At 48.4% G+C, this 139,750-nt stretch overlaps 5 protein-coding genes and 3 non-coding genes across 10 annotated transcripts; 3 read left to right on the forward strand and 5 right to left on the reverse strand.

The window, feature by feature from the left end:
• Window positions 1–638: 638 nt before the first annotated feature.
• LOC126020877 (dual oxidase 2-like) lies at window positions 639–21,714 on the reverse strand. Of its 2 annotated transcripts, XM_049782459.1 has the most exons (34): window positions 21,651–21,714; window positions 21,124–21,216; window positions 20,761–20,925; window positions 20,121–20,308; window positions 19,585–19,786; window positions 19,291–19,457; window positions 19,087–19,147; window positions 18,865–18,961; window positions 18,405–18,495; window positions 17,708–17,810; window positions 17,041–17,204; window positions 16,192–16,367; window positions 15,881–15,999; window positions 15,483–15,620; window positions 15,168–15,281; window positions 14,588–14,790; window positions 14,160–14,345; window positions 12,819–13,044; window positions 12,641–12,734; window positions 8,121–8,306; window positions 7,722–7,738; window positions 7,391–7,454; window positions 6,935–7,018; window positions 5,841–6,019; window positions 5,470–5,697; window positions 5,248–5,347; window positions 4,435–4,484; window positions 4,080–4,207; window positions 3,680–3,833; window positions 2,505–2,737; window positions 2,152–2,310; window positions 1,405–1,560; window positions 1,184–1,312; window positions 639–974 (listed from the first exon to the last, which is right to left on the reverse strand). In XM_049782459.1, the coding sequence occupies exons 1-34, from the start codon at window positions 21,712–21,714 to the stop codon at window positions 852–854; spliced, it is 4,641 nt and encodes a 1,546-aa protein (XP_049638416.1). In that variant the 3' UTR covers window positions 639–851. The 2 variants fall into 2 exon arrangements, with proteins under 2 accessions (XP_049638416.1, XP_049638417.1); XM_049782460.1 differs by lacking the exon at window positions 6,935–7,018 and having other exon boundaries at window positions 7,728–7,738.
• Window positions 21,715–23,077: 1,363 nt separating this feature from the next.
• DUOXA2 (dual oxidase maturation factor 2) lies at window positions 23,078–36,429 on the forward strand. Its single transcript, XM_049781704.1, is given in 9 exon segments — window positions 23,078–23,224; window positions 33,235–33,292; window positions 33,724–33,862; window positions 34,738–34,780; window positions 34,782–34,811; window positions 34,813–34,944; window positions 34,946–34,962; window positions 35,432–35,646; window positions 36,236–36,429. Coding segments are annotated over 9 exon segments (975 nt in total).
• A 1,466-nt stretch (window positions 36,430–37,895) lies between these two features.
• DUOXA1 (dual oxidase maturation factor 1) lies at window positions 37,896–51,953 on the reverse strand. The gene is made up of 7 exons (XM_049782510.1): window positions 51,879–51,953; window positions 41,527–41,753; window positions 41,156–41,213; window positions 40,391–40,525; window positions 39,253–39,466; window positions 38,882–39,099; window positions 37,896–38,215 (listed from the first exon to the last, which is right to left on the reverse strand). The coding sequence occupies exons 2-7, from the start codon at window positions 41,671–41,673 to the stop codon at window positions 37,965–37,967; spliced, it is 1,023 nt and encodes a 340-aa protein (XP_049638467.1). The 5' UTR covers window positions 41,674–41,753; window positions 51,879–51,953; the 3' UTR covers window positions 37,896–37,964.
• Window positions 51,954–53,844: 1,891 nt separating this feature from the next.
• Window positions 53,845–88,994, forward strand: LOC126020922 (dual oxidase 1). Its single transcript, XM_049782527.1, has 33 exons — window positions 53,845–53,902; window positions 55,710–55,793; window positions 55,989–56,153; window positions 56,926–57,113; window positions 57,912–58,113; window positions 58,241–58,407; window positions 58,652–58,712; window positions 58,946–59,042; window positions 60,440–60,527; window positions 61,554–61,650; window positions 61,884–62,056; window positions 63,219–63,397; window positions 63,568–63,686; window positions 64,249–64,386; window positions 64,975–65,088; window positions 66,727–66,926; window positions 67,501–67,686; window positions 70,263–70,488; window positions 70,694–70,787; window positions 70,970–71,145; window positions 74,405–74,474; window positions 75,106–75,228; window positions 75,668–75,846; window positions 76,061–76,291; window positions 77,552–77,651; window positions 78,687–78,736; window positions 80,363–80,490; window positions 85,272–85,425; window positions 85,686–85,918; window positions 86,112–86,270; window positions 87,317–87,472; window positions 87,565–87,693; window positions 88,637–88,994. The coding sequence occupies exons 1-33, from the start codon at window positions 53,845–53,847 to the stop codon at window positions 88,757–88,759; spliced, it is 4,647 nt and encodes a 1,548-aa protein (XP_049638484.1). The 3' UTR covers window positions 88,760–88,994.
• A 1,412-nt stretch (window positions 88,995–90,406) lies between these two features.
• On the reverse strand, window positions 90,407–109,872 carry SHF (Src homology 2 domain containing F). Of its 2 annotated transcripts, XM_049782490.1 has the most exons (7): window positions 109,396–109,872; window positions 99,750–99,891; window positions 97,384–97,593; window positions 95,305–95,445; window positions 94,123–94,294; window positions 93,894–94,013; window positions 90,407–90,940 (listed from the first exon to the last, which is right to left on the reverse strand). In XM_049782490.1, exons 1-7 carry the CDS (start codon window positions 109,870–109,872, stop codon window positions 90,754–90,756), a joined length of 1,449 nt encoding a protein of 482 aa, XP_049638447.1. In that variant the 3' UTR covers window positions 90,407–90,753. The 2 variants fall into 2 exon arrangements, with proteins under 2 accessions (XP_049638447.1, XP_049638448.1); XM_049782491.1 differs by lacking the exon at window positions 95,305–95,445.
• A 10,576-nt stretch (window positions 109,873–120,448) lies between these two features.
• TRNAH-GUG (transfer RNA histidin (anticodon GUG)) lies at window positions 120,449–120,520 on the reverse strand. The gene has a single exon. It is a non-coding gene; the product is annotated as a tRNA-His (tRNA).
• Window positions 120,521–122,408: 1,888 nt separating this feature from the next.
• On the reverse strand, window positions 122,409–122,480 carry TRNAH-GUG (transfer RNA histidin (anticodon GUG)). Its single transcript has one exon. It is a non-coding gene; the product is annotated as a tRNA-His (tRNA).
• Window positions 122,481–123,104: 624 nt separating this feature from the next.
• On the forward strand, window positions 123,105–123,176 carry TRNAH-GUG (transfer RNA histidin (anticodon GUG)). The gene has a single exon. It is a non-coding gene; the product is annotated as a tRNA-His (tRNA).
• Window positions 123,177–139,750: the final 16,574 nt, after the last annotated feature.

Genomic DNA, 139,750 nt, shown 5'->3' on the forward strand with positions numbered 1-139,750 from the left:
AAGGATAACATTGGTGCAGGGGAAGGACAAAACCAGTCTCAAAGACACACATTCAACAAGATCCAAATAATACAGGGATGATAACTGCACCTCAATGCTTGCTTCTAGAGGTTGAGAGGCACTGACTGAAAGACAAGTTTGTGGATGCTGAGAATATTTTCTGGGTATTGATATTTGTACACTTAACTGCACACAAATTATATTTAACAACAGCAAAAATAGACCAAACCACCCATGCCCAATTTTTTAGGAGAGAGCATAGAAAAGAAGGAAAAGGAAGAGTTAATTATGGGGTTACAAACCAGTTTAATTTCCAGGAAGGTAGCCCACTGTTCAGACTACCCTGGAAATGAGGGGCTTCCAAGAACAAGAAATGTTCAGTGTTAAAACTGAGAGAGTCCTGACTCTTGTACATTCAATTTCTGTGGTAGTGGGAGACAAAGGGGATTTGAGTGTCTGGCTGAGAAGTTGAACACCACCCTTGGTCCCAGTGTGCCAGGATTGTTCTAGCAGGCTCAGAGATAGGTCTGCACTCCCATCCTCCCTCAATGTCAAGAAAACTCTGAAGCCAAGTCAATTATGTATTTTGTGGAAATCAGGCAGAAAAATAGACAAATGCAGTTGGATCTCATGAGGTACAAGGCAGAGGCTAATCTTCCCTACAGTATCTATCACAATCTGTTGTGACTTGAGCTGGTGTTTTTTTTTTTTTTTTTCTTCTAGATTCTCAGTGCATGGGACAGAGAGAACGAGGAGGAAGAGGCACATCCAGCTCTCCCATAGAGGCCTCAGACTCTGACAGATAGTGCTAGCAGTAAGCCCCTCAGCAGGAAATCTGAAGGAAACTGAGCTTAGAAGTTCTCATAGTGATGCATAAAGTGGGCCTGATCCTTCCTGTTGATGCTCTGACAGGCTTTCTCTACATTCTTGGTCATCCCTGGGGGACCGCAGCTGAACACCCCAATCTTCCGCACCTGTCAAGTAGACATAGGAGGGTCTCAGAGGGAACAGAACCCCTGGCAGGCTGAGCTACTTGATTTGGGAAGAGTATCTTTCCAGGTCTGAAAAGGAGGCAGACATGAGGGGCAAAGGGAAGGGGGTGACACTTGGGTGAGTGTGGCCATTCTCGACTCAGGGAAGAGCTACGGGGTCCTCTAGGACTCAAATGGTTTGGGAGACTGACCTGTGGGTGGACCTCCTGCAGGGAGTTGAAGAAGGGCTCAAAGGGGGGGCGACCAAAATGGGTGACAGAGCGCAGGCCCGTGAACAGACTCCGGTTCAGCACCTTCTGGAAGTGCCTCTCGCAGATATACTGGGAGACAGACAGGGGAGGTCCGGGGTCAGCTCCTCGTCCTTGTCCGGGTGGCACCCCCTCCCTGCCCCGCCGGGCTGGCCCTGACCTACCAGCATGGTGGTCCTGAGGTCGAACTTCTCCGCCAGCTGCGTGATGTAGATGTGCACCGACACCAGGTCCTGGCGATCGTTCTCCTCCACCTCTCGGATGATGTCGGTCAGCCACTCGAACTGGCGCTGCGTGCGTGTCACCCAGATGAAGTAGATCTGGGGACAGTTCAGTTTGAGGCTCCCCTGCTCCAAAACCTTGATCTGGAGCCTGAAGGTCCCAGCCCTCACCCCTAATCCAGGCTAACCGGCCCCTTAATCTGCCATCTGCACAGCTGGGTCCAAATGTCCCAGAAGTTTCTGTGTCTAAGAGTTGGGGACTTTCTCTGCTGTCATGTGGAGACACATCCCTGCCAGCCTCCATTCCTTCTGAGAATGAAGGTACTTAAAAATGATTTTAGGGGCTCGGAGAGATAGCACAGCGGTGTTTGCCTTGCAAACAGCCGATCCAGGACCAAAGGTGGTTGGTTTGAATCCCGATGTCCCATATGGTCCCCCATGCCTGCCAGGAGCTATTTCTGAGCAGACAGCCAGGAGTAACCCCTGAGCAACGCCGGGTGTGGCCCAAAAACCAAAAAAAAAAAAAAATGATTTTAGAACTTTAGGACAAACCCCAGCAGTGCTCAAAGCCTCTTCCTGGTTCTGTGCTTAGAGTGATTTCTTGTAATACTCAGGATACCATAGGTGATGCTAGAAATCCAACCAGGGGTGGTTGGAAATAAGCCCTGTTTTGTCTCTCTATTCACTCACTTTTTTACAGAGCATTTGGCTGCCCAAGGACGACTTGAAGACCAGGTCTTTGAGGATGGAGGCAAAGGGGGTGACTCCAATGCCCCCTCCCACCAGCACGGACACCTCAAACTTATGCCACTCCTGATGGCCTTCTCCAAATGGTCCATCAAGGTATAGCTGTCAAGAGAATGGGGAAAGAAAGTGAGAAAGGTCTGGCCCACGTTCTGAGGCTAGAAAAAAGGGGAAGATTGGGAGCAATTCTGGGGGCACTCCAGAATTGGCAAAGGCATTTCAGCCCACTCCTCAGGACTTAGGTGGATGGGCACCTTCTGCCAATTCCTGGGGCCCAAAAGTTGTTCCCAATGATGCACCTTTGGGTATCTGGCATAGGTATCATCAAGCGGGGTTGAGTAGGTCTCCCTGAGGCGAGTGGTCCATGGTCCTGCTGCCCGGATGTGTAGGCTCAGTGTGTCTTCGTGGGGCGCAGATGTCAGTGTGAAGGGATGATACTCATTGGTCCCCAGAGCCAGGCAGGCGATCCGCACCCACTGTCCTGACTTGTACTCAAAGCCTTGGGGTCGCTGGAACTGCAGGTGAGTCACTCCTGGGAGCCAGAGATGGGCAATGAAGCCATTTGAAAGAAATGAGATTCGTTTTCCCATTGTGTGAATTCTTAGGGTGAGAACCATCCTTACACTCCTAAAAGCATCTCATGCCACTCTTTATGGAGCTGAGGACGCCCATCTTGGGGGACCATATGGGATGCTGGAAATCGAACCCGAGTCCACCTGGGGTCAGCTGCGTGCAAAGTAAATGCTCTATCATTGTAGTTGAGCATTTGGGTTGTTTCCATATCTTGGCTATTGTACAAGTGCAGCACAGCACAGCCATTTTTTATTTATTTATTTATTTATTTTTATTTTTTGGTTTTTGGGCCACACCCGGTAACGCTCTGGGGTTACTCCTGGCTATGTGCTCAGAAGTTGCTCCTGGCTTGGGGGACCATATGGGACACCGGGGGATTGAACCGCGGTCCGTCCAAGGCTAGCGCAGGCAAGGCAGGCACCTTACCTTTAGCGCCACCGCCCGGCCCCCATTTTTTAGTTTTAAAGCTGCTTTTGGAGAGGGACAATCATATAAAGATCTCTCTCAAAAGTGGGATATAACAAAACAAAGCAGAGATATAACAAATTACCAAAGACCAACTGAGAACTGGTCTTTAGTAGGAAGCTTACCATGGCAAGGGCTGGTGAGTGGAAGGGGGATGACACTGGGACAGTGGTGAAGGCATATGAACATTCCAGTGGAGGGTGTAACATGGGAATGTGTTATGCATGAAACCTTATTTAGTAACAACACTGTAAACCACAATGCCTAAAATAAAAGTCTTAAAAAAATAAATAACAAATAAATAAAAGCTGAATTTGCATCAACAAGATGCAAGGGTAGCTAGCTAGGAATGCCCTGCATATTCCTGCACAGATACACTTGGTAACGATCTTTCCTAGCCCCATCCCCAGCCAACCCCCATAGGTACCCCTCATACCTGAGGGCAACAGCTCTGCCTTCACGACTCCAATCTCCACCTTCTTCCGGCTCAAGCTCACCAGTTTGTCTCCCCCATAGATGAGTGCAGGGACCAGGAAGTAAATATGGAAACGAGGCAGCTGGATCAGGCCTAAACTGCCATGGATGATAATCTAAAGACAGGTTCAATTAGTATAGCTCAGGCCCAACCAGGAACCCTCCTGCACTTGCTTTGTCCAGATACTTCTAATCTTGGGCCTAACTCCAGGAAACTAACTGGTAGGGATTTCAGATGCTGGGATTTTCTAGTCTCGAGCTCTCAGCCTGAAACTTTGGTCCAACACAGGTTGCTCCCTTCCCTGGATCATCAGACCTCATTCCTGCCCTGTGTTCAAGCACTGCCCAAAGGAATCCCTCACCAGCACGTAGAGCAAGATGTAGAGGTGGTGGGTCAGCCAGAAGCCCCTGAAACTGCGGCGCCGGAAGTGGTGGGAGGCAAAGACATACATGATGGCCAAGACCAGGAGTAGGAGTATTCCGGTCATACCTGGAGACATTGGAGATAAAAGCAATCTCAGGACCTCAGTTGGGTCTAAGAACACAGCAGAGCATTCCCCGCCCTTCTGCCCTAACCTCCCTTCCTCCCTCACTTGAGTGGGGGAATATTTTCAGAGGCCAGAAGGGAACCTACAATTACCAAGACAAATGTATGGGAAGACAAAGACAAGCTCTTCAGAAAAAACCTTAGACTCTCCACACAACTTCACACCTTACCTGGAACAGTCTGGAAGAACCACCAGTAGAACTTTTGGGGTAGCTTGGATCTGTGGGGCAAAAGTACATGAAATCATTGGCAGGGATAGGAAGGTTCCAACATGTTCACATGAACTGGACTCTACCCAGATGGCCAAGGATCCTTCCAAGGAACATGGCATGCGGTCTCCTGCTATTTAACTATCTGTCCTCTCAGCAATGATCTCTTGTCCTGAATTCTCTAATGATAGTTGACCTTTGCTTGCTTGAGCACCTAGTTCATGTTCTGTGAACTTCCTGGGGTAAAGGTGGGGGTACTCTAGCTGTTACGCACACAGGGCAAGACCCCAATGTTCCTGTACATCTGTTGAAAGAATGTTCGTGTCTCAGCATTCCTACTCCTGATACCTGGAAGGAAGGTACCTCCCTCTCTTTCTCTCTCTCTCTTTCTCCTCTTTCTCTTTCTGTCTCCACCATTTTATTTTATTTGGGGCCACACCAGTGATGCTTAGAGTTTACTCTTGATTCTGTACTCAATGATCACTCCTTCTCCATTGACCATTTTTCCAGAAAATTGGTAACAAGAAGCTGATATGGCAAACTTTGTGTCAGAGACATGTGGGAAGGAAGCCCCAAGTTTATCTTCCAGACTTCTTTCTGGGCCAACCACAATCAATTTCCCTCTTGACAAATAGGGACTGTCCTATCAGCATCGCCCTGAGTGGGAACTAGCTTCTCACCCTCTCAGTGTCTGGGGCCCTTTGTTTCCATTCTAATGTGTTCTATGGCCTAGCCCAAGTGTCCCAAAGTAGGGAGGGCCCTTCTCAGACTGACCCATCATTCACAAAGACATTGGGGAGGATGCAAGCCAGCAGGCTGAGAGGGCTGACTGAGAAGATATAGATATTGACCGCATGGCCGGCACTGTGCAAAACTGAAAAAAAAAAAAGACAGCTTATTAAAGATGCCCCATCCAACCCCCTCTTGGCTTCCCCACAGATAAAGCAAGGGGGGTGGACTACAGTTACAGGCAAGGGGTACAGGGGAGTCACACACTAGACAGGATGACAGCAGCCATGGCGATCCAGCGGTGGAAGTCCACGGCAGCGTCGAAGGGCACATAGCGGTTGAGGAAGGTTTCACGCAGGAAGGTGATGAGGTTGCGGCACATGGTGAGCAGGATGTAGGAGAACATGAAGGAGATGCTGGCCGCTGTACCCCGGGACAGGATGATACCCACAAAGGTGGTCTCTGAGATGCTTGAGTGTGAGACAAAGGCGTAGTCTGGGGAAAGAGAGGGAGTGGTGATGTGGATGAGCAGGACACAGAGGATGGATGGGCCCCGAGCCCCAGTTGGAAAGCCATCTTCCCAGCCAGATGCCAAGGAGCAGAGAAAGCCAGCACAAGACTTTCCCACCCATCCTTACAGTATGCACGTTCTGCAAAGAGGCCGGCACAGATGGCTGAGAACACCACCACGCAGACAATATGTCGCCTGTAGTTTTCCACAAAACGTTTGTATTGCTTAAGCTTCTGGGCCAGATAGCCTCGCTCTATCTTCTCCTGCTGGGCCTCTGTGTACAGTCGAGCACGAGGTCCCATGGACCTGCAGTTACAAGAAATGGGGAGGCTACCTCTCACTGTCACCTGGCCTCCCCAACATGACTCCAAAGAAAAAGGCACACTGTGGGTGAATCTCTCACCCTGCAAACTCCTCATCCTTAGCCTAGCTTTGTGTTTTGTTTCTGTTCTACATTCAGTGGTGCTCAGGGCTTACTCCTTGGCTCTGCACTAAGGGGTCTCTCCAGGTTGTGCTTGGAGAACCATATGTGGGATCCAGCCCAGACTGACTACGAGCATGACCATGCCCCTAGCCACAAGGGATTGCAGTTCCACTGAGAAGTAAACAGTGGGGACTCAAAAATAGACAACTTGGGGAGAGGGACATTGGCTTTCTGTTAATTGGCTGATACTCCAGTGGGTCTGCTTTTGTTGAGATATGTTCTGTTATATGTACTTGTATATAGACCAAAGTGTGCAGTTTATATAAGGTTTGGGAAAACTGGTTTTAAAAAATATCCTGGATTTTGTTAATTTATGTCAATAAAAGCTCACTGGAACCAAAAAAAAGCCTGCCATGTAGCCTGTCAGACTATCTCCCAGCCCCTGCTCTCATCTTTATTTGCTCTATATACCACTCTTTTGTCTTGCCTCTATTCTACATCTGTATCCCATGTTGACTCTGTCCTTCCCTCTTTGTACTATCTGCACTGGCCTTACTGCTGAGCCCAAAGCAACCAGAAGCCAGGTACCCCTCACTGTCTCCTTGGTGTTACAGCCAAGAGCCAGGCTCTTTGCTAAAGTCTAGGGTACAGAAGATTGCAGTGGCTAAAGAGTCATTTCACATACAAAGCTAAAGATTCTTATGTAGAGGGTGTTAAGGCAGTGAGGCAGTGAGATCAGGGTGCTGAGACCCCAAGACCTCTTGTTACACATCTATTGGCTTCTGGGAAACACTTACTTTTTACCAAACCTCTTCTTCAGCCTCAGACCTCCCAGTTCTGGAGTTTCTGAAGTAGGCAGTTCCACTCCCTTGGGGCTGGAGCTGAAAAAAGAAAAAACAGGCTCATTTTCTTCTTTGTAGCCAGGAGAAGACTCAGAAGGTCTGAAATGAAGGGAGTAGTGGAAATACATTCTGGGTCCACTCTTCCCTATAACTGATCAAGAGAAACAGGCTGGAAACTAGCATAATGATAGCTAAGAGCTGTTCTTCTGTTTTGTAGAATGATTCAGTCCCGAATAGCAGAGAAAACTAACCAGACAACTGTGCAAGGGGTGTGAATGTAGGTTAGAACCCACCACACTCTAAAAGTTTCTGTCAGGAGATAAATATTAGGCTCCAGGGACTGATTTCACCCTCCCCATTTCCTTCATCAATCTGCTAAAGAGAACTGGGGGACCACCCATTCTTGCTCACCATCCTGCAGGAGTCCGAGAGATGAATGAAACTCGACAACTGATCTTGGGTTTAAAAATATCTCCTGGGGACCAGAGAGATAGCACAAGGGATTAAGCCATTTGCCTTGCAGAAGGCAGAAGGCTGTCCCTGGTTCAATTTCCAGCACTGCACAAAGTTTCCTGAGCACCACCAAGGAGCACTCTTGAGCTTCGAGCCAGAAATATTCCCTGAGTACCACCAGGTGTGTGTCCCAGCCTCACCCTCCCAATGTCATCAACATCTGTCATCAAAAACAAGAAGCTGGACAGAGTTTTCACGTGGCAGCTGGGGTGGGAAAACTGTATGTTACCTATACCTACACCTCCCCTTCTAACCTCCTCCTCATTGCCTCACTGAGAGCAGACAGTGTGAAGACCACACACTCAAGCTAGGGGATGCCCCATTTACAAAGGTTGTGTCACAAATCAGTGTACAGTGTTAGGTGTTAGGTGACCAGCATGACCACTAGATGTTGTCCTGTCTCTTTACCCCTCAGTGGTGCCCACCCTCGAGTACATGTGTCTGGTTCTGTGTGAGGCCCCTGAACTAAGACATTTTATGTGCTGCTGGTGCTGGTAACAGGTATCAAAACCAGGTCCAACTGTGTGTTCTTTCACTGAGCCACATTCCAGCCCAAGACTTCCTTCTTGTCTATCTGGAGCTCATTCTGAAGCCAGCCTCTCCTGAGGAGTTTCTTGCATACACACACATACCTCCATCTTTGAGGCAGAGCTTTGTGGCCTGGAGCTCAGTATTGTGGTCCCGCAGCATGAAGTGGAAGTCCTCCCACGTCAGCTCCTCCTTGTCCTGGAAGCCTGACTCCCGGAACATGGACTCCACCACCTCAGTCAGCTGGGCCTTGGTTAGGCAGTTGTTGGAGATCTCGATGAAGGAGCTGGGGATAGAGCAGTTCGGGCAACTTGTCACCCAATGTGGTCAGGCTCTTGGCAAGTGGGTCCTGGGGTGGCCTCAATTACCTAATGTAGTTAAATTAGGGACAAGGCAATGAGAAGGTATTTACGCACCCTGAAGCTGACACTAAGCTGGGTGGGGTAGCCACAGGCTTGGAAGGCTGAACAAAACTGAAAGTGACCTTCCTTGATCAGCAAGAGAAAGGAACCCTCAAACTGCGATTGGGATGCAGAATAAAGATGCATTTAGTTTTGGGGCACAGGGGCCAGAGCGATAGCACAGCAATGGGGCATTTGCCTTGCATGTGGCCAACCCAGGACAGACCTGGGTTCCATCTCCAGCATCCCATATGGTCCCCTGAGCTTGCAAAGAGCAATTTCTTTTTTGGGGGGTGGTGGTTTTTTGTTTTGTTTTGTTTTGTTTTTTTCGGGCCATATTCGTTTGATGCTCAGGGGTTACTCCTGGCTAAGTGCTCAGAAATTGCCCCTGGCTTGGTTACTCCTGGTTAAGAGCTCAGAAATTGCTACTGGCTTAGGGGGACCATATGGGACGTGGGGGGGGGATCGAACTGGCCCCCTGTTTAAAAAGTTTGAGGACTCCTGGCCTAGAGCCTGTATTTCAGTTCACAGAGCTAGAAAGTGTACCTTCAGGTCATGGAGATTGCACAAAGGGCAGAGTTCAAACTTGGTATGTAAAAGTCACAGGTTCAGTCCTTAGCACTGCATGGGAACCCATGCACAGAGCCAAGAGAAGCCCATGAGCATCAATTAGACAAAAATAAGTGAAATAAATAAAAAAAAGTGTACCTGACCAGGCCCTTCTCTATCTTCACTGTCAACATTCTCCAGAAAAATCTATTATTTTAAGAAACTTTAAGAAAAAGTAGGGCCCGGAGAGATAGCACAGTGGCATTTGCCTTGCAAGCAGCCGATCCAGGACCAAAGGTGGTTGGTTCGAATCCCGGTGTCCCATATGGTCCCCCGTGCCTGCCAGGAGCTATTTCTGAGCAGACAGCCAGGAGTAACCGCTGAGCACCGCTGGGTGTGGCCCAAAAAAAAAAAAAAAAAAAAAAAAAAAAAAAGTAAAAAAAAAACAAAAACAGGGGCCAGACCAATATAACAATAATAAGGCTTATGCCTTGCATGCAGTCCAATCCAGAGACCTCCTGGTATTTTAAACAGGAAGTAGTAAGGCATTTACATAGAGGCAGCTATGGCCATCTGTCTTGAGAGATGGCCTAGAGCAAACTATGGCCTTCGGGCCACATATTGTATTTGTATCTGTTTTGTTTCTTCATTGCAAAATAAGATATATGCAGTGTGCATAAGAATTCGTTCATAAGTTTTGTTTTCACTATAGTCAGACCCTCCAATGGTCTGAGGGACACCTTACCTCTAGTGCCAGCTCGCCAGCCCCGAAAAGAGCAATTTGTGAACACAGAGCCAGAGTAACCCGTGAGCACTGCCAGGTGTGGCCTAAAAACTAAAAAAAATTGTCTTTGGGGCACACCCAATTGATCCCTCTTGCTCAACTGGTTCTCTTATCCACTGAGGACACTTCCCACACCACTTGGGGCTCCCCCTTCCATTGGTTGTGGGATGGGGTAGTGCAGACAGCCAGAAAGGCCAGGAAGAAATTTCACTGCAATGGTGGCTGCTTCCTTATGCTGCAGGACAGGGCACAGGTTGATGTGTCCACACCCCAACTGACACACACTCAGAGTGACAGCTGTGGTGACCAGGTTCTTTTTACATTTTATTTGTTTATTTGGTTTTTGGGCCACACCTGGCAATGCTCAAGGGCTTGGTTCTGCACTCAGAAAGTACTCCTGGAAGTGCTCAAAGGACCATATAGAATGCTGAGGGTCAAACCCAGGTCAGAAATATGCAAGGTAAATACTCTACTCACTGTACTATTGCTTATATCCTGACCATACTATTTTTAAAGATTGTGCTTGAGTAAAGAAGAAAACAAATAAAGACAGGCATTCACCTGAACTGTATAGCAAACACTAATAGCACATTAAAAAAACATGCAGTGGGGGCATGTACAGCATTTGCTTCACATGTGGCCAACCCAGATTCAATCCCTTGCACCCCATAAAGTCTCTCAATCCCCTCCAGGAGTGATACCTGAGGGCAGAGTTAGAAATAAGTCCCAAGCCCCACAAACAAACAAACAAAAAACCTCCCTCCCTTCCTCCTTCCTTCCTTCCTTTTTTTTTTTTTTTTGTTTTTGGGTCACACCCAGCAGCGCTCAGGGGTTACTCCTGGCTCTATGCTCGGAAATCGATCCTGGCAGGCTCAGGGGACCATGTGGGGTGCCAGGATTCGAACCACTGACCTTCTGTATGAAAGGCAAACGCCTTACCTCCATGCTATCTCTCCAGCCCCCCTTTCTCTTTCCTTCCTTCCTTCCTTCCTTCCTTCCTTCCTTCCTTCCTTCCTTCCTTCCTTCCTTCCTTCCTTCCTTCCTTCCTTCCTTCCTTCCTTTCTCCTTCCTTCCTACCTACCTTCTTTCTTCCTTCCTACCTTTCTTTCTTCCTTCTTTTTTTCCTTCCTTCCTTCCTTCCTTCCTTCCTTCCTTCCTTCCTTCCTTCCTTCCTTCCTTCCTTCCTTCCTTCCTTCCTTTCTCCTTCCTTCCTACCTACCTTCTTTCTTCCTTCCTACCTTTCTTTCTTCCTTCTTTTTTTCCTTCCTTCCTTCCTTCTTTCTTTCTCTCTCTCTCTCTCTCTCTCTCTCTTTCTTTCTTTCTTTCTTTCTTTCTTTCTTTCTTTCTTTCTTTCTTTCTTTCTTTCTTTCTTTCTTTCTTTCTTTCTTTCTTTCTTTCTTTCTTTCTTTCTTTCTTTCTTTCTTTCTTTCTTTCTTCTTCCTTCCTACCTACCTTCTTTCTTCCTTCCTTCTTTCTTTCCTTCCTTCCTTCTTTCTTTCTTTTCTTTCTTTCTTTCTTCCTTCCTTTCTTTCTTTCTTTCTTTCTCTTTCTTTCCTTTTCTTTCTTTCTTCTTCCTTCCTACCTACTTTTCTTCCTTCCTTCTTTCTTTCTTTCCTTCCTTCCTTCTTTCTTTCTCTTTCTTTTCTTTCTTTCTTTCTTTCTTTCTTTCTTTCTTCCTTCCTTTCTTTCTTTCTTTCTTTCTCTTTCTTTCCTTTTCTTTCTTTCTTCTTCCTTCCTACCTACTTTTCTTCCTTCCTTCTTTCTTTCTTTCCTTCCTTCCTTCTTTCTTTCTCTTTCTTTTCTTTCTTTCTTTCTTTCTTTCTTTCTTTCTTTCTTTCTTTCTTTCTTTCTTTCTTTCTTTCTTTCTTTCTTTCTTTCTTTCTTTCTCCTTCCTTCCTACCCTCTTTCTTCCCTCCTACCTTTCTTCCTTCCTTCTTTCTCTTTCTTTCCTTCCTTCTTTCTCTTTCTTTCCTTCCTTCCTTCTTTCTCTTTCTTTCTTTCTTTCTTTCTTTCCTTTCTTCTTTCTCTTTCTTTTCTTTCTCTTTTCTTTCTTTCTCTCTTTTTTCTTTCTTTCTCTTTTCTCTTTCTTTCTCCTTCCTTCCTTCCTTCCTTCCTTCCTTCCTTCCTTCCTTCCTTCCTTCCTTCCTTCCTTCCTTCCTTCCTTCCTTCCTTCCTTCCTTCCTTCCTTCCTTCCTTCCTTCCTTCCTTCCTTCCTTCTTTCTTTCTTCTTTCTTTCTTTCTCTCTTTCTGCCACACCCGACAGTGCTCAGGGGCTACTCCTGGCTCTGTGCTCAGGAGTCACTCCTGGTGACTTCAGGGACCATATGGGATGCCAGAGATTAAACTGCATGCAAGGCAGTTTAATCTAATAATTAATTAAATTAAATTAATTTAATTAATTTAATTTAATTAATTTAATTTAATATTAATTTAATAATAGCCTTATTATTGTTATATTGGTCTGGCCCCTGTTTTTTTTGTTTGTTTGTTCGTTTTACTTTTTCTTAAAGTTTCTTAAAATAATAGATTTTTCTGGAGAATGTTGACAGTGAAGATAGAGAAGGGCCTGGTCAGGTACACTTTTTTTGTTTATTTCACTTATTTTTGTCTAAATGATGCTCATGGGCTTCTCTTGGCTCTGTGCATGGGTTCCCATGCAGTGCTAAGGACTGAACCTGTGACTTTCACATACCAAGTATGAACTCTGCCCTTTGTGCAATCTCCATGACCTGAAGGTACACTTTCTAGCTCTGTGAACTGAAATACAGGCTCTAGGTCTAGGCCATCTCTCAAGACAGATGGCCATAGCTGCCTCTATGTAAATGCCTTACTACTTCCTGTTTAAAATACCAGGAGGTCTCTGGATCAAAAGGGCCCACCCCGTACCGCATCATAGTGAAGAATTCTTCCCTGGAGAGGCAGTCATTCCTATCAAGGTCATACATGGTGAACATCAGGCGGGACTTGTCCTCTGGGGAGCCTAAAAAAGAAAGTGGGGAGAAGGTAACCTTTCTGCTGAAAGACTTTCATGTTGGTGTCTGGGATGGTCCACCATCTTCCTCACCATTCATGAAGACCACCAGGATGTCCAGGAACTCCCTGAAGGACAGGTAGCCATTGCCATCCTTGTCGGCCAGAGAGAACATGGACTCCACAAAAATGTGCTGGGGCTTGAGACCAAGGGACTCAGCGAACTCAGCTCTGCTCAGCTCACAGGTCAGGGCCTCCTGCACCTTCTGGGAGGAGTCTAGGGGCAGCATCCCCGCATCAGCCTGATTAATGTCCAACACCTGCAGTCCAGCAGCCGAGATGGGAAAGGAGAAACTGAGGCTTGCCCTGGAAGTAGTCTGTCACTTTTACACCTCTTCAAAGTCCAATTCAGAAAAGGTGACCCCTATCACTACTCCTCATCCTTGGGTTCCTCCTCCATTCATCCTCTCCACACTGTTTGGTAATCTTAGTTTTATAATCCAAGGCCCATGATTAGATGATACTGTCCACTCCCTCATTTTGTCTCGCTATAGTCTGAAGACTAAGATCATCCAGGTATTGTCCTTTTCCCTTTGACTTATTTCAGGGTGACTGAACATGACAACCCCCAGTCCCATCCATGCTATAGCAGGATTTTACCTTTCATAATAGCTAAATTGTATCCCATTGTGTAATTCTACCACAATTTCTTTATCCATTCATCTATCATTGGAGTTTTTTTAATATCCTGACATTGTATTTACTACTGCAGTAAAAATAGGTGTATCTGTCTCTTTTGAATTAATGTGTTTTTTTGTTTGTTTGTTTTTGTTGGTTTGTTTGTTTTTCATTTTGGGGCCACACCTAGTAACTCTCAGGGGCTACTCCTGGCTATGCGCTCAGAAATTGCTCCTGGCTTGGGGGACCAGATGGGACGCCAAGGGATCAAACTATGGTCTGTCCTAGGTTAGCACTTGCAAGACAAACACCCTACCATTTGCACCATTGCTCCAGCCCCTTGAATTAATGTTTTTATATTTGAGGGGAGAGGATTAGATACAAAGAAGTGGGAGTACTGGGTCATAAAAATACTCTTCTTAATTGTGTGGGAAATGTTGAGATTCTGATTTTTTAAAATCCCAAATAAGGCTGCTTACTGTTGCCATTGCAAGAGCCACCCTTTGAGATGCACCAATAGCAAATGTCACTGAATCCTCACAGCAACCCAAAAAGATATTTTATAGATTAAGAAGCAGATATAGAGCAGAGACAATACATTGCCTAAGGTGGCACAGCTTAGGTGCCAAAGTAAGGATTCACCCAAGGCTTTTGCAGCCCATAGAGTTGGTTAGTTGACCCTGTAGAGGTCGTGCTGTTCAGCCCAGATTCCTTCCAACTCCTGGATTTCCATTTCCAAAAGGCATGGCCATAGCACCTGGGCAAAAAGATGTCTGAAGAAAACCTCCAGGATGCGGCCTCGCTGCTGCTTCGTTATAGCCATCAGGAGCAGCTCCTTCTCAGTCATCTCTATCACCTCAATTCCCAGCATCGAGGGCACACAGAGTTCCTGCAGCTGCTGCACCAAGGTGTCCCGCTCCTCCTCTGAGTTAAACAGCAGTACCTGGGTGGGAGGAAGGCCCGGACAAAGCAGCTCAGGCTTATTTCCCTTCAAAGGAACTTTGAGCTGGGAGAGAAGACCTTCCCCATCCTCTCCAGGCCTATCCATCCAAGCTAGGCCAGGTGAGGAACCCAGGACAGTGAAAGGGGGACTCTGAAAGAAAGCCTCGCCCCAGACTCAGCTTATTACCATTGCCATGCAGGGGGCGGGAGAGGGGAATGCAGGCAAGCTTAAGTGGGGCATACCAGGTCATACTCCTTGGGGATCTTGAGCAATAGAGTACGGCGGCCACGGTTGCTAGACAGGAGAAGGATGACCTGCTGTGGGGGCCGTAGCTGGATGGTCCGGAGCACGGTGAGATGCTGGTCCAGGACCCGCACGCCCTCATCTGGGAGCAACTGGATGATGACGGGGTGACTCTTGTCCTTGGGGCCAAGCCACTCCAAGGCTGGGGAAGGAAAAAGGGGGTGAAAAGTGTCCACTGAAGTCCCAGATCTCTTTTCTTAATGCAGCTCCACTCACCCACCCCATTTGATTAGGAACCTCAAGTCTGGCTGTCTTCCTGTATTTATCACCTGGTTCTTGTTTTGTTTTTTGTTTTGTTTTGTTTTGTTTTGTTTTGGGTCATACCTGGTGGCACTCAGGGGTTACTCTTGGCTCTGCACTCAGAAGTCGCTCCTAACAGGCATGGGGGACCATGTGGGATGCCGGGATTCGAACCACCATCTGTTCTAACCAGCTGCATATCGCTTGTTTTTTTTTTTTGTTTGTTTGTTTGTTTGTTTTTTGTCACCTTCCTCCCTCTTTCCCCTTAGTCCCTCTTACCTGGCAGTCCATCTTTGTGTGCTTCTTTCTTCACACTCTCTCTGCCTTTCTTCTGTAGCTTCTTGAATTCTCGTGTCCGGAAGTGAGCCACCAGCCCAGAGATAAGCAGACTCACTAAAGGGGGACAGGAGTCAGTGCAGTAGCTCACGGAGGCTTTGGTGGCTTTCCCCTCCCTTCCCAAATCCATCCCACCCTCCACACCCCGGGTCTGGCTTCATATGTCCTGGGGAGCTATTTCTGTCAGCCAAACAGCAACAAAGGGCTGAGGTGTGTCAGAGGAGAAGAGAAACCAGGAGAGAGGACCAAGGGACTCACCTAGTGGAAGACAGCAGAGAGCCACCAGGGTGATTCCAAAGCCAGGACCACTGCCCTCAAAATAATTCAACTCGGTCAGGGGCACACAGGGGGGCAAGTCTGCAGTTGTGAGTTGCTCAGGCTGAGGGCAAGGGTCACCTGAGGGAGAGGACACAGAGCACCTCCAAGTTGAGGATCTCATACACTAGCCAGACCTCATCCTCTCTCCCCCTGTCCAGGTCCACGTCCCTAGTATTTAGGCCCACAAAATGCCCCCTTGCAAATTCCAAATTTCTCAATTCCCATTTCAGCTGGCCCATGGTGCTGCCTAGTTCTTGGCTCCCTGGCAGCTTCATGGGGCTCCCACTTCTGTATAATCAACCCCACCTTGATGCTTCCTCTGGCCACATCCCACCCACCTTCTTGCCAGACAAAGACTCTGGGTTGCAGAGCACTCGGGGTCACGTTGGTGACAGCCACCACCACGTCCCGCAGAGTAGTGTTTCTTATTTCTGCAATTTCCTCCTCAGAAAACAGCCTACATGGGTGAAAGCCAGAGACTGTTGGGATGTGAAAGGAGAGCAGGAATCTAGAGATCCAGACCAGGGTCACAACTAAGCAAGAAAACCAAGGGACAGGGTGATGGAACACTGGGAAGCAGACAGACAGGTAGAGGGTCTGGGATCCAGGCTGGGGAGAAGTGTGAAGGGTCCCCCACAAAAGGCCTCACCCATTCTTGGTGTTCTCAAACCAGTACCGGTCACCATCCCGCAGTCGCACAAACTGGTCAAGCACAATGGCATGGAAGAGGGGTCCAGGATTCCCCTGGCTCTCCAGGAGCCCCCCAGGAAGTAGCTCCAGCAGGGACAGGTCGTGGTTGTACAAGGCAGCTACAGCCTCCAGCACCTGAGACATCACCAGAGGTGAGGCGTGAGTGCATGTGTGTGATTGTATATGTATAGGAGTGAATATGTCTATATTAGTGTGAAAGTATATGTGAGTTTATGTATAAGTGTGTATGTTTGTGTGTGTGTGTTATGTGAGTCTGTGTATATGGGTGTGTATTTGGTTCGTAGGGAAAAGCAGCCACTGTTGGCCCTGCAACACACACTTCAACTTAATTAAACTTAAATAAATTGAATTGCAAAACTTAATTAGAAACACGTTCTGCAAACACAGGACCCCATTAAGTTTTGTGTTGGGTTTAAGGGAGTCCCTCTTCTTATGCAACTCCCCTCAGGTGGTAATACATCTAATAGGATGTCTCGTGTCTCACTTTCTATGCTGAGTGATCCATATTATGTGAATATCACTCCACAAAATGCCTGGGCCTCCCAACTTAAGGAAAGGAACCTTCCAGGAGCAGACAGTAGTACCTATCCCAAGGAGTGGCCTTGCAGGAACAAACATGCTCTGGAGTTAGATGGCAGAACTCAAACCCTGCTTTATCTGTGTCATTAGTAAAAAGAGGATAATATTGATGGAGTCTACCTATGTTTGTGCCATAGGTTGAGTTATATAAAGGTCTGGGAACAGGATTGCCACAGAAAACTTAGCTTCTAGTATGACTATTCCTGACCTGGGAGTCCACACTTGGGTTTAGTTCAGTCCAGTTCTTTGGGACTTTTAGCCCAAGGGCCTGCAGGGCTTGAGTATAGCTGGGCAGCCCCATGTCTCGTCCACGTTGGATGCTGCTGGCCACATAGTCTGTGCGGGAGAACTTGCCAGGGCCGGGCCAGTAATCTAAGGAAGAGAGAATAGCAAGCTAGAGTTTTGGTTCCAAACCTTCTTCTGAACCCATCTCCACTCAACACTCAAGACACTTGTTTGACCTGTGCCCTTATGGACCTTGCCTTGACTGGGATCAATGTCACCAGATATAACCAAGAACAAATTTTCTAGAAACTTCCTTATAAGACTCAGACAGTATCCATCATCAAGTTGTGAATTCCCTGTCTTTTACTTCTTTACTCTCAACACAGGGCTGGGAAAACCTTTAAAAACCTAAGCACAGAGAGATTGTGGTGTGGGGTGCCATCCATCCTACACCCTCTACCCAAATATGAGGTTGTTTGGAATAAAAGCAACACTAACCTTAAATCAACTATTCTGATTACTTGCTTTGCATGGTAAATGGCTGTGACCCTAGATTGCTGTTAGCCTAGTTTTTCTTGTGTTGATTAAACCCAGAAAGAAATCCTCCTACCTCACCACCACCACCACCACCCCCAAGCTCGCAAGCTTACCTCTCATATCTTCAACAACTACCCTATCCTCCAACTCTGAAATCTGGGATGCCATTCCCAGTAGTAGATGCTCCATTGCTTGGGGGCTGTTCAGATTGGGATTCTGCAAGGAAACAGTAGGCTGAGGTGGGATCTCAGGCCCTAGAGCCTCTTGCATGACCCTATAAATTATTGTAAAACACAGGATACTTATTCAGTCCCAGACTCACTGGAGCCAAAGAGATAATAGAATACATAAGACTAGTATGCATCCAACCTGGGTTTTCTACCCAGTGCCACTTATGATGCCCCAGGTTCTACCAGGAGTGACCCATGAAAGCAAATCCAGGGGGCCGGAGAGATAGCATGGAGGTAAGGCTTTTGCCTTTCATGCAGAAGGGCAGTGGTTTGAATCCCGGCATCCAGTATTGTCCCCCGTGCCTGCCAGGGGCGATTTTCTGAGCATAGAGCCAGGAGTAACTCCTGAGTGCTGCCGGGTGTGACCCAAAAACCACACACACACACACACACACACACACACACACACACACAGCCAGGAGTAACCAGACAAGGGTCTCCCCCACCGCCAAAAATATGTATCATCTCTGCTCATCACCTCCCACCACCTTAGAACAATGACCCCAAGAATGGAAAGGATTGCTTCTCTCAGCTTCTGCAACTAGACTGTAACCCAGGATGGACCTGAGCCCACGCTGACCTCACGAGACCAGTAGCTGTTGCAGACTCTGAGAGCTGGAGAGCTGCTGTGGTCCGGGTTAAGGATCTTCTGGAAATGACAGCTGGCATTTCTGGAAGAGGGGGATTCAGGGAGCAGTAAGGGAAACAACAGCTAAGGTGGAATTAAGCGGGGTGAGTGACTCAGGTGGGAGTGGGCAGGTCCTTTGAGTTTCCATGAGGGGAGCAAGAATTGTGTGTGTGTGTGTGTGTGTGTGTGTGTGTGTGTGTGTGTGTGTGTGTGTAGTAGTAGTAGTAGTAGTAGTAGTAGTAGTAGTAGTAGTAGTAGTAGTAGTAGTAGTAGAAGAAGAAGAAGTTGCTTTTTGTGTGTTGCAACTATTTCCGAAGCTCCAAATGAGCTTCCCTTCACCAATGAAACTAGAGGTGTCAATAGATCCTCAGTGGCCCAAGTCCCCTCTTCTAATCTAGGACTCCTCCCTCACCTCATGTAGACTCCAGGAGGCACCATGGTGGAGAAAAACTGTTCCGAGGCCACCACGAACTCTGGAGAGATGCTGGGGTCCAGGAAAGGGCGGTACCCTGGATGGGGTTAGAGAGAGAGAGAAGACAGAGCCCTTTCGCGGGGGATCCCCAAACTACCCAGCACCCCAGCCACTCCTAGGCAAGCGCCCACCCTGCCATGCGCACCCCCATCCGCACCTCACCTGCATATTTGGGGGGCTGCTCCCCCAGGAAGCTGGGCAGCCACTCGTACATGGCGATGCTCTGGGGAAGAAGAGGGGAGAGGGGGGGCCTGGAGCGGGGTGGACGGACAGACAGACGGACAGACAGAAGACGGACAGACAGAGGGACGGACGGACAGATGGACGGACTGACAGAGGGACGGCCGGACGGCCGGCCGGACGGACCTGGTAGGTGGCGACGACCGTCCTGCGCGCGTGCTGGAAGAGCTGCTCGTCGCGCCAGGCCGGGTGCCGGGCCGCCAGCCTCCGCGCGCACGCGTTGTGGAAGCCGAACCACAGCAGGCCCAGCGCGCGCGAGAAGGGCTCCCGGTTGCCGCGCGCCGCCCCGAAGGCTGCGGGGGTCGGGGGCGGGTCGGAGCGGGCCGGGTGAGCCGGGGTGGGGGGGGACCGGGCCCGCTCCCTCCTCCGCCCTGCCGCCCCTCCCCTCCGCTCCCCTGCCCGCCGGGCCCCGCGCCGCACCGTAGAGCCCCCGCGGCCCCCGCTGCCCCGTGGCCGGGTCGGGCGCGCTCCAGGCCAGCAGCGGGCTCGCTGCGTCCCGGGGGAAGCCGGGCTCCGGCCCCGACGCCAGCTGCCCGCCCGAGAAGCTGCGCAGCGCGTCGCTCCAGGACTGCGAGGGGCCGTAGATGGCGCTGCCGTCCAGCCAGCCTGTCGCCTCGTTGGTCTGCGGAGGGGGGCGCGGGGAGAGGGCAGGGAGACTGAGAGGCGAGGCGGGAGGGGTGCCCCGGCCCTGCCCTCCCCTGCCTGGTGTTCCACTCCCGTCCCTGTCCCTGTCCTGGGCCTCAGGGGGCGTCCCCTGCCCTCCTCTCCTCTCCCCTCGGGTGCCACCCCTTGTCCCAGGCCTCTGGGGGGTCCCCGGGCCTGCCCTGCCCTCCCTGGGGTCCCATCCCTGTCCCTGTCCTGGGCCTCTAGGGAATCCCAGCCCTGCCCTCCGCTCCCTGGGGGCCTCCCCTGTCCCCTGTCCCTGTTCCTGTCCAGCTGTGTGTCCCATGCCTCACCAGGTCTCGGGGTTGGCCGGGGCTCTGGCCGGTGCGGGGGTCCCAGCGGCTCCTCTGGAAGGGCAGGACCACGTCCCCCCGGCCGCGGGGGTCGAACACGGGGTCTCCGGGCGGGATGTGGATGTTGAGGAACTCGGCGGGGCAGCCGGGCGTGTCCACGCTCACCAGGTCCGACAGCACGTGGTAGCCTGGGACGTGGGGTGGGGGATACAGTCATGACAGTGGCCCGTTCTTCATCTTGTCTGGGCTCTCAGCTCTGCAAAGTGGGGACTGTCCTCTATAGCACTCACAGTAGTGTGACAAAAATCAACACATAATGTATGGGCCCCCATTAAATGAAGTCACCTGCTTCAACATTCCCCTGAGGAGCTGGTGGAAGGTTATAATTCTGGGGGAAAGAGGAATGCAGAGGAAACCAACTCTTTCTAAGAGTCGAAAGGGGATCCGGGTGCACCCCTACCCCTGCCTTTGGATTAAGGAGTTGTTGGAGGAAGATGAGGGAAACCAATTTTCCTGTATTCTTCCTTCGCCAACCTCTCCAAAATGAAAAACAAAAGCTGAAAATGCAGCTCGGGAAAAAGGGGGTCGGGATAAGTAAATCTCTGCAGCCTGGTTTCCACTTGTTCTCCTCCTTTCTTACCAAAGAAGAGCCCCAGCACTGTGCGGTTCTTGCTGGATGCCAGGCCCGCAGTGCCCTTCGTGGCCGCGTCGCTGAGCCTCCGAGGGTTGGGGAGTAGCGGCTCCTGCAGCGCTTGGTACACCCCGTCTGCGTAATTGGCTCGGACGAGGCGCTGCAGCCGCAAACCTTCCAGGAAAGCAGAGTCGGAGCCCCTGTCCAGGAGGTTCCCCAACCCCCCAGCCCTTGGGATCCAAGGCCCTGCGGACCTCCAGCCCTCACCGGCCTGGATAGGTCCCTGGACGCTCCTTGGGGTCCCGCTGCCGAGTCCCGGAACCCGACCCTCTGGAGGCTGTCTCCCCACCCCCTCCAGGCCTGGACACCCACCGGCCGAACCGCGCTCATGGTGCCGCAGGTTGTTGAACCAGCCGTCGTAGCGCTGGACTTCCCAGGGCACCGAGTGCTTGTCCTGGCCCTGGCCTTCTGCGGGACAGAGAGTGGAGTCTCAGAGCTGGTACCCCCGGCAGCCTTGCAGAGGACCCCCAAAACGTCAGCCTGCAGGTCGCCAATGCCCCTCCACCCAGACCAGCGCCGGAAATCTGCCCCGACTTTCCAACCTCAAGGACCGCTTTCAGGCAGGGCCCAGAGTAGAGTAGTACAGAAGGTAAGGCGCTCTCCCCCTACACGCCACCACCCCACCTCGAATCGGGCACTTCTTGAGGTACCCTGAACCCCGCCAGGAGTGATCCCTGAGCGCAGAAACCAGGAGTAAGTCCTGAGCACCACAGGAGATGGTTCAAAAACAAAACAAAACAAACAAACAAAAGAAAAGCAAGAAATCGCTTTTCTGGACTGTTCCTCTGCCCCATCGTCAGGAAGGACATACCGAGGCTAGAGGCATCTGCTAATATTACCTGCGGGGTCCAATGGAGTGGTCAGCAGAATCCCCAGAAGCAACAGCGCCTCTGCGGAGAGCATCCTGTCCCTTAGGCCTAGCAGGTGGGGGAGCAAATGGGAGAGACTTGGATCTGGTTACCCCCCCCCCAAACTTAACATAATAGCCCAGCCGCTGCAAAGGTGCACAGAAACCTTAGAAACAAGCATTTCATCATCAAGGACCCGCTCCTACCCGGAACTCTCTTATACTTTTATTTATTTCTTTTGGCTTGTTCGCTTGCCACAACCCTAGGTTTGTGACTCTGAGGAGTGTGTTGCTGGAGGGTCCATGCAGTTGCGGGTCCAGCAGGGCCTTCATGGGGGGTATGCAACTGGCTTAGAGGAGCTTTCTCTCCAGGCCACCAGCCTCCCCTTTGGGGATTGTTGGCGGCCCTCCAGCTGCTGCTGCTCCCCACTCGCCATTGGCCATTCTGCCCGAGGAGAGTCAGCCCGACTCTTGGGAGGCAAGGCTGGGTCCCCTCGCGAGTACTCTGAGGAACTTCCCAAATTCTCCAAGTCCTTTGGCCTCCACAACTCCTCCTTGGAGACCCAGCAGGGAAGGGAGAGATGCTAGTCAGTGGGACCCTATCCGCCCCAGCTCCCCAATACGCAATGAAAGGATTAGAACGGCGTTAGGACAAGTTTGCCTCGCACGCAGCTGACCCAGGATGGACCTGGGTTAGATCTCCGGCATCCCATATGGTCCCCCCTAGCCAGGAGCAATTTCTGAGCGCAGAGCCAGGAGGAACCCCTCCCTGAGCGTCACCCGGTGTGGCCCCAAAACCAAAAACCCAAAAAATAAAGTCTTCCCGAATCTGCAGCTCTGCCCAGCTCCCAGCCTTGCACACCGTCTAGCTCCCATCCCCGGACGCCCATCCTCGAGGTCCTCTCACCCTTCTTCCTTCGGGGGCGTCTCTCCGGCTTCTGCGCGCAGCTGTCTGTCCTCCGGCTGGACCAGCAGCTGGTTTGAGCATCTGGCTCCGGGCTCGCCCTCTGGTTCCAGGGGCGGAGCTCCTCTTATTTGCATGGCTATCAGGGCCCCTCCTCGTCGGGACCTTTCCCTTCCCTCTCAGGCCCAGACAGATATCCGTTTGGCCCACAGCAGAAGCCCTCGAGGTTATAAAAACCCGGCCCCACCCGGCTCGACTAGCAGACTTGCCCAGAACAGCGGACACCAGTGGCCCCAAGCCGGGGAAAGGACTCTGCCTGCGCGTTCGACCCGCTGTGCCATTGCCAACTCTCAGCTAGGCCTGCCTGAGCAATTCCTGGGGGCCAAGCCAGGGTTCCAGTACCCCTGGAGCCAGTCCTCACACCCCCGGGGAACCCGATCCAGAAGTGAGCCCGGCTGCCACCGCTGAACCCCGACTAACCCGGTCCCCACCGCAGCTTTCTGCAGCCCGGTATCATGACTTTGTGGAATGGGGTTTTTCCTTTCTACCCCCAGCCCCGACATGCCGCCGGCTTCAGCGTCCCGCTGCTCATCGTCATTGTGGTGTTCTTGGTCTTGGCTGCCAGCTTCTTGCTCATCTTGCCGGGCATTCGTGGCCACTCGGTAAGGGGACGCTCAAAATTTTGGGTCTGGGGTTGGAGAGCCATGAATATCTGCCACTGGACAGGTAAGACTTGTTGGGGCAAGGGCCTCCGGGAATAGTCAGAGTGCACCCCTGAAAGAAAGAGAATCGACTCATAGATACCGAAGTCTTGTCCTTGAAGTGTTTTCCCTTGAAATATCAGGGAGAAAGACACATTCTAGGACATTCAGGCGTCGCTGCAGAGTAGATGACCAGTCCAGGTATCATGGGCCACACTCTAGTTCCAAAGGGCAGCGCGGACCTCCTGCCTCCTCCAGCTGCAGCTCCATTCTCTTCTGCTCTCTGATGATTTTGGGTCTCAAAAACAAAGCCCAAATCACTCAGACTTGCAGTTTCCTGGAACTCCTAGTTTGACCTCTCAGCGTACCCCCAAGAACTCAGAAACTACAGCCCAGGATGCAAAGTTGTAGGAAAATTGAGACATTTCCTTAACCCTTCCATCTTCCTGTACCATCTAGGTAACAGTTCTTCAGGTCTAGGGGGATTCAGCTTACCACTTGGGTCTGCAATTGGTTTTCCTGGTATCTTGGTGCGCCAAGAAAAAACGGAAAGGCTGCACCCCCACCTCCTCTACTTGTCTGGCTAGACCAGGGCCTCCCTCTTCAAGGGGAGGTGATCCCTGCCTGCCCGGCTCTTCAGGGCTCACTGACCCCCATCACAGCAGGGAGCTGATTTAGAAACAGGAGCAATTAGCAAGGGGAGTTAGGGTAATGGGAAACCATTAGTCAAAGACGCCGGTACCTCCACTGCCAGTTGTGGGAGGATTGGGGAGCTATGGGGTAGGGGAGGTGAATCAAAAGGCCATCAGAAGTGCCAGAGGTCCAGGGGGTCCAATACTCTTTGTTTCTACCTCAAAATCAGGACTGTAACCTGGGAAAGGGAATGGAGCAAGAGGGTTGGGATGCAGCTTCAAGTTGGTCCCAGTACTCATCTGAAACCAAGTCCCATTCTAGGTGAGAGACAAAGAGAAACCCAACAAAATGGCAGAGCACCTGTACTGCAAGATTGGTAGTTTTAATAACTGAGGGAATATATTTTTTTAAATAATTTTTATTTTGACCAAAGTGGATTACAAATCTTTCACAGTAATATTTTAGGTACAAGGGTATATACTTTTAGGACTTTTTCTTTGTCAGAACAAGAAAATTTTCTGCACCTTCTCCTCGAATCTTAAGGTTTATCCAACAATCTTTAATGGGCTTAATCACATACACTGTCTAGATGGTGTCAACAAGACATTTTGTCTCTATTTTAAAAATTACTTTTCATTACTACACTTTATCCTACAGGTAAGATGGTTTGTTTTTGGCAGCTTCTGGGAGCAGAAAGGCAGCAAAACAAATACTCGAAAGGTTGGAGATGGTTATGAGGCACTTATAATTCCCAGTCCAGAGTGATGGTTAGCTGGTGGTGTACTGTCCCAGTACCCCAACCTCCAGGCACTGTGCAATCACAAGGGATCTCATTAAGCTAAAAGGACTTGGTTCACTGCTCTTTAACTACCTAGGGGGAAAATGCCACCAGCAATACAGACACAAACTCATGTTCAGACAATGGTTCCTAGTGTCAGTGACTTCCTTTTCTGTCAGGAATCCCCATAATACAAACTATGGAACTCAGAATGTTTATTCACTTGTTTGTCTTCAAGTGATTTAATAATAATGATAGTAGACTCAAGAAATCATAGAGGTGTTAAGGCACTTGCCTTGTATGACCAACACCAAATATTGTCCTCTGAGCAGTAACAGGTGTGATTTCCTGAACACAGAGCCAAGAGTAAGCCTTGAGCACTGCTGGGTGTGGTCCCCCTCCTGTAGGGAATCTGTGCTGTTAAATTCTTTGATGGGAAGTAATTTCTCATTCTGGGACTATTCATGGATTCACAAAGGATTTAACAGCACAGATTCCCTACACCCCTCCCCCCAAAAAAACTCAAAATAAACAAAACAAAACATAATTATGATGGCAAACTCAGGTATAAATACTTAGCATTCTGTTTGAATAATGGCACAGGTGAGGTTTATACTTGAGGTCATTCTACTTAAGGACAGTTTTTCTACTTAGAGATGTTTCCGTGCTTCAGTAGGAACAGATTATTTGTTGTTGTTGTTGTTGTTATCTTTTTAGACTCACTAGGGGTGTATGTGGGGGAGGCAAAGGGATAGCTGAGTGGGTTTAGGCAGAAGGATTATTCAATTACAGCACTTCATATGCTCCCATGAGAATCTCCAGGACCCATTTCCTGAGCAACAAGCTGGAAATAGCTCTTGAGCATCACTGGTTGTGGCAAAGAAAATAATTTAGAAAGCCTAGGTGAGGGCCGGAGAGATAGCATGGAGGTAAGGCGTTTGCCTTGCATGCAGGAGGACGGTGGTTCAAACCCCGGCATCCCATATGGTCCCCCGTGCCTGCCAGGAGTGATTCCTGAGTGTAGAGCCAGGAGTAACCCCTGAGCACTGCCGTGTGTGACTCAAAACAACAACAACAACAACAACAACAAAAGAAAGCCTAAGTGAGTGAAGTTAGGAAGGAAGGGCTTCTCTGTATGTGTATGTATCTCCAGGTTGATGGAGAGGACAAAAATGCCACTAAGTCACCATCATATGAGTGAAAAATAGAACATGTTCACCTGGCCCAGAGGAGAGAGGGAGATTGGTGGCTTTGGAATTTGGCTTGACTCTATAAATTAACCAGAGAATGCAGTACAGTCAGGCACGAGGAGGTTGACTGGGGCACCAGTTATGCCAGATCAGGACCCCTCTTCTCCCCACCTCAATTGTTATATGTTTATTTCAGGTCTACTGCATTTCTGCAGGACAAATTTATAGTCTGAGGAGGGGCTTCTAGGGGAAATTAAATAATCTCTCCTCTAAATTTTTTTGTTTTTGTGGGTTTGGGGCCATACCCAGCAGGGCTCAGGAATTACTCCTGGATCTGCACTCAGGGATCACTCCTGGTGGTGCTCAGGGCACCATGTGGGATGCAGGAGATCAAACCTGGGTCAGCTGCATTCAGGCTCCAAATAATTCCCCCTCTGAATAGTTCCCCTCACCCTGAGTGAAGAAACAAGTCACCCTCACCCCAATTAATGCTGCTGTATCCCAAATGACAGTGTAGTGTTTTCAAAACAGAACATTGGGGGGCCGGTGAGGTGGCGCTAGAGGTAAGGTGTCTGCCTTGCAAGCGCTAGCCAAGGAAGGACCGAGGTTCGATCTCCCAGCGTCCCATATGGTCCCCCCAAGCCAGGGGCACTTTCTGAGCGCTTAGCCAGGAGAAACCCCTGAGCATCAAACGGGTGTGGCCCAAAAAACAAAAACAAAAAAACAAAACAAAACAAAACAAAACAGAACATTGACTGCCTGAAAGCGGGGAGAGTCAAGGATGGTGGCTAAATTTCCATCTTCTTTTTGGGGCCACTCCCTGCTGTGTGCAGAACTTACTCCTGGCTCTGCGCTCCTGCGCTCAGGAATCATTGGTCAGCCGCATACAAGACAAACAAGCACCTTAGTACAATTTCTCAGGCCCCTGCAATTTCTCCTTTAAATAACTTGATTTGTTACCTACCAAAAGGTCCATCACTATTTGAGTGAGAGCAACAGCTTCCTGGTTGCCAGGGGATGGATGTCAAAGCCAAGAGGGATATGACAGTGAGGCCTGGCTCACCTCTTACAGTTACAACCAAATGTCTCTCTCTACATCCTGATCTTCCAAGGTGCCTCTTGTCATCATACACCCCTTGACATTCAAGGCAAAGAACTGGTTCCTTCCGAATAAATTACTTGTTAGTGCAAAAAAAGGTTAACAGCCAGAGCTTCTGAAGGATTAGGCAACTACTCAGTTCAACTGCCCCTGCTATGTGAGAGGCTCTGTGTGTCTGGCTAGATGCTGCTGTTTTATGGAGGTTTAATCAGGAATTGGTACCAATTAGAACCAAAATAAGACTCCTTCCCGAATCGGACCAAAATGCCAGAGACACTGTTGTCTGTGTTGGTGCTTGGCCCATACTTTCTCCTCTTCCTCCTCTACTTTTGTTTCCTCCTCCTCCTCCTCCTTTTTGGGCCAAGACCCAGCAATTCTCAGAGCTTACTCCTAACTCTGCACTCAGGAATTACTCCTGGCATTGGCTGATACCTTCCCAAGTCACAGATACACCTAACTCAAATGATAACCATGTCTGGGAGATGCACAAAGCTTTAATTTGATTCACTCCTATGTTGGTCTTCCTTCTTTAGGGTGGTTTATTGCTGATTCCCAGCCCACATGTGCCATTTCTTTACCAGGAAGTAAAAGGAACAGAGGTATTCTGCTAGGTGGAGAAAAAAGTCCCCCACCTCCCCATCTCCTATTCTTCCAAAGACTCCTACCTCTTTTACATTCTTAGTAATCTAACTTGAATTTGGAATTTGCACCCATCAATTACAATTTCTGGGACAATGCGCCTCTTCCTAAAATTATTCCTAAATAATTTAAAAATATCCACGCTCCCCACCCCTGAGGTCCTGTCATAAAAAAATCTGTCAAGTATTTCCTACATCAGAAACAAGTTTATATATGATAACTGTTACAGGTTGTATCAGTAGGAAGTACCAGAACACAAAAAAACCTTAAAAATTTTTAGCTTGACTTTTTTTTTTTGGTGGGCAGAAGATCCTCCCAAGTAGTTTTCCGAGTCCCATGGGCCATACCCTGGTGATAGTTAACTGGGCTAGTGGTTCAGTGCTCAGACCTAAAGAGGTATCACTTTTCTCATTTTATTTTGGGACACACCCAGAGGTGCTCATGAGTTACTCCAGGTTCTGTATTCAGGAATTACTCCTGGCAGGCTGGAGGCACCATATGGGATGCTGGGGATCAAACCTGGGTCAGCCAACTGCAAGGCAAGTGTAACTCTGTTCTCTCTTTTGCCTCAGAAAGAACACCTTGTATTTGTCAATAGTTCCCATAAAAATTTAGTGTACCAAATAAGCCTAAATAATTATTTATATTAAGTTAGAATTTGATTTGGAGATTTTTTTTTTTTTTTTGGTTTTTGGGTCTCACCCGACAGTGCTCAGGGTTTACTCCTGGCTCTATGCTCAGAAATCGCTACTGGCAGGCTCGGGAGACCATATGGGATGCTGGGGTTCGAACCACCTCCTTCTGTGTGCAAGGCAAACACCCTACCTCCATGCTATCTCTCCGGCCCCGATTTGGGTTTTTTTTTTTAATTACCACAAACTGTAGGGGTTTTATCCCTGGTGGGGAGAAGAGAGAGAGAGAGAAAGAGAGAGACTTTAAAATACTTTTTTATCTTAAGCCATCAAAGATATAATAAAGAACACAGGATGTATGTTTTCTTTAATAAAGAGAAACCAAATTAGATAAATTCAGTTATCTTGATCACATAAGAAATGCTTTTATTAAGATACCTCCTGCAAGTTTCCACAAATTTCCAAACTCCAAAACTTTTATTTCAAAACCCAGTTTGTGAAATCAGATACTTATTCCCATGGCCAAAGCTTTTTATAGGGAAGTTGGCGTTTTATTTTTATTTGGTTTTGGGAATCACATTCAGTAGTGCTCAAGTTTTACTCCTGGCCTGGGCTCAGAGATTACTTAGATTACTCATGGCTGTACTTGGGAGACCTTATAGAGTGCTAAGATTGACCCTGAATCAGAAACATGCTAGGCAAACTCCTTGCCCACTGTACTATCTCTCCAGCCCCTTATATTTATTTATTGAAGTAAAATAATCTTTGAGAAATAGGAAAGGAAATAGGAGATAGAGGGTGGGGGAGAGATAAGAGAGAGAGAGAGACAGAGAGAGAGAGAGAGAGAGAGAGAGAGAGAGAGAGAGAGAGAGAGAGAGAGAGAGAGTCTCCAGAGGGGAAAATCTTGGCAGTTTATATTTTGTTTGTCTTTCTATTTATTTTTGGAATGCAAGTTTCTCCCAAGATTTGGATGACTGCTATTTAAATGAGCCTCCTCCCCCTCCTCATTACACACTTAGTGTCCTCACCAAGCAAGCTTGTCACAAGAACTTGAACCTTAAATCTGAGGTTACTTTGCTCTCCCATCTTTACAAAATGGCATCCTCAGGTTTCTAAGTTGGCCCTTCCATTTTTCTATTTTTTTGTGAATCATTAATATTTTATTTTTATTCATAAAATATTTCTATTAAGAACATATTGTGGAACATTTGAATGTATTAAAACATATAAATTTGCCACTCATTCTAGGCATTGTATATGTTTTGTTTTGCTTTTCAATCATGTTCTATTTTTATTTTTAATTTTAAGAGATATTGTCATTCTTATTTAAATGCCTTGCCTTTTTTTAAATTTTTATTGTGGCCAAAGTGAATTAACCAGGCCTAGGAAGGGTGCGGGACATGGGTCACCCCAGCACCACTCTACCTCCTTCCTCCAGAACACCAGGGCTTCTTCTGGGCCACATGCCTGGGCAAGCCAGTAAGGTGAGTCCCTTGGAGGAGCTTATTGATTTCCCTAGGCTTTCCCCATTTCCCTCCTGGCTCCAAAGGGAGGGTCTGAGGTGGGGGCTTTGACCTTCCAGCCTTCCAGCTCTTGAAGGATCTTTTTCCTTCCTGGAAGCCAGGAGGTTCTGCCAGCATGGGGTTTGGCAGCCCTCCGCCATGCCAAAGGCCTCTTTAACCAGGCCTAGGAAGGGATGTGGGACATAGGTCACCCCAGCACCCATCTACCTCCTTCCTCCAGAACTCCAGGGCTTCCCCTGGGCCACATGCCTGGGCAAGCCAGCAAGGTGGGTCCCTTGGAGGAGTTTATTGGTTTCCTTAGGCTTTCCCCATTTCCCTCCCAGCTCCAGCACAATAGGTTCTGGCTTCAGGAATTATCAGGGAATTTTCCTTCTAAACCTGTACATTGTGGAACCGCGTGGTGGGGTATCATTGTGTTTCATCTGCTTGTCACAATCTGAAAGCTATCCAGGAGCTCGTTTTATTCCTTTACTCTCTCACTCCCCACTCCTGTTATCCCACATTTAACCATTTTTCTGTACTAATGATTTTTATTTTGGCCAAGGTAGATTACATATCTCTCACAGTAATTTTTTGGGTGGAGATTGAAGCTTCAGCAGGCAACACGTGGATGGCATGGCTCCATGCAGTAGGCTTTTTGGCCAAGCTAAGGGGAAGATGCAGCCTCTGCTGCCCCCCACAGCCTTCTCTCTCCTTCATCCCGGTCCCCAGGATTATTCCTGGACACCTGCTCAGAATCCCAGCAAGTCCCTCTGGCGAGGAGCAATTTAAAAGAGACCCCAGGCTTCCTAGTTCCTGCAAGGGGCTGGGAGGGGAATGCTGAACTTCCAACTTCCAGCAATTAGGAAACAAATGCCTCTAGGGGACTCTGAAGCTTCAGCAGGCAACACGAGGAGAACATGGCTCCATGTGCTCTTCGCTTGTCCAAATCACAGACCAAAGTGGTGCCTCGGAAACAACACCCTCCCTCTTGACTATTTCTAAAACATAAAAGGGACACATGTATCTCCTTTGTATATCTCAGATGTATTCCCTTATAACTTTTCAAACATCCTCATATAGTGACAATTTTGCCCACTGGTTTTGTTGTTTGATTGTTTGATTTTCCCCCTTTGAGATCTGTTTTATAAGCAATACTGGTAGAAGAGTATCTCTGTATAGATTTTATGTTTGAACCAAGTTACGGGGAATGTTGGACTTTATTCATTGGCCCCCAGATGCATCAACAATATCTTGTGGCATTGCTTCTCTTTTGCATAGGCACATTAAAATGGGAAAATAATTCATATGCAAACAAGTTCTTATCTAATAGAGATGGGAATACAAATTTGGTAATGCAATTAGGCCTTATACCCTGAACATTGGCATAATGATTTGGCTTAGGCCTCAGAAGAATGGGCATTGCCCACACACACCTGAACAATGGATACTATCTATGAAAACAACCACAATTGTCTATAACATTATCAGGATCCAAGCCTCTACCAGAGAAGACCTAGCACTGCTTTGGCATTGACTTACTCCAAAGAGTGCTCTCAACACTGAGACGACTCAGCAACAGCCTGCTTGCAGGGCAGATCTCTCCGCATTTAATGGTATGCTGAAACTAGAGTATATTCCACATCAGCCTGACATCAATGAAAGAAATGCACAGAATCCAGAATCTTTAAATATAAGAATCTGATACCAACAATAGCTAAAGTGTGAAAAAGTTTCACTGGGACCACAGAGAATGACTCGGGTTGGACAGACTGGTATGCCTAGAATCCAGAGTCGGTCTTATGCCAATAAACTTCTGGGGTGAGGCCTTTTTGTAATCAGGTCAAGGATTTTTTTCCATCTTCCCCATTTTTCTGGACCTATGCAAACAATGGCAATTGCCACTATCACACCTTTACTACATTTTTTTTTACTCTTATCCTTTAAGGAAAAAAAATACAATTTACTGAACTTAAAAACAAATAACTGTAGTAGAATGCCTGTCTTGAATACAGGCAGGGGATGGGACGGGGGGAGGGGGGAAGTTACACTGGTGAAGTAGGGGTGTTCTGTTTTTGACTGGAACCCATATATATATATATATATATATATATATATATATATATATATATATATATAAAATATATTAAAAAAAAAAACAAATATTTCACAATGATATTTAAGGTACATAGTGACAATAAATCAAGGGCATTCCCACCACCAGTGATGTCCTCCCTCCACCCCTGTTCCTAGTATGCATCCCATATCTCCCTCCTTTACCCCCCAGAATACTAGTGTAACTGGTTCCCACTTGTACAGTTTGCTGTGAATTAGGTATAGATTCTGTTGCTGTTGACTTTGGGTTTGATGTTTGTGACCCCCGATGGGGGACCCCCCGATCCGAGGGGGTGTGAGAATGAGGATCACGAAGTAATTTGTGGGTCACGAGCAGGATCCGACCTGAAATGGAGTGAAAGAGGCTGAGAAAGAAATGAGCTCAAGTCAAGCTGGCTGATCAAGACCTAAGGTTTATTGAAAGGGGGCTAGTTTTTATAGATAAGCAAAATACCGAAGTAACAGTCAGTACTTTTCCATGGTGTCTATAGAAAAGTAGGGGGGTCGTATAGGACGGACTTTCCAGTTTTACAGCATACCCTTAGATCATACAGACATTCTTTCACAATGGTAGCTTAACAGGATGTGATCTATATCTTATCAACTCAGGAGGTTTATTGGAGCATCTTCTGACTATTGCTAACTGAACTATGTGGCTGTTCTTTCCTTTAGGCCCATGGGGGAAATGCCACAGTACAGCCTGTCAGGTACGCAGGCCTTTGGTTTCTCAGGCATCAGAGACTCCATTTTGCTCTCTAAGTCTTATGGCTTCCAACAGATGTTCAGTTCTGATAATTTTTTATTTCCACTAAATGTTCATGCGAGTGTCTGGCCATTCCATTTTTCTAACTCAAGTTTTAGCCTTGCCAGACTACCCATATCAGAGATATCCTGCTGTGGCAAATTTTCCCTTTTCTTCTTGTCCAGTCCACACAGCAGATTACTCTGCATTGTTGGCTGGCAGAATTAATAGCCAAGGGAAGGAACATACTTGAGTTTTGTCTTGAGTGCCGGCAAACCCAGCATTTCCTACATCCTCCTGCCAAAGCTTCAGGTTTCACTACAGAGAAGCCTTGGTGGGTTTATTCATATGCATCTAGATGGTCTGAACAACACATGTTTGATCTCAGAAATGTGCCCTTGGCCTACTCCTGACAGAGAAAACAGCCAAGATGTACTTCCAAACGTTGAGGTAGTGGCGAGGAATCCCCTACTGCTTAGCTCAATCAACTTGATAGTCAGCACGTCTCATGATTGTCTTCCCCAAGGAAAGGGCAGCTGCAGGGGCACTAAAGAGCTGGATGTTAGGGGTCAAGGGAAGACTTGGGGACTCTGGTGACAGACCCAGAGGACCCCTAGGCTGATGAGGTACTTTTCTTGCAGCGCTGGTTCTGGCTGGTGAGAGTTCTTCTCAGTCTGTTTATAGGAGCAGAAATTGTGGGTGAGTGTGTGGTACAGCCAATGGGGAAAGGAAGGAGGTGGGTAGAGAACAAAAATGGAGGCTAGGTGACTGGTTCTTGCTTTCTTTCTAGTCCAGGCTTTTTCTTTTCTTTTCTTTTTGTTCTTCGTTGTTGTGGATGTGTGTGCTTGCATGTCACAGCAACCTATGTTTGGGGCTATTCTGACTCCTTTCAGGAGATCATATGTACCCCATAGGGCTACAGTAGCTTCACTGCATGGCAAGTATCCAGCCTCCTGCACTCTCCCCTCCACACACACACAACCTTTTTAATGCCCGATTTTCCTTGTTTACCATGGGCATAGACTCCCCTGCTCTTTTGGCAGGGTGCACCCTCTCAGATCACCTCATCAGATTCTATCTCTCCCAATTTCTTCACACCCGCCCCCCCCCACTATGTGCTTCTCCCCCAGCCGTGCACTTCAGTGCGGAATGGTTTGTGGGCAGAGTCCACACCAACACTTCCTATAAAGCCTTCAGCGTGGATCGAGTTCAAGCGCAAGTCGGTCTGCATGTGGGCTTGGAGGGCATCAACATCACACTAACAGGTAAGGGGGGGCGGCATGAGCTCCCCACCTTGGCCAGTCTGATCAATCTTTGATCACTCTTTGATCCTTGAAGACTCAGTTACATAAGTATGGAGGTTCCTTAAAGCACTTCTTGTGTGATTAATGTTGGAATATCTTATGCCTGAAACTTAATTATAAACAATTATAAATTATGATATCTAAATAAAAATTTTATTTGGAAAAAACTCTAAAAATAGTACTATTATAAATTATTCAGAGTTTCCAGAATATATAAACTTCTGGCTATATATTCAACTAAGAAAACCTTGTGAAAGCATTATTATTATATCATGACATATTTTTGGTTTTCTATGAAAAAGAGACAAAGTTGGGCCCGGAGAGATAGCACAGCGATGTTTGCCCTGCAAGCAGCCGATCCAGGACCAAAGGTGGTTGGTTCGAATCCCGGTGTCCCATATGGTCCCCCCGTGCCTGCCAGGAGAGCTATTTCTCTGAGCAGACAGCCCAGGAGTAACCCCTGAGCACCGCCGGGTGTGGCCCAACCCCCCCCCCCAAAAAAAGAAAAAGAGACAAAGTTGAACTTTCTGCCCCCGCCCCAAGACTTGGGTCTGGGAACCTGGAGTGATAATTTAGCAGATTGGGGGTGGGTGGGGGTGCATCCCATAAGGCCCCACCGCTCACCCCAGCCAGGCAGATGTACTTTCTGAACGCAGAGCAACGCCGGGTGTGGCCCCCAAACCAAACCAACCAAACCAAAATTGTTATTTATTTATTTACCTATTTATTTATTATCCACTGTTACATTCAGTCCTCTGGCACCCTGACTTCCCTACCCCAACCCTCTAATTGTCCCTGCGTGCAACGCTCCCCTGACTTTGCCGGGCTTTCCAGGGGACTCCGGCTGCAGCAGTTGAATGAAACCATAGACTACAACGAGAGGTTTCCGCTGGCGTTTTGGGGACAACTACGCGGACGAGGTACGAACGGGCCCTGGTGAAGGGGCTGCCCGACCCAGTGCTCTACTTGGCCGCGAAGTTCACCCCGGACAGCCCTTGCGGCCTGGGGGGCCTCTTACCCGTCCAGTACCGCCTGGCCGGCCACTATCGCCTCGGCCACACTTTGGTGAGCGTGGGGGACATGCAAAGGGCTCCAACGGGCCGGGCGGGTTCGGGGGGTGCGCGTGCTGGGCATCGCACTTGCAGCAAACGCGTGGGCTTGGGCATTGCACTTGGGGCAAAAACGCGCGCGCCCCAAGAGATGGAAGAAAGAAGGTCGGCCACAGGCCCACAAGCCACGCAGACCTTGGGGGATTTGGGGGAACTCAGCCACTGCTGGGGGCTCAGTCTCCCCTGGGGAATTGATTCGCTACACCTCAGAGATCCCAGCTCAGGGCGGGAGACCTGGGGGAGGTAGGCACCCTGGGAGAGGAGGCTGCAGAGGGGAGGGAGCTGCGGGCGGCCTGGAGGAGGCAGCTGAGCTCGGGAGTGACCGGTGCGGGCACTGTCGGCTGGCAGCGGTCGGCACCCGGCTGGGCCCGCGCCCTTTGCGTGTCGGGGCCTATGGGCTCAGGCGGGTTCCCTGCGCCCCGCAGGGTGGCCTTCTGCTTCTGGCTGCTGTCCAACGCGCTGCTGTCCATGCCGGTGCCCCTCTATGGGGGCCTGGCGCTGCTCCTCACCGGCGCTTTCGTGCTCTTCGGGGTCTTCGCCTTCGCCTCCATCTCCAGCACACCGTCCTGCCCCTTCCACCTCGGCTCCTCGGCCCTCATCGCGCACTACGGGGCGGCCTTTTGGATCTCACTGGCCACCGGTGAGGACTCGGGGGACCCAGACCAGAAAGGGTCTTCTTTGGGGGGGGGCTGCTTTGCCTTTTTCAGTTTGTACTTAGTCCATGTGTGGCCCCTACATAATAGCTCAGCAAGGCAGGTGCTTTTATTCCCATTTCACAGAAGAGGATAAAGGAGTCCAGAAGCGGGTCTTGCCCCACTTTGCACCCGGGTGCCCTGTGATCCATTTGAGGGCTTTATTTTAAGTAGTTTCTTGTTTTATTTATTTATTTGGTTTTTGGGTCACACCCTGCGGCGCTCAGGGGTTCCTCCTGGCTCTGCGCTCAGAAGTCGCTCCTGGCAGGGTTAGGGGACTATATGGGATGCTGGAAATCGAACCCAGGATTTGTTGGGTAGGCCGCATGCAAGGCAAAGGCCCTACCACTGTGCCATTTCTCCGGCCCAATGGAAGGCTTTTGGGGGGAGGTGAGGAACATGGTTCTATGTGTAAGTGTGGGACCCTTCAATATACAGCACTGGTGGGACGGGGCATGGCATTCCTGGAGTTCTGGTGCAGAGCCCCGACTAAGCACCCCCCTTTCCTTCCATCTACTCTGCTATGCGACGCGACAGGCATCCTGTGTCTCCTCCTGGGCACCGCGGTGGCGAGTCTCCACTACATTCGACCCAGCGCGCTGCGCATCTTCTTGGATCAAAGCCTTCAGGACTGCGGGGATCCCCCGAGAGGCGGCTCACCCCTGATTATCAACAACCCGCTTCACACGCCCTTGGGGCCGGTGGTGGTCTTCAGCAGCACTAGCCTGTGAAGGGGACGCAGTCTCGGCCTGCCCCTTGGGTCGTGCGGGTAGAGAAGCAGGACTCTCCTTATTCATCTTGGGAAAAAAGTCTTCCAGGGTGAACTGTAAATAAACTATTTTCCTTCTTTTGTATTTTTAAGTTTTGGTTTTGGGTCACACTAGGCGGTGCTCGGGGGTTACTCCCTGGCTCTCTGCTCATAAATTGCTCCTGGCAGGCAGGGGGGATCAGATGGGATGCCCGGGTTCGAACCACCTTCAGTCCTGGATCGGCTGCGTGCAAGGCAAACGCCCTACCGCTGTGCCATTTCTCCGGACCCTCTTTATTTAAAAAAAAAAAAAAAAAAAAAAAAAGCAACAATACATCTTTTCCCTGTTGATGTCATTGACTTTCCTGGTCCTTTGGGGATGCGTGCTCCCGGATGCAGCGCAGGGATGGTGGAGACTGCCTGGTACTTTCCTCCAGGAAATTGGGACCAAGCGCTCTGGGAGAAGAGCGACCCCTGGTGAGCGCAGTGGGTAACCGGAGTCAGCTACTTTTGGAGTGTCCCCAGAAGGCCCTACAGGTCCCCTCTGCCAGCCCAGCAGCAGGTGGACTAGGAAAGGGTGGTCTTTTGAGTTTATTCACCAACTCCACACCTCTCGACATACTCATTGGTAAGTGGTCCCAAAGGCCAAGGTAATCTGTCATTAACATTCCAAGAATGTTTTAGGTCCTCAGCAACTCCTAGCATTTTAGTTGGCAAACATTGAAAACTGAAGTTCCAAGATGGTTGTCTCTGTCGGGTTCATTTGAATTTAGACAGTCCACGATTTTCCCCCTCCCAGTCTGTCTTTTATTGCACCAAGCGGTCATTCAAACTTGAGGAGTCAGGGAAGAACAAAGGGCCCCCAGGGGAAAAAGAAAACAAGAGGTACAAAGGGATGAGCTAGGCCCTGGGGATCCATTGTATCCCCAGTAACCCCCTCCCTATCACTGTAGATTAACCTGGAGTTGCAGTAAACAGCCAGACAAGGCAGAAACAGCAGCAGCCTCTACCTCTGCTTGGTCTTTAGTGAACAAGTTTTTTTGGGGGGCGGAGGTTGGTTTTTGGGCCACACCCAGTGACTCTCAGGGGTTACTCCTGGCTATGCACTCAGAAATTGCCCCTGGCTTGGGATGAGATACTGGGAAATTGAACCGAGGTCTGCCCTAGGTCAGCTGCATGCAAGGCAAATGCCCTACCACTGCACCACCGCTCTAGCCCCTTGGTGGATTTTATGGGCAGCCCCTGTGTCTGTTTTGAGCTCTAAAGCTTTTCTTGTTTTATTTTTTGTTTTGTGGCCACACTGGTAGTGTCAAGGATGGGACTGAACCCAGGTTTCCTGCAAGCAAACCACGTGCTCAGCCCACTGACCTTTTTACTCAGCCTCGGGACTTTACCTAACATCAGTAGGTAGAGTTGTCTTTTGGAGAGGGGACTGGGTTCTGCCATAAACGTTTTACCAACTGCATTAGTGACTTTATGATGCTCCAACAGGTCTGGAGCCACTAGGGAAAAGGAAACTTATAGGGCACAGTCTGGTTCTTCGGGGTCCTCTTTGCAGCAGGCATTGGAGGAAGCCTCTGAGAGTGGGATGTTCTGGGGTTCTGGACTCTCAGCCTTGGAGCGGTAACGAGGACTTAAGAGTTCTTCCTCAGGATTCCAGTTCAGCAAAGGGTCCTCTCCTGCACTCTGGTTGAAGAAAGTTTTCAGCCTCTGGGGCTGTAGCCTGTGGGCCACTGCAACAGCCATCCCTAGCAGTAGGCAGAGCAACCCTGGGCAGGAGGCAACAGCAATAGTATGATTCAGTAATATTGTCCCATGAACACCTAGGACCTTATGAACCATGGTAAGGCAACATGGGCTCCAAAAAGTAGCTTATTTCATCATAGGATGGAGCCATTGATCTTTCGCAAATGGCAGAAGAGAGAAAAGAGTCAGAGAGAGAAGAGAGAAAAGGGGGTTTAGGCAGGAAGAAAATGCACTAAAGAACTCTGTGGAGATCCAGGGCAGAAGTTGAATCACTGATTACAATAGAGTCCTGCTGGCACATGGGAAGTAACTGCAAGGGAAACAGAGGAAAACACCAGAAAACTTTACAGACATTAAAGAAGGATTCCATGACAGGAACAGGGACACAGGAAGAATGTTTAGGGGGAAGTGGAGGGGTGTGAAATTGGAAGCTTTGGAACTGTTGAGGAGAGAGGACTTTAGGGGATGAGGGCCATGAGAGAAATAAAGGAGCAGAGGTTGTCACAGACAGGAAGTGGAAGCCTGGAGAGACATCCCGGAAATGGGGGACACAAGAGGATAGAGCTTCAAAGAGGGGAAAGGCATCCAGGTCCTGAGAAGCAGACCTTATCAGAATGCCCCATTATAAAGGTCCTAACTCTTTCCTGGTGGCCCCAGGGTCCCCAGAATCTTTTGGGAGCAGGCCTCACCTGTGGCCAGTGTGATCCAAAAGGCAGGTCCAGGGTGGATGAGCAGCACCGCAGGGCCCAGGCGCAAGGGACAGGGTGGGCTAGATGATATAGTTGTGGAGAAGAAGGCCAGGGCCAGAAGCTGGAAGAAGCCTGTGGCTAGCAGCATGTGGCCACCATAGACCAGCACGGGCATGGATAGCATGACGTTGGCCAGCAGCCAGCAGAGGAAAGCCACCCTGCAGAGCCAGGAGATAGTTCTAGCTCGCCTGTGACGTTACACCATGCCCAGGGGGTGGATGCCATTCTAGCTGACCCCCACTTGAACAGAAGAAAAACCAGGGGACCCCGGTTCCTGGGCCCAGGCAGTCCCCACCCTGTGCCAGCCTCACCAGAGGGAGGCCGAAGTGTAGTGTCCTGCCAGGCGATACTGGCGATGCAAGCCACAGGGGCTGTTTGGGGTAAACTTCTCAGCCAGGTAGAGCACAGGGTTGGGCAGCCCCTTCTCCAGGGCCTTGGTGTACTCCTTGGCATAGCTCTCGCCCAGGCGCCAGGTGAACTCCTCATTGTAATTGATGGTCTCATCCAGCTGCCTTACAGGAATTCCTGGGAAGTTGGGCAGGGATCAAAAGGGACAGCTGGGCCTGAGTGAGCCTTTACCTGGGGTGTGGCCCACCGACCTGGGTGGAGGATGAGGAGCTGCTCTCATGATTGAAGAAAACGTCTCAGGTCTTGTAAGGTCCCACCTGCCATCCCACTATCCTACAACTTCCCAACAGAATGAGACTTGGAACTCAGGTTTTTTTGTTTGTTTGTTTTGTTTTTGTTTTTGGGCCTCACCCAGTGATGCTCAGGGGTTACTGAGTTACTCTGCACTCAGACATTGTTCCTGGCTCAGGGGACCATATGGGTCATCGGGCATCGAACCAAGGTTTGTCCTGGGTCAGCCGCGTGCAAGGCAAGCACCCTACTGCTGAGCCACTGCTCTGGCCCCAGGGAGCCCAGTTTCTGATGTGAAGCCTCATCCCTCCTTTCTTCCTAGGTAACTTGACCTTACCTGCAAGACCCCGCCCATTCCTGGGAGGGGTCTTGAAAAAGGTAGATAAAGCCTTTGACCCAGGGGATTAGGGTCTTGGGCCTCTTGCCCTTTTGGTCTTTGGCCAGCATGGAGGTCAAAGGGAAGATGGCTGACAGGAGTTAAGATGCAGGGCTAGCTAAGAATGGCTGTGCTTGAAAGGTTATGATATAGGCCACACACATGTGGTGAACAGGGCATGAATAAAGTTGATGCTTCCTGATGCCTGTCTCTGGATGAGTCTGATTCCGCCGTTCACCTAAACCTGGGACCCACCAGCTGGATGGGGATCATGGAGCCACGTGGCCTGGGATGGCAGAGAAAAATCCATCTCCATCCTTCTCTATCCAACCCCATCCTTAATTATTTAATGCAACACTGATGCTCACAGATCTCTGTCTGTCTGTCTGTCTCTCTGTCTGTTTCTCACACACACACATGCACACACTCCTTACCTTTGAGCGTGATGTTCACTCCTCGCAGCCCAATCTGCAGCCCAACTTCAGCCTGGATCCACGCGGAACTGAAGGCCTTATAGGACATGTTGGTGCTGACGAGGCCCACTGACCACTCGGAACTGAAATTCACAGCTGGGGTGGGGAAGTTAAACACAGGCACTCAGGGGAGTCTGGGTCCGAGGACATAGAGGAAAAGCGACAGGGGCCTTTCTGTTTTGTTCATGATCATGTGTCCGTTAATGAGTCCCAAGTCAGACTCCCAATTGGTTTAGCCAGTCACCCAGATGAGGGTGAATAAATGGGTCCAAATTCACAATTTCACATGGTCACCCTCTATTTCTTTCCCTCTCTCTTTCCCACCCCCAATTGGGGGGAGCTGCTCTTGAAGCCTGGAAAGAGGCCTTCACAGAATTAATACTCTGATCTGCAAATCCTTCAGTTAGAGACTTGCTCACTTCTCGACCAAATCTCCTAAGTAAAGCAAGAAGCTCCCATCCACCCTTCTCTCTACAGACATTCAGGATTATCCTTTGTCTCTGAGAAAAAGGAGTAAGAAAGTTGGAGCCATAAACCCATCATGTTTGTCTGAACTAACAGCCCTCAGTCAAGGGTCAGAAGGAGGGAAGACAGCCAGAGGAAGGGAGGTGAGGATCAGAAAGCAGAAGCAGCAGTAGTGAGAAAGGGAGAGAAGCCAGCTGCTCACTGCAGCTGGAACTGACCTGGACAGAGGCAGCTGCCCAATTCAGCTCACTTCACACTCACCCAAAATCACAGCCCCGATGAATAAGCTGGTCACCACTCGAAGCAGCCAGAACAGCCTCTGAGGCACAGGAGGTGAGGGTTCAGGAAGGAGATCCCACCTTCCAAGGCCACCCTTCCTTTTTCTGTAGGGAAGTTCTAAACCTGGGATCCCTTCATCAATGGAGGTGGGTGCTCCCCCAGCACATGGTAGATGCTCAATGATTAGCTATTTAATCAGTGAATGGGAAACTCTCAGTTGAAGGTTGGGGAGGTAGATCTTTTTCATCACCAATATCTTCCCTGAGAGTGTCACAGAACAAGAGTTTGCCCCCTCACCTGGAGGCCAAGGTCTCTCAGGGGCTGGGGTCTCGAGGGCTGGGCTTGTTTCTCACCATCTTGCCCCGAATGCCCGGTAGGATGATGATAAAGGTGACCAGCGCCGTGAGGAAGATGGTAATGATGACTGCCAGGGTGGTGTCCATCGGGAAGTTGGGCTTGGGGCCAGGGTAGAAGGGTAACGTGTCTCCCAAAACAGCCATTTGAGGCCAGGGGGTGCGTTGGAGGCAGATGCTGAATGTGTATCGGAGAGTCCTCTCTGGGCCACGTACAGATCTTGGAGCTAGAAGTACAGTAGAGAGTAAACCAGACTTGCCCAGTCTCCACTGGTCATGCTATTCTGATGCCCCAAGCCATCCCTCTCCTCATGTCTCTTTGTGTGAGACACAAGAGGCTCTTGGAAATCAGTTTCTGTCATCCTAACCCACAGGTTCCCTCACACAGGGCCCCACTAGTCTTTTCTGCTTCCTCTGGGATTGTCTCAAGAAATATAATTCTTTTCTTGTCCTCTGGCCTCCAGCACCAGCAGCCAGAAAAAGAGCAGTATTTACTACAGAGTGATAAGTGCAGGGGTGAGAGGTGGTAGAGATCACGTAGATTGGCTTTTTATCTCTGTCCCTTGAAGTAAAAAGGCCACACAGCTCTCCTAAGTAAATAATTCAATGACACTTTCATTCACTGGTTCTCACACCCCACACTGCCTGCACCTGTCTGTCCAGCTCTCTAGAGTACTTTCTTCAACTCCTTCTCTGGAAAGTCCAGATCAAGTGGAATTCAGCTTACTCAGCTAAAAAATTGAAGGAGAACCTGCTCCACCTCACCCCACTCCCCACCAAGCAAAGGATAGGGCCCCAACAGCTTCTGGCCCACTTGGCACCTCAGTTCTGGGAGTCTTCCTTCTTCATTCACATTCATTGTCCTCTGTTCCTCCAAAACCTAGCCTCAGGCTCCTCTGCCTGTTTCCCTATTTTAGAATTACTTTATTCCTTTGCAGATAGAATAGTGCGGCAATAGTAGTCTGAGTTTATTGGGTTTTGTTCAATCAAGACATGCTATTCTTTTACATAAAGTACAAGCAAACATGCAATTAAACTGCCAGTTAAATGAAAATGAAATTAAGTGAAAAGTCAGTTAAACCATGAAAGCTCAGCTGATAAGAGAGTTTAAATCTTATTAATGGATTATCTTATACAAAAAAAAGATATGGGACCAAAAATATGCAGTGTCAGATGGGACAGAAGGCGCCCTCCTGTGGAATTTGACCTTGTAGAGTCTGGTAAGTGAGAAAAAGGAGAGTTGGAGTTCAGTAGCTCTTTGACTTAACTCCGCCTCTCCTCCTGAAAATTACTTGGCCTCTCTAGCAACTTGATTTTTTTATTGGGGGATGGGGCATGAGTTGAGATACATTTAGCATTGCTCAGAGTTTCTGACTCTGTGCTCAAGGGTTACTTTTGAAGGTAGGTGCTTGGGGGACCATATGTGATACAGGGGATGGAACTGGAGTTGCTGCATGAAAGGCAAGTTCTGTGCTATCTATTGAGCCCCTTTATGGTTTTTTTTTTTATTGATTGAGAGTCTGTGGTTTATAATGCTATAATAGTGATTGCACATAATTCCAATACCACAACCTTGATTATTTTTAAATGATAATAATGTCTACCCTCAGAATGTTATTGTGAGTATTGAAACAAATACTGTCTGCAAAATGCAAAAATAAGAATATCTAAAAGAGAGGAAGACACGGAAGATACAACAGTGGGAAGAAGGGAGGTGGTATTTCACTGTTCCAGTTTTCTCTTATTCCTGAAGGGAATCCTGGGCTGAAGTCTCACTGGATCTGGTTCCAGTTCTTCACTGGTTACTTTTATACTATCTGAGAGGTGAGTGATAACCTCTTCAGCCCATGGTTTCTTCAACTGTCATAAGATATAATAGTCTCCAAATATATTATAAGTGTGACTCCTGTGTGGCTTTCTATCCTCCCCTTCCCACTTTAATGCTCCTCATCCTCATGCTGTCTTCACAGGGAAGCTTGGTACCAGGCAAAGAGTCACACAGAGTGAGATTTATAGCTTTTATCTTTGAAATATTTGAGCAAATTGCCTAACCTCTGAGTTTGGGAGGGTTGCCTTTTTTTTTTTTTTTAAGTTTTTAGGTCACACCCGGTGATTAATCCTGACTCTGTGCTCAGAATTTACTCCTGAGAGTCTTGGGGGATCAGATGAGATGCTGGAGATTGAACCTCTATTGACTGCATGCAAGGCAAGCATGCTACCCACTGAACTATCATTCTGAACCTACTATGAAATTTTATGGTGCCACATAGCTTCTTACAGCTAGAACAAATTTGGTGGCTTGGTAGTTTAATAAGGGTAAGTTATGGAGCTGGGCAATTTCTGGAGAAGGGTGTCTGGTATGGCTGTAGGCTGCTGTGGCTTCAGGTAGAAAAGGGGTCTCTGTCTCCCACCTCTATTGAGAAGGCCCCAGAATATTCAGCCTGAACCTGACTACCAGGAAAAAGTCAATCACCATCAATTCTTTCTGGAGCTTACTAGAGGAGCTGGACTGTTTTTCTGTCAAGAAGATGGCTGGTGTAAATGGAGGCTACAGGGTTTTCCATGCTGGAAGGGAGTGTGTGAAGTGTGAGGTAGGGACTTGAGTGCCCCTATTCTGTAAATACCCTAGAGATTTTATGCTATCTAAGAAGGTTTAGCTGTTCTTTACAACATTTGGGCTTCTCTTCATTTGTTGGCGCCATCCTCCAAGAAGAAGCCTAAATTTCTCCCATCTTAGGAACACAGAGAAAGAGAATGCTCTCCCTTGAGCTTTTGGGTCTCTTAAAATTACCATCTTATCCCACTTCACTCACACAAAAAGCCAAAACAAATCAAAAGACCTCTATTTTGGTATTTTCTTTTCTTTTTTTTTTTTTTTTTTTTTTGGTTTTTGGGCCACACCCGGCGGTGCTCAGGGTTTACTCCTGGCTGTCTGCTCAGAAATAGTTCCTGGCAGGCACGGGGGACCATATGGGACACCGGGATTCGAACCAACCACCTTTGGTCCTGGATCGGCTGCTTGCAAGGCAAACACCGCTGTGCTATCTCTCTGGGCCCCGATTTTTTGGTATTTTCACAACCCACTGCAAATGGCTTCTCTCTATCCCCAATTTATCCATTAAATAATCAAGGGTTAGGGGTAGAAGGAATAGCATGGGCTTAAGGTGCTTGCCCAGCATTTGGCCAATCCCCTTTTAATCTCTGGCAATGCACCACTAGGTGATCCCCAGCACTACATAGCTGGGTGTGTTCCCAAAATAAAAACAGGGGCCAGGGGCTGGAGAGATAGCACAGCAGTGTTTGCCTTGCAAGCAGCCGATCCAGGACCTAAGGTGGTTGGTTCGAATCCCGGTGTCCCATATGGTTCCCCGTGCCTGCCAGGAGCTATTTCTGAGCAGATAGCCAGGAGTAACCCCTGAGCATAGCCGGGTGTGGCCCAAAAACCAAAACCAAAAACAAAAACAAAAACAAAACAAAAAAACAGGGGCCAGTGAGATAGCACATCGATCTGTAGGACATTTGCCTTACATACAGCTAACCCAGGATGGACCACGGTTTGATTAATGGCATCCAAGATGGTCCCTGAGCCTGCCAGGAGCGATTTCTGAGCATAGAGCCAGGAGTAACCTCTGAGCACTACTGGGTATAATAAAAAACAAACAAACAAACAAACAACAACAACAACAATTTAACAGAACCTAAGTGTTGGTCTCCTAAGAACTGAGCTTACCTTGGGAAGGGCGATGAATAGGTGAAGTTTTAGTGTTTGCTCCATATTGGTGGAATAACAGGCACTTTTGTGGTGGATGTGTGTTGGAACAATATATGCAAGAAACTATCATGAATGGTATTGTAAATCACAAGTACCACAATCAAAATGGGAGGAAAAATTAATCTAAGAATTTTTCCTTTTTCCTTCTACCTGACCTCTTTGTGGTATTTCATACTAGACCATTCCCTGTTTCTTCAAACTTTTTTCCATTTTTGGATTTCATAAACCCATGTTCTCCCTGGTCTCCTGTTTTTTCTTGGTCTCTTTGCTAGTTCTTCCTTCTTCTTAAATGTCTGTGCTCCACATTAATCAAATAACTAGAAATTGAGCTCCCAACTCAATTTATTCAATACCAAGCAATATGGCTCCAAAGAATATATTCTAAGGACCTAAAATCATAATGTATAAAAGGCTTTTTTTCTGCATTCCTATGTTCTTTGCAGCACTATTTACAACAGCCAGAATCTGAAAAACAATCCAAGTGCCTGGGAACAAATGAGTGGATAAAGAAACTATGGTACATTTACACTACACAGTGAAATACTATGCAGCTGTTAGGAAAAATTAATTCATGACATTTTGCTTATCCTTCAATTGATATGAAGAGTATTATGCTGAGTGAAATGAATCAGAGGAGAGAAATAGAGAATTATCATGTTCATTTGTTGGATATAAAAGAAAAACATAGAATGGTAATAATACCTAAAGACAGTAGAGATAAGGAGGACTGGTCCATGATAGGAAGTTTGCCACAAATAGGAGAGGAGTGCAGATAGGGCATAGAAAGGATCACTTTAACAATGATAATTGGAAATAATCACCTGGACAAGAACCAGGTGCTGGAAGGAGGTAAAATTATATGCTTGGGACCCTTTTAGTAACAATATTGCAAACCACAATGCCTCAAATTGGAAAAGGTAGAGAGAGAGAAAAAGAGAGAAAGAGAGAGAGAGAGAAGAGACAGTATAAAAATGTCTGCAATAGAGGTAGGTAGGGTAGAAACTGAGGACACTGGAGATGGGAAACATGCACTGGTAAAGGGATGGGTATTGGACATTGAATGACTGAAACTCAGTTATGAACAACTTTCATACTGTGTACTCATGGTGAGTCGATTAGAATAGTTATTGCCCCAAAAAAGTCTGTGCTCCCCAGATTTCTGTGTTGGATCCCCCATTCAATATCTTTATTAGTTCACGGGCAAGCTCATGCAGTCTCACAACTGACGCTCTTGAATTCCTCTTCTCAGGCAGCCCATCCACTTGCAAACCAAATACCAGTCAAGGGGCTGGAGCAATAGCACACAGTAAGGTGTTTGCCTTGCATGCGGCCAACACAGGATGGACCCTGGTTCAAATCCCAGCATCCCATATGGTCCCCTGAGCCTGCCAGGAGCGACTTCTGAGCAAAGAGCCAGGAGTAACCCCTGAGCACTGCCAGTGCTCACACTTGGCAGGAGTGTCACACTTGGCAGTGCTGGGTTAACACTTGATGCAGCACTAGAGTAGTTTTCAGTAGTGCTCAGGAGATCACCCTGTGCAAAGAATGGAATCCAAGGATACTACATGCAAAGCATGTACTCCAGCCCTATAAACCATCCCTTAGGTCCCATATATATTTTATGCATGCATTTCCTTCTCTTCTGCCTCTGCCCTAATTCAGCCTCATCAGACAGCCTTATGTCAGAATATTTTTTGTTTGTTTTGTTTGGGGGCTGCATTCAGTGGTTCCCAGGGGTTTTCTGTGGCTTTGCACTCAGAAATTACTCCTGGCAGGCTTGGGGGACCATATAAAATCTTGGGGAATGATCTTGAGTTGACTACATGCAAGGCAAACACACACTCTACCCACTGTGTATCACTCTGGCCCCAGAATAATTTTTCTAACAAGCAAATATAATCACCTCACTTCCTTGGTCTGGTTAAAATTTAATCTCACCATTACACATGACATTCTTGGGAATCTGGTCCCATCTTTGTCATTTGTCTGCGTAATCTCTAGCTCTACCAAACCACTAGCCTCTCCCTAAATCTGACATGCTCTTTCAAGTCTTTGTGCCTTTGTACATGCTGGAAGGCTTTAGGCTCTTGGCAAACTTCCTTTCACCCTTCAAGTCTCAGCTTGTGTTATCCTCTCTGTGAAGTTTCCTCTGGCACCATCGGGCCAAAGTGACGTTCTCACATCTAATGTTTTGACTGCATTTTGAACATACCTCAAGGAACACAGTCATGATACTACTGTACTCTAAGTGAACATCTAGCTTCCTTTTAGCTTTCAGCCTCCTTGAAGGCAGGGACTTTGCCTTTACTTCTTTGCTTGCCTGGTACAGAATATATCCATAGATCAGAAGACCATAGATCAGAAGAAAGAATTTAGGAAGCAGTTCCTCTCTCTCCCTGTGCAAGCATCTTCTAAACTGTACACCAGAGGGAGCTGTGCTTCCTCATTGTCCTGTATGCAACTCTCATTCAATCAGTTCAACATCACCCATAAAGGACTAAAGAGTCATAAAATTTTCAGAAAGCATCTTCACTACTTGGCGTCTCAAAATGCACAAGTGTTCTTTTTGTTTGTTTTGTTTTGTTTTGTTTTGTTTTTTTGGGGTCACATCCATCGGCGCTCAGGGGTTACTACTTCTGGCTCTGCACTCAGAAATCGCTCCTGGCAGGCCAGGGGACCACATGGGATGCCAGGAATTAAACTGGGTCCCTCCCAGGTCAGCCACATACAAGGCAAATGCCCCATTGCCCTGCTATCTCCGGCCCCTATTTTTAAATAGATGTTTAGGGACTAGGAGAGAGGCTCAATGGGCTGAGTACATGCCTTGCATGTGAAAGATGTAGGTTAATATCTGACATTGGATGGTCTCCTGAGTACCACCAGGAGCACTGAGTCAAAAGTGTCCCCTGAGCACTGCTGAGTGTGGCCCCAATCCTCCCAAATAATAATCTAAGAAATGAAGGGATAGGGATATAGCACAGTATTGGACCACTTGGCTTGCATGTGGAGACCATTAATTTGATCTACTGGGTTGAAAAAAAGATACAGGTCAAAGATATAGTTCAACAGACTTGAGTCATGTTTTGTATGTAGTAGGCCTAATCTCTGGTGCTGCTCTGCCAGGAGTGTCCATCAGGCACAGAGCTATAAGTAGCTTTTTGAGTTGCCTCCGAGCATCACTGTATTTAGTACAAAATCAAAACTAAGTTAAAACTTTTAAATAACATAATAGGTGTTCATTGGTCTGAGAATTTTCTTTCATTTATCATATTTAGGCTGAACCATTATAATTGTTACGAAAGGCTTTTTTATTTTAGAAAATTATAAAAAGTAGAATATCTTGATACACAGGGTAAGAAGACAAAAGAATTTTGCTAGGGGCTGGAGCGATGGCACAGCGTTAGGGTGTTGGCCTTGCACGTGGCTGACCTAGGACGGACCGCAGTTCGATCCCCCAGCATCCCATATGGTCCCCCAGACCAGGAACAATTTCTGAGTGCAGAGCCAGGAGTAGCTCCTGAGCATCACCAGGTGTGGCCCAAAACAAACAAAGAAGTTTGCAAATGTAAAAATTAATGAAAGAGATCTGGAGAAAAAACTCAAAGAGCAAGTAGGTATGTCCAGTCTGTATAGGACCCTGGGATTGGACTCTGGCACAGAATGGCCCCCTGAATACAAGTGGGTATAGCTCTGGGAGTCTCTAGAGGTCTAGAAGGTCTGTGGATGAACACTCTCATCCAAACTTCAACACAAGACAAACACACAGTGTGCCAGCATTTAAAAATAGATATTTACAATATCAAAAATTAATAAGATAATACATTTTAGCCAAGATCACATGCTAGCATTATTCCTACATTTGTTTTAAAGGGAGGCTATAAAATATTTTACAGGAATAGCTCATCTCTATTAATATAGTGTTTCAAAGAAACACTAACAAAAGGCCTTTTGTGTCTGAAGTATAGGACAATGTTAACTTATTTTCAATCTTCCAAAACATTTATTAAAGATGACGACATCAAAAAGACATTTGTGAATCAAATTTGCCTTCCTACTTTCTTCTTTCTTGCTCAGTCGCACTACCGAGTTCTTCGTTAATCAGTGTTGCTTAATGTAAAGTGAATTTTTCAAGATCCAATCCTAACTGGATTTAAATGATGAAACTCACAGTCTTCCTGATGGAAGAGACGGCACTCAGAAATCTTGATTTTTCTACAAACCTTGTAATTTCCTTTAGGAACATCTTTCAATCAGGGCACAATAGTATAATTTATTCTGAGAAAGAATCTCATTTTCACTCAGCTCACCTCTTCCTAGCTCCAGATTGGCCAGGAATGGGCAAGCACTTAGGAGGTACAGTAAGATGTATACCTGCCAGCTCATCTGAACACACACAAGAAGTTAGGAGCACTCAGCAAGTTGCTATCTAGACATAGAAACCACCTCCTTCACCAGAAGCTCCTATGGCAAAATTGAGGTGCGTTTTTGTGGGGTGAGTTAATCCCTAAACATTGCAGACTTCCTTTATTCATACTTCTCTATTTTCAGGCCGGGTTGTGTACCAGGCTTTCTACATCTTTGGAGAAGCTCTCCCTCTCATACTCATACTCATCTTCTTCCTCCCCTCATCAGAATTTCCAAATAAAATCTGTTTTCATTTAAAAAATATGAAAGCATTCCTCATACTCAATTCTATTTCAGACATAGTTATCCATTCCTTAACTACTTCAGGATGAAATTGGGTTCTCAGTGTGTACATGAGGGTTGGGTATAAGATAAAAGTAAAAGTCCTTAAGAAAACCCAGATAAGGTAGCAACAAAGGTCCAAAGGCAACACAACTCCCACAATTGAGTTGGGGGAATTGACAGAGAGGGGCATTGGGATTTTTAGGGGACAGAGGTAGGTATATTAGTAATAGGTGTGGTGTTGTAATTATGTGTATGAGAAACCACTACTAACAGTGTTGCAAATTACAGTACCTCAGTCAATTTAAAAAAGAAGAAAAAAAGAATTCAACCATATATATACTAGCTCCAAATACTAGCTCCAAAGTTTAGCTTTGTACTTTTTAGGACTCTTTTGTATGTGGCTTTACAGGTTATACTTTCCAAAGTCTATCCCCCACCTCACCTCCACCCACTTCCTGTCTTCTAGAATCATAAGTAAGCAATAATAAATCACTGCAAAGAAGAAGCAGGTTGCTTGCCTGGAGTTGTAAAGAATTCTGATTTGTGATGCCATCAGTCACTCGAGTGATGATGGATCGATTCTCTTAAAGTTGACTCCATTAAAAGTTTACATCTCTGGCTAGCTAAGGAGACCTTCTTGTTCCAAAATGTTGTGTGTGTGGTGGTGATAGGGGCAGTGGGGGGTGGTGGTGTTTGTGAGCTGCACTCAAGGAGGAGTTCAGTGCTAAGTATAGAAAACCCCAATATTGAGATGCATAAGGTCCCTAGGGGGTCCTGAATCTTTCCAGTCAAACTATCCAGGATAAAGAATTCTGTGGGGGACGTCTTAGATAGAGCCTTGATGACCTTCTCTGAGTTTCTCTCTTAGAATAATTCCCTCGGAGAGAGGTAGACACAGAGTAGTCTCACTCACCCGTGGATTTTAAGATAGAAATAAAAGACATTATTGTAATAATACCCAGAGACAACAGAGATGAAAATCAGAAGGACCGGCTCACAATATGAAACTCGCCACAAAGAGTGGTGAGTGCAGTTAGAGAAATAACTACACTGACAACTAGCATGACAATGGTAATGAGTGAGAAAAGTAGAATGCCTGTCTGAAATACAGGTAGGGAGGGAGATGGGGGGCATTGGTAGTGTGGGAAGGTTGCACTGGTGAAGAGGGATGTCCTTTTTTTTCATAACTGAAATCCAACCATAATCATGCTTGTAATCATGATGTTTAAATAAAGATTTTATAAAATAAATAAATGAATAAAAGAATAATCCCTTCTGAGGATGAATGTGGATTGGATGGAGGGAACACTGGCAGTGCGCCCCGAGAGGCTCCAGTGGGGAGTGCATGTAGGGGCCCCCAACTTCTCTCCTGCCAAAGCAGCTAGCCGGGGACCCTTCGCCTCGTCTGCGATCAGGTGAGGGAGAAAGACCAGAACCAAAGATCTTTGGGGTTTTGGGTCATCGGAAGGGATCCCCTCTTTTTGGGGGGCTGAACCCCGACTTGTACGCGCCCTTCTCTCAATTGCACGACCACGCAGCGACGAAGGGAGCCTGGGTGCCCCCCCCCCAACACACACCTGGTCCCTAACCCAACCCCACCCCAAGTGACTGTCAACCTTCAGACACGCTGCGGGGTTCTGACACCCCGGCGCCCCGGGGGATGCGGTGGGGTGCGTGCGTGGCGGGTTGGGTCACCCCGAATTTGCTTACTCCTAATCTCAGGGAGGGCCCCGAGGAGGGGTGCGTGGCCGGGAGGCCTGACGCTCTCTGAGTCTCAGGACCTGGATCCCTGGGATGCAATGCGATGTGGTGGGATGAGGTGGAGATTTGGGGGTGACCCAGCCCCGTGCTCCCCCTAGCCCCCCAACTCCTCCAGCCCCACCAGACCTACCCGGAGGGCCAGCGGGATCCTCGGAGCCATCCACGTGGCTACACCGCACCGACGTCGGGGTCTCCTGCACCCTGAAATCCGCACCCCGCACCCCACACCAGCCGCACCGGGTCCTGGAGGAGCAGCCTGGCATCGCCCCCGCCCCATCGCCTCGCCCCGCCCCGACCCCGCCCGGGGAACCAGGCCGAGGCCGGCCCGCACAGTCCTGCCCTGGGAGCGGCCGGTACCGGTAGAGCTGCGCGAAGACGGTCCGGGTCCGAGGACGCCGAGGCCGCAGGTCAGAAGGACGGTGGGGGGCTTTAAGGGGACTCTAAACTCTGCACCCCCAAACCCTCCCCAATCCCAAGCAAACCACACAACCAGCCACCCAAACAAACAAACAAACAAACAAGCAAACAACAGGGCCCTCCTGTTGTTGGACCTCCACTCCACCAGATTTTTGGAATCTGGAACCCAACTAGCCAGCCCCAGGTGTGTTGGGTGACCGACCAATTTTGTTTGGGAGTCTTTCTGGAGCCTTTCTTGGCACCAACTTGGCTCAACATCCCCCTGGAGGGAATTTGGAAACCAAGTCGGAATCCCTAGCCCCTGAGTTCATCTGCACCCCTCACCCACCCACCCCAGAGTCACTGCCACTCAGGACAAATGGCCACGGCCACATGGAAGCCAGCACTAGGCACGCTTGGGTTTTGTGTTCTAGACCCTCCATTGTGTCTTCTGTTTGAGGTTGGTGGCTGTGGATGGAAAGGAGGGCTCCCTATCCTGCCCTCAAGAAGCATACCCCCCTCCTGCTCCCTAAAACTTTCATGCCAGCTTGCTGCTAGTCTGTACAGGGTTAGCATGGGCATCTGGGGCTCAGGATCCTGAAGACAGGGAGCAGGGAGGAAAGAGCAGAATGAGGAAGAATTAGCCGAGTGTTCCTGGTGTTCCTGGTGTCACTTAAGCGTGAAGAGCCTTACCAGGCCGATTGTTGGGACATGTATTAGCTAAAGGCCACCAGCCATACTGTCCCCAGACAGACGGGGTGGAATGCTGAGCTTGTAAATTAGGACAGGGTGTAGGGATTTTTATTTATTTGTTTAATAGAGAAGATGAGTGAGCATGAGATCACTGTGTTCTCTCCTTTGGTGACTAGCCAACCTAACAAGGGGCCCAGAGGAGTTGGGTGGAGGTGAGGCTTTCTCTGTGTCCCATCTTCCTCCAATTAATAGCTCCTCAACCACTTTCTAATTGTTTCTAAAATGGCTTCAATGGGAGACCTTCAACTGTCCTCAAGGCTTCCTGCATGTCTCCAGAATCTCAGCCTAAATTTTCTGCTGCCTCAGTTTCCATACTTCCTCCACCCCCCATGACTTCTTGGCTTGGGGAGAGACTGCAAGAGGTTAGCATCACACAGAGGAACACGAAGCACTGCATTTCCTCTGGAGTCCTCCCAGAGGAGCCAAGTCAACCCTCTCTCCTTAGCAATGATCTTGCTTTCAGTTCCGCCTCATGTCCATATTTTGTTCCAGCAGCCATGCTAGGCATTGGACTTCCATAGCCGGAAGAAGAAACCAATGTCTAGACTGGAGAAATAACACAGTGGACTGAAAGCAGTGTGATATCCCGTAAACTCTTCATCATCCTGGCTCCAAGTAAGGCTCCACTGGAGGAAAATAAGCAATGCAGGAAACTGTAGAAGGGAAAGCCCAGCCAGACAGTGATTTTTGTCACTTGGTTTTATCACTTATTCTTTGTGCTTGATATAGTAGAAACTCATGGAATGTTTGTTGAATGAATTAAGCATTCTTAGGAGATGGAGCTACTCTTGTTCTTTGATACGTATTGTGATCCAGCCCTATGCTAGGATGCTCAGGGACCCTCAACTGATTTTCCTGAGGTTCGAAATCATTCTGACAGTCTTCTTTCTTTTTTTTTTTTCCCCTAGGACTCTACTTCTTTTAGGACTCCACTGATCATTTTCATCATGGGCTTCTGCCTGCCTCTGACATGGATACTCCTGGTTGGGCAATGGGTGCCCATGGGTAAGTCCAGATTGGAGAAGCATGGCCAGCTTGTATCCAATGGACTCTCTCAGGAGTAAAAAGCTGTGTCCAGTTCATCTGTACCCCAAATCCCTAGCCTAGTCCCTGTTCTGGGAGGTACTCACTTCAAACTTATTGACCAGATAAGTTGGGTAATGATTTGGAAAATTTATTGCCAATCAGAGAAATGAATGTTTATATCATCACAGGCCTTCTATTTCATTTCCCCATGGCTGGGGAAGCTATTCACCTCTGTCCCTATTGTCCATAAAATAAGTACTTTTGACACCCCTATAGGGAAAGACTCTAAGACTAGATACACAAGGCATTATAAGATCTGAGACAAATTTAATCCACAGCTGAGGAAAAGTTGCAATGTTTTCAAATATTAAATATTAAACACATACAAGCCTTATATAACATTTTCCAGACCCCTCCCAGGAATGGGAGGGTCTAGCAGGTAAGGTTACACCTACTATCCGGTTCCCAAGACCCCTCCCAGAAAAGGGTGGGTCTAGGGTCTTAAATAGGTACACCCACACACCATCACATACACCCACACATGCACAATGTGATCCACTGAGTTTTATCTTACTACCTTCAGTTTCGGTTAGGTTCTGACTAGAATGAGGTCATTTTATTTTATTTTATTTTTTGTAGTCTATGAAGATCAAACTAGATTGGAATGGAACAGAGAAGCCTGTGGAATAAGCTGTGCTTACTGGAAGCAGTGCCCCTGTGGCTTCTCTTTTACATTCTTCATGTTGTTTTATGCCTGCTCCTTACTTTGGCCTTGAGCTTTTCTTTTCTCCAGAGCCCAACACTTATTTTTCTACTGTTCTCCTGACTCTTCCCTAAGTTATGGTATACTAGGAAGGAAGCTGCCCTCGTTCCTGCCCAAAGCAAAGGAGGGGGGCTGGATAGATATATATTATATATGCATAATACATATTACATATTGATTCAGAGATGTTGAGGAGAGCAACTCTGAGATCCTGAACTTGATTTGAGGAGGGGACAGTATGACAGATGGGTTCCTCACTTGACGAAAGTTTGTTTCCTTTACTCTGTGCTCTGAACCTTCCTAGTTTAGAGAAAGATAGCAGTTGACTGCTGCTTCCCTGCCTCAGGGCTCATCCCACCTCTGCTTCTGCACCCTCCTCCACCCCACCATAACTCTTCCCTCAGGATGAAGGTTCTCTCTCCCAGCCCCAAAAGGCAGTCTTGAAAGGTCCAGAGGAAGAATTCTAGGGGGACAAGGTGACCAATGACTGTAACACACTCAAGATACTGGGGAAAGTTTGGCATGACAAGTCTCATGGCCACAGCTTGTGGCCCACAGCCTCACCTTGGGTTCTGCTGGGTAGAAGAGGACTAAGTCTCTCTTCGCAAGGCCTCTGCCCAGGGATTGGGGATTGCCCAGAATGGCAAGTCCTTCCCTGGCTTGCTCCTGGGGTGTGGCTGCTCCTGTTCTGTGTGATATGGAAGCACTGGGAATAGTTTCTATTTTACTGGTAGCCAAGGAGCCAGCCGAGGTGCTCTGGGAAAGTTCTCAAATCTCCTTCCCTACTGCCACTGTTCTTCCACCTCCTCTCCCTCTCAGAGGTCTGTTGTGGGCACACCCTGGGATGCCTACACTATATCCATGTTCCCTGCTGTTTTTCTCTCCCTGAGCTGCTGCATAAGCATGCATGAAACCTAAGCTGTGATCTCCTTTGCTCTGGTTATCAGGGCCCCAGGTGCTAATCTCTGCCTATTCTCCTCTTCTAAGATTTGCTCAGCTATCCTTCTCTTTATCCTCACATAGGTGCTCAGAACCCCATTTCCTGGGAGGTGCAGCGATTTGATGGGTGGTACAACAACCACAAGCAGCATAAATGGGGCAGCAAAGGTAAGTGAGAGACAAGTAGACATTGAGCCCCAAAAGCAGGGTGGTACCACCAAAGATCCAAGGTTGGCAGGTGCCAGCCAAGGCCGATCCACTCTTGAGATTTTTTTGTATGGGTAGTATGGTTGGAAGCCTAGGTGAGAGGTCATAGAGCTTGCCTGAACATTCTCTCTGGGGCCTCCCCTTTTCTCACTCCAGGGTCTCCGCTTCAGCGACTGGTCCCAGCCAGCTATGCCGATGGAGTATACCAAGCCTATGGAGAACCCTATCTGCCCAACCCCAGAAGTCTTAGCAACTCCATCATGAGGGGTCCTGCAGGGCAGCCCTCCCTGAGAAACCGAACAGTCCTAGGGGTCTTCTTTGGTGAGACATTCAATCTTGGGGTTGGCAGTCAGCTCTGTGTCCGAGGTGGGGAGCAGAGAGTATGCTGGAGAATTGCTGGGGGAATTAGTGGGAAAGGTAATGGCTGGGGTGGGGATGGAAGCAGAGAGAAGGAGTCCTGTTGATGAGGCATAAATCTGCCTATTGAGAAAGAGAGGGGAAGTGGGGGATGTAGGGGAAGAGGAGAGGGGCATTATCCACTTTCAAGCTGGGGTAGCAGGGAAGAGAATGGGGATGGCAGCGGCATGATGAGGGCTCTTGGTGGCACTCTTCTCACTCTTCACCCCGGTGATTTTCAGGGCAAGTCCCTGGGCAGGATTTGGGTTCTAGTTAGAGAGGGCATAGAGGAGAGGACAAGATCTGAATAGGAGAGAGGAGACACTGTGCACTCAGAAACTCTTGACTCCCAGCTCCTGATCCCCAGCTCCTGCTGGTCATTAACTGGGTCCCCCTTAGCTCCATACTTCCAATCTGCTGAGTCTGACAGGCCCTCTGGGCAGGCTACTCCCAGCTACATGTTGGAGCCAGAGCTGCCAGGCCACTTGCCTGGGCACACTCAGTGGCAGCTCCCGGTTACCAAGGAGAATGCCAAACCGTTGAGGAAAACAGTATTGCCTGCCCGAGAGCTGGGGAGGGATGGGGAGGTCAAGGCTTGAACTTGTCTCCTGAAACAGTGAAGCAGCTTGGGGAAGTGGGGTGAGAAGACTTGGCACAGAGAGGAGCACCTTGGCCCACTGCCCCACCCCTGCCCCAGGCTACCACGTGCTGTCGGACCTGGTGAGCGTGGACAGGCCCGGATGCCCTGCCGAGTTCCTCAACATCCACATCCCGCCGGGAGACCCCGTGTTCGACCCCCGAGGCCAGGGGGACGTGGTCCTGCCCTTCCAGAGGAGCCGCTGGGACCCCCGCACTGGCCAGAGTCCTGGACATCCCCGAGACCTGGTGAGACATGGGACACACAGCTGGACAGAAACAGGGACGGGACAGGGGTGGGACCCCAGGCAGGGAGGGCAGGGCCGGAGACCCCCCAGAGGCCTGGGACAGGGACATGAACAAGGACAAGAGTGGGACCCCAGGGAGGGCAGGGCAGGGCCAGGAATCCCCCAGATGTCCAGGACAGGGACAGGGACAGGGGTGCCTCCCCAGGGAGGGGAGGGCAGGGCTGGGGATTCCCCAGAGGCTCAGGACAGGGTCAGGGATGGGACCCCCAGAGGTGGACAGAGACAGGGACAGAGGTGGGACCCCAGGGAGGGCAGGCCAGGCTGGGGACCCTCCCCCCAGAGGCCCGGGACAGGGACAGGGACGGGAGTGGGACTCCAGGCAGGGGAGGGGAGGGCCGGGGACGCCCCCAGAGGCCTGGGACAGGGGTGACATCCGAGGGGAGAGGTGGGAGGGCCTGAGACCCCCTAGAGGACCGGGACAGGGACAGGACGGGAGTGGGATCCCAGGGAGGGCAGGGCAGGGCCAGGGACCACCCCCCAGAGGCCTGGTACTGGGACAGGGACAGGGGTGAGACCCCAGGCAGGGGAGGGGAGGGCCGGGGACCCCCCAGAGGCCCAGGATAGGGACAGGGATGGGAGTGGGACCCCAGGGAGGGCAGGGCAGGGCCGGGGACCCCCCAGAGACCTGGAACTGGGACAGGGACAGGGACACGGGTGGGACCCCAGGCAGGGGAGGGCAGGGCCGGGGCACCCCCTCCCGCCTCGCCTCTCAGTCGCCCCCCCCCCCTTGGACCCCCAGACCAACGAGGCGACAGGCTGGCTGGACGGCAGCGCCATCTACGGCCCCTCGCAGTCCTGGAGCGACGCGCTGCGCAGCTTCTCGGGCGGGCAGCTGGCGTCGGGGCCGGAGCCCGGCTTCCCCCGGGACGCAGCGAGCCCGCTGCTGGCCTGGAGCGCGCCCGACCCGGCCACGGGGCAGCGGGGGCCGCGGGGGCTCTACGGTGCGGCGCGGGGCCCGGCGGGCAGGGGAGCGGAGGGGAGGGGCGGCAGGGCGGAGGAGGGAGCGGGCCCGGTCCCCCCCCACCCCGGCTCACCCGGCCCGCTCCGACCCGCCCCCGACCCCCGCAGCCTTCGGGGCGGCGCGCGGCAACCGGGAGCCCTTCTCGCGCGCGCTGGGCCTGCTGTGGTTCGGCTTCCACAACGCGTGCGCGCGGAGGCTGGCGGCCCGGCACCCGGCCTGGCGCGACGAGCAGCTCTTCCAGCACGCGCGCAGGACGGTCGTCGCCACCTACCAGGTCCGTCCGGCCGGCCGTCCGGCCGTCCCTCTGTCAGTCCGTCCATCTGTCCGTCCGTCTGTCTGTCCGTCTTCTGTCTGTCCACCTGCCCGTCTGTCTGTCTGTCTGTCCGTCTTCTGTCTGTCTGTCCATCTTCTGTCTGTCTGTCTTCTGTCTGTCCACCTGTCCGTCCGTCTGTCTGATTGTCTGTCTGTCTGTCCTTCCACCCCGCTCCAGGCCCCCCCTCTCCCCTCTTCTTCCCCAGAGCATCGCCATGTACGAGTGGCTGCCCAGCTTCCTGGGGGAGCAGCCCCCCAAATATGCAGGTGAGGTGCGGATGGGGGTGCGCATGGCAGGGTGGGCGCTTGCCTAGGAGTGGCTGGGGTGCTGGGTAGTTTGGGGATCCCCCGCGAAAGGGCTCTGTCTTCTCTCTCTCTCTCTCTCTCTCTCTCTCTCTCTCTCTCTCTCTCTCTCTCTCTCTCTCTCTCTCTCTCTCTCTCTCTCTCTCTCTCTCTCTCTCTCTCTCTCTCTCTCTCTCTCTCTCCCCCCCACCCCCCAGGGTACAACCCTTCCCTGGACCCCAGCATCTCTCCAGAGTTCGTGGTGGCCTCGGAACAGTTTTTGTCCACCATGGTGCCGCCTGGAGTCTACATGAGGTGAGGAAGGAGCTCAAAGATGGTGTCAAATGAAAAAAAAAACTGCTGTCAGAAGCCTTCAGAACCGGGTTATTAACTGGATGATCCATTTCTTAGCAATAATGCCCCAAAGTGACAGTAGAAGGGGGCACTTCTGGGTCTGTGGTCAAGGGCCACTCCTGGAGGTACTTGGGGGAAGAAACACATATGATGCCAGAATTCGAGCCGGTGTGATAGTTCACAAGTGCCTTCACTTTTACACCCTCTCTGTCCCCTTTGTGATTCTTTAATGCTTTTGAATTCATAACCTGCAATGGCTATACATATTAATCCTTCAAGGGCCAGAGCGATAGAACAGCAATAGGGTGTTTGCCTAGCAAACTGCCCACATGTACCCGTTCAGATTCAATCCTTGACACCCCATGTCCAGGAGCAATTAAAATAAATAAATATTTATCCCTCAATGAAGATGGATAATTGAGTCTTCAAGAGTGAGTCTAACAAAAAAAGTGAGTCTCAACCTCATTCTTTACTTAATTTTGATATTTCAGTGGAACTTTTTTAGTTATAAGCACAGGACCTTGGCAGGAAGATTATAATGTAAATGTGTACAACCTTTAACAAAATTATATCTCAATATAATGAAAAAGGGACTTTAAAAATATACACATTTTAATGCTTAGAAGATAGTATAGGAGTTAAGGCTCACATCTTGCATTCAGTGGACCACAGTTCTATCTTGGCGCCACATGGTCCCCAGAATCTTAGAAACTCCTGGGTACAAATAGTCATTTCAGTAATGCTTAGCACTGCATCCTCAGGCCCTTGCATTGAATTCCGAGCTCAGTTAACCAACATCTTTAAGAGGGCTCCTAGGTCCTCAGAACACCATCTAGAGACCCTCCAAATGTGTACACAAATTTGTTTTTATATACATAATCAAATGTATGTAAGACAAAGTATGTCCACTTATTCTTTATAATGTTGTATAGATAACAGTATATTGTCACTTTAAAGTAATTTACTGTATTGTTTTATTTGTAATATATATTGAGAGAAGCTTTAGATGTTTGGATGTGGAGAGATGGAACTTCCAGAAATCAAATGGATGGATCAGAGAGATAATACAATAGCAAAGGCATTTGCTTTGTACAGAGCTCACCCTGGTTTGATCCTGAGCACTGTGCGTAGTTCTCCGAGCACTGCCAGGAGTGATCCCTGAGCACAGAAGCAGGAGTAATCTCTGATCACCACCAGGTCTTGCTCAAACATATACACAAACAAACAAACCAAAAGCAAGAAGCAGTTTGTTTGATATCTACCACAGACATGCATACCCCACCTTTGGTGACCTAACACCAGAATTTATGCCTAAGCCTGTGACCACGAGTCACTGATCTCTCCTCTTTGCATTGCAGAAATGCCAGCTGCCACTTCCAATGGGTCTCTTGGAACTCAAGTATCTCCAGAGCTCTCCGGGTCTGCAACAGCTACTGGAGCAGAAAGGTCAGGCTAGGGGCACATAGATGGGTGTGTGCTATTGAGGGGAAGTCATGTGTCTGTGTATGGTGTAAGTAAGTAGGCAGTCAAACTGAGGCAACCAGATGGGTTCTGCTGGGTGAAGGAGGCAGCCTGGGGGGCCTTAGCCATCCCTGCTCCAGTGTGTGAACTGAGTAGGCAGTTGTTGAAGCTCAGACACCAGCCCTCCATCCTACCTTGGGTGTGGGTGAGACTGAATGACCTATGCAGGATTGGCTTTACATTCATTGCTTTCTCTTCTCTTCTCTTCTCTTCTCTTCTCTTCTCTTCTCTTCTCTTCTCTTCTCTTCTCTTCTCTTCTCTTCTCTTCTCTTCTCTTCTCTCTTCTCTCCTCTCTCTCTCTCTCTCTCTCTCTCTCTCTCTCTCTCTCTCTCTCTCTCTCTCTCTCTCTCTCTCTTTTCTTCCTTGATAGTTCTGGGTCCCTTGTAAGCATTACAGGGACCCTTCCAGCCAGCCCAGCCTCCAAGGAACTTTCCAATTGGACACACAAGGCAGCTTGTGGATGTAAATGGGCAGTAGAAGTGATGGAAACCTTTGGTCATTGACTTAATGCAGCAGTAGTTACTTTGGAGGGAGTTGTTAGAGGGAAAGAGAAGAGGGAAGGAGGAAGTCGAGACTCATAGTCATAGGCTGAGGTGAAAGAGACATAATTATTTTTCTTATTTTATTATGTATTTTCATTATCTTTTTATGAAAGAAAAGACACAGTTAAGACTTGCTGATTGCTAGCAGCAAGGACAGATCTTTTAGTGCCTTTTTCAACCATACTGTCAAGTCTTCCGAAATACAAGAAATTAAATGTTAGGTTCCTTGTGCTGGTGGAACTCTGTGTCCCGGCAGAATAGATTGTAGAGGGGACCCCACTCACCCTGAGTGAGGAATCATCCTGCAGAGGATGCTGGTCCACCAGTTTGAGAGCAAATATCTAGACTGGATAGGCCCTGGAGCTCTGGTCCCATTAGCTACATCATTCTTCTCTCTTCAACTTCAAAGCATCCCCAAAATGTTGAAGATGTTGTGTCGCTGCTGCTGGGCATGGCCTCCCAGATTGCTGAGAGAGAGGACCATGTGGTTGTTGAGGATGTTCAAGGTGAGCATGGAGGCTGCAAGCCGAAGGCTCCTGGTCCTTCAGAAGAGCTTTCACTGGAGACCCAGAATCAGGCAGAGGGGTGTCTCAGTTGCGGAGTCTTTCTCACAGTTTCGAGAACTTCCAGACTTGGCTCCCTCTGATGGCCCTGATCCCTAATCCCTTGAGCTGGTTGGGTATGGGTTAGAAGCATTGTGGTAGCCTTCTACTTCTTCAGTTTTCTGCTATCTCCTCAGATTTCTGGCCCGGACCATTGAAGTTTTCCCGCACAGACTATCTAGCCAGCTGCCTACAGCGGGGCCGGGATCTGGGCCTGCCTTCCTATATCAAGGCCAGGGCAGCACTGGGCCTGCCTCCTGTTTCCAGCTGGCAGGACATCAACCCTGACCTCTCCAAGATCAATGCAACTGTAAGGAGGGGTTAGAACCCAAGGGGCAAGGCCAGAGGGAGCAGGGAACACTGGTCTAGGACGTGAAGGAGGGCAATGAAAGAGGCGCTAGAGACCCAGCTCCTGGGAGAGGGCTGAGACTCACCTAAGCTGCCATTCCATCCTTGTAACCACACCAGGGTGGAGATGACTAGACAAGCAGGATTCAGCTTTTCTTTATTGCCACAAACATCCAACAAATGTTTACTGTTCTATTGCATGCTGGCACTTTATAGGCATTGTCTCATTAGCCTTCCCAGAATTCCCAGGGACTTCTCCATGGGTATCGAAGGTACTTGACTCAGGGACAAACTTTTGAACTTTTTTAAAGTATTTTATTTTTATGTTTTGAAGCCATGCCAGCTATGCTCGGGGGCTACTCCCTGGCTTTGTTTTGCTTTGTTTTGTTTTGTTTTGTTTGTTTGTTTTTTGGGTCACACCTTGCTCAGGGGTACTCCTGGCTCTATGCTCAGAAATCGCTCCTGCAGGCTCAGGGGACCATTTGGGATGCCGGGATTCAAACCACCGACCTTCTGCATGAAAGGCAAACGCCTTACCTCCATGCTATCTCTCCGGCCCCTACTCCCTGGCTTTGTACCTAGGAATCACTCCTGGCATTCCTTCAGAGACTATACTCAGTGCCAGGCACTGAACTTGAGTCAGTTTCATGCAAGACAAGTGCCTTACTACCTTTTTTAATTTTTTTAAAAAATTATTTATTTTTGGGTTTTGGGGCCACATTCAGTGGTGCTCAGGGGTTACTCCTGGCTCTATGCTCAGAAATTACTCCTGGCAGACTCAGGGGACCATATGGGATGCCGGGAATCGAACCTGAGTTCATCCCAGGTTGGCCGCTTGCAAAGCAAACATCCTACCACTGTGCTATCTCTCTGGCCCCCAAATCTTATCTTTTCAAGAACAAGTATATGTAGGAGAAAGACAGACATTTTACTTTAACTTTATAAAACAGGCAGCTGAATTTGCCAGTAATTTCCTCTCAATGAATGAACTCATGCAGAGCACTCGGAGCAGTGCCTGGGGCACGAGGAGTGAGTTATTGGTCCTTCCCTGAGTGATTATTCTGGTGCTGATTCCTAGGTGTCCCGAGGTCTTTGAAATCACTTTTATCCATTCTTGGTTCCAGGTGTTGGAGGCCATAGCAGCCTTATATAACCAGGATCTGTCCCGGCTGGAGCTGCTCCCAGGGGGACTCCTGGAGATCCGAGAGGGGAACCCTGGGCTCCTCTTCCATGACATTGTGCTTGACCAGTTCAGGCGGCTGCGGGATGGTGACCGGTTCTGGTTTGAGAACACCAAGAATGGGTGAGGCCTTTTGCGGGGGACCCTTCACACTTCTTCTCAGCCTGGATCCCAGACCCTCTGCCTGTCGGTCTGATTCTCAGTGTCATCCTCAATGTCTCTCTTCTCTGGGTCTCTGGGCCGTGAAACCAGCCTACTAGTGTCTCCACCCACAGCAACTCTCCCACCCTCAGGCTGTTCTCCAAGGAAGAAATCACAGAGATCAGAAACACTTCACTGCGGGATGTTCTAATGGCCGTTTTCAACCTGAGTTCCAGTGCTCTACAGCCCAATGTCTTCTTCTGGAATGAGGGTCAGTGGCCGGGGCATTTGTGGAGGGGGCTGGTTCTGAGCCTCAGCCTTCCTTCTCCTCCTCCAGGGCTGCCTTCAGGACAACTAGTACCAGCCTACAAGGGGGGAGTAAAAGATGGTTCTGCCTTTAGGAACTTTGGTTCTGGGAAACCAGGTAGCCACATTCTGCTGTGTAGATGCCCTTTGCCTGACTGCAGAGCTATAGGTGAGGCCTGAGTGAAGGCAGGACCAAGACCAACAGGACAATAAGGGGTGGAGACTGGTTGGTGCAGTGAGAAGGTTCTATTCAGAGAGAGAGAGAGAGAGAGTGTGTGTGTGTGTGTGTGTGTGTGTGTGTGTGAGAGAGAGAGAGAGAGAGACAGAGACAGAGACAGAGACAGAGAGACAGAGACAGAGAGACAGAGACAGAGACAGAGAGTACCAAGGAGACAAACATTGTGAGTACAGTGAAAGGGGTACGAGCTCCCTAACTTCTGATATCTCTTTCTGTCTTAGTTGCTCTTATTTGCGACTGTAGTCCAGGTCCCCAGACCTCCAACTTTCAACTTTTTCTGCCTCCTCAGGAGACCCCTGCCCACAGCCCATGCAGCTCAACACTGAGGCCCTGCCAGCCTGCATCCCCTACACCATTCGAGACTATTTTGAGGGCTGCGGATTTGGCTTTTGGGTCACCATTGGTACCCTCTGTTGCTTCCCCCTGGGTAAGAGAAATGGGCAAGGTGGGCAGGGTGGGAGGTCTGTGGTGATGTGGGCAGTAAGATGAGTCTGGTTCTATCTAGGAAAGCCAGACTTGCACAGTACTGGTCCTCTGGGCAGATAAAGCCAATGGCAGCCAGGAGGGGACATGAGTAGTAGCCAGTATGGGGGGAAATGATTTCCCTGTCCTCTAGGAAACCTTCTCTAAAGGAACCCCATCCAAGGCTATTCGTCTCTGCTGTGAGAAACTGTCAGAGATTGCCTGATGGAGATTTAGGGCTAGTACAGATGGCATTGCTCAGGGGACTCAGTTCTCTGGCAGAGCTGCATGGGGGTGCCCCAGTGGTCTGGTAGCATGGGTTCAGGCTTTAGAATAGGGAACACAGTCTCTTTCTGGGTCTGTGTGGGGATAGTAGGAAGGCTGAAAGGGCACCCAGGATGCTCCTTGGTGCTCCTCACACAGCTGTGAAGCTACATACCCTTGGTTGTGTCATCTCGGACAGACCTAGGAGGGGATGTGGCCAAGTTAGAGGAACAGTTTATCCCCCAGTGTCCACCTTCCTCTGAGCCTCCTGTCACCTCTGTCCTTACAGTGAGCTTTCTCAGTGCCTGGATTGTTGCCCGACTCCGGAGGCGAAACTTCAAGAGGCTGCAGGGGCAGGGCCGCCAGAGCATCATGTCTGAGAAGTTTGTGGAAGGTGTGGAAGGTAGGTGTGGAGCTGGCCAGGGCATCAGCTCTACCTCAATAGCCTGAAGAAAGAGTTCCCTTCCCAAGGCCTGGGTTCTATAACTCTCCTGCACCCTCCATCTTCAGGGCTTCTTCAGAGAATCCCACCTAGGCCTGGGAGGGCCTATCACCATGGTAACTCTCCGCAGGGAGAGTTACTTAGACTTTGACTGTGTCTAAGCATGGCTGCCTTGTTACTTCTCACACTGATGTCTCAGGCCTCAGAAAAGAAGAGAACTTTTCTTCCATTTCTTTCTTTCTTTCTTTCTTTTCTTTCTTTCTTTCTTTCTTTCTTTCTTTCTTTCTTTCTTTCTTTCTTTCTTTCTTTCTTTCTTTCTTTCTTTCTTTCTCTTTTTCTTTCTTACTTCTTTCTTTCATCTTTTTTCCTTTCTTCTTTCATTCTTTATTTCTTTTTCTCTTTTTCTTCCTTCTTCTTTCTTTCTTCTTTCTTCTCTTTCTTTTTTCTTTTTCTTTCTTTCTTTCTTTCTTTCTTTCTTTCTTTCTTTCTTTCTTTCTTTCTTTCTTTCTTTCTCTTTTCTTCTTCTTTCTTTCTTTCTTTCTTTCTTTCTTTCTTCTTCTTTTCTTTCTTTCTCTTTCTTCTTTCTTTCTTTCTTCTTTCTTTCTTCTTCTTCTTTCTTCTTTCTTTTTCTTTCTTTCTTTCTTTCTTTCTTCTTCTTTCTTTCTTTCTTTCTTCTTTCTTTCTTTTCTTTCTTTCTTCTTCTCTTCTTTCTTCTTCTTTCTTTTCTTTCTTTCTTTCTTTATCTTTCTTCTTTCTTTCTTTCTTTCTTTCTTTCTTTCTTTCTTTCTTTCTTTCTTTCTTTCTTTCTTTCTTTCTTTCTTCTTCCTCTCACATATGTGAAAGATCCACTATTGGAATCTGATTCTACTGCCATGAGAACTTTTTGGTCTCTTTAAGCCTTCTCTACTCTTTCAGCCATCATCCTCAGTCCCCATAAATTAACTAATAATACTACTTACCAGGAAGAAGACATAGAGACAGTGAGAAAAGCACTTGCCTTGCATGTGGCTGACCCAGGTTCCATCCCCAGCACCACATATAGTCCCCTGAGCCCCAGCAGGAATGATCCCTGAGCACAGAGCCAAGAATTAGTTTTGATCATTGCTGAGTATGGTCCCCAAACCAAAACCACACACACACACACACACACATACACACACACACACACACACACATCACTATATAGGGTTGGAAAGAAAGTACAGCATGTAGCTGACTTAATTCTATCCCCAGCATATGGTTCACCCAGCCCTGCCATGAGTCATCTCTGAGTGCAGGGCCAGGAATAAGCTTTGAGCATAGCCTATGTGACCCAAACAAACATATATAACCCCCCCAAATATATATATATATACATATATACATATATATTTACCTTTCCTCATAAGTTGGTAATGATTAAGTAAATGAGCTCTTGCAGAACTCATGTTAAGAGTACCAGGTACACAGCACTCAGGAACCAGGAGCTATTCATCTCATTGGCATTGGAGGACTGGAAGGAACGAGAAGCTTTCTGATTTTCACCCCAACCCAGAGCTCAAGTGCTTGCTTCTTCTCCCTTCTGGGTGGCTCTCACTGCCCACCGCCTTCTCTCTCCAGCACTGGAATGGCAGGGCCACAAGGAGCCTTCTCGGCCTGTGCTCGTGCACCTACAGCCCGGCCAGGTCCGTGTGGTGGATGGCAGGTTCTCTGTGCTTCGCATCATCCAGCTGAGGCCACCGCAACAGGTCAACCTCATCCTGTCCAGCAACCATGGCCGCCGCACGCTGCTGCTCAAGATCCCTAAGGAGTATGACCTGGTACAGTTCCAATGGCCCCGAGGTTCCTTGTCCACAGAGACTGTGAGGGGGCACCTGGGGAAGAGGAAGATTCCCCCAGGGCAAGCTGGGCTTCTAGTTTCTTGTCCTACTAAAAGATCAGCTGAAGTTGCAGCTGGGTCCTGCCTTGGCCCAGTTCGTGACACTATCACTGCAGCCTTCCTTCCTCTACAGACACTACCTGTCCCTCCCTTGTCAAGACACCCTGCTGGTCCTCAGTGGGAGTCTTGGGGAGAGCAGGACACTCGGCCTGTACTCTGATCTTAGGCTCAAGTTGGAGGCAAGCTGGGTCAGAGGATGAGCTTCAGCTCTGCCTCTGAGTCACCATCCTAGGAGCTCCCTGTCCCTCGGGCTCCCTGCACTTCTCCAGTCTGGATGAAAGAAGGAAGGACAACTTTGTGCACATGCTTTTGAGCGTTCCCCCTACACCAGCAGGACAAATCCAGGGGATCTGCAAGGGTTCTGGTCCCCACAGTGCCCTGACAACACTTGCAGAGAGAGCTGCTGGGCCTTCGGAGGCCCAGCTGAACGGCTTCCCTTCCCTGCTTTGCTGTAGGTACTGCTGTTTAACCTGGAGGAGGAGCGGCAGGTGCTGGTGGAAAACCTGCGCGCTGCTCTGAAGGAAAGTGGGCTGAGCTTCCAGGAGTGGGAATTGAGGGAGCAGGAGCTGATGCGGGTGGCTGTGACGCGGGAGCAACGGAGCCGCCTCCTTGAAACCTTCTTCAGGCACCTTTTCTCCCAGGTGTGAAGACCCCTGCCCTGGCCTGTCTCGCTGCTTCTGGTGGCACCTTCCTTTCCCCACCTGCCTGGGGTGACTGCAGGGGAAGTCAGATACTCTAAGTTCTCAGCTCCTAACCAGCTCTGCAGCAGGGAGCCAGGAGACTGTCCCTTCACAGGGCGAGAATGCAAAGTTTGAGCTTTGGCTCTGCATGGTCCCCTTATCACCCCTGAAATTGGGTGATAGAACCAGTGTGACACCAGCAGCGTGGCCCCAATACTCCTCCCACCCAATTTTGGTCAAATTGCTGGAACTGCTCCCATCCTATTCCAATCCACCCCCAGCTGCTGGAGTGATGGTGGTTCCCTAGCATAAGGAGAACTGTCTAGTCCTTCTGCCCTCTGTCTCCTTGCCCTGCACCAAGGTAGGAGTACATAGACAGATACAGAGTTGCAGGCAGTGAGAGCCCTGCAGAGGACTAAAGCATTTCAGGACAACTGATGAGAGCTCTTTGGAGGATGTGGGCTACTTGGCAAGAAAAGAAAGAGCTTGTGATAAGCAGGGCAGGTGAGGAAACCAGTGTTGGCCAACTGAGGAGATTTGACCAAGGTCATGCAGCAAGCAGGTGGCAAAGTTGGGACTTGCACTTGGTTCTGTCTTCAGCCTCAGGCTCAAGTAACAGGAAAACAGCCAGGTCTAGGCTGGGGGCACTTCAGCAGATAAGCAGGAAAGACAGGTACTAGAACCTTTCTCTTTCCTCTCTGGCTATCTTCATGGCTGGAGCAGGCCCCCGGGGCTCTAGAGATGGCCCCAAAGTCAAATTCCCTTTTCCCAAGCCCTCATTTTTCTCAACCTGGCCAACTTGTTTGTTCAGTCAAAACGCTTTGGGGGTCTGAGTGATATCACAGCTGTTAGGGCATTTGCCTTGCACGCAGCCGACCTGGGTTCAATCCCTGGCATCCCACATGGTTCCCTGAGCCTGCCAGCAGTGATTTCTGAATGCAGATCCTGGAGTAACCTGGAGTGCCACCGGTATGGTCCATTAAAAAGAAACCTTCTTTGGAATGTTGGGCTGGAGTGGTACACTTGCCCCACATGGAGCCAACCGCAGCTCAATCCCTAGAAGCACCAGCAGGTGTAATACTAAAGCACATAGCCAAAGTCCTAAGCATGTCAGGTCTGGTTCCTAAACAACACAATAACAACAATAACAACAACAATTTTCTGAAGTATAAGAACACACTGCTAGCTAGCTTTGACTAAGTCACAGATAACTTTAAGGGAAGAAATTTCCGAAGGAGAATTGTGGCCTGGCCAGAGGGGAACCAGGAAAGAAACTGCTGTTGGCAATCAAAGTCACTGCTTCTCTTTCTTTCTTTCTTTCTTTCTTTCTTTCTTTCTTTCTTTCTTTCTTTCTTTCTTTCTTTCTTTCTTTCTTTCTTTCTTTCTTTCTTTCTTTCTTTCTTTCTTTCTTTCTTTCTTTCTTTCTTTCTTTCTTTCTTTCTTTCTTTCTTTCTTCTTTCTTTCTTTCTTCCTTTCTTCCTTTCTTCCTTTCTTCCTTTCTTTCCTTCCTTTCTTTTTTCTTTCTTTCTTCTTCCTTCCTTCCTTTCTCTCTTCCTTCCTTCTTCCTTCCTTCTTTCTTTCTTTCTTTCTTTCTTTCTTTCTTTCTTTCTTTCTTTCTTTCTCTTTCTTTCTTTCTTTCTTTCTTTCTTTCTTTCTTTCTTCCTTTCTTTCTTCCTTCCTTCCTTCCTTCCTTCCTTCCTTCCTTCCTTCCTTCCTTCCTTTCTTTCTTTCTTTCTTTCTTTCTTTCTTTCTTTCTTTCTTTCTCTCTCTCTCTTTCTTTCTTTCTTTCTTCCTTTCTTCCTTCCTTCCTTCCTTTCTTTCTTCCTTTCTTTCTTCCTTTCTTTCTTCTTTCTTTCTTTCTTTCTTTCTTTCTTTCTTTCTTTCTTTCTTTCTTTCTTTCTTTCTTTCTTTCTTTCTTTCTTTCTTTCTTTCTTTCTTTCTTCCTTCCTTCCTTCCTTCCTTCCTTCCTTTCTTCCTTCCTTTCTTCCTTCCTTTCTTTCTCTTTCTTTCTTTCTTTCTTTCTTTCTTTCTTTCTTTCTTTCTTTCTTTCTTTCTTTCTTTCTTTCTTTCTTTCTTTCTTTCTTTCTTTCTTCCTTCTTCCTTCCTTCCTTCCTTTCTTCCTTCCTTCCTTCCTTCCTTCCTTCCTTCCTTCCTTCCTTCCTTCCTTCCTTCCTTCCTTCCTTCCTTCCTTCCTTTTTTTTCTGCCTTTTTTTTTTTTCGCTTTATTCTGCTTTTGAATCTGAGCACTTGGAGGAAAAGATGAGACACAACTTAACATTCAGCTTGTGCTTAAATAAGACCTGATATTTTTTGATCCCAGGTCTAGCTCCATTGCTCAACATGAGTCTATGTTCCAGGCAGTTAACACAAAGGAGCCAAGGCTTTGGAGATGAACATGGTGTAGAGCTCATCACCAGGGCTGACAGTGTAGTGCACAGGGTAGGCAGTGCTAAGTAGAGAGACTTGAAGTGGTGACTTCGACATGTCTCAAGAATGCAACACTTCCTCCTCTTTCTGTCTCTGCTGCTGGACTACAGGTGTTGGACATCAATCAGGCTGATGCAGGGACACTACCCCTGGACTCATCTCAGAAGGTTCGAGAGGCCTTGACGTGTGAATTGAGCAGAGCTGAGTTTGCAGAGTCCCTTGGCCTCAAGCCCCAAGATATGTTTGTAGAGTCCATGTTCTCTCTGGCTGACAAGGATGGCAATGGCTACCTGTCCTTTAGGGAGTTCCTGGACATCCTGGTGGTCTTCATGAAAGGTGGGCCAAGGTGGAGGGTGGATTTTCTAAACCAAAGGGACTAGGGACCGAGATTTGTGGCTGGTGTGTCAGATATAAGGTCTCTAGTCAGAGCAGACACCTGAGGTGGTCACTCTGTGGACTCCAGCAAATGGCAACTGGGATATGACTCCTTTCTAGCCAGTCTTGGGTCTGGGCTCTCCTTATGGTGTTCACTTTCTCTCAGGTTCCCCTGAGGAGAAGTCCCGCCTTATGTTCCGCATGTACGACTTTGATGGAAATGGTCTCATTTCCAAGGATGAGTTCATCAGGATGCTGAGGTCAGTCTGGGGGTGGGGGCAAACCAGGAAAGTGGTTCAGGACCCCTGTTGTTGGGGTGGGGGGGGAGGAAAGGGAGGGAGCCAGTGCCTCATCCTCCTCACAAGCAGAGCCAGCGACAAGTGCTTGAGAATGATCAGGATGCCCTTGGGTGGGCCTGATTGCTCCCCTCCCAACACCCCAGCTCTTTCATCGAGATCTCCAACAACTGCCTGTCCAAGGCCCAGCTGGCTGAGGTGGTGGAGTCCATGTTCCGGGAGTCAGGCTTCCAGGACAAGGAGGAGCTGACGTGGGAGGACTTTCACTTCATGCTGCGGGACCATGACAGCGAGCTGCGCTTCACACAGCTCTGCGTCAGAGGTGGGGGCCAACAAGAGGTGGGCTACCTTCCTGCTGGAGGCCAGCAAGCTTTTAGTTTTCATTTAATAATTGCAGAAAAGCATCAGCATGCTAATATGTGGAATAGTGTCTCCAACCTGGATTATTTTCTTCTTTATATCTATGCAATTGTAAAATATATTGTGAGGGGTCTCAGAAAGGCCTCCGTGCCTAGGACCCATGAAAATTATAATGCAGGGGCTGGAACAATAGTACAGTAGGGAGGGCATTTGCCTGGCATTTAGCTGACCCAAATTTGATTCCTGGTACCCCACATGGTCCCCAAATCCACCAGCAATGATCCCTGAACACAGAACCCAAAGTAAGCCCTGAGCACTGCCAGGTATGGTCCAAATCAAACAAACAAAAATCATAATTCAGGTCTGCTGGCAGGATCAGGAAGGGGGTTCAGGGAAACTATCTATAGGCTGGTAATATACTTTAAAAGGTATCTGATTCTTTTTTAGGGAAGGGGGGTAGGGTGGCACACCGAGCGGCACTCAGGGGTTACTCCTGGCTCTGTGCTCAGAAATCACTCCTGGCAGACTTGGGGGACCATTAGGGATGCCGAGGATCGAACCTGGGTCTGTTTCAGGTTCGTTTTGGGTCTGTCTCAGATCAGACGTGTACAAGGCAAACTCCCTACAGCTGTACTATCTTGGGGCACTGGCCCCAAAAGGCACCTGATTTTTAGGGCCAGGCACAAACAATGTCTTCCTGTACCTCTTGGCTGGACCTACGCACCTGAGCTCTGCCTGCTGCTGAGGGCTGCTCTGGTTTTTTGGCTTTTCTGGACTAAGCAGAATGTTGGCTGCATGTAGCCGGAGACCTAAGTCTCTTGTCCTGCCTTCTACTTCCTGCCCCACCTGCTCTGACTCACAAGGGTGGGAGCCAGAGACAGGCTGAGGAAGGGGCAGGCACAGGGACTGTGCAGGATTGTCTGTGGCCTGCTCTGAGCTGTTAAGGTGTCTTCATAGCTTGGGGTTCTCATTGAAACATGTTGAGACTTAACCCAGCTCCTCCCAGTCTTCTGAGAACTTCGGGGAACTGAGTTGCCCCTATTGTTGGGGTTGGGGAGGGCAACTTAGACAAGCTGTAATTCTGGCCTTCCCGCTGCCCTACTCAGGGAAGAGGAAGGCAGAGATAGAGTCCTGCTGCTTCCACTGCTTGGTACTTTCCCCAAGAAGTCCAGGAAGCAGGCTTCTAGGTTGGGAGAGCAGAGCAGGTACCTGGAAGTGAGCCACGAACCTGGTCCTGAGTCCTGGGGATAAGCCTGAATTCTAGTCTTGGGGGACTGAGGATTAAAGAGAAAGAACACCGAGAGCTATTTCATTTTGCTTTTATTATATTTGTTAAAAGTTTTAATTATTTAGGCTTTTGGGTTACACCCAGGAGTACACAGGGGTTACTCCTGGCTCTGCACTTAGGAATTACTCCTAGTTGGGAGACAGACCACCTGGGATGGCATGGATTTAACTCGGTTTGGTCATAAGCAAGGCAAATGCCCTCTCTCCTCTACTCTTTCGCTAGCCGCCTTGACTTGCTATTAATGTGCCTGTTGTTTCCTCCATATTTTAGTTTTATTCTTTTTATTTATTTTGCTTTTGGGCCATACTCAGTGGTTCTCAGAGATTAATCTTTATTGAATCTCCTGGAAGGGCTTGGGAATCATGTGGTTGGTGCAATCTGGACCTCTTGCATGCAAAGCTTGTGTTCTGTCCTGCTCAATTCTCATGTTGCCTCTCCCCCATTTCATTTGGAAACTTTTTTCCTGTGTTCGTGTGTGTGTGTGTGTGTGTTTGTGTGTTTTTATGTGTATGAAAGAGAAGAGAGAGAGAGAGAACGAGAGGGATCAACCCAGATTTTTACACGTGCAAAACCTCTCCCACTGAGCCACATTCCCTGCCCTTATAATATGAAACATTTTAAGCAGATATTTCAATAGAGTAAAAAGGTGCCAGAATGATACTATCCTTTTATTTCTCATCTAGATTTGTCATTTGCTCACCTTTGTGCCATGTATGCCATCTCCTAAACTATCTGCGAGGATAGGCATATGTGTTATTTTTAAAAACACTGATTTAATTTAATCCACCTTAATCACTTTTGGCCCATTGGACTTATAGATCAGAGTATTAATCATCAGGGCTAGTTTGAAACGTGGAGGAAACCTGGATATTCCTAGGCCTCCTCTGAGTACCTGGACTGAGTTCCTACTCCACTTAGATAAGGAATAACAGGGCGTCATCTCCTGAGAAGGCCCCTTCCTGATTGCCCCCAACGGGGCATATTCTGAACATTTTCAAGCACAAAGAAGTGAAAAAAGTATGGTGATCTCTCATAAAAGCACCTCCCAGATGCTACATTAACTCCTGGGAGGGTTTAAGCGGGACAATCTGCAGCAAAGATTTGGGGCCAGGATATTCCTATCAGGCTGGTTACTATTTCTAAACAATTACCCTGGTGGTCCTCTATGGAAGCGTAAACATGGAAACATTCAGAGCAGCCTACCTGGTGAATTTGCTTCAGGCCTTCTCCTTGCCACTGGTTTAGCTCCTCATGGGGGCAGGACTGAGGTTGGGTCAGGGGCTGAGTTTGAGACAGAGACTGTACTGGTCAGAGATAGCATTTGAATGACTGTGGGTGCCATGCATTTGGAGAAAGAGCACTGAGAGACATTTCCTTTTGCTTTTATTTATTTATTTATTTATTTTGTTTTTGTTTTTGTTTTTGTTTTTTTTTTGGTTTTTGGGTCACACCCGGCATTGCTCAGGGGTTACTCCTGGCTGTCTGCTCAGAAATAGCTTCTGGCAGGCACAGGGGACCATATGGGACACCGGGATTCGAACCAACCACCTTTGGTCCTGGATCGGCTATTTGCAAGGCAAACGCCGCTGTGCTATCTCTCCGGGCCCTATTTTTGGTTTTTGAGCCACACCTGATAGTGTTACTCCTGGCTCTGTGCTCAGAAATTGCTCCTAGCAGGCACGGGGGACCTTATGGGATGCTGGGATTCGAACCACCGTTGGTCCTGGGTTGGCTGCTTGCAAGGCAAACGCCCTATTGCTCTGCTATCTCTCCAACCCCAAGCTTTTATTATTTTTTAAAAGTTTTATTTATTTAGGTTTTGGGACCACACCCAGGAGTGCCCACGGGTTACTTTTGGCTCTGCACTCAGGAATTACTCCTAGCTGGGAGACCACAAGGATGATCTGGACACTGAGTACATTATATTTCGTAGGGGTGGAGGTACCTGAAGTTATCAAGAACCTCTGTCGGCGAGCCTCTTACATCAGCCAAGAGAAGATCTGGTAAGCCTCCAGAGGGGATTGTTGGAGGAAGAGGTTGGCTTAGAAAAGTGTCTCTTCTTGCTCAAGAACTGGGATCAGTGCCACCACTGACCCTCACACACACACACACACACACACAGAAGGAGAGAGAGAGAGAAAGAGAGAGAGAAAGAGAGAGAGAGAGAGAGAGAGAGAGAGAGAGAGAGAGAGAGAGAGAGAGAGAGAATAGAAACATATATCTTCTGAGCTGGAGAGATAATAACGTGGGCAGGGCACTTACTTTGCATGTGGCTGACCTGGGCTCTACTCCACACAACATACATGATTTCTTGAGCTGTGCTAGGAGTGATCTCTGAGCACCATCAGGTACAGAGCAACCCCCCATCCCAACCTCCCATAAAAGGAAGCTGCCCAGTACCAACCCAGGGGGAGCAGAGTTGCTGAATCTAGCGTTCACATCCCTGCCTGGCCCACTCTGTGCCTTGTGCTGGGCCTGGGTGGGATCCACAGGATCTGCGTCTTCAGGGTGTGAACTGCTGTGCTGTGGCTGAGTGCTCTGCTCCTTCTTCACTGAGTGGGTCTGGGAGCCAACCAGGGGCAACAGAAGGCCAAGCCCTCGGGTGACTCAAGTCCCATCTGTCTCCTGCACTAGTCCCTCTCCCCGAGTGAGTGCTCGCTGTCGCCGGAATGACACAGAGGGGGAGACGACGCCACGACTGCAGTGCCCCATGGATACAGACCCTCCCCAGGAAATTCGACGGAGATTTGGCAAGAAGTATGTGGCCTCCCCTATTTCCACCTAGACAGTTCATCCCTTCAGCTTGTATACTTGATTTTGGGGGTGCTCTGCACAGTCAGGATAAGTAGTTCCTACCCAAGAACATGAATCAGCTGAGTCCAACACACTGACCATTATAACAGCTGATGCATGTAATAATAGTAGCAATAGCAAAAGTCTTCAGAACCCAGGAGCATGCTCAGGACTGACTGGAAAGTCAGGAAAGTCTTCCTGGCAGAGATAGAGGGACATTTGTGGCCAGAGCCACTTCCAGATCAGCCCACTGGCCCATGCTTGCCCCTCAGAGGCTCTCTCTACCTTCACACCCTCCTTGAGAAATGCAGTAAACCAGAGTCATCCTTGGCTTGAGACTTGCTGGGTTCAGGACCCTCGCTGTGGGTCCTCTCCCTAGGGCTAAAGGCTTTCTCTCTCACAGGGTCACGTCCTTTCACCCACTGCTGTTCACTGAGGCGCACCGAGAGAAATTTCAACGCAGCCGGCGCCACCAGACCATGCAGCAGTTCAAGCGCTTCATCGAGAACTACCGGCGCCACATTGGCTGCGTGGCCGTGTTCTATGCCATCAGTGGGGGCCTTTTCCTGGAGAGGGCCTACTGTGAGTGACCAGCTCAGGAGTGACCGGCCCTGGGGGCGGCCTTCACTTGAGGGACATTCTTGGGGGGCAGAGCCTCACTGGAGCCACAGTCTCAGGATCAGGGCCTCTGGGGTTCTTCCTGGGTGGAGCCTTCTGAGGGACCTTTCCCCCCCTTCCATACTGCCCTGTTCAATCTCTTCCACCATGTTCCCCTTACCCACCTGACCCCTCACAGACTATGCCTTTGCGGCTCATCACATGGGCATCACGGACACTACCCGTGTGGGCATCATCCTGTCCCGGGGTACAGCGGCCAGCATCTCCTTCATGTTCTCCTACATCCTGCTCACCATGTGCCGCAACCTCATCACCTTCCTGCGTGAAACCTTCCTCAACCGCTATGTGCCCTTTGATGCCGCCGTGGACTTCCACCGCCTTATCGCCTGCACCGCCATCGTGCTCACAGGCAAGGCTGAGGAGTCCTGGGGTGTTCTCCAAGCCCTCTAATCCCCCCCCCATGGCTTCCCCGCCAAACTCCAAAGCCTTCTAGATGGGTCTTTTCCTATGGGTGGAGGCGGTCAGGACAGTGATGTGACAAAAAGAAACCTCTCCTGTCCTTATTGACACATTGGCAAGGCACCTCTCTGGCCTCTGGCTGCCCAGTTCTTAACATCCCAGAATGAGAGCACAGAATAAATGTGGTTTCCAGTTTGTTATGTTGTTGGCTTGTTTGTTTTGTTTGGGCACCACACCTTGCTCTGTGCTGCTTTCTTGCTCCTGATAGTGTTCAGGGGACCATACAGTGTGCTAGGGATGATTAGTGTCTCCTACATGCCAAGTATGTGCTTAGCCTGTTGAATTATTTCTCTAGCCACTAGTTTTTGGTTTTGGGAGTTTTTTTGTTGTTTTTTTTTGGGGGGGTCACCAGCTGGCAGCACTCAGGGATTACTCCTGGCTCTACACTCAGAAATTGTTCCTGGCAGGCTCGGGGAACCATATGGGATGCCAGGATTCAAACCACCATCCTTCTGCATGCAAGGCAAATACTTACCTCCATGCTCTCTCTCCGGCCCCAGCCACTAGTTTTCATGTGTTAAAACATGATTCTATTGGAGCCGGAGAGACAACACAGCAGTAAGGTGTTTGCCTTGCAAGCAGCCAATCCAGGATGAATGGTAGTTCGAATCCCAGCATCCCATATGGTTCCCTGTATGTGCCAGGAGCAATTTCTGAGCAAAGAGCCAGGAGTAACCCGAGTGCCACAGGGTATGACCCAAAAACCAAAAACAAACAAACAAACAAACAAACAAAAAAAACCCAAAAAACAAAAAATGAAACAACCCAAAAACATGATTCTATGGAGTTAGTATAAGGTTTAAGTTTCTTTGCCCATGGCTGATCCTGCTTTGACTACTGGCATTGCATGTATGGTCCCCAGAATGCAGCAGGAATGATCCCTGACCACAGAGCCAGGAGTAGACCCTCAGCACAGTCAGAAACAAACAAACAAACAAACAAACAAATAGTTCTGTGAGAGATACCCGAAGGAATGAACTTTAGTATCATTTCACACTCACATTATCAGGTCCACAGCGTGACTCTGGGTCTGAGAAGGAACCAGAGGTTGATTAGGGATCCATCCAGCCTCCTGCACTTTGGGGTGATGGATTGAACTCAACTGCTGGACTGTCCTCAAGCTCACCCCTGAACTCTGTGTTCTTCCTAGTGTTACACAGTGCAGGCCACGTGGTGAATGTGTACTTGTTCTCCATCAGCCCACTCAGTGTCCTTTCCTGCCTCTTTCCTGGCCTCTTCCATGACGATGGGTGAGTCTCTGTGTATGTGTATGTGTGTGTGGGGGGGGGGCAATAAAGCAAAGTCTCTTTGATGTAGTGGATTGGATCACTTTTCAGGTTTGAAGATAGTGATCAGGGCCCGGAGATATAGCACAGTGGCGTTTGCCTTGCAAGCAGCCAATCCAGGACCAAAGGTGGTTGGTTCGAATCCCGGTGTCCCATATGGCCCCCGTGCCTGCCAGGAGCTATTTCTGAGCAGATAGCCAGGAGTAACCCCTGAGCAATGCCGGGTGTGGCCCAAAAACCAAAAAAAAAAAAAAAAAAGAAGATAGTGATCAATCTGAGTTCTTAGGGGCCAGAATAATAATACAACAGGTCGCATACTTGTCTTGCACAGGGCTGACCTGGACTTGATACCTGGCATGCCTGAGGCAGCCAGCAATGATTCTTGAATGCAGAGCCAGCAGTGTCCCAGAGTATCTGTCTTGTGGCCCCAACACATACACACACAAACATAAACACACAACACACACAGAGCAAAATTTCCAAACAACCTGAACCCATAGCCCCAATCAGCAGAAAAGGAAACTGGAAAGTGGTGGGGCTGGAGAAATTAATTGTACAGTGGATAGGGCCCTTACCCTGCATGTAGCCAGCCAGGGTTCAATCCTCTATATCCCATATGGTCCCCGAAACCACCAGGAATAATTCCTGAGTGCAGAGCAGGAGTAAGCCTTGAGCACTGCTGGGTGGAATCCAAAAAGTCAAAAAGAGAAGGGCCAGAGAGAAAGTACAATAAGTAGGGCATTTACTTTGCATGGGGCCAAATCATGCTTGATCCCTGGCATCCTATATAGTCCCCCTGGTACCATCAGAAGTAATTCCTGAGTGCAGAGCCAGGAATAACCCCTGAACACTGCCAAGTATGGTCCATCTCTCCTCCCCTTCAAAAAAAAAAAAAAAAGGGAAAATGGTCGCTGGGTTTGAAGAGGGACTTCTCATGTGTAGTTCTTTCTGGGTGTCCCAGATATTTTCTCTCAGAATCTCTCTTTGCTTTCTCTGTAGCTCTGAGTTTCCCCAGAAGTATTACTGGTGGTTCTTTCAGACCGTACCAGGTGAGTGCCCACCTGCCCCCTGTCCCTTGCCAGGACCCTTTTGTACTCCAGACTCTCTGCTTAGGCAGCTCAGCTGTTCTCCTTGGCTCTCTTTGACTCCAGTCCTGTCCACGGGGCAGTAAAGACTTTGCATTCTAGCATCTCTCTCAGGAGCTTTCCTGGTCTTCCTCTGTGGACTACGATGCCCAACCCAATAGAACCTTCTTCTGTGACAATGGCTTTGAGGAATGCTATGGCTCAGCTGTGCTGCATTGTGGGGGGGGGGGCAGGCTTGTTATCAAGCCTTGCAAAGCACCCCACCACACACACACACACACACACACACACACACATCAACCATCCTCTTTCCAGTAGTCTCTCGACGTAGACTGTTTAGGGAAATATTCCTAACTTCTCATAATCACTCATTTTAGAGCTATTAGCTGTGAATCTATTCGAACACTGCTTGAGCCTATTTATATTTTCAGTCCATCTCCTCAGGGTAACACATTTCCTACACAGGCTCCTCTCTGTGAAGCACAGCATGTGTTTTCCTTTTTATTTTTTTTATGTTTTTAATTCTAAAACGATTGGCTTTGAACTTCAGAGAGTGCTTGCTAATTCCTGCACCCTGGGACTTGGTGGATAAGGCTGTATTTATGCTCTCCTCTCTGCTCATGATTTTACAGGCTTTGCTTAGATCCCTTCTTAACCTTTGCTTCTCCATGCCGTGGGGTGCTAATCATTCTCATTTCTGCTTCTTTCCTCTTGATCACTTGAGCCATTCTCGGGCCTCACAGTCCCACTGTGGCTCTAGCATTGCCTTCCTGTGTCCCAAAGGCCTGGAGTACCTTGAAACAAGATCTGCCAGAGACTCTGGGCTGGACTAGTGCAGCCTCTGCTAGTTGCACTCACTCCCTGGCCTCTTCTTTCTGAACCTTACCCCTTGAGGTACTCACCTGTGGCACCTGAGCAGAGTGCAGCGGGACACGGTCCCAGCCCTGCCTTCTCCTGAAGATAAGGCCTGCTGTGGTCCAAATGAGGATTTCAGGGGCCCAGAGTCGAGGCTATATATATATAATTTATTTATTTATTTATGTTTGGTTTTTGGGCCACACCTGGTGACGCTCAGGTGTTACTCCTGGCTATGCGCTCAGAAATCGCTCTGGCTTGGGGACCATATGGGACACTGGGGGATTGAACCGTGGTTCGTCCTAGGTCAGCTGCGTGCAAGGCCAACACGCTACTGCTGCTCCATCACTCCAGCCCCAAGGCCCCATATATTGACTCATGCAGGACAGCACGCATTTCTCTGACACCCCCAGTGTGATCAGCCTACCTTAGACACTAGGATTCTAAGGTGAACTTGCCTAACCTGCCCCCTGTTCTTGTGGAGCTGAGGAAAACAACACGGCAGATGTAGAACAAATAATAACACAGGTGCCTGACGGACCATATAGTGAAGCATGAGTCTGTTGAAGGGAAAGTTCTCTGCCATCATCATCAGACACGAGGGGAAGAGGGGGACAAAGCAGATTACTAGGAATTTTCCCACTCATTTTGAGAACCCTGGAGTGGAAAGGGAACTCTGAAGCCCCTAGGTGCCTGCTCTGTGCCCTTGCATTCACCCCATGTTTTTTTTTGTAGGCCTCACAGGGGTGGTGTTGCTCCTGGTCTTGGCCATCATGTACGTCTTTGCCTCTCATCATTTCCGGCGTCGCAGCTTCAGGGGCTTCTGGGTTACCCACCACCTCTATATCCTGCTCTATGTGCTGGTAAGAACCTGGCCTCTGGGGGTTAGGCAGGAAGTCCTCAGGGAGCTTTGATTCACAACTCTCTTAAAATATGAAGTCCTAATTGGGGGCTCTCAATGCTGGGGCCCAATCTGCAGCACTCAGCATGGGTTTTGCAGTAGCACCTTGATCAGGTTCATCAACTCATCCCATGTGTTGTATATACTCCACACCATTTCTACTCAGCCTGCATTTCCCCACTTGGGCCAACTGATTTGGTCTCCTGGATACTGCCTTCACTTTAGGAAACACCATGCCCCCTTTTCTCTTCTTTGAAGAGTACTTAGGTAAGTTATCTTAAATAGAGTCTGCCACTTTGGGTCTGATTCCATTTTTCAAGGGCATTAGCCACTCCACCCAGCTAACTGCTACCTGTAAAGTTAATGAGATTGCTCAAAACATCTTTGCTTGCACTGCTGATAGAATGGATTTTTTTTTGTTTTGGTTTGGTTTGGCTTTTGGGCCACACCCAGCAACGCTCAGGGGTTTGCCTGGCTATGCACTCAGAAATCGTTCCTGGGCGACCATATGGGATGCTGAGGTTTGTTCTGGATCAGCCACGTCCAAGACAAATGCCCTGCCACTGCGCCAGCACTCCAGCCCCTGATACTGAGCCCTTTTCTTCATGTCTCTTCCATCTTCTCCCCCCTTGGTCCTTTCACCTCCCCTGGCTTGGTTGTCAGCTACTTAGTTCCAGACCTGTGCCCTATACGCTGCCATCATCATTCTTCTTGCCTTTCCTTCTTCACAGACACAGGCATGTCTGAAAAGAGCACCCTATGGGCCTTACTGAAAAGCTAAGCTAAGCTCCAAGGGTCCAGATGGTTGCCTGTCTGCCCTCTTTCTCCCTTGGCTTCGGATAGAGTGGCACACAGAGTCTCTTTGTCCTTAGACAAAGAAATATAGAGAGTCCACCTTTGGCTGTGTTGTGCAGTGGCCAGTTCTGCCTACTCTCTGTCTCCTTGCAGTTCCATTGAGTCTCACAGCTATTAGGTAATAGGGCCCATTTCTGCCTTGCCTGAAGCACAGAGCTTCATGATTCTGGCAGAGCACTGACCAGCCTGGCTTAGAATATTTCCTAGAACTTCTGTGTTTGTTTCCAAAGGAATCTCTCCCTTGTTTGGAGGGACTAGCTAGTTTTGTCTGCCCACCTCCCCCTCAGCCCCCAATATTGACTCTTGGATTCTGGGAAACTGTGTCTGTTAGACATGGAGATGGTGTTCTTGTTCTTCAAAATAGAGCAACTTGGTTGAACTAAACAGGGGAAACCCAAACATGACTCCCAAAGACCAAGACACCCTTTGGCTTTTACTGGATGTAGGGACTCCTTGAGGTTCAGGCAAACCCTTTCTGTCACAGGAAAGTAAGCAGCTCAGCAGAGGACAGGCCTCTCCCTTGGGCCACCCTCACTCCAGCATCATGGAATCTCTAAGTGGATGGGGACCAAGACACTCACTTTCTTCCTTCCTGCCCATCCCAGCTAGGGCCCTTGACTTGGGGGGCAGAAATGGAAGCTACAAGGGCCCCCAGTAGAGAGCAGGCCTGGGGGAAGGGTATCTAAGCCACAGGGGTGGACCAACTTCTGTCTTTTTGGCCACTGAGGCTGGAGACGCAGCAGCTCTGTGGTTTACAAGTCAAGCCAATACCAAATGGAGCATATAAACAGATGAGTATGAGGTCACCCCAATATTGTTCTCAACCTGATTGGATGCTCAGAGAGCCTTGGGGGTGGGCGTGGACTCCACATTAAAGGGAAGCCTGCCAGTTCAGTGGAGAGCTGGGAGAGGTTGTTAGTGGAAAAGTTACCAACTGGAGCCTGCTGGTGGGGTGAGCTGAAAAGAACCAGGGATAATTTTAACTGTATCCACTCTGTGCTCAGTACTGAGGGAAGGAGGAGAAGCCAGTGGGGGCTCTGGACCACCCAGGGTGCAGAACTTGGAATATAATTGAGGGTGCTTTCTCTTCACTTACAAAAGGTAGATTTTTGGGGGCAGGAGAGATAGCACAGTAGGGAGGACTCCTGCCTTGCATGTGGCAAACCTGAGTTTGATCCCCAGTATCACATATGTCCACCAAACCTGCCAGGAGTAAACCCTGAGCACTGCCAGTGTGGCCTCAAAACAAAACAAAAAGATAGATTTTATGGGACTGGAGAGATTTGCATGTAGCCCATCCAAATTTATTCCCTGATACCACATATGGTCCCCAAGTACCACCAAGGATTAGGAAGTGATCCTTGAGTGAAAAGCCAGGAGAAAGTTCTAAGCATGACCAGGTGTGTCTCTCCTCTTTCCCCTCCATGCATACACACACACACACACACACACACACACACACACACACACACACACACACACGATAAAGGTTAGATTTCTGAGGGGCTACTAAAAATTGTTTTCCTATAAAGAGTGCTTGGCAGGGGCTGGAGAGATAGCACAGTGGTAGGGCGTTTGCTTTGCACGCTGCCAACCCTGGATGGACTCCAGTTTGATTCCTGGCATCCCACATGGTCCCCAGAGCCTGCCAGGAGTGATTTCTGAGCACAGAGCCAGGAATGACCACTGAGTGCCTCTGGGTGTGACCCCAAAAAAACAAACAACTAAAAAAAAGAGTATTTGGCAGAAAACTTTGGGAACCTCAGCTCTAGGATCTGCCCTTAGGAACTGCAGGTTTGCTTGGAGAGAAATTCTCTGTCTCTGTCTTTATCTCTGTCACTTTCTTATGCACACACACATGCATGCACGCACTAGATGATCAAAATGAACAGACAATAAAGAGCTAATAGCTGAGGGCCAGAGAGATAACACAGTGGTAAGGCATTTGCCTTGCAAGTGACCGAACCAGGACCAACGATGACTGGAATCCCGGCATCCCATATGGTCCCCAGTGCCTGCCAAAAATCGCTCCTGGCAGGCACTGGGAACCATATGGGATGTCGGGATGAGTGATTTCTGAGCACAGAGCCAGGAGTAACCCCTGAGCGCTGCCGGTGTGATCCAAAAACAGAAACAAACAACAACAACAAAAAAAAGCCAATAGCTGAGTGTTCTGAATAGTAAGTTATAGGAACTCTAAGAGGGAGGTTTCATTTGGCAAAACTGGTTAGGGAGACTTTGGGGAAAAGATGGGACTTGGGCCAAGCCTGATGGAGATAGCTACCTGGGAACAGAGAGGGAACTGAAATGCATTTAAGGTTGGGCATGCATACAACTTAGAGGCAGGGATAATGCTAGACTATTCCAGGAGCAGAGAAGGCAGGCCCGGCTGGGGATGGTCATGGGGCATTAGGGGGTGACATGCCATACTGGGGCTGTATGAGTTGTAGCTGCATCTAAAGGACTGGGGCTGGGAACATGCTAACAGGAGAGCATAGACAGAGAAGAGCCAAGGGTGAGGAAATCAGGCTTGAGCAATGCGCAAGATTGGGGCAATGGAAAAACAGCCCATGAAGGAGCGGGAAGAGGGAGAACCAGCAGAACACTGTTGCAGAAGTGGGAAGGAATGGGTTGTCCCAGTTCCAGACTGCCAAGGAGAGAGCAACTGAGCTGGGTCTGCAGGGAGACGTCAGATCTGTGAAGCCTTGAGCCCTCAGGGAGTGGGTCCTGAAGAGAGGCGGGGGTGGAAACCAGACGGACCCAGACTGAGCCAGCAAGTGGGAGAATGGGGACAGAGAGTGCCAGAGAGCATCTGACCAGCTAGCTGGGAAAAGGGATTGTGCTGGAGAAAACCTGTCAGTTCTTTTGAAAAAGTGGGGGACTCTTTCAGGACTGGTTGGCTCCACAGACTGAGAAGATAAATTAAGTAAACTCTTTCATGGACTCAGCAACCCCTGGACACCAGGAGTTTAGGCAATCAAGGCAAACAGAACAGACACAGCCCTTGTCTTGCAGTCCAGGGGGAAGCAACAAGAAACAAATCCATGAATAAAGACCCAAATGATTGTGAACAAATGCTCTGAAAGAGTAAAGGGAGTTCATGGGGGCAGGGACAGAGGACTCAACCTCTGTATTGATTTTTGTTTTTGTTTGGTTTTGTTTTTTTGGGGTCAGACTAGCAATGCTCAGGGGTTACTGATGGATCTTTACTCAGAAATGATTCCTGGTGGTGCTTGGGGGACCAACTGGGATGCTGAGGATTGAACCTGGGTCAGATGCATGCAAAGCAAGACTCCTGCCCACTGCTCCACTGTTCCCTCTCCAAGGAGGTGATATTGCTGCTACAGTCTGCAAGCTTAGATTTTGGAGCTGGGGAGAATTGGCGGAGGGACATCAGATGTGAAGGTCTTGCATGAAGCAGAGCAGACTCACCTTGTTTGCCAGACAAGGAGAGGCAACCACAGCTAGAGCTATGCAAAGCCTGGTGTCCTCATGGGAAGCCAACAAAGGCTCTTTTCAGTTGGGAAGGACAGGATAAAATGAACTTTCAAAATCATACTGGCTGGACGTGTGGGGATGGCGCTCGCCTTGCAAGAAGTATCACTAGATGCGACCTTCATACATTGCTCAGTAGCCCTTAAGCACTTGCCACTCACAAATTAATTAATTAAATGAATCAGACACACCGGCTCTCTTGAAGAGAATGGATCTTGGTGTGTGTGGCAAGGCACAAATATGGAGAAGCTACATTCCTGCAGGTGAGAGGTTCTGGAGGTTTCTAGGTAACACCAAGTGAAGTGGGCTTCTGATGTACCAGGGGAAAAGGCAGTGCTGAGAAACCTGCATGGCCTCGGGTGGTATCTGAACCGTGCTCTTCCTTCGGTCCAGCTCATCATCCATGGCAGCTTCGCTCTGATCCAGATGCCCCGTTTCCACATCTTTTTCCTGGTCCCAGCACTCATCTATGTGGGTGACAAGCTCGTGAGCCTGAGCCGGAAGAAGGTGGAGATTGGAGTGGTGAAAGCAGAGCTGCTGCCTTCAGGTACAGGCCTAGGGGCTCTCAGGACCATTTTGGTGGAACCAAGACAGCAGCAGAGTCGAGATTTTGGCTAGTGTAATGGGTTGGAGCTTGGGTATATGGAAGAGAAGAGAAACTCTTTGCTAGGAAATCCTAGGGGGAAAAGCCCAGTCTAGTGTGCCCTGGTAAACAAGACTGTTCCAGACACAGGGCTGAAGTGGGCTGGGGCAATCTCTAGAAGCCATAATATAGCAGGGTTCAGAATCCTAACCTCCTCTTTTCAGGAGTGACCCACCTGCAGTTCCAGAGACCCCAAGGCTTTGAGTACAAGTCGGGACAATGGGTACGGATTGCTTGCCTGGCTCTGGGGACCACCGAGTATCACCCTTTCACACTGACATCTGCGCCCCACGAGGACACGCTCAGCCTCCACATCCGGGCAGCAGGACCATGGACCACTCGCCTCAGGGAGATCTACTCACCCCCACCGGGGGACACCTGCGCCAGATACCCCAAGGTGCCAGTCCCTGTGTGCCACAGGCTCCCACATTCTCCTAGCAGGCCTTGGCCCTCAGCCTAGGCATGGGGTGGTTCAGGCTCCTTCTTCCCTTACACTTCATAAGCCCATCAGTCTTCTGAGGCCTCCAATTTCTGGCTCTGGAACCATGATGGAGACCAATCTTAATTCAAGCCTGTTCCCTTCCTTATAGCTGTACCTTGATGGGCCATTTGGAGAGGGTCACCAGGAATGGCATAAATTTGAGGTGTCTGTGCTGGTGGGAGGGGGCATTGGGGTTACCCCCTTTGCTTCCATCCTCAAAGACCTGGTCTTCAAGTCGTCGGTCAGCACTCAAGTGTTCTGTAAGAAAGTGAGTATCCCTCTTGCCTCTGGCCTGACACCTGCCACTACATTCATTGGAGCCTCTCTCCTCTGCCTCTGCTCCTGGCTCTTCACCACCAATTTGGACAAGACCTCACTGACCTAACCATGGGGGCATGGGGTCAGGATAACCATGTACTTCCCCTTCAAGACAGAGTAGGTTTGCTGATGCCTCTAGACTGTTTTACACAGATACCACCCATCATTATGGGGCATCTCACAGAGAGTTGGAAAAATCGTTGGAGAGGGACAGAGACACCCATTCCTTACACACAGAAGTCTGGAACTTGGGGTGTGGTGGGAGTGGAAGAGAGGACACAATTGAGGTAGGGTGCCAGTGAAATTAGATCTGAAGAGGGGAGGGAAACAGGTGGGCTGGGGGTGCTGGATTGGCTTAAGGCACATAACCCAGCCCCCAATTTCCCTACAGTGGGTCCCTTCACCACAGCCTGGACCTAGAAGCAGGCCTCTGCTTGTCTCCTGGGCCTGGGCATGAGTCAGGGGCGCAGGAATGCAGCAGGCAGAGGCCTGCCCATAAGTAGTGGGCATCAGGGTGACAGACAACCCCCTCTCCCATCCTGTCCTTCATCCCTTCCAGCTCATCCTGATCTCCTCAAACCGGAGCCCTCCCCTTCCCCATCAGAAGCTAGCGGTGCCCCTTGCCCCAGCAGCTTGGGGTCCCCACCACTCTCCAAGTCTATTTCTAAGCTCCTGGGAGCCAGCTCCTTCCTCCCTGAAGCTGTTCTGTGGCTGACCTCTTAGGGGGCTCTCTGCTCCCTTTGAGCAACTTGAGTCGGGTGGGCACGGCATCAAGCGCAGCCACCCAACCCATCAGACCCGATGCTCCTGGACAAAGGTCTTGTCTCATTGCCCCTGGAGTTACCCACTGCTACCTCTCCTGCTCTGGGGTAGCACCTGGCCCAGCAGCCCCCATCTATCCCTTCTGTCTGGAAGCAGCAGAATTCCATGGGTGTAAGGACCCCGGGAAGTAGCACATCTGAGACGAGCTAGGTCCTGAGCTGCATATCTCCTCAGATCTACTTCATCTGGGTGACACGCACGCAGCGCCAGTTCGAGTGGCTGGCCGACATCATCCGAGAGGTGGAGGAGAACGACCGCCAGGACCTTGTGTCGGTGCACATCTACATCACGCAGCTGGCGGAGAAGTTCGACCTCAGGACCACCATGCTGGTAGGTCAGGGCCAGCCCGGCGGGGCAGGGGAGGGTTGCCACCCGGACAAGGACGAGGAGCTGACCCTGGACCTCCCCTCTCTGTCCCCCAGTATATCTGCGAGCGGCACTTCCAGAAGGTGCTGAACCGGAGTCTGTTCACGGGCCTGCGCTCTGTCACCCATTTTGGTCGCCCCCCCTTTGAGCCCTTCTTCAACTCCCTACAGGAGGTCCACCCACAGGTCAGTTCTACCCCTAATCCATTGTGGGCATATCATCTTTATGTGGTAAGTTCTTTTTTTATTTTTCTTTTTTGGTCGGAGACACTCAGGGGTTACTACTGGCTCTGTGCTCAGAAATTGCTCCTGGCTCGGGGGACCATATGATCCCCCATATGATCAAACCGCGGTCCCTCCTGGGTCAGCAGCGTGCAAGGCAAACATCCTACCGCTGAGCCATCGCTCTGGCCCCTCACCTTAATGTGGGGCCTGAGTGAAGCTCCCACACTTGCTCTGTTAGGGAAGGATCTTGGTGAGCCCCCTTGGCCTAGGTGGGTGGGGTGACGGAACAGCAGGTTACCTGACTGGTGAAGGGAAGAGGCTGGCAACAGAGACCCGCCACCTCCAGAGCCAGAGCTTCTTGTCCAGAAGGAAGGCCTCTGACTCAGAATCCTCTCCATAACTCGGTATGATTCTCCCCTGTGGATGGAGCCAGCCCTTCCTGCACACTGACCCTAACCCTAACCCTCACACAAATATTGGACGTAGATAAGTCAGTCTGTAGCAGCACAGGGCTGGCTTCATTGACATACGGCTTGAATATCAGTTAGACTGGGCCCCAACAGAAACACTGGGCGTGGAACCGGAGAGATAGATGGAGGTAGGACATTTGCCTTGCATGCAGAAGGATGGTGGTTCGAATCCTGGCATCCCATATGGTCCCCTGAGCCTGCCAGGAGCAATTTCTGAGCATAGAGCCAGGAGTAACCCGAGTGTTGTTGGGTGTGCCCCCCCCCAAAGAAAAGGAACACCGGGCATGACGTTGGCCCACAGAGATCAGTTTTGATCTATCAAAATCCAGTCCATGCCCATCAGGCCTGGCATAAGATTGCAGCTCACAGGAACACAAACATCGACTTTCTGATTCTGAACATGAACAGGGGGTCTTTGCCTCTTCTGCCAATAGGTTCGGAAGATTGGAGTGTTCAGCTGTGGCCCCCCCGGCATGACCAAGAATGTGGAAAAGGCCTGTCAGCTCATCAATAAGCAGGACCGGACACATTTCTCTCACCACTATGAGAATTTCTAAGTCTCCTGCCCAGGCTGAGCAAAAGTTTAGACACAAGGCACCTTTGACCCTGATTCCCTATGCCTTCAACCCTTTCCACTTCTTCTTTATACCTGGCTCAGTCACCCCAGGTGGCTTCAAGGACACCCAGATCCAGAATGCAGTTTGGTCTGGAGAAGGGTGAAGCACTGGCCATGAGAAGCTGGGAAACAAGAGAGCTATCACTGCTTGGGACAGGGTGACACTGAGGGGGAAAAAAAAAAAAACCTCAAGACTGTGTGTGTGTGTGTGTGTGTGTGTGTACACATGTCTGGAGCCTAAAGATGAAATGGGAGCACAGATGCTGGCATCTTAGAATTCCTTCTTAGTGCCACCCCCCCGCCCACACCAATTTGGCTCCCTCTTATCAAAAAGGTTGGCAGATGCCTTGGAAAGAAGTAGAGGCCGGACCATGGACCCAAATGTACAAGACCCCTTGCCCCCCAGGATCCTGGCCTAACAGCTCAATTCATCTTCCCTGAGATTTTTAAACACATACTCTAGTCAGAACCTGGCCCAGTATCTGTTTGTATGGCACCCCTCAGTCTTTCTTTTCTGGCTCCTGTAGTCTCCATTACAAATAAACATCTTTGTTGCTCTCGGGTTTACTTTCTTCTGCTTCTTCTTTTCAGGTTTAATTTCTTCTGAAATGCAACCCAGAATTTCTTGTTGAGCTTGCAGGTATCAGGATTTAAAACTGCAGGGTCAAGTGCCCTATGACGAGAGTCCCTTTTCTGGGTTCAGGGTGGCCTTTCAGAAAAAAAGAGGTCACGGGGTGGCTAGTATGAGGCTTCGGATTTGGTTAGAAAGGAGGTATTGGAGGAGGGGGTTCTGCAGGAGTTAGCTAGGCACCAACTGGGGGGTAGTGGGGAGAGTTAGCCTGGTTGCTCCCAGCAGTCCTGTGAGCTGTGGGGTGAGCCGCACGCTTGTGGCCCCCCAGTAGCTCGCATATGCCAGCAAGGAAGACAGGCGTTGCCAACCAACCTCTTTGCTCATCTGTGAATCTTCATTTAGTAAAAGATTTACTAAACGATCGGGCACAGGGAGCCGGGGAGCTGGAGAGAGCACAGCGGTAGGGTGTTTGTTTGCCTTGCACACAGCTGATCCAAGATGGAAGGTGGTTCGATCCCTGGCAAACCATATTGGTCACCAGAACCTGCCAGGAGCAATTTCTGAGTGCAGAGCCGGGAGTAACCCCTCAGTGCCACAGGGTGTGACCCCCCCCCAAAAAAAAAACTAAAATAAAAATATTGGGCATGTCCCTGAAGGGATTCCTGAAGCAAGACCCCAGAGATGATTCTAAACCCATGCCCATTAGATTAGATAGCCTGGATCTCTCTCCATCCTGGAGGAGCTTAATCTTCAGATTAGAGTAGCACCAAGAGGCAAGTCCCACGGGGGGGGGGGGGGGGGGGTGTCTGTGTGGCCCCTTGGGTAAGGGTGGTCAGGTGGGGCCCAGCGTTGGAGCCTCAGGCCTCGGCAGGTTTCTGCAGGGGACACCCTGGGCCAGCAGAGGGCGCACACGGCCTGCCCTGGGCTGGAGGAAGGCTGTGGGTCACGGCCCAGAGACTGCAAACCAGAGGGAGGGGTCCTGGATAGCTCCATCAGGAGATCTGCAAACAGAATCTTCGGGGCCTGGCTTGGCCTGGCAGGACGCACTTTATTTCTCACCTCTGGCCTGGGAGAAGGTCATCACCTCTGCCCCAGAATGGGACTGGTGGTGAACTCGGATTCCCCTTCCTCCAGGTGTCTTTCTGACTCCCCAGGGATGGACTCGACCTCCCAGGTCCTGGCAGCCCTTCTTCCCCTTTAGAATAAATTAAGGACTCTTCCTTCCAGCAGACCTCCTCCTCCTCATTCTCTCTTCTGGCACCCCACCCATCAAGGAAAGGGAAGGAAGGGAGAGATCATGTCCTGAGGCCTGGGGACAGGCACAGGGCAGGTCCTTGATTTGTCCGAGTGCCCGGGCCTCCCCTCTACAGAGTCCGGATGGCCACGGGGTACAGCAGGGACATGTGCTCGGCCCCCTTGATGGGCAGCTTGCGGCTGGCATAGTGGTGGACGATTTCGGGGACGCTGCTGAAGGGAGGGCTGTTCTGGCCCAGGACATACTTGTGTTCCTTGGTCCGAGACAGCTTCATGTGCATGAAGCCCTGACTGCTCCTGGGGAAGAGAGAAGATCCTGGTGAGTTTTTGGAAGGGGCTCTCTCCAATCCCCCCCCCCACCCCACACAAACACCTGCAGGCAGATCTAGGCTAGGAGCCAAGACTAGAGGGAAGGCCCTAGGTCAAAAGAAGGGAGGAGACAGGGAGATGGTGCTTTGCGGTAAGGGCATTGGGTGTGCCAGGAATGCGTGTGGTGAGTGTACAGGGTGTGTGCAGGTGGGAACTGGAGTGGCCAGCATAGTCAGTCCCCCCCAAATCAAACCAAACCCTCCAGCCCTCGTCACTGGGCTCCTGGCAATGGGTTGAGCAGGAAAGAAAGCTGTCTGTGGACAACCAAGCGGGTCTCCTTGGGGCTGTCTTGTAGAGATCAGAGAAGAGCATAGCCACCTAGGACACCCTCCCCAAATCTGGGGTGCCCATCAGCCAGGACTCATCTATCCACCAAGTCTGGGTGACTTCACCCATAGGATCATTGGCTGCAGCCCCAGCCCCACCTTCATCAGGATCCACAGTCATTGGGTCTTCTCTCACCAACCAGCAAAGCCACAGTGCTTAGCCCTGTCAGGGGGTACAGGGCTCTGGAGAAAGTGGGATTAGGCCCCAGGGAAACGAGTGCCCCAAATGCCACAGGCTTTATGGGTTGGTTCCCATAAACAAGGGGGGAACACCACAAGGGGCAGGCCTAAGACATGAATACTTTTCTGCTGCTGGTCAGAGACCAATGATGGGGGACAAGGACAGGCCTTACAGAAACAGTGAGGGACTGCCTCCACTCAGAGGCTCCCAGTGCTGGAAGACAAAGCTGGAGAATCCCCTCACATGCTTCCCTTACAAAGATGGTTCTGACTGCACTGGTGAGAAAATGGGGAGACGCATAAGAAGGAAATGACCTGAAAACAGGCCTATAACCATACCTGTAGAACCCCCCCCATCCCCAGTTTAGCATCTTTATGGAACCTTCTGGGAGCCCCAGGGCTGGGCGTGTGCATGGGGTGGGGAGAGTTTACAGGGCTGATAAGAATGAATAAGACTGACAAGAGAACAGGCCCAAGAAAAAGGAGCCAAGAGCTGGGAGCCAAAAGCATTTGCCCTCCCCATGCCCCGCTCAAGGCTGAGGCAGAGGTGCAGGCTCTCCTTCCCTTCACCCTCTCCTGGATGGACTGCGCAGTCCCCTTCCCCACAATCCACTCCCTAATCTCTCCCTAACCCTTCCCTTCTGTCTTCCCTTGGCAAATAAAAAGGAACAAATGGCCAGAGATCTGTGAGGGAAGCTGAGCACCCAGCTTCCATGGGTCTCCCGGGACAGTCCCCAGGGTCCATTAGGACAAAGCAGAACGCTTGCCAGGCCCTCTAGGAGCTGGGGTGGGGCCAGGCAGGCCACAGGACCAGGGCTGGTCTGGCTTTTGGAGGAAGCTGTTTAATTACCAGTGAAAGCCCTTCCATTACAGAGAGAAGAGAAACCATAATTGTATTTCAGAGAAGCCATTTATATGCAAACAAGGTTCTGGCAGACAGATGCTGGCGGGGCCAGAGCAGCTTGGGCTTGAGCTGGTGTCCAGGCCTGCCTCCCTCTTCCCCTCCCCAGGCTAAGGCAGAACCCAGCTCCCGGGAGCTAGGCACTAGGCATTATCCTGTTTTAGAGCAATGTGGTTCTTGGAGGCAGAAGGAGCTGGGTTCGAGGCCTGCTATGAGCACCATAGCAGCGGTCTTGAGCAATCTATATAAATGATCAGTCTTGCAGAGGGGTGGTCGGTTTGTAAGTATATGTATTGTTTGGCAATGTATAAATGCTCTATAACTCTTTATTTTTTGTGGAGCTGAGGATCAGATCCAGGGTCTTACACGTGGACGGCAAGTGTGCTACTTACTGAGCTATAATACTTAGCCCCCTTAATAAATATTAATTATACTTTTGAAAGAAGTATACATCATGAAGAAATGGAATTTTTCTCTAGTTGGTTTTTTTTTTTTTTTGACTTTTTGATAATGTGCACACTCCCAGAACATGAGAACTTGAAGAAACTTGTGTTTCTCACACATTTTACAAAGGTAGAAACCATCCAGGAACATTAAACCATTTTAGAACAGAACTCATAGCCAGCACAGAACTCAGGTGATATCGCCATAGTTTGGTGACTTTTTCTATTTTCCCCTGTTAAAGTAAAATAATAAGCCTGAGCTTTATCTGCTCAGCAGCCCCACATTTCCATCTATTGGATTGTATTCGAATGTCCCCAAGGAAAGGAGCAGGAAGCAGCAGATGCTCCACGAGTAATGGGGGAATCCATTTGCCTGCCTCTAGCTGGGGCCTGGCCCCAGATAGAATTCCATTCTGAGGTGCTCAGGGGCAGGAAAGTCAGGGATAGTTTCTGCTCCGAGAGAGGAAGACTAATGGGAGGGAGGTCTGCTCCCCATCACTCCCAGGACCATGAAAGCATCCAGGCTTTCATGCCCACTTCAGAGTAAACAAGAGCTGTGTCCCGTGCCACTGTCCTCTCTAGGATCCCACTCCCTGCTGACTCCCAGGCAAGTTCCCATGTCCTTGCCCGTCCCAACTCACCAAGCACACAGCTTCATGCTAACTGCATCTCCTACATACTTCCTCTAACTTTGCCCTATAAAAATAGATCGAGTTGGTTTCATTTCTTATACAGAGCTGGGGTTCAAGATGGCTCAAATTATTCTCCCATTTCAGAAGGAAACAGTCCAGAGGTGGGCTCAGGTCATAGAGCTGAGAGGGAGCAGAACCCCTTCTGTGCTGGATGTCGCTGTGACTCTTTCCCTTCACAGACCCAATCCCTGGGAACAGGGGTGGGGCCATGAACACTTACAGATCCCCAAAGCCCAGTCAGAGAAGGGGAGGAGTTCTCCTCCCTAGAAGAGGAAGGGGTGGACAGAGACCACCCTGGCCTGTTTGTGCAGCCCACCCCCACCAGCTGCCCCCACTCACTTGAGAGAGAGCGAGAAGTCATTCTTGTTGGTCTCGCTGTTGCGCACCAGGTAGCTGGCCTCTTTGCACAGCCGGAGCAGGTTCTCCGCATCGGTTCGACTGATGGCCCCGTGGTACCAGCTGGGAATGAGGGAAGGGAAGGGAGCATCTCTGCTGGGGTCCTGCTGGCCAGCCCACCCGACAGGAGGGGAAGGGAGGAGAGAGTCCCCAGCTGGATGCAAACACTCACACCTGGTTTTCCAAAGGTAGTGCTGGGTCTGTCCACTCCCCCAGGGGGCTGCCGGGCTCCAGGCTTAGGGGCTTGGCTGGCTTGGGGTTCCCTAGGGAGAGTCGGGGAGGCAGCCGCCCCTTCTCCTCACGGCCAGGTGACAGGCAGCTCTTCTCGGATCCTTCAAATTGGGCTGTGGGGAATATGCCAGTCACAGGTGTGCAGGGTGCTAGCGGACAGTCCTGCTGAACCCCGTCTGTCTCCCTCCTCAAAATAGCCAAGGATTGTTCCAGATGGTCAGGGCCATCAAGGGCTTGATGAGCTCTAAAGACAGAATCCCAGCTAGGGGTTGGGGGTGAGCCTCAGTTCTCAAGTGTGCCCCCACTGCTGGAGGAGAGCAAAAGAGCAAAGTGACTGAGCTCATCTGGAGCAGACACCTGACTTCCCTGTCACTGCCTTCCCTGTCCCACCCCTCTCAGGGTGGCTGCAACCCTGATAATGTTGTTTCTTTCTCCTCCTCAGAGTTCATCACCGTCCTCCAAATCGCCCTGCCAAGACATTCATTCTGGAGAAATGACTTATGGATCTGAGCACAATTATCTGATTCCCCTTGGTGCCACCCGACAGGCTCATCCAGCCCTGCTGCCGCCCCAAAAGGTCGCTGCCCACGGAGCTCCCATCCCCCTCTTCCCTCCGCCCTTGGCTGTGGCAGGCTCAAGTCACATCAGTGTCGCCCAGCTCAGCCCTCACACCCTTGGCTGCTCGCTCTTCCCCTCTGGGGAAAGTGAAGATGAATGCTCCCACTTAAGAGCTTCCTCCCCGGGGGGCTCTTCTGCCCAGTAGCACTTCCCAGCCCTCATCATCTTTCAGTCCCCAAGGTCCTGGAAGGAGCCAGCAATGGCCACACCCACCACCACCCCCTGACTCCCTCACCCCTCCAGGAAATGTTCCAGGGAACCCTGGTTGAATTCACCAGTCAGGCAAGGTAGAGAGGGACCTCCCTGAGGATTCACTTTCCCCAGACTGAGCAGGGAGGGAATCCTGGTTCTGCGCCTCCCAGCTTCCCCCAGGATGCGAGCTAGACTCTGCCCTTGGGAGGTCCTCCAAGCCCAGCTTCCAATCCCAAACTCTGACTCCTCCACTCTCCGCCCGCCCTCGACGGGCTCTGAGCAGGAACAGGCCAGAAGCCCCCCCAGGACCCACCGCTGCTGTCCTCCAGGCTGGGTTCGGGGAGGGGTGAGGCTGGACCGGAGATGTCCCTGTCCCCGTCGGGCAGGGAGGGGCTGCTGTCCAGCTGTCCCACAGGTGGAGGCCAAGGTAGGTCTTTGATGACCTTAATATCAACTGGAGCCAGTAGCAGAGAGGAGACAGGCACAGAGACAGAGAAGAGAGGAATAGTTGAGACATCACACATCAGAGTCAGGACACAGGACAGCCTAGAAAGGAGGGGTCAGAGCAGAGGTAGGGGTGGCTGCAGGGGGGGAGGAGGATCTCAGAGAGCTGAGTGCACCCCCTAACCCCGCCCAACCATGCCAGCCTGGTCATAGGGTGGAAGGGCACTGGGCAGGTCGGCCTGCTCATTGGCACCCCTTCCTCTGAGCATTCACAAGCTTCCAGGGTCTGAAAGAGCCAGGAAAAAGAGAAAAAGAGAAAAGGCACAGCCTCTGGTGCCTCCTTGTCTGAAGGAAGCTGGGAACTCCTGCAGCATGGGTGAGACAAGAAGGCATAGTGCCGGGAAGGTGCTCACATGGGAGGGTGGCATTTTATTAAAATTCCGCCCCTCCTTACACACACACACATCGCTTCAATCCTCAGCCCTGACAATTAGAAGAGCGAAGCCACTGGCGCAGCCGAGCTGCTAACGAGGTTTCCTAATGATGAGCATAGATTTTCCCATTAAGCAATCCAAACAGTATTGATTCTCCAAGGAGACTTCTGGAGATAAACGGCTCATCCTCAATGGTGCTCCTTGACAGGAAGCAAGTAAGAGACTCTGGCTTTCCAGGCTGGCTGGCTGCAGGCTGGAGTGGGGAACAGAGGGGAGAGCTGGGACTGCTCTGGGCAGAGCCCCTGGTCTAAGAAAAGGGTGAAGCGTGGGGTGGGAAATAGCCCCAAGGGCAGTGAAGCCCCTCATGAAATCAAGGGGCCCAGAGCAGAGTCTGAAGGCTGGCTCCCCTCTCCAGGACCCTGCTGTCCTGGTGCGGCCATCAGCAGCACTTCCCCAGACTGGCTTCAGGGTCTGGCTCCTGAGGAAACTCATCTATCTGCACAGGGCAAGCCAAACAGTCTCTCCCCAACAAGTCTTGCCCCTCAGAATTCCCTGCACATAGTAACTATTATTATCTAGACACAGGGGTCCTCAAACTTTTTAAACAGGGGGCCGTTCACTGTCCTTCAGACTGTTGGAGGGCCAGATTATAGTAAAAACAAAAATTATGAACACATTTCTTTTTTTTTTTTTTTTTTTTTTTTGGTTTTTGGGCCACACCCAGCGGTGCTCAGGGGTTACTCCTGGCTGTCTGCTCAGAAATAGCTCCTGGCAGGCACGGGGGGACCATATAGGACACCTGGATTCGAACCAACCACCTTTGGTCCTGGATCGGCTGTTCGCAAGGCAAACGCTGCTGTGCTATCTCTCCGGGCCCAAAAATTATGAACACATTTCTATGTACACTGCATATATGTTATTTAGAAGTGAAGAAACAAAATGGGAATAAATATATGTGGCCCGTGGGCTGTAGTTTGAGGACCATTGATCTAGAGAATTAAATGTCTGTTTTTGTTACATCTATAAGGACTAAAACATATTAAACCCCAGTTATATCATTTTGTTTGGAATGTCTTTATTTTTGGTTTGGGGGCCACATCCATCTGTGCTTACTGCACACAGGACTCACTCACATGGGCTCAGGGGACCATATGTGGTGGCAGGGAGCAAACGTGGGTCAACTCCATGCAAGGCACTGTACTATTTCCAGCCCCTGGAATGTCTTTCACTTAAAATAACACCCAGCCTCTGCAGGCAGAAGGAGCACCCGCATCTGGTCCTCGGAGTGAAAGATGTGACCCCCACACCCCCATTCCCCTTTCCCTGCTAGCCTGATCCAACACTTAGAGTGGGCTGTGTCCCCTGCACCCAGTGCACCATCTCCCTGGAACATTGCCACACTGCCCTGAATCTAGCTGTAGATGGCCACAATGCCTTCCTTCTATTTCTCTGACCCTACGATTCTCTCAGAGGCCTCCCTCCTCCGCAGCTCCATCCCCTTTCCCTGGACTCACCAGCAAAGGCTTTGGAAATCCTCTCCTTCTTCCACTCCCAGGGCTGGTCATACTCTTCAGGGGGCCTCTCATCATCCTCAGGTAGTCGAGATTCCCTTGGCCAGGAGGCCCCCTCACCCTCTGGGGTGGCTCCCTCTTCCTCTGGCTCATAGGGTGTGTCATACAGTGGCAGGGGCTGAGCTGAGGCTGGGTCCTTGGAGCCCCGAATCTCTGCCAAGGCAAGACAGTAGGGGTCATGAGCTAGCATTGGCTGCCTGGACGAGATCTGCAGTCCAGCCTCCTTCATAAAAGAGACCCAGTGACCTTGGGTCTGTCACCATCGAGTCACCTCTGGGGTTGCAAAAGGATGCAACCCAAGAGAAGCAGAGCAGAGAGGCTCCCCCAGCAAAGGAGAAAAGACGTGGTGTGTGACCAGCGAAGGCTGGGATCTGAGGCTCACCCATTAAGGAAACTGAGGCCAAGTCCACAGTTTCATCTATTTCTTCTGTCTTAAGCAATACCACTGTACATCTGGAAAAAAAATCCAACCTGCTGCTCAGCTACTGCTGACAGCCACAGCTCCTTGAAGCTGTCCCCTTCAACAAATTGCTTTCATGGACTAACCAACCTGTTGGGCCTCTCCCTGAATTCTCTCTGGGTCTCTGCTCCCAAGGTCAGGACTTGCTCAGCCCTCACTTCTGGAATGCTTCCCAAGTCTCAAGGTATCCTTGCATCTATGTAATTCCAATGGCCATAAGTATGTTACCTTTAACTAGATGTCCCAAACATACATCTTTCCACATTTCTATTTAGTCTGTTCTGTGACTCCTTTGGCATTCACTGAGCCCCGTGAAAATCTGGTGAAGGCTAGGGAGCTATGAGGCAGAAAACTGCACATGTTTACATACAATTCCAGGCTTACATTGGCCTTTCCTGCCTATCACACCTTACAGATATGAAACTGCCTTCTCACTTTCTCCATTTCTTTTCAGGCACTGCTTTCTCTAGTCGTGGTCCTTTTTCGTTCTCTGAGTCCCATCTGTCATTACCAATCCCTAGGCTCATCTCTCTCTCTCTCTTACTCTCTCTCTCCCCCCAATCCCTCCATCCCTTGCAGAGAGAATGTTACAGTTCTTTTACCTCCTTCTCTCCTAAATACAGCTGTCCCACATTGCCCCAGTCTGAGTGTGCAATTTATTCTGTGAAACCCATTGTGGCAATGAAGCTAAGTAATGTTGTCCAATCAACTTTATTAGTCAGTAATGAAGCCAACATTATCTCTACTTGTCAGTTTCCTTAATCTTATTTCTTAATGATTTCCAAATTTAGGAGGGAATTAAAGGGACATTAATTGTTGGTCCTTTACAGCCTCCACAATTTCCACAACAGCTAACTCATCCTTCTGATGTCCAGTTCTTCCAGACTGTTCTCCACACCAAAGCCTCAGTAATCCTCAGATTCCATATGCATCCAGTCCTCTTCTTACTCAAAATTCCATTAATAGCACCTCTTCCCAGCAGGTCACAGGGCCTTGATCTAGAAAGGGAGCTAGCCTCTCACTCTCTCTGCAGCCTGACTTTCACATTATTTGCTCCTGAACAAACCCTCCCTCTCATCTTCTTCTAGAGCAGGGGTCCTCAAACTTTTTAAACAGGGGGCCAGTTCACTGTCCCTCAGACCATTGAAGGGTCTGACTATAGTAAAAACAAAACTTATGAACGAATTCTTATGCACACTGCATACATCTTATTTTGCAATGAAGAAACAAAACAGATACAAATACAATATGTGGCCTGCGGGCCATCGTTTGAGGACTACTGCTAGAGTCTGAGCCTAAAGTGATTCACCCCATTTTCTTCTCTGATCACCCCCTTTCGGTCTTTCTTCCCTGACTCCTCTCGGCTTTTCTCCTGAACTTTTCTTTCTTGTTCACATCTTTCCACCCTTACCTCCACTTCCTGGGCTTCATGCTATCTCAAGTGCAACACAGCTGTATTTCTACTCACATGTTTCCACTCTCCAGGAAGATGTTTCCCATTGTCATCACATCATTTCAAACTCACCATCTTCCCAAGGTAGTGATTCTCTGATTCCCGGGTTCCCTGCTTCCGGCTTGCAGCCCACCCCTCTTTCCTGCCCTCCTAGACTAGCCCCAGTGTTCTCTCCCTCTGACTACTGACTCCAAGGCTGGCTTTATGCCTCAGGGCACAGGCACCACTAATCTTGGTTCCAACTCCAAAAGGATTGACTCTCTCTCAGAGGGTAGTCAAATCCTGGCAAAGGCTTTCTTCACCTTTTCTTGAGGACTTGGACTTTGCCTATTCTGGTGATAACAGGCCTCAGAGACTGTCTCTCCAGCCTCTTCCACACTCACAGCCACCACTTACCAGCCATCATCTTCTGGGCCTCATAGGGCTCCATGTAGCCATCATTTTCAGGGACCTTCTCGGAGGCTCCAGGAGCTCCTGCTGGGCTCTCATCTGTCTCCTGGATGTCAAACGGGTCTGCATAGTCTTCGAGGATGGCCAGCTGCAGGAGGAGAGTGAAAGTGGGCCCAGCTGTCTGAGGGACAGCCCTTCCATACTCAGCATGTGGGAGCCAGAGTCTGGGGCAGAACTGATTAGACCAGGGGCCCCAGATATGTGGGGACATACTTACTTGGACAGGGATACTCTGCCTCCTCCTTTGAAGGGATCCCCATTTAGACAGCCAACAAAGAAGCACCTCTTTTTTGGTTTTTTTTTTGGGGGGGGGGTCACACCCGGCAGCGCTCAGGGGTTACTCATGGCTCTATGCTCAGAAATCACCACTGGCAGGCTCAGGGGACCATATGAGATGCCAGGATTCGAACCACCAACCTTCTGCATGAAAGGCAAATGCCTTACCTCCATGCTATCTCTCTGCCCCCCCCACACATACACACCTTTTTTTAATCTTGGGCTATTCCCTAACCTAAATGGACAAGAAAAGGCTCTAGGCCTTCTGGCATTGCTTGAGTTATATCAGGAACCTATACCAGTGAAGGGAATGAATCCAGGAAGCTGGTCTAGATAGTGTCTGATGATGCATCTGAAGAACCAGCAAGAGCTTGGAGATATGCTCAACATGTGCCTCTCTGGGTGTTCATTTCCAGATGCCTGATTAACATTTGCACAACCCCCAAGGGTTAAGGGTGGGGTCTATTGGTGGTCAACTGATGCCAAGGTTGGGTATGCTTGTCCAAGTCATGTCTACTATTGTCACTATGCCCCTCCCTGGGACCAGAGAGGGGTTCTGGGCACAACGTGTACAAGATTTTTATGCCTAACTATGGGAACCAGGACAGGAGCTAGTGGCATTTTGTGCAAAACCATCCAGTCCACCCTGACACTGCAGGGCATGGCGACTGGCTCAGAAGAGCATAGCTGGGCCTCGGCTGAAGCCACTTTGGCTCCTGGAAGACAAGGACAGGGAACGCTTTTTCCACATTCCACATCCCATCCTGCCCTCTTGCTCCCCAAGAGATCACATCCACCCCTCTCCAGGCTCCCAGTGCAGTCAGCGAACCATAAACCACACACCCTGCAGAGGAGCTCAAGGTGCTAGGGCGGTGTGGCAGAAGACAATGGAGCCTTTCTCTGGGCTGGGCACAGCTTCCTGGGGGGACTGCTGAGGTGGAGACAGCCCAGCCCATCAGGGCTACTAGCTCCTGGGAGTAAGGGATGAAAGGTGCCAGGCAGGTGGTGACAGGAGGCGTCTCTGGCCTGTTTTGTGTGTGTGTGTGTGTGTGTGTGTGTGTGTGTGTGTGTGTGTGTGTGTGTGTGTGTCCGCCCCTGCCCCTAATTTTGGCCTGCTTCTGAGAATCAGCCCCTATTCCCCATCTCTTTTTGTTTGTTTATTTTGATTCTTTTTGGGGCTACACCTGGCAGCGCTCAGGAATTACTCCTGGCTCTGTGCTCAGGAATCGCTCTTAGCAGGTTCGGGAGACTATATGGGATGCTCAGGATTGAACCCTGGTTGGCCCTGAGCAAGGCAAAAGCCCTTCCTGCTGTGCTATCGCTCCAGCCTCCAACTGCCTAGATCTTTCACTAAAGTTTTCAGTCCCTCTGGGGCTCTCCAAGCTCATGAAAGGCCTTACAAAAGAAAATGGTGTTGGGGCCAGAGAGGTGGCATAAGTGATAGGGCGCTAGCCTTGTACGTGGCTAACCTAGGACAAATCGGTTTGATCCCCCGGCCTCCCATATGGTCCCCCAAGCCAGGGGCGATTTCTGAGCGCATAGCCAGGAGTAACCCCTGAGTGCTGCCAGGTGTGGCCCCAAAACTAAACCAGATGTGGTTCAAAAACAAACAAAAACAAAAAAGAAAATGATGTTACCAGCTTCTCCCAGCTCCTCAGAAATTTCCCCCCAGGCCCCCACTCCAGACTTTCAGCCTTTAAAACACAGAAAAAAAGAAACCTCTTCCCTTGACCTCAGGTGCTTTGGAACCCACTGGGGGGATTCTGTAAGCCAGCACCCAGTCTGACACAGCAACAGCCAAGACTCACTCACTCACTCTCCTCAAACTTGCACTGGTTCCCACGTCTATGTGAGTCCAAAGTTAAAGCCGGTGGTGAGATCTCACTTTCTCCTTTGATTTTCCTCCATCTTGGGTCACATTGTGCTCTTAATGCATTGTGTTCCAATTGTGTTCTTTCTAATCTCCAAGGCCTTCTTCCCCTAGCCTGGATCAGTTTATCTTCCTTCAGAACCCACTGGCCAGCTTAGGGGCCTTATGCTTGGCTGCCACCACATTGTGCAAGCATGCCTTTCTGTTGTCTGACTTCGAACTTCCTGCGGGCAGAAGCCCTGTTGATTGCTAATTCCCCTGTGCCTCAAGGTGCTGAGTAAATGTGTGCTAAATTCATTCACAGGAAGAATGGACAAAGGAAGCACTTTGCCTTGTTGGTTCAGTAGAGGAAGCAAGAATCTGGGTGGGGCAAGGGCACCTCAGTGGGAGCCTGTCCCTGGAAGCTGCTTTGTGAGCAGAAGAATCACCTGGCCCAGGATCAGGCCCTCCCAGCTCCAGAGGACCCTCCCCTTTCCTGACCACCATGTTGCCCTTCCAATACCCTCTCACCCCACCCCACCCGAGTCCTGGGTAATTGCCCGGGGCTCGACCCCTCCCAGGCTGGCGTGGGCCTTCCCAGCACTAGTCTGCGAGGCCCGTGGGCGCCCAGGTGGCAGCTCAATGGTTCCTCTGTTCCACATCTGGTTCCACACCCTGCTTCCATAAGTCCTACTCTCTCTCGGCCCTGGGGTGGGATACCTCGGGGAGGGCAGGGAGTCTGGAATAGCAGCAGAGGCACTGGTTGAAGGTAGGCAGATTGGTACCCACCATAGGACACAAACAACCAAGCCTATGTTTCCTGTAGCTTCTGGGTCAGGCGAGGAAGTGAAACTTTCTTTTTTGGGGGGAGGACGGTTGGGCCACACCTGATGATGCTCAGGGATTACTCCTGGCTATGCGCTCAGAAATAGCTCCTGGCTGGGGGACCATATGGGATGCAGGGAGATCAAACCTCGGTCCATCCTAGGTTAGAGCGTGCAAGGTAAACACCTTACCACTTGTGCCAACATAAAAGGAGGAGTTACCCACACAGCTCAAAACCTTTCCTACTGTTTTTTTGTTTCCAGGGTCTTTGCCAGTCCTTATGTTCTTGCAGCTAGATCCTGCAACCATCTGCAGACTTGGCATATAGCAGGGGCTCAAAGTCCCTGGCATATATGAGATGCTCAGAAGGCCTCCATCCATCTTCTGGAGTCACATATACCCAGATCACTGCTGATCCTTTTGCTGACCTAGATGTATCGGCTGTCCCTTGAGAGAGGGATTAAAGCTTCTGAAGAGAAAAACCCAGAAGGAAGATGCTGAAGAGAGGGATGCACTTGAGTCAAAGCTTCTGGTGGTGTGAGAACGCAGCTAAAGGCAGGAATAGCCCCAAACTCAAATCAGAAAGTTTGCAGCTGCTGTGGAGAAGGCCCCTTTTCCCCCATGCCTCCCCTTCCCAGCTGCCATTCAGCAGGAGGTCTCTAGGCCCCTGCATTTGTACCTGCTCCAACTGGACAGCCTTCCTCCCAGAACTCTTGCCATGCTTTGCTTCTCCTTCCTGCCCACATCTCTCCTGGGGTAGCTAGCAAGTCCACCATCTGGCCCCTTCTTCCACTTTACAGCTGGTCTGGTCTGCAAGTTTCTGACCCCATTTATAGGTTCTGTGAGTCTGGGGTAAGCCAGGGAGGCCCACCACAGGGTTTGGGCTCTGCTAGATAGGTCCCTGGCACTTCCCACTAAGCTTTGCCTCCATCTCTTTAGTTTGAGCTCTGGAAGCCTCTGTTTCATTACCTTTAAAAATCTGTAGGATATAGATAGGGCTGGAAAGAAGACGGTGAAGTAAAAAGTCTTAGCCCAGCAGCTTGCTAAGATCAGTGCTCAGTAAATTGCTCTAATAATCAGTAAAGCCCTCTAATGATAATCAGACACAGTTTCTTAGCGCTCAGGGGCTACTCCTGGCTCTATGCTCAGAAATCACTCCTGGCAGGCTCAGGGGACCAGGTAGGATGCCCAGGATTGAACCCAGGTCCATCCCATGTCGGCAGCGTACAAAGGAAACACCCTACTGCTGTGCTATCATTATAGCCCAGAATTTTATTTATTTATTTATTTGCAGACAGTTTTTGTTTGTTTGTTTGTTTGTTTTTGGGGAAACACCCTACTGCTGTGCTATCATTCTGGCCCAGAATTTTATTTATTTATTTATTTGCAGACACAGTTTTTGTTTGTTTGTTTTTGTTTTGGGGGCCACACCCGGCATTGCTCAGGAGTTACTCCTGGCTGTCTGCTCAGAAATAGCTCCTTGCAGGCACGGGGGACCATATGGGACACCGGGATTCGAATCAACCACCTTTGGTCCTGGATCGGCTGCTTGCAAGGCAAACGCCGCTGTGCTATCTCTCCGGGCCCGCAGACACAGTTTTTAAGGCTCAGAGCTTAGAAACTTTTCCAATAGACCAACATGGCTATAGCAGAGATAAGATTGAGACCTAGGTCTCCTGACATTCACTGCCTTCCCAAAGATTGTCTGATTTAAAATATACGTTAGCAAGTTCAAGGATTTGAGAAAAGGGCTGGAGATGTGGCTTGATACCTGGGTTTGATCCTTTGCACCACACACACACACACACACACACACACACACACACACACACACACACACACACAGTAAATAAAATTACACACACACACACAGTAAATAAAATTAAAGGCTCTGAGAGGTTCTGCAGCAGGGAGAAGTGGGCAGCCTCATTTTGTTTAACTCAGAATTTCTCCAAAGTAACCAGAAACTCCCTTCCCACTCTCAGTTGGGGAAATGAAATCCTATTTACCTTCTTTGAGATCAAACTTTTTGCACTTTCTCTGCCTCTTACTGGAAGGACTCTTCCAGTTCTATATGCCAAAAATCAAATGCACCATTCTCCTTTTTAATGACAAAGAAATGTCAAACGTATAAGACATTCAAACATCAGACACAAGATCAACACTACCAACTCCTTTCAGAACCTTGCAGCACTCAGCTCTCCTCTTCTCTCCGGAGAGGACCTCTCAACTCACTAATGAGCCAATGAGTGGTGAGCATCTCTCTTTGGGAGTGCTAATTGCTAAAGGTGCAAAGTGTCTAGGGTAGGGTGCTGGCCACTGTGCCACCTGGCTGTGGCATTCTCCAACAGACTAGCTGTGAAATGCACAAGTATGACTTAGCCTCCCTGTATTTGAGTCTCCCAAGTGAGAACCTATGAAGAGAAGCAACAATCTCCTCTCTGGCCTGCACAGCCAGTTGCTTCAATGCCGCGCCCCAGGCCTGTGGTCAAATGTCTACCATGATTTATTATAGATGAAAGATATGTGATTCCTGGGTCCTCAGGAGCTCATAGTGAGTGACAGAGGAAACCAGTGGTCCCAACTGTTCAAGTGGCTTGAGAAGCAATGAAGACCCCTGGTAGATACAAAAGATAGTGTTTCTCCTTTGCTCTCATCTACTGTCACATATGCTCAATGGTGAGGGCGACCCAAGTGGGCATACCAAGCCCACCTGGTCAGGGTTTGCTAAGACAGCCGAATGCTCCAAGCTTTGCCCATGGGGGTCTCTGTTGCACCAGCTCTCAATGGGCAGAACCCCAGAGATGCGGAGTCACTGAGTCACTGGCCTGAACAATAGGGGCACAGATGCCTTCCAGAGGAACTAGGTGCCACTGTAGGAGGAAACAGCACTGTGCAGAGAGGATGGGCTGCCAGCCCATCCCACAGTAGCCATGGGCCTCAGGCATGTGAAGTCAAAGCAGCACTGCTGAGGACCACAGGGGGTTCAGAGACTTCCTTGACCTTAACCTTTGTCTCCTCCCTTCTCTCCCTAGGACTTTCCTTCCCCTCTGCCTCTCCCAGAGAACACCTGCAAGATAAACAGATCAGGCTTCTGTGGGAGTCCGAAAAGGAAATAGAAGTAAAGCAAACTCAAAGTTCCTAGTATACTGACTCTCAACTGTACCTAGACACTCAGTGGTGCACACATTCTCAGAAGTACACATGTATAAATGGCTTACATGCAGGGACGCCCACATGCAAGTAGTGTTCTCACTCTTGGCAGTTATCACACTCTCAGCCATACACACACACTCCTCTAGGGAGCACAGACATGCACACAAACACACACATACACACACACAGACATGCACACACACACACACACACACACACACACACACACAATATCCACTGAGGTTGGGCCCTGTAGCAATGGTCCCTGTCCAACTCCTAGACCCAGGATGAACACATCTGTTCACCAACAGATGCCTGAATGTGTCTGTCACTTTCCTTTGCCTCTCTTGCTCATTCATTTCCAAAACTGGGCACAGAGGATACAGGGACTGTGGCTACTGTTCCTGAGTCTATCTAGATGTTTTTGTAATTTCTTTATTTGGGAGGGTAATGTGGGTTCCTGTGAGAATCTGGAGCCATAAACAATCTTTACCCAAGAAAAACATGCATGAAATATCTGTACAATTTTCTGAACCCCAGAATCCCCTTCATATGCTTAGAGGAGCCATAGTTTCAGTTCACATGGGGTGCCTGGTCTTGTTCAGGTCATCAGTCTGTATCTCACACATGCCTATCTTGGCCTGATGGAGGCCTGGCACACACTGTAGATGTTCATAAACAGCTCACAGCTTCCTCCAACCTAGTCTTTCTTGCTATCTCATCCCCCTTTCCTCAGAAGATCATGTTTTTCCTGTCAAAGGGCTGAGAAAAGAGAGCGAAGCAAGGCTTATCATCCCCTGCCTGCGTGTGATGCAGTGGCCAGACAGGGTGGGGAGCCAGGCAGGACCACTTCCTGCGGCCAGATGGCTTAGGCCTGCCTGCTGCCCAGAGCAGGGTGCGGCTCCTGCTGCTCCCACACCTGCCTTGCCAGGCCTGCCCAGATGGCCACCCTGGCACCCCTGCCAATTGCAGTACTGAGTCTCAGGGTGGGCCAGTAGCCAGAGCCTGCACAGGGAGAGGAGAGCAGCAGTCTTGAGCCCCCACTTCTCAGTGCTGAGCCAACCTGGATCCTCTTCTTTTGCCTGCTTGCTGGCCTCACTTCCTTCTGCCCCTCTGGCTCAGCACAGAAGCATTTCTACTCATTTCATCAAGATTGTGCCCCAGACCCTCTCCCAGGCTGCTTCTGAGCCTCTTGGCACTTGCCACTGTGCCCAGGACAATTTCAGATCCCCAGTCCCCAGCTCAACTTGAAAGTGACTCCAAAGCAAAGGAAGCTCACCCTGAGAGGAGGTCGGTGCAAGGAAAGGATAGCCATTCAAACCAGAAATGAGGGCGCAGCAGACCTTCATGAGGCCTGGGGCCAAGGCTGGTGTACCTTCTAGAGAGCATAGTAGTGTGAGGTCTGCAGCCTCATACTTAGGAGGCCTAAGCAGCACTCCAGTCCACGGGTTCAGGTGCCTAGACTGGGCTCTTCCTGGGGGAAGGCTTTGGAATCCAGTGAATTCACCTCCTCTGAATGGTGGGAGGGCCCAGAGAGGGACAAAGAGCCGCCTCCTGACCCTGAGCCTGCTCAGATGGCATCTGTGGTCCTTGTCATCACCTCTTTAAAGGAATTGCCAGTGAGGCTCCCGGGAGGGCCTGCAGAATTCCATTCCTAAGCCTGCAGCTCACAAAGGAATCAGACACCTTTAAGGCCCCCAGGTCTGAAACAGATCACAAGCCCACCTAGAGGTAGAGGGGGGCCCTATGGTGAGAAGAGGCTGTTATCTGCATGGTTGGATGCAGGAAAGGGGGGAGTCTCTGTGGCAAATGTGCAAGTAAGATTATGGACTGAGGGGCCCCTAATTCCCAGGTCATCCTGGAAAAACAGTAGACATTCAGGGCATATTCAGGCCAAGCTGTATCAGACACTCAGAAGACATGGACAAGAAGTTCAGGCCTTCCTTGTCCTGAAAAAGTCCCTGGCTCGGTGGACCAGGGACTTGGCTGCAAGATGAGAGCTCGGACTAGCACCAGACAGGTCTGTAGTTGGGGCAGAGGACACTCACTGGTCCACTGTGAGGACAAGTCCTTCCTCCACACCTCCTCCCAGCCCCAGTGGGCAATGAGCCTGAGGCTATGGGAGGTGAGCACAGGCCTATAAAGGCATCCTGGCCCAGAAGGGGCCACCATACCCGTTGGCAGGATCTTGGGGGAAAAAAAATAATTTACATTCCTGAGGCTTCTGTCACATTTCTTATCCAGGAAATCGGGCAGAGCCGTGTGCTCTCTTTGCTGCCAGCCACAACCCTGAAGTCGACAGATTAGAAAGCCATTACCAGCTCTTCAAAAGAACACATCTATGTTCTCTGCTGAGCAAAGAGATCAAGAGCAGAGGGACCAAGCCCCAGACAAGCTCTCAGTCGGCGGAAAGGTTGGGGGTTGCTCGAGCGGAGCCAGGGAGGCTCACGATGACCGATGTCCAAGGCACAGGATTTGGGCTTTTAGCAGCCTGGGGATGGCTTTCTACTGTCAAGCATGGACAAGGCCAAAGTGGGATTGGGGAGAGGGTGGCTTTTCCCCTGGAGGTCTCTGAAGCCCAGTGCACATTCTGGGAAACAGTGGAGCCCATCTGTCCTGTCTTCCGGAGGCCCCCCAAATGCAATGCTCTGGCTTCTCCACTCTGAAGCTGGGGAAGGGGAGGCCAAAAAGAGAGAAGTGGACACAGCTATGGCAACAGGTCTCTCAGTGGGTGCAGAAAGAGTCTACCAGTGTAGGGGATTGGGGGGTCCCGGGAAGAAGCAGGTACAAGGCCGATCTATCTGGAAATTCCAGGGCAGGGTCCTTCAGCTCGTCAGAGTCGCCTGCTGTGACTTCCAGCAAACAACAGTCAAGCAAGCCAGTCCTGGAGGGAAGGCAAAAGACAGCTCAGGCTGCTTGCAACCAGGGAGTGAAAAAAGCCCATGAAAGCCAAAGCTGGGCTGTCACCTTCTGCTTCAACACTTGCAAGGATGCCTGGGATCCCCCACGGAGGAGGAGGAGGAGGAAAGGGGGGAAGAAGAGGAGGAAGTGGAGGAGGAGCTCACTTTGTGTGCAAACCTCTCTGGAACAGGAGGGGTCAGAGATCAAAGGGCGGGCAGAGCCTGGAAAAGCAGCAGGGGTGGGACAGCCTCCAATCCCGTTAGAAGAAAGGATCGGGATCAGATGGGGTTTGTTTGGTGTTGGTGGGGCCGGAGGGGAAGCTCGGAATCAGAGATCAGACCCAGAAGAGAGAGTGGGTGGGTGGGTGGCCAGTCCTGGGGCGCCCAGAAAGCTGAATTTGGGGCGCACGTCGGAGGCCAGGCGGCGGGGATATGAACAAAGGTGGACGCTCCAAGGCGAGCCCCCCCCCCCGGTCGGGGACCGACGGGCTCGGGTCCCAAGGCCTGGCTGGATCCTGGGGTTAGGGGGCCAGGCCCAAGCCCCCCCAGATCTTTGCCCCCCAGCCCTCCGCAAGCAAGCACTCACCCTGTCGCTGCAGGCGGGGGGCGCGGAGGTCCGCTCGTCGGGGGGCGGCGCGGGGGGCCCCGGGGTCTCGACGCGGATCAGGCGGTGCGGGGGTGAGGCGTGGCGCGGGGGCGGCGCGGGGCCGGGGGCGGCGGGGACGGCCGAGCCGGAGCCGGACGGGCCCCCCGAGTAGGGGTCCTCGAAGTCGCGCTCCCGCTGCAGCCGGTAGGCGGCCAGGATGTCCGGGGAGGGCGCGGGGGGCGCGGCGGGCGCGGCGGGCGAGGGCGCGGGCGCCCGGTAGTCCGGCTCGGGGGGCGCCGGCTTGCCCCCGCTGCCGGCCCCGCGGAAGCCCAGGTGCTCCCGCAGCCACTTGGCCACGCCGCCGCCCCCGCCCGGGCCAGCGCCCGCGCCCCCCGCGCCCCGCCGCGAGCCCCCCGCGCCGCCCTGCGCCCGCGATGCGGGGCCGGAGCCCGCCGGAGCAGCTCCGCTCAGCAGCATGGGGCGCGCCGGACTGAGCGCGGGGCGGGAACCGGCGAGGGGCGGGCTCGGTGAAATTGACAGAGGGCGTGGCCTGGTGTAATTGACAAGGGGGTGGGACTCCATGATAATTGACAAGGAGCGGGGCTCGGCGGTACGGTAACTGGCACCGGCAAGGGGCGGGGCTCCGTGGTAATTGACGAGGGGGCGGGGCAAGGCGGTACCTGACAAGGGGCGTGGCTTGTCGGTAATTGACAAGGGGCGGGCCATGCTCCCTTCCCCTCCCCAAGGGGACCCACCGCCACCCCCTTCCTTCCAGCCTGAAGGCAAGTGGGCATCCCCAGGAGAGGGCAAAGGAGGGGAGGCACCTCCTGGTGGGAGGCGACTGCTGGGATGCTGGTGAGCACCCCGCCCCGTGCCTCTCTCCACGTGAGCCCCAAGGGGGCTCACCTGTCCCCAGCAGTCAGTTCCCACCCCCATCCTTGTGATGCCTAGAAATGTCTAGAGTACCTCCTCCTGTCCCTTGTCCCCAACTCACCACCCCCTTCCAGGTCCCACCTTCCAGGTCTACAACTCAGAGAATGAATGCACTAGGAGGAATAACCTGGGAGAACGGAGAAGGGGTTGTTCCCTAAGGTGCATCTGTCGCACACAGACACAGACACACACAGACACACAGACACACACAGACACACACACACACACACACACACACACACACACACACACACACACACACACACACACACACCTTCCCTTTCCCGGTATTATCACCACACAAATCTAGCTCTGGATTTCATCACAAAACATTCATTCCTTAAAGGCAACTACTTTACCTGTGGTCAGTGGTCGTTCTCTCTCTTTTCTCACTCCCTCTCTCTCTCCTCTCTGTCTCTCTTTATGTCTCTGCCTCTGCCTCTCTCTGTCTCTGTCTCTGTCTCTCCCTCCTTCCCTTCCATTCACCCAGGTCAGCCTCGCCTACACAACCTCCCTCAGAGCACCCACACACCAATTCCTCTTCAAGTCACATCCTGGTTTCATTGTCAATCAGGTTAGTGACAGAATAGAAAGAGACAAGTCAATAAATCAAGTCTGGAAACAGTTCCTGTCCTGTCTATCACAAACCCTTTATTCTCCTGAGGCTGGATGCTCAAATCATAGGTGATTTTTACAATAAAGTCAATTTCTCCACTAAAGATGTCATCCTCCCGAACCCATGCCAACATTTGCTTTTAAATCTGTTGGTAATATAGTACCTTCATCTCACCAGCTCTGGGTGCAGCTGCCTTTGTGTCTTGCTCCCTTTCAATCTCATTTCTGCCTTGTGTGGGACCAAAAAAATGACTAAATGACCCAAAGGGAAGGGACTTCAAAGCTGAGGGAGCAGAGAGGGGTGTTATAACTTTAACTCCCCTAGTAGGACACCCAAATCTAAATATATTTGTTGAGTTTCTGCTTTGTCTGTGTTCTACTTGTTATATTGTAGTGCTTCTCAAACAGGGAAATTGCTCATCTCAGCTTTGTACACCAATTACCAGCTAAATTGCAGTTACTGGGTGTCTAGACGGGGTGGGTTCGTAAGCTGTTGTTGGAACAGAATCTGAAGTGACAAGCTGCTCAGGCCCTATCTTCCAGCCCTAACACTTTGAGTATTAAGGCTGTTGGGGATACTGAAAAACACCGAGTTCACACACTTTTTTTTTGTTTGTTTTTTTGTTTTTGGGCCACACCCGGCGGTGCTCAGGGGTTACTCCTGGCTCTCTGCTCAGAAATAGCTCCTGGCAGGTACGGGGGACCATATGGGACACTGGGATTCGAACCAACCACCTTTGGTCCTGGATCGGCTGCTTGTAAGGCAAACGCCGCTGTGCTATCTCTCCGAGCCTGAGTTCACAAACTTAACAGAAAAAATAACAGGCTCATTTTTCAAATGTACAAATCAGAACTTGTCTAATGATGTGAAATTGGACAGAGATAATACCAGAAGAAAGGTCCAGTTCATTACATTACAGGTTGTCAAAAATCCCAGTAGTCTGACTCAGATGTCCAAAACTGTGGGTTCCAGCCAAATATCTGCATAGAGCACTGCTGGTCTGATCCCAAACCCCAAATAAACGAACACAGAACCAAAGTGTCAGTCACGCCTCTAGACAAGACAGGACAGTGCCACTGATAACTTCAGGGCATGCTAATTGTTAGAATTAGGTGAAGGGAAGGGGATGTGTCTTAGAGGCAGTGGATCTACAGCACATGGTTCTCAATACTGGGCATCTGGCAAAAAGATAAATAAAAGAATGGAGAAGATGATGAATATAAACCTCCTTTGAATATTCTAAAAGGCCTTCAATGATGGGTGTTAAATAAAACCTAATGTTTAAGAAGTTTGGAGTTAAGCTACTGTTGGCTCAGAGGAACAGAATCACAATCAAATCTGCACACAAAAGTGGCAGGCTTCAGGTAGGAGGCAAACCTGAAATAGGTAAAATTGGAACAAATGAAAGTATGTAAAGTTCTTACAAACTGGGAGGTCGGTATGAAGACACTGAGGTAAGAACCAGTGTGCCATAGTACAGGGAGTGATATATAGGAAATAAAGAGGAAAGAGGATATCATATAGGTAGAGTTGAAAGAATCATTTGGGGCCAAATGAAAGAGCAACATTGGGTAGGGCGCTTGTTTGGCAATTCAGCAGATTGAGGTTTTATACCTTGTACCTCGAATGGTTCTCTAAGCCTGCCAGGAGTGATCCCTGAGTGAAGTCAGGAGTAAATTGAGCACAACAGTCTGTAGCCCAAATACCAAAACAAAACATACTAAAAAGATCATTTTAAAAAAGGTAATTCTGGGGCCGGAGAGAAAGCACAGCAGTAGGGCGTTTGCCCTGCAAGCGGCCAACCCAGGACGAAAGGTGGTTCAAATTCTGGCATTCCATATGGTTCCCCCGTGCCTGCCAGGAGTGATTTCTGAGCACAGAGCCAGGAGTAACCCCTGAGTACTACCGGAGGTGCCCCCCCCCTCAAAAAAAACCCCAAAAACAGCAAAGAAAGGTAATTTCTTTGTACATAGGAAGACTTACTCTTGTTTTAAGTGGTATGTTCCTGTGATTTCCTCCCCTACCAGGATGAAAGCTCTTAGAAGCAAGCCCCTCATGGAACCAGAGATAATGGAGACTAGTACAGTGAGACTATTAGGATGGAGAACTGGTGCAGTCTTTCATGTTAAACACATTAGGAATGAGACAATAGGATCAAGATTCTAAAGGGGAACATGGTGTTCCTGTCACCTAGTAGCGAGTCTGTCATGTGGCAAGACCTTGCAATGTTCCAATGAATAAAGATCATCTCTCGTTACTATTTTTACATGGTTCTAATTGCAGTAGGCACAGTTTTGTGTATTATTTTCTTCACAGAGCATTGTATAATTTTGCCCATTTTTATTGTGAAAGCGTTTTCTTGAAGCTGTTTTGTTTATATATTTTTATTTCAAACCCAGAGAAGAGCTAAAAGTACATAGGAATTCTATACACTGCACTTAAATTCACCAAAGTTAAGATTTGATATTTTCTCCCATTTTTTCTTAATGATTTGATGCAAGTAGAAAATGTCATAACACTTCAGTTTTTTTGTTTTTGTTTTTTTTTTTTGTTTTTTTGTTTTTGTTTTTGGGTCACTCCTGGCTCTAAGTTCAGAAATCACTCCTGGTAGGCTTAGGGGACCATGTGGGTTGCCGGGACTTGAACCACCGTCCTTCTGCATGCAAGGCAAACAAACACCTTACCTCCATGCTATCTCTCTGTCCCCAACAATTCAGTTTTAACTACTTTAGAAGTCATTTCCTAAGAATAAGGGTTTCTTCTTTAGAGCCATAAGATCATGATCACACAAAAGTGTGGGTATCCCCTCTCCCAACTCATCTATCCCACCTGAATGATCAGAACTGCCCACACCTGGAATGGGCAGGTAGAGGAGTCTTCAGGGGGCAGGGAGAGAGGGGATAAGAAGGAGAGTTAGAGAAGTGAGAGAGAGAGTCATCATCATCAGAGATACAGCATCAGATTCAGCATCTGCAACTCAGTATCATCAAAGAAGCAGCATAGTAGGAACATCACCAAAGGGAAGTTAGTCAGCCTGGAAGCCATTAGGAAGCCTGGTAAAAGCAGCTGAAAGGGAGACAGAGGCCGAGAGAGCCCAGTAGGAGTAGAGAAGTAGCTGCTAGGAAAAGGCTTAGTATAAGAGGCTATGTGAGGAGATGTGCATGGCGGTAGGGACTGTAAAATAAAGCTGGCTGACTCCTGAAACTTCATCTGACTGCTTTGTGAATCTTCACCCTGCTACCTTCAGACCAGCCAGACCATCTCCCCATACCAACAGTAGGACTCATTAATTTATATTAAGACAACAAAAAGAAATAAAACATAGAATAACACTATCTACTGCATTAATTTTTCTTAATTTCCTCCACCCCAAAGTCAGTATTATTTAGGATTTATTCAATGTTCCCCCATTGCATTTGCTAAGCTTTATTTGTTCTCTTTCTTCTCCTTCCCAGGGCCACTTCTGGCATGCGCTCAGAATTTACTCCTGACTCTGCTCAGGAATCACTCCTGGCAGGCTTTGAGGACCATATGGGGTGCTAGGGATTAAACCTGAGTCATCCATGTACAAGGCAAAGTGCCTTATGCACTGTAGTATCTCTAACCAACTTAGAAAAACTTTTTCCCCCTTTTTTTGGGGGGGGGGCCAAAGATTGTGCTCAAGTCTTACTCCTGGCTCTGTGCTCAGAGATCACTCCTGGTAGGAATTGGCCATGTGCAATGCAAACACACTACCCACTATACTATGACTCTAACCCCCCCTTAATATTTTTAAAATGACTACTATTATTAAATAAACATGGTTTAGTTTAACATTGCCTTATTTGTGGAATATATTTCCATGATCCCTTCTTCCAAATAATTCTGAAATAGAGTATTAATAATGAATCTTTTTATGTGATAACTTGTGTAAGTTTAGAGTTATTTCATTTGTCAGATTTTCCAAAAGTGGAGCAAATTACTGGAGCCAAGTGTGTACATTTTTTCCTGACTTTTTTTTTTTTTTTTTTTTTTTTTGGTTTTTGGGCCACACCCGTTTGACGCTCAGGGGTTACTCCTGGCTATGTGCTCAGAAATCGCCCCTGGCTTGGGTGGACCATATGGGACGCCGGGGGATCGAACCGAGGTCCTTCCTTGGCTAGCGCTTGCAAGGCAGACACCTTACCTCCAGCGCCACCTACCCGGCCCCTTTTCCTGACTTTTATAAACATAGTTCAGTTGATTTCATGGAAGGTTTTTTTTTAAATGCAATGTAATTTATAAGGTCATGCCATTTAAAAGTCATACTTATGTCATGACTTATAAGTGACAAACCCAATGACTTTATTTCATTCCTTTTTAAATCATCCAAAGCACCCTATCTCCTGTCTTCCTTTGTTCTTGAAATCTTTCCTCAAATTTTTTTTTGAAGCTACACCCAGATGTGTTTAGGGCTTACTTTTGGGTCTGTGATCAGTTTTGGTACTGGGGGATTGTATGTGAGAATAAACACAGGTTGAGTGTGAGCAAGGCAAATGCCTTATCTGCTTGTTTTTCTGGCTCTCAAACTTTTTCTTGGGTCACACCTGGCAGTGCTTAGGGGTTACCCTGGCTCTGTGCTCAGAAATTATTCCTGGCAGGTTCGGGGAACAAATGGGATGCCAGGAATTCAACCTGGGTTGACTGCATGCAAGGCAAATATGCCCTACCCATGGTGCTATCGCTCTGGCCCTCAAACTTTGTTGTTTTTTTTTTTTAAATTTTTTTATTTTGAATTAGAGAACAAAAGATGCAAAGAAAGAGGACAAGGTAAAGTTACAGTGGAAGGACAATCACCCATATCATAATTCTCAGAAGAAGTCCCCTTGCTGATATCTTAACTTTGAACTTTCAGCCAAAGAACATTAAGATAAAATAAAACAGAATCCATGTGCGATTATTTTGTCCCTCGAGTCCCCAGATTGTACCACATTATAGTATTTCTTAACAGCACACAAGGAAATCTAAAGCCATCAAACTTACGTAACTCCTTTAACATTAGAGGCATAGTATTTTTTACATTTCCATGTACATGAATATTAGCTTAAGTTAACCTCAAATTTTAAGTGGGTGCGTTTTAAGGATTAGAGTCAAAGGAGCACAGTAAAAACGTTGTTAGAGTCGCAATTGTTGTTTGCATAGGCCCACCAAAATATGAGAGGCATGGAAAGAAATAACCTTGGCCTACATACAAAGAGATCCTACCCCTGAAGTTTCCTGGCATAAGACCAGCTCTAGGCTTCAGGCAAGTTATCGTCCTATCCAAGACATTGTCTGTAGTGCCAACACACTTTTCACACAGTCTCTGTTGTTGGTATCATGTTTCTGTATTAAAGATTCTGGAATCTGCATGTCCTCCATTGAAGTCATGATGTGGAGTGTCTTCTCGTTTCACCTCACCATGAAAGGGCAATGCAGGAAGCCCTTTCCTGTAAGCAGGTTGTTGTTGTTGTTAAGTCTTCTCAGTGTTAAGGGAAGTCTCTTTTGAGCAGGACGATGTCTGAGCAGTGGTAGGGTCTTCTGTGGTAGAGGATTGCTTCCAGGTGATGTTATAGACAAACCTCACAATTAAGGGGCAATACAGCAAGCTTTGTCCAGTAAGCAGGTCATTGTTCTTGTTGTCTTCTCAGTGTTAAGGGGTGTTTCTTTTGAGTAGATAGATGTCAGAGCAGCTGTAGGGTCTTCCCTGGTACAGGAATGCCACCAGGTGATGTTATATACAACCTTGGATGTTTTGTAAATGTCTTCTGTATATCAAGGGGTGAATGGAGAATGCCCATTCTTCTGAGGCCTGTGCCTGGTCTTTATGTCAATGTTCAGGGTGTAAGGTCTCATTGCACTACAAGATTTGTGTGTTCCCATCTCTATTAGATAAGAACTTATTGCTATGTATAGTATTTTCCCATTTTAGTGTGCCTAAGCAAACAAGAAATAAAGCCACATGGTGCTATCAGATATATGGGGGCATAAGAATATTTCCAACAAGACCCATGACTTGGGGCCGGGCGGTGGCGCTAAAGGTAAGGTGCCTGCCTTGCCTGCGCTAGCCTTGGACGGACCGAGGTTCGATCCCCCGGTGTCCCATATGGTCCCCCAAGCCAGGAGCAACTTCTGAGCACATAGCCAGGAGTAACCCCTGAGCGTTACCGGGTGTGGCCCAAAAAAAAAAAAAAAAAAAAAAAGACCCATGACTTGGTTCAAACATAAGTATTAAACTGAGGGATTCTTTCACACCAAATTCCATATTGAGCAGTTCAGAAAGAGAAGATAAAAAACATGGGGGGGGGGAATAGTCACTGTATAAGAAAATATTCAGCAAAAGTTTATAGACGTCGAAGAAAACACCCATAAAATGTTGAAAACATATAAGTGTCTTTTTTATGCCTTTTAAAATAGTTGGGTGGGTGTTAACTCCAGGGCACCAGTTTGGTCTGTGACTTAGGACTCTACAGTACTTAAGTTAGAAAGGGTAAATGAGGGGGCCGGGCGGTGGCGCAAGAGGTAAGGTGCCTGCCTTGCCCGCGCTAGCCTTGGACGGACCACGGTTCGATCCCCCGGCATCCCATATGGTCCCCCAAGCCAGGAGCAACTTCTGAGCGCATAGCCAGGAGTAACCCCTGAGCGTTACCGGGTGTGGCCCAAAAACCAAAAAAAAAAAAAAAAAAAAAAAAAGAAAGGGTAAATGAGGAGTAATGATGATAGGAATTAAAGAAGTTAAAGAGAAATATGAACTTATGAAGGGGTATGCAAAAGGGCAAAGTACAAAATGGACATTCTGCATACATAAAAACATAATTCAAAGATAGTGAGTACTATTAATGTTTCTTGTGTGAGTATTATTAATGTTTCTTGTGTGAGTACTATTAATGTTTCTTGTGTGAGTACTATTAATGTTTCTTGTGCGCGCGGGGGCTATTGCCCCGCGCGATTCTGAAAATATAGACTGGACAGAGATTGCCAGTGACTTCAAGAAGCTGGGAGGCCAGAAGTTCAGAGCCCCACCCAGACCCTCCCTAAGGAGCTGAATGGATAATGGGGGAAGGCCTAGGGTACCTTCAAGCTCCACCAAGGGACCCAACTCACCGGCTTGCCCAGGCATGTGGCCCAGGAAAGCCCTGGAGATCTGGAGCAAGGTGGTAGGGGGGTGCTGGGGTTACCCAAGTCCCGCACCCCCACTAGGCCTGGTCAAGCAGACCTCCGGCATGGCGGGGGGCCTGCCAAACCTCCTCCTGCTAGACTCCCGGCTCCAAGAAAGGAGAGATCCTTCAAGAAGCTGGGAGGCCAGAAGTTCAGAGCCCCACCCAGACCCTCCCTAAGGAGCTGAATGGATAATGGGGGGAGGCCTAGGGTACCTTCAAGCTCCACCAAGGGACCCAACTCACCGGCTTGCCCAGGCATGTGGCCCGGGAAAGCCCTGGAGATCTGGAGCAAGGCGGTAGAGGGGTGCTGGGGTTACCCAAGTCCCGCACCCCCACTAGGCCTGGTCAAGCAGACCTCTGGCATGGCGGGGGCCTGCCAAACCTCCTCCTGCTAGACTCCCGGCTCCAAGAAAGGAGAGATCCTTCAAGAAGCTGGGAGTGGCCCTCAAACTTTAAACATCATTATTCTGGTTTTCCTTTCTCTCAGGCCATCATCTTGTCCTCAATTAAACTCCTAAATTGGTATAGCTCCCCAGGCTTAGTCCAGAGTGTTGTGTATGTAAACATTTTTATGGGATTATTATGTTACTGACCCTACCCTGATCGGTGGTTGTGCCCTACCCTAGGGTGTGACCTGGCATTCTGCTCCCACCCTAGGGTGGTACCTGATTCTGTTTCCACCATTGGGTGGTATCTGATCCCACCATTGGGTGGTACCTGATTCTGGGGCTTAAAAGCAAGGGTCTGTGGAAGGTGAGGGGCGTTTTTCCTGAGGCCTATTCTTAGGCCTTTTGGCTTCGGCCTCTTCACGGAATAAAGAGCTGTTTTCTTCGGAAGCCTGACTGCCTGTTGGCTTTCTTCCCACCGCATTCTCCTCAGAACCGCTGGCTGAACAAGGTAACAGATGCATGGTCAGAGCTGGAGGAGAAAGGCTCATCCTCCATCCCTCCATCAGTCAACCTCATCAGGGGCTGACTTGCAACACAGACCATATACCTTTCTATCTGGTACTAAGTGGGGTAGTCTCACTTCTGTTTGCCTGGCTTTGGATGTTCAGACTAATTCTGAGCACTTTCTGAGTTGTGCCCTTCTTTAAGGTAGTTTAGTCTCCATGTTTACTATGTGTCCATCTTATCCACAACTTTGCGAGGGTGAAATATCCTAGTCGATGCATGTATTTACTCTGCTCTTTGAAGTTCTGGATGTAGATGTGTAGATGTCCCATTTTAGTCACATCAGGTTTTCTATTTGTCCAATATAATAACAGCACTGATATGTTGAACTAATACAATGTAAGATGTAACATAAGGCAAACCAAGCCACTCCACCCATATCATAGAGTATAAGAAATCTGCTCAATTATTTATGAAGAGACTGCTTGGCTTACAGACATGAAACAGAATGAAAATTCTGTCTTCAATGAGCTTAAACATTTTCGGTTTAGTGTTTATGACATAGTTGGATCCTGGAAAGATATGAGAGAAGTGAAGTGGAAGATTTTTCAGGGGAAAACACCAAATCAATTCCTTCCCAACTGCCGAATCTAGGATGCTTTTCTAGCTCCCTTCAAAGGCTTTATGATTACAGCAAGGAATTCTTTTCTCTCTCAGCCACCCAAACTATTCTCCTGTCTTCCAGGAACCAGGATCTGGAGGGAAATGAACAGGACCAGAGTGGGTGAGATTCTATCCTAGTATGTAAAGGAAATTTTGCCTTACCTGTAAAGGGAATTTTGCTTTTACAGTAAAGGGAAACTAACAGCCTAGCAGATCAAACCCATCACTTGTCTACTCTGACTTCTGTGCAGCTGTAGAAGAGAAGGTTATGGATTAAATAAAAGTTAGTGGGAGACAATCACATACGTAGCTACATATACGTATACAGTCTTGTTTATGCAAGACGGCAGGAAAAGTGGCAATGATTGGGAGAGGGGAGAAGAATGAAAGGCAAACTTCCTTGGCACTGGGATTCCGTCCGTGTCTTCTAGTTAAAAATGGACGTGATCTTAAAAGACAAGATCTTAGCATGCTAAGGTTGGGGGGGGCAACATTTGGTTGGTGTTAACAAGATGATTTAGACACGATTTGAGATGCTTTCGAGGAAAAGGGATCACAACTATATGTAGTGAGCTAAGGAGACGAGAATGAAAGGAAGTAGCTCATTTGTGGGCGGCTCAGTGATCCAAGGAGAAAATTGCAAAAAAAAAAAAAAAAAGCCAGTTGTGGTTGACACAAAACAGGATCGCCGAGATGGATGAAAGAGAAAGGATTCTCGAAAAGACTGCTTTTTCCACCCTCTTCTTGTTCCAAAAAGAGCGAGGTCTCCTTGCCGTGCCATTGTTCCACAATGCCGTGACTCGGATTCGAACCGAGGTTGCTGCGGCCACAACGCAGAGTACTAACCACTATACGATCACGGCGAGCTACCGGGGACCTGTCAATAGAGGCCCCTGCTCGCCCTCTTCAGCACTCATAGGCTCTTCCGGTCCGGACGTCATCAAAAGGGCGGTTCGAGGCGCGGCCCGGAGAGACTGCGCAGGCGCATTCCTGTGCTTGGGTCTCCGAGCGAGCGCTTCTGTGGCAACGGCTGCTGGCGGTGGGTGGCGACCGGGGAAGGCTCTCTTGGAGGGACCTGCCCCAAGTAAGCGTTTTCCTCAGAAGAACGCGGCCCCCGGAGCTCTGGGAGACTCCCTCAGCGATGTGGGGCCTGTGGAGAACGCGTCGGTGTTCAGCGCCCCAGCTGAGGGGCCCTCGAGGGACCCGGGACGCCTCACAGAGGATGGATGTGGACGAGCCCAGAAGCCGGCTGGACCCGCGTCGAAGGCTCGTCGGACGCTTCTCGACGGGGGCGGCCTTTCGGCGCAGCCCTCCGCCTCGCCCCCGCGGCCTCTGCTGCTCCTCGGGCACCCCGACTCACTCCTTCGGGGTTGCTCCTGCCAGACCCGGCGCCCACTTCTGCTTGGGCCCCCGGGCTGCACCTGCACCCCCGAGCCGATCTGGTTCTCCTTCTCCTCGTCCCCAAGTGCTCTCGAGCCCTTCAAGGCATCTATCTAGAACCAGGCCAGATCCAAAGCCGGCAGCTTTTTAATATTTTCCCCCTTAAATCAGGTCGCCCCCTGGTTTACTAGCGCACTCGCTTCCCGCCAGAGTCACCTGCTAGATCACTACTGGTGCCCCATTTTGCCCCACACCTGAAACAAACAGATCTTGCTAGAGATGTTGCTAGATCTTGCTAGAGATCGTGCTAGAAATTTGCTAGAATCTTGCTAGAGATTTTGCTAGAGATCTTGCTGCAAATCTTGCCAGAATCTTGCTAGATTGTGCTAGAGATCTTGCTGGAAATCTTGCTAGATCTTGCTAGAGATTGTGCTAGAGATCTTGCTAGAAACCTTGCTAGAAATTTGCTAGAATCTTGCTAAAGATTTGCTAGAATCTTGCTAGAGATTTTGCTAGAGATCTTGTGGAAATCTTGCCAGGATCTTGCTAGAGATTTTGCTAGAGATCTTGCTGGAAATCTTGCTAGATCTTGCTAGAGATCTTGTTAGAGATTGTGCTAGAGATCTTGCTAGAAACCTTGCTAGATCTTGCTAGAAATTTGCTAGAATCTTGCTAGAGATCTTGCTAGAAATCTTGCCAGGATCTTGCTAGAGATTGTGCTAGAGATCTTGCTGGAAATCTTGCTAGATCTTGTTGGAGCCGAAAATAAATTCTTTGACTTCACCTCCTGGCTCCGGCACACAGAGTGCAAGGAAGGAAGTTACTGGCCTTCTCCAGCTCATCTCTTTGGCAAGTTTTTTCTTGCGTGTTTTCGTTCACTCAGCCGAGGTCACTCTGAGAGGCATCTTTCTTACTCGTCCCAGCCAGGCCTTCTTGAGAGCGGAGAGGAGAGATTATTTGCAAAAAGAAATCATCTTGCCTGTGGGAGGTCCTGGGTTCATCGCTAAGCATCACCACCAAAAGTAAATAAATAAATAAATAAATAAATAAATAAATAAATAAATACAAAGTCACCACGTCTTTTTCTCGGCATGCCTTTGCTCACGAGATTATTCTGCTTGCTTGGCAAATTTCCGTTTTGTCTAAGATCCCCTTCACAGATCCCCTCTGCTAAATCAATTCCATTTATTGGGAATTGGTTTCAGGACGGCCGCGAATTTCATTTCGTTCCCAGCAAATCAATCGCAATAGTTGGGAACTGGGGATCCATTAAGATGACTGTGACAAACTAGACTCATCCCACCTCAAAACAAAAAAAAATGCCGGAGGGCAACAAAAGTTGAACCCCTTGCCGTGTCATTGCCTTCGCAATGCCGTGACTCGGATTCGAACCGAGGTTGCTGCGGCCACAACGCAGAGTACTAACCACTATACGATCACGGCGAGCTACTGGGGAACCGAAAGCAGCTGGCCGCCTTGGAACTCTTCTCTACTGGAAGCCACGCCCCTGATCACGTCACAGAGGAGCCGTAGGCCACGCCCCTCAGCCTCCTCGGCGACTGGCCCAGGTCACGCCCCTCGTTTCGTCACAAACGAACCCCGCCCCTTGCTCCTCTTCCCGCGCAAACACAGACGCGGCACCGATGTTTCCTTGCGCGCTCGGCCTTTCGAGCCCCGCTTAGTGAGTGCGGCTTAGATCCCTCCGCTTCGCCTCAGCAGGATCTGAGGAAGCAGCTCGGGCTTCCCCCCTTGGCTCCCCGACTGTGACGTGTCCACCATTGTGACGTAGCTCAGGACCAATTTTCCTGGGGGGTCGAAAGGAAGAGACAGCCAGTGCGGGCTTGGTTGGGCGTGAGCGGAGCTCTCAGGGATCACTTCCAGGGACTCTTTTCTTTCTCCCTGGCCTCAGGCGCCCAGTGCGCATGCTCCATGGTCGCCGGGCAGGAGCGCGCTGGAGACGTCGCTCGCTGGCTCCGCCTTCGCGCGTGTGGGCGGAGTCAGCGAGGCGCCGTCTAAGAGTGAAGGTGTCCTCTAGGCCGTCTCGCTTCCGTGGCGTCCCGGTAGCTCGCCGTGATCGTATAGTGGTTAGTACTCTGCGTTGTGGCCGCAGCAACCTCGGTTCGAATCCGAGTCACGGCATTGTGGAACAATGGCACGGCAAGGGCGTCATTTTGGGGACAAGTTCTCTTTTCCACTTCTAAGCCTGGCCTAGGACCTCCCTCACACAAGGTTGTCCTTTTGCCAAAACATTTTGGGAAACAAGTTCTCTTTTCGACTTCCAAGTCTGGCTGGCCTAAGGCCTCCCTCACCTGCCTTTTTGGGGGGCAGCGCCAGGACCTTTTCTTTCTCCAGATTCTGTTTCCTTTTTTTTTAAAAAAAGTTTTTCCCCTGCACACTGATTTTAATGTTCTTCCATTTTAACACACTGCAAATGAATTTTCTTTAATACTACAAGTTCAGACTTAAACCATTATCTTTGGTTACAATTCAGTCTTTTTTTTTTTTTTTTTTTTTTCCAGATTCAGAATTACCAGGCTTTTTCTAGTTCACTTTTAAGCATTTAAAAGTAATTAAATCCCTTTCAGCTTATCCAATTCAGGCATTTTAAAAACTACCCCAGATTTTCCAAACTTTTTCTATCAACAGAAAAGTGTTTCTAGGTAACACATGTGACAGCTGTGCTGTCTGTGATCTGTCAAAATCATGTCATCACCCAAGAAGGCTTTGTTTGCCTTTTCTGAGCATCAGAAACTAATGATTATAAAGAATATTAGGTGCATGTTGTACATAGCAGCATATGTACAACAACCGTCAAGCATTCAGAGATATTTTATGGCAAAATTTGCTGCAAGCACTTTGCATAGATTGGAAGAACTGAAAAAACATTCCTGTTCCTTTCCCAGTCTGTTTCTCCCAGGGCCTCGATCCTTTCCCTTTTCCCCTTCTTTTATTTCAGGATTCGTCTGTGAGGCCCAGTCAATGTGACTTGGCATTGGGTCTTTTGTAAAAATCTCACATAGGCGTTAAAAAAAAAACAAAAACAACAACAACAATAACAACAAAAAACCAGTCAGTCCTTCCAAGCCTTAAAGGAATTTGGGATTCCACATTTGAGGGTCATTGTGCCCCAAATGGGATGAATGCTCATGAGACTAGGGACTGAAATGTTTCCAGCTCAGATCTTGTGACAAGTGACAAATTTGGTGCACTGGTCACCAAGTTCCTATGATGGGTGCTAACGGGCCCTTTGTTGAATGCTCCATCCATTTCCCACAGCCCTTGAGGGCAAAGGGTGGTTCCAATCCTCAGGGAATTTTTCTTTTTAACCAATCCTCCTCAGATTTCAAGGGAATTGCTTTATTTTGTTGTTTGATGTGAACTTGAAGGAAACCCAGATAACAAATTCAGGTCTGGCATCAGGCAAAATGGAAGTAACTTTTTTTTTTTTTTAAATCTTGGCTATATCTAGTTAGACCGTATATTTTCAGCCCCTAGTTTCTGAATCAGTGCAAGTCAGAATTTTTTATTTTATTTTATTTTTTAGAGTTATTTTATTAGATGTGAGCATGCATAATATATCACATACCTATATCACATATGCCCTAACAGGAGTCAATGTCTGGGTGAATTTTGGTAAGTAGCATAATGTGTTTGCACTTCAGTTTTCTCATTTGTAAAATGGAAATTAAAAACAAATCTGCCATAAAGATGAAATTAATTACAAATTGTAAAGCTAACACTGGTATATTCTAGGTCCTATTTAAGTATAAATATACATGAATTATTAATAATCATACCATATAATTAATAAATAATTATATTAATATCTATTAAGTACACATATACACAAACTTATACAAGTTGTGAGAATGAAACAAGATCATCTGGGATCAAATCTAGGCATTTGCTAAAAGGCATCTGCTCTACAAATTGAACCACATCCCTAGCCGCCGCCTCTTCCTCTTTTTTTTTCTTCTTCTCTTTTTCTTCTTCCTCTTCCTTTTCTTCTTTTTCCTCCACTTCCTCATTTCTTCTTCTTCCTCTGGAAGTAACTTTTGTATTTGGATATTGGTCCTCAGATAGCTGGGGTGCCACTGTCAACCAGTGAGGAATGAGCCTCTCTTCTTGGGGTCCAGAAAGGAGGAAATTCGGGCAGCATTTCTGGAAGAGATGGACATGGCAGTGACCTTGCACCCTTTTGCTGGAGTCATCAGCAAAGACTTGTTAAACCATGTGTAAAACCAAGACACTGGTGAAAGTTGTCACTTTCCTTAGTCTCCTTTCTTCCAGTTCCTTACATTTGATGAGTTTAAGATCACAGAGAGGAGAGCTCAGAGCAGAAGAGAATAGAATAGGGGGAGGTAAGTGTGAAATCTCATTACCCTTTCCAGCTCTCTGGCTGTTTTTATCTTGCTTGGATTTGTTCCTTTTTGCAGATTTCCAGTCTTCACCCTGTCACTTAAATTTTATTTCTCCTACTGACAGAATGGCTTGTAGTAACTGACACACTATAGGAGAGTCCCAACTTTTTTCTTGTTTGGTTTTTTTTTTGTTTGTTTGTTTTGTTTTTTGTTGTTGTTGACTAAATGCTCAGGGGAACTCCTGGTGGTATTGGAACTACTGCATAAAAACTATGTACTTCATTTCTGACTTCTAATGAAAGGCTGGCAGAGTTTAGTAATTAGGCCCACAATACTTAGGTTGCCTATAGTTTGAATCCTAACTTTTGCCCTAACAGGAGTCAACATCTGGGTGATTTTTGGTAAGAAGTATAATGTGTTTGTACCTCAGTTTTCTCATTTGTAAAATGGAAATAAAAACAAATCTGCCATAAGGATGAAATTAATTACAAATTGTAAAGCTAAGACTGCTACTTACTAGGCCCTACTTAAAAGTAAAACAAGTGAAAAGACGTAATGAACTATAAATGAAATAACGAACACTACACAGTGGAATATTTTTTCCCTTTTGAAATGTTATTTAAGACCAGGGTTAATGAACCCAAGTTGTTCATGAAACAGTTTTAACGAGTATTCAGTAGTCCAACATCAATACCACCACCAGTGAGTGTGACCTTCTCACCACCAACATCCCAAATTACCTCCCTCCCCATTTGTCCCTTAGTAGTTACAAAATAATTTACTTTATACTGTTCGTTTAACATACATATCATCAGAGTGTTTTTGTGCTGTTTTTGCACAATTTCAGATGGTATTCAGAGCTTATTTCCACTCTGCATTCAGGTACCACTCCTGGCAAGGCTGGGGAACCTATGAGTGTTGGGAATTGAACCTGGATCAACCACGCACAATACAAGCACCCTGCCTGCTGTACTTTCTCTCCCGCCCTTAAGTGCAGATTTTTATGGGGTCAAATCTCACAGGCTTTGGCTTTAATTTATAAGTTTCTGAGCACTGGCATCAAGAGTTAACCTTTTCCATCATAGGCTTCTACTACTCTGATTATGGATCTCCATATAGGTGCAATTGAAATTAGACTCCCTGCTTTGATGTCACCTGAAAGCTGATTCACAATTCAGGATCTTGACTTACAATCCAGTGCTACTGGATCAGAACCATTTTAAGATCTCCCAACTGACTCCTCGGCATATGAAAGCCTGCTCTTTTTTTTTTTTTTTTAATCTAAAATCTTGTATTTGAAAGCACTTAACAAATCTTTTTCTTTTCTTTTTTAAAATTAATATATTTAAAAACATTGATTATAAATATGATTGTAGTTGGGTTTCAGTCATGTAAAGAACACCCCCCTTCACCAATGCAACATTCCCATCATCAATGTCCCAAATCTCCCTCCTCCCCACCCCATCCCCACCTGTATTCTAGTCAGGCTTTCTACTTCCCTCATTCATTTATTCATTCACATTGTTATGATAGTTCTCAATATAGTTATTTCTCTAACTTCACTCATCACTCTTTGTGGTGAGTTTCATGTTGTAAACTGGACCTTCCAGCCCTCCTCTCTTTTGTCTCTGGGAATTATTGTAAAAATGCATTTTATTTCTCTTAAAATCCATAGATGAGTGAGACTATTCTGCATCTCTCTCTCTCTCTGGCTTATTTAACTCAGCATAATAGATTCCATGTACATCCATGTATAGGAAAATTTCATGACTTCATCTCTCCTGACAGCTGCATAATATTCCATTGTGTATATATACCACCGTTTCTTTAGCCATTCATGTGTTGAAGGGCAGCTTGGTTGTTTCTAGAGTCTGGCTATTGTACCATGTATGAAGGTAAAATCCAAATGGATTAAAGACCTTGATATCAGACCTGAAACCATAAGGTATATAGAACAACATGTAGGTAAAACACTCCATGACATTGAGACTAAAGGCATCTTTAAGGAGGAAACAGCACTCTCCAAACAAGTGGAAGCAGAGATAAACAGATGGGACTATATTAAGTGAGAAGTTTCTGCACCCCAAAGGAAATAGTGCCCAGGATACAAGAGCCACCCACTGAGTGGGAGAAACTATTTACCCAATACCCATCAGATAAGGGGCTAATATCCAAAATATACAAGGCACTGATGGAACTTTACAAGAAAAAACATCTAATCCCATCAAAAAATGGGGAGAAGAAATGAACAGAACTTTGCCAAAGAAGAAATACAAATGACCACCCAGAATACAAAGGCCACCCACTGAGTGGGAGAAATTATTCACCCAATACTCATCAGATAAAGGACTAATATCCAAAATTTACAAGGTACTGACAGAACTATACAAGAAAAAAACAACTAACCCCATCAAAAATGGGGAGAAGAAATGAACAGACACTTTGAAAAAGAAGAAAGGCAAATGGCCAAAAGGCACATGAAAAGATGCTCAACATCACTAATCGTCAGGGAGATGCAAATCAAAATTACTATGAGGTACCACCTCACGCCACTGAGATTGGCACACATCACAAAAAAGGAAAACAAGCAGTGCTGGCGGGGATGTGGAGAGAAAGGAACTCTTTTTCACTGCTGGTGGGAATGCCGTCTAGTACAACCTTTATGGAAAGCGATATGGAGATTCCTTCACAAACTGGAAATTGAGCTTCCATACGATCCAGCTATACCACTCCTAGGAATATACCCGAGGAACACAAAAATACAATACAAAAATTCCTTCCTTACTCCTATATTCATTTCAGCGCTATTTACAGTAGCCAGACTCTGGAAACAACCAAGATGCCCTTCAACAGATGAGTGGCTAAAGAAACTGTGGTACATATACACAATGGAATACTATGCGGCCACCAGGAGAGATGAAGTCATGAAATTTTCCTATACATGGATGGACATGGAATCTATTATGCTGAGTGAAGTAAGTCAGAGGGAGAGAGAAAGGCGCAGAATGGTTTCACTCATCTATGGGCTTTAAGAAAAATGAGGGGCCGGGCGGTGGCGCTAGAGATAAGGTGCCTGCGCTAGCCTTGGACGGACCGCGGTTCGATCCCCCGGCGTCCCATATGGTCCCCCAAGCCAGGAGCGACTTCTGAGCGCATAGCCAGGAGTAACCCCTGAGCGTCACCGGGTGTGACCCAAAAACCAAAAAAAAAAAAAAAAAAAAAGAAAGACATTTTTAACAGTATCTCAGAGACAAGAGAGATGAGGGCTGGTAGGTGCAGCTCATGACATGAAGCTCATCACATAGAGTGATGAGTGCAGTTGGAGAGATGACTACACTGAAAACTATCATAACAATGTGAATGAATGAGGGAAGTAGAAAGCCTGTGTCGAGTACAGGTGTAGGGGTGTGGGGAGGAGGGAGATCTGGGAAATTGGTGGTGGGAATGTTGCACTGGTGAAGGGGGATGTTCTTTACATGACTGTAATCATACAACTATAATCATGTTTGTAATCACGGTGTTTAAATAAAGATAATTATATAAAAAAAGAAATAGGAAGAGAAGAAACTTTTAAAAATAAAAGAAAGGGGGAAAGTTGTGGCAAGAAAAAAAAAAAAGAAATACAAATGACCAAAAGGCACATGAACAAATAAATGCTCCACATCACTAATCATCAGGGAGATGCAAATCAAAATAACTATGAGATACCATCTCACATCACAGAGATTGGCAGATATCACAAGGAATGAGAACAAGCAGTGCTGGCGGGGATGTGGAGAGAAAGGAACTCTTATTCACTGCTGGTGGGAATGCCATCTAGTCCAACTTTTATGGAAAACGATATAGAGATTCCCTAAAAACTGGAAATTGAGCTCCCATATGATCCAGCTATACCACTCCTAGGGATATACCCTAGGAACACAAAAATACAATACAAAAATCTCTTCCTCACACCTATATTCATTGCAGCGCTATTTACGAAAGCCTGCTCTTGACTCGAGGCGCTACTGGCTCAAATTAACACCTCATTGTTCACCTTGAGAGTCTTTGCAGTTGCCAGAAGAGACTACTTGCGTCAAATGGGTGTCATGGTGACACTGAAATTTGGAGAATGACAAGATGGAGTAGGAGTCAGTCACTATTTTGGAGGCAAGTTATGATGAGGGTGTAGCACAGAAGTTCCACTAGGAGGTGCTACACCCCAGGAAGTAGATGTGGAATCAGAGACTAGGTAAGTAACTGGATTTTCTCTAAACATTGAAACCATTTCTGGAAGATTTTCTGGATATTATGTAACTATTCAAATTCCACTCATTTATTCATCTTTCATTTGTTCAATATAGTAGCATCTCTTGGTTATTTAAAATCTACTATGCCATATCTAGGGGCCACTTTAAAGTTATATGGATTGACTACTTCAACTTGAAAATACTAGCCCACAGGCAACAATATAAAATAATAGAAGAAATTTTCTTTCTTTTCTTTTTTTTTTGTTTTTGTTTTTGGGCCACACCTGGTGATGTTCAGGGGTTACTCTTGGCTATGCGCTCAGAAATTGCTCCTGACTTGGGGGACTATATGGGATGCCAGGGGATCAAACCATGGTCCGTACTAGGTTACTGTATGCAAGGCAGACGCCCTACTGTTTGCACCACCACTCAGTCCCTAGAAGAAATTTTCTGTTTAAGAGACATTTCTTTTTTTTGTGGGGGGGCACACCTGTTTGATGCTCAGGGGTTACTCCTGGATAAGCGCTCAGAAATTGCCCCTGGCTTGGGGGGACCATATGGGACGCCAGGGGGATTGAACCACAGTCCTTCCTTGGCTAGTGCTTGCAAGGAAGATGCCTTACCTCTAGCGCCACCTCACCGGCCCCAAGAGACATTTCTTGTTGTGGTAGGACTCTCCAAATAAGAGCTCACAAATTTCTAGCAGAATTAGAAAATAACCAGTTTATTTCCAGAATATCATAATCAAATAGAAAATAAATTCAGTAAGAAAAAGGAAGTCTCATTTCTTACAATCTTGAATTTGTCATCTGAGATGTACAACTATTACACATATTCAGTAGGCTGGAAGTTGCACTGGATGCTTCATTTGATCTTTTTGTTTCCAGCTACCTCTCCATTCCCATAAAATGAAGCCAAAGGGGGTCCTGCCAAACTCTTTCTGTCATGAGTCCTGAAACTAATTCCTGTCAGACTGCAGAGATCACCTATTAGTAGCAAAGACCTAAACCTGGGGTTGCTAAATATTCAAGAAGCAATCAAATGGAGATAATTTTTTAAATCATGTAGTGAGGAAAAAATTAGGTCAGTGTGATAATTTTTTCAAAGATTCAATGTATTTAATTCAAGAGACTTGTTCTATAGGCTAAGTGGCTTTCATAAAGTGATGGAGAAGTAGGTGATAAGTTTTAAAAGTCATCCCTTAAAAATTAAAGTTCAGCAAGACTGTTTGTTATTTCCTATAACTATATTTGAATCTTTATTGATCAGTGAAACCTAAAAGTATAAAATTTACTACATAACCTAGATTGTAAAGCTTTAGTGGAAAAAAATTGATCCCCAATGAAGAGGGCATCTAAGGGTGAATGCTTTAAAAAGTTAATTTTTTTCCTCCAAGAATTAGCTAGGTCCTTGGAGTGAGGAGGGACTCCAGAGCCATTTCTGAGTGCTGGCAGAGAAGCCATGTATAATGGGGATCAAACCAGGTTAACTGTTGTCCAACTTCTGCAGGAGAAAGCTTAGTGGAAAACGTGCCCATTTTCTGTTATACAGTGGGTCATTTGTAACGCACCCACTCACCCACTCAACTGTAGTACTTAGTTATTATTTGTGCTAGGTCTTGGAGCTATCAATAAGATATCTTCCTACTCTCACTCACATCATTTCAATCCAGTGTTACTCGGATGGATGAAGATATAAATACAGCTATGCTAGAAGTATGTACAAAGTGCATTGAAACTTTAATTATGCACTTAAGCAGGATACAATGTTTGAGCAGGGTTTCAAGGCATGGAAGAGTAATTTTCTTACTGAGAAGGAAAATATTCAAGGCAAGAGAAAGGCAGAAACAGGAAGCATTAACCTATCAATTGCATAGGGAAAGAAGTGCTAATTACAACAAGGTATGGGAGTAGATAGGGAGAGGGTGAAATCAAATTGTGCTAAATCTCTGGCTTATTGTTGAGTCAGGCCTTTTTGCTGGAGGATGTTACTTCAGTTTTTTATTTTTCAAAAGACTGTAAAAGTTGGCTGGGAATATGGCTCTGCAATAGAGCACTTGATTTGCTTGTATGAAGGCTTTAGTTGAACCCCCAGCATTGAGGGAAATTTTTATTTTAAAGTATGACTCTCTGAGCTACTTCTTATCTTACACCCCAGAAATAAAATAGAACTGGTAGTAAGAATCCTAGGATATGATTTAGCAGATACATTACTAGCTATTGACTCTTGAGTTAATCACTTCATTCTTCCTAATCTGTTATCAGGGAGGGAGTTTATCAGACTGAGTAATAGAGCAACAACACAAACATTTAAACAATGAAGCCCAAGTTCCTGAGACAAAAGTTATTTGGGAGAGGTACTGCAGGTCTATTTTCTTCTTTTCGACAGTTGCTTATGTCAATAAGACCTGCTTTTAAGGTAATTTAAGAATTCCTTGGAAAAGTGAGATGAGTGCTATAGGCTGCATTTAAAAAAATGAAAGTAGAAAAGAAAGAAAAGACAACATGAGAGGAGAGATGATCACTGGTGTAATTTCTCTTAGACTGAAGTTGTGACCTGTCCTTATCCTTATACCTGGACATGGAAATTAAGGTAAAAACAAAAGAAAACAATAAGAGCTAGAATGAAAAGAAGAGACATCAGAGTCATATTGATATGACATTTCTCGAGAATACCTTTAATTTTCTGAATTACTCTAAGTTCTTATAATACTACTCAACAACTCAAAGGTCATTACTGTTTTCCAAGTTCATTTACCCTATTACATTACTTAATTTTCCTAATAATCTTGTGAGAATGCATTAGTTTAGACTAATAGAAGGGGCCCAGCAGGGTAAAGTGAGTTGTTATGAGCTGCACTTTTTTTTTTCCACACCATGAGCTGCACTTTTACTGGAAGCAAATGGCAGATGGGAGTTAGGTTGTGGGAGTGCGTGTCTCACAGATGTAGTAAGCTACTTGGGCACCATCCTAAAGGGCATGAAGGCCAGAAACCCATTGGATGCTGAAAGGAAGTCTCAGAGAAGGCTGGACCCCTTGAGATGAGAAACTCCAACAGTGACAAAAGATTATGGACGAGACTGGGAAAAAAAAAAACAGCTAAATTTCCAAGTTCTCCCACTTGACAACACTCTCTAATCAAGGCACTCATTCGTTTGCCATTGCAAAGACAAATAGGGTGAATTTCCCATCCTGGTATTCTCCCACTTTTTTTTTGGGGAGGTCCACACCCAGCAGCACTTGGGGGTTACTCTTGGTTTTGCGCTCAGAAATTGCTTCTGGTAGGCTCGGGGGACCACATAGGATGCTGGGATTCAAACCACCTTCCTTCTGCATTCAAGGGAAACGCCCTACCTCCATGCTATCTCTTCGGTCCCTCCCCCACTTTTTAACTTAGGTGTGTACTCTTGGCTCTCCTCTGTTGAAACCCTCTATGTTGCTGATATTTTTCTTTCTCTTTCTCCTCATTAATTACTTAATAAGGATAGTTTTACTTCACAAAACAGTGCCTTGGAAAGTATACAATAACAAATTGATTTTATTTATTTATGGTTTTTAGGTCATGCCCAGCGGCTCTCAGGGGTTACTCCTGGCTCTGTGCTCCAAAATCACACCTGGGAGGCCCAGGAGACTAAATGGGATGCCAGGGATTGAACCCAGGTTTGCTGCATGCAAGGCCCTACCCACTGTGCTATCACTCTAGCCCCCAAATAGATATTAATTAAATGGCTTCACAATAGTTATTGGAATGAATCATCTGTAGTTATAGTGTCTGTTATTTTCTAGACACTTTTATTTTCAGTACAAAATGGTAAGTTTCCTGAGAGACTTTTGCTTTTTATTTGCAGTTAAAAAAAAAAAAAACACGCCCCCAGTGAAAAGTACTATACTGGGCAATACTTCTGTTGATGTGTCTGGTTGGAAATTGAAGATTTGGGTTTATTTTTATTTGTTTGTTTGTTTTTGCTTTTGGTTCAAATATGATGGGCTTACTCCTGGCCTTGTGCAACACAAATTCCCTACCCACTTATTATTACTCCATATCCAGGAATTGCTGAAGAATTTTTAATAAGTAAATTACGTTTTTAATTTTTGTTTGTTTTTGGGTCACACCCGGCAGCACTCAGGGGTTACTCCTGGCTCTATGCTCAGAAATCGCCCCTGGCAGACACGGGGGACCATATGGGATGCCGGGATTCAAACCACCGTCCTTCTATATGAAAGGCCTTACCTCCATGCTATCTCTCCAGCCCCATAAATTACGTTTTTAAAGGCTTTATACATTGATTATAATACATTTTTCCAGGTAAGTGGAAATGAAAGCATAAAAAACAGAAAAGAAAGAAAGAAGAAAGAAAAGAAAGTACAGCAACAAGAAAATTTGTGAAAATTATTGCATCTTGCAGTGGCGAGGTCATTAAGTGACTGTCAGAAGGTTTAGTGAGCTCTTGTTGCTAGTTGATCTTTGTGTTATTTTGTTTCTAAATATTAGGTGGCTTCAAATACATGTTGGCATCTAAATCTGTGTTCCTACTGAGATGGCAGTATTAAAAGACCTAATAATAACAAATTATTATTACCTATTAATTATATACCCTACCTATTAATACTTTTTTTTTTTTTTTGGTTTTTGGGCCACACCCAGCATTGCTCAGGGGTTACTCCTGGCTGTCTGCTCAGAAATAGCTCCTGGCAGGCACGGGGGACCATATGGGACACCAGGATTCGAACCAACCACCTTAGGTCCTGGATCGGCTGCTTGCAAGACAAACACCATTGTGCTATCTCTTCGGGCCCAATACTTAATACTTATTAGCAAGTATTAATTTAGAATTGTCATGTGGCTGCATTTGCTGGGTGGTGTATGTGGCCATGCAGTCCAGGAATTCTAAGCACGTGGCTTTTGTGGAGTGTATTTAGCTAGGAAGCCCTCTGGAAGAACAAGAAAATGGAGAGTGCCTGCACTCCAGAAAAGTCCTACTGCTGTTAGTCCAAATATTAGCATACCTGGAGGTTTGTTTATTTGGTTTTGGTTTTTGGGCCACACCCAGTGGTGCTCAGAGGTTACTCCTAGCTCTGCATTTAGAGGACATTCTTTTGGTGTTGCTTGGGGGACCAAATGGGATGCCAGATATTGAACCTAGGCTTGCTACATGCAAGGAAATACCCTAGCAATTGTGCTATCACTGTGGCCCCAATCTCAGGAGTTTTGGTCAGATTGGTGTCTCTGCAGAGAACTGTAGATGAGTAGTAAAACTAGATCATCCTGAAACGGCAATTGTTTGTGCTGGGTGCAGTTGGCATTGTTTTCGGCAGGGTGGGGACTTGGACTGCCTCTCCTACTCAAACTGCAAGCAAGCTTTCAGTCATGTGGCCTGTGTACCCAGATGTTTTCATGGCTTGGTTTAGGTATATCTCTTTCAAGAATTGAGTGAGTTTATGAAGCTGGCCAGATACAGACATGACGACTGTGTTTGGGGGCATCCTGAAGAATTTTTAAACTGACCTTTAAAATAAGTCAATAACTTTTTGTTTTGTTTTGTTTTGGGGCTACTCCTACCTATGCACTCAGAAATTGCTCCTGGCGGGGCCGGAAAGATAGCATGGAGGTAGGGTGTTCATGCAGAAGGACAGTGGTTCGAATCCCCGGCATCTCATATAGTCCTCCGAGCGGGCCAGGAGCCATTTCTGAGTGCAGAGCCAGGAGTACCCCTGAACCACTGAGTGTGACCCAAAAACCAAAAATAAAAAATTGCGCCTAGCTTGGGGGACCATATGGGACGCCAGGGATCGAACCCAAGTTCATCCTAGGTCAGCTGCATGCAAGGCAAATGCCCTACCGCTGCGCTATCACTCCGGCCCCAAGTCTATACATTTAAACAATTTAAGGTTATTTAACTTGAGTGTTCCATGCCTATGCAGGAATGGAACGGGCACAGTAAAGATGGGATGAACCATTTCCTACCAATGCCCACACCAATCAATACCTGCAAATCCTGCCTTTTGCAAGGTCTCAGCATAGCTGAGTTTTTCTTTCTCTACTAAGGAGTCAGTAGGAATCCTACTAACTGGAGTAAGTAAGAATGTTGGGGGAGAGGGGCCGGAGAGATAGCATGGAGGTAAGGCGTTTACCTTTCATGCAGAAGGTCATCAGTTCGAATCCCGGCGTCCCATATGGTCCCCCGTGCATGCAGGAGCAATTTCTGAGCACGGAGCCAGGAAAAAACCCTGAGCACTGCCGGGTGTGACCCAAAAACCACACACACACAAAAAAGAATGTTGGGGGAGGGCAGGTACTTGATTGATCAAATTTTTGTTTTTGTTGTTTTTGGGTCACACCTGACGGCGCTCAGGGATTACTCCTGGTTCTGCACTCAGAAGTCGCTCCTGGCAGGCACTGGGGACCATATGGGTTGCCAGGATTCGAACCATTGTCTGGCAAATTACTGTAGTGCTACTGTTCCAGCCCCTGGTGCAGAGTATTGAAACTGGTTGGCTGTGTGCAAGGCAAGCACTCAACCTACTATACTGGGTTTTTTTTTTTTGTTGTTGTTGTTGTTTTTTTGTTTGTTTGTTATTTTTTTTTGTTTTTGGGCCACACCCGTTTGACGCTCAGGGGTTACTTCTGGCTATGCGCTCAGAAATCGCCCCTGGCTTGGGGGGACCATATGGGACACCGGGGGATCGAACCGCGGTCCGTCCTATGCTAGCTCTTGCAAGGCAGACACCTTACCTCTAGCGCCACCTTCCCGGCCCCTGCTATACTGGTTTTATGATAATTTTATTTATACTTCTTATCCTGTCACAAGTGTTTAGGCAATAAATTGAAAGTGAACTTGCTTTATCCATCTATTAATTCCTTCATCAGCAAGGCCTTGCTTTTTGGGTTTGTTTTTGGACCACACCTGGCAGCACTGAGGGATTACTTTTGGCTCTGTGCTCAAAAAAATTACTCTTGGAGGGACTGGAGAGATAGCACAGGGGTAAGGTTTGCTTTGCTTGTGGCCAACCCATTTTGGTGGTTCGATTCCCAGTATCTCATATGGTTCCCCGAGCCTTCCAGGGGCAATTTCTGAGCACAGAGCCAGGAGTAACCCCTGAGTGCTGCCCTGGGTACTGCCAGGTGTGACCCAAAAACCAAAAAAAAAAAAAAAAAATCACTCATGGCAGGCTCTGGTCAACCATGTTGGATCCACGGGATTGAACCTGGGTTAGCCACATGTAAGGCAAACACCCTCCCTGCTGTGCTCTGACCCCTCAGGAAGGCCTTGTTAAATAGCTATTATGGATTTAACACTTATTACTTCTTGAAACAATATGTGCAAGGTACTCAGGCCCCCAAAACACAAAAATGCTCATAACCCAAGGAAGAACTGAGATGTAGAATACTATAAAATCATAGGAATAAACAGCTGATTCTGATTGGGAGGAGTTAGTAAGGCTTTATCTTGGCGATGACTTGGTTGCTTGAAATGAGTAGAAGTTAATTTTTTTTTTTTTTTTTGGTTTTTGGACCACACCTGTTTGACGATCAGGGGTTACTCCTGGCTATGCGCTCAGAAATCGCCCCTGGCTTGGGGGGACCATATGGGATGCCAGGGGATAGAACCGAGGTCCATCCTACACTATCGCTTGCAAGGCAGACACCTTACCTCTAGTGCCACCTTCCCGGCTCCAGAAGTTAATTTTTTTTATTAAAAAAAAACAAACAAACAAGAAACCTTCACCAATGCAACATTCTCATCACCAATATCCCAAGTGTCCCTCCTCCCCACCCCACCCCAGCCTGTGCTCTAGACAGGCTTTCTACTTCCCTCATTTAGTCACATTTTGTTATGATGGTTCTCAGTGTAACTATTTCTCTAACTGCACCCATCACTCTCTGTGGTGAGCTTCAAGTCATGAGCTAGACCTTCCAGTTCTTCCCTCTTTTATCTCTGAGAATCATTGAACAAATGTCTTTTAATTATTAATTAGATGGAGAATATTAATACAACAAAGAAGGTCTGGGTCTGGGAGAAGTTCTCATGAGTGCAATATGGCAGACATGGGCTATAAAAAATGGTAAAATGAAATTATGAGATTGTAAATGTCCATTGGGGACATATTACAATTAACAAAGGAGTCTAATTTTATGCAAATGGAGCCCTAGGGGGATTTTAAGCAGAAGAGGGAGAGGAATTATGCGGCCCTGTGTTCTGAATAAAGAGGGACACCATTTTGTTAGGACCATATGTTAGGCTTCTCTTTCTCAAGCCTACATTTCCATTAACACCTCACCAAGCCACCTGGTCATACCAGGTGTCCTATCTGGAAAGGACACAGAGAGTGGTAGGAAGACACCTGAGATAGCAGCCAATTATTTTAAAGACCATCAGATCATCATCCTCATTCCCTCCCTATACTCATCCCTTCCCTAAATAAATGGTTTGTGACCTTGGCAGGGTTTGTTTCCTCTGGGAGATGGCCCTGACTATCTGGGGCTTGTGGCTGATAGAATAAAGTTTTGTTTTGCTTTACTCCAATTGTGTGGTCTCATCTTTTGCCTCCAGACTGTAACATTTGGGAGCTCATTCAGGATTGAACGATGGTGACTCAATCACCAACAAAACTGCCTACGTCCTGTGAACATACACATGGACTACCTCAAGGTAGGTGAAGGCCTGCCTAAAGGAAATGAGGACCTCTGGCAGAGGCCCAAGGAAGAGAAACTGTATGCAGTAATGCTCCCCAGGGCTAGAAGATGTCCCAGGGATGCCCTACTCCTTCTACCAAGAAAGGTGGATTTGACCACTGTCACTACTGGGGACAACACTAATGTGGACTTGAGTCCCACTAGGTGTTTTGTGGGTTCGAGTTCCACTTGGAGGTTTGCTAACATCACTTCTGGGATTGATGTATGGGTTTGAGTCCCAGTGGGGTTCCAGCCACTCTGTTTCTCTGTCTTTGTGTTCATTATGATGTGTTTTCTCTGTAGCACTGTCTTGTCTGGTCAGAACACAGAAAATCTAGGGAGAATGCCACCCCTTTGGGGTTGGTGGAATTTGGTTTGAGTTCAGCAAAAATTGTGTGCTGTGTTTTGTGCTGTCATTGAGTCTTGTGTCTGTCTTTGTTGTATAGCTTGATTTGCAAGTCTGGTATTATTTGCTTCCCTAGAGACAGGCCAGGGAGCAGTGGGGGAGGGTCATAAATGCAAGACAAATCTCAGTTGGCCAACAGGATTTAATTCGTTAATTTGTCCTGGAGAAGTCCAGTCTTTCCAATTAACTTTAGCTGCTTTTCTGCATTCTTAGGTGTGTGTGTGTGTGTGTGTGTGTGTGTGTGTGTGTGTGTGTGTTTATGGATTGGGGTGCAGAGAAATCGAGCTTATCTGCATGTGTATATAAAGAGGGGTAGGGTAGAACCAAGGAAGTCCTGAGGACCTGGTGCAGGAGTGCCAGACTGGCCCCTTTCCAATGATGGAATTGGCTGGAGAGGGAAAAAATGGCCATTCTAAAATTCAATCTAAGCGGGGCTGGAGAGTGGCACTAGAGGTAAGGTGTCTGCCTTGCAAGTGCTAGCCAAGGAAGGACCGTGGTTTGATCCCCTGGCATCCCATAAGGTACCCCCAAGCCAGGGGCAATTTCTGAGCGCTTAGCCAGGAGTAACCCCTAAGCATCAAAAGGGTGTGGCCCAAAAAACCAAACAAAAAAAATTTAAGCAGGCTAGAGTATTTTTTTTTTTAAATATTGTGAATTGATCCTATTAGTGATTAAGGATTGGAATCTCACCAGGCAAACTTTCCTAGTCCCTTCAGTCTAGGCAATACTAAGAATGTATTTTCTGTATACTGAGTAAACTGATGACTGAAAAATATTGGGCCACTTTAAGTGGAGAGTAATTTTCTCTAATTTAGGTCTAAGAATGAGGAATTAAGCAGAAAATATTGCAAATTATGTGGTTAGCCTTTTTAAACAATATTGCTAATTTCGTGAGTACATGATATTGCTTTTATATATTTTTTTTATTTAAACACCTTGATTACATACATGATTGTGTTTGGGTTTCAGTCATGTAAAGAACACCACCCATCACCAATGTCCCAAATCTCCCTCCTCCCCACCCAACTCTATACTCTCGACAG

Source organism: Suncus etruscus, chromosome 10 (genome assembly GCF_024139225.1).
Source record: "Suncus etruscus isolate mSunEtr1 chromosome 10, mSunEtr1.pri.cur, whole genome shotgun sequence".
Taxonomy (NCBI): Eukaryota; Metazoa; Chordata; class Mammalia; order Eulipotyphla; family Soricidae; genus Suncus; species Suncus etruscus.

Bases quoted from the DNA above. Each gene is read 5' to 3' on its own strand.
- LOC126020922 (XM_049782527.1), top strand. From the start codon at position 53,845: ATGGGCTTCTGCCTGCCTCTGACATGGATACTCCTGGTTGGGCAATGG. The intron at 56,154-56,925 runs GTGAGACATTCA...CCCCTGCCCCAG, and splicing joins AGTCCTAGGGGTCTTCTTTG to GCTACCACGTGCTGTCGGAC. The intron at 87,473-87,564 runs GTAGGTCAGGGC...TCTGTCCCCCAG, and splicing joins ACCTCAGGACCACCATGCTG to TATATCTGCGAGCGGCACTT.
- LOC126020877 (XM_049782459.1), bottom strand. From the start codon at position 21,714: ATGCTCTCCGCAGAGGCGCTGTTGCTTCTGGGGATTCTGCTGACCACT. The intron at 17,205-17,707 runs GTAAGCTTGCGA...TCTCTTCCTTAG, and splicing joins AGTTGTTGAAGATATGAGAG to ATTACTGGCCCGGCCCTGGC. The intron at 5,348-5,469 runs GTGTGTGACTCC...TTTTTTTTTCAG, and splicing joins GGCTGCTGTCATCCTGTCTA to TTTTGCACAGTGCCGGCCAT.
- SHF (XM_049782490.1), bottom strand. From the start codon at position 109,872: ATGCTGCTGAGCGGAGCTGCTCCGGCGGGCTCCGGCCCCGCATCGCGG. The intron at 99,892-109,395 runs GTGAGTGCTTGC...CTCCTCCTGCAG, and splicing joins CCCCCGCCTGCAGCGACAGG to CTGGCCATCCTCGAAGACTA. The intron at 90,941-93,893 runs GTGAGTGGGGGC...TCTCTTCCCCAG, and splicing joins GACTTCTCGCTCTCTCTCAA to GAGCAGTCAGGGCTTCATGC.
- DUOXA1 (XM_049782510.1), bottom strand. From the start codon at position 41,673: ATGGCTGTTTTGGGAGACACGTTACCCTTCTACCCTGGCCCCAAGCCC. The intron at 39,467-40,390 runs GTAAGGAGTGTG...CCAACTTCCCAG, and splicing joins AGTGAACATCACGCTCAAAG to GAATTCCTGTAAGGCAGCTG. The intron at 39,100-39,252 runs GTGAGGCTGGCA...CTGGCTCTGCAG, and splicing joins TACACTTCGGCCTCCCTCTG to GGTGGCTTTCCTCTGCTGGC.